Source organism: Protomyctophum parallelum (genome assembly GCF_964188405.1).
Source record: "Protomyctophum parallelum genome assembly, chromosome: 9".
Taxonomy (NCBI): Eukaryota; Metazoa; Chordata; class Actinopteri; order Myctophiformes; family Myctophidae; genus Protomyctophum; species Protomyctophum parallelum.
Window position 1 is genome coordinate 2,031,598 of NC_139706.1, and position 144,179 is coordinate 2,175,776.

A 144,179-nucleotide genomic window follows, 5' to 3' on the forward strand; every position below is an offset into this window, starting at 1 on the left:
TTTTGTAACCCATTTTTCACCCCTGTGTCAATCATCTAATGTGATCCTGGGCTCTACACACCCTCCACCAACCTAGTCCCCATATATGGGGGACAAGGGGAGAGCAACGGACTTGAACTCATGCTTCCTTCATGCCTGAGTGTCCAAGTTGCTCCTTTACACCTGACAGGGGGGAGTTTCCCTGGTTGGACGTAGCGAGTGGAAGGAACATGTTATTCCAACCAGTTCCTTTCCCATCCATCAGGTGCCCCGGCTGGCCAGGGGGAGGCAGTTTTATTAGGTATTTATTTTGGTACAACAACAACAACAACAGCAACACCATAGAGACAAACAGCCATCTTGGCGGAGGTCAGTGGTCTACTGAGCACATTTTCTAGTTGTAAACTTGCAAACTCCTAAATTCGATTGTAGATCATAGTCAGCACAGCACAGTCTGTATTGTTTGCTACGTGACAAGTGGCAGGCATCATAACCGAGAGACATGATGACAAATGGGAATGTTTCTTCGGTCCCATGTTTGATATGTTGGCCAGCTCTCTCTTTCTCTCTAAATGAATCCCACCAGTGACAATTAACATGGACCGTAGTTCACGAAACAAGGTCAGCCTGTGCGTAGGCTGTCTGAATACGCCGCGGCGAAATGATTTGTTATTCACTTAGGAATCCACAGGAGATGCTATGCCAAGGCATATTGAAGCTTCAGCACTTATTTTGCACACACACACACACACGCACACGTGTGTGCTATCCATCTTAGCTATCTATTAATTTCACACTAGCACAGTACATCATAGATGGGGTTCATCAGAATAGCGTCCAAATATTTAATAAATAAGCAAATGTAACGATGAAGAATGTCACAGAGATCAACTTGGGAGTTACGGGAATTGATCAGTCTGCAGAATGAGTACATTTCACACAAAGCACTACACTTGTTTACAACAGGGTCCACCTTTTTCAATTAATCAGGACATTTAGAGACATACAAATATACACTTCTGTATAAAAAACAGAAAATCATGTAAGGAGGTAAAAAATCACACCTGTGTGAACCGAGTGGTGCAACTCCCCTCTCTCCCCCCTCCTCTCTCTCTCTCTCTCTCTCTCTCTCTCTCTCTGATTAGCTTTATTATGGATATCAATCCGCGTCGCTGAGAACCATTTTTTCATTATTTTGGGTCAGCCTTTCCTTCTTTAGCATACCTAGACCGGATCGCGCATGCGAGCTGCCGTCCACGGGGGTCGGCCTTTCCTTCTTTAGCGTATCTAGACCGGATCTCGCATGCGAGCTGCCGTCCACGGGGGTCGGCCTTTCCTTCTTTAGCGTACCTAGACCGGATCACGCATGCGAGCTGCCGTCCACCTCCCATTATACTATTTAGAGAGAGAGATCTTATTTTCAGACCTCACCATGATAATAAAAGTAATACAAGAAGTTTGCCAGTACACACACAGCAGTGAAATACTACACCCCCACATCAAACCAACTATAAGTGACGCAGAATGCAATTATTATGTACTTAAGAACGTGTGCTATTCTGAGAACGTCAAGCCAAGCGAGCATCCTCCTCAGCATAGGGTTGATCAAACTCAGATTAAGATCCCTGTGTTTTTATACTTTGACGTTCCCATTGGCTGTCTCCCAATGAAAGCCTTGGCGGAGTTAATACTGTATGGAGGTTTTTGATTTTGCATACTTTGTCTATCCTGCGTCCTAAAGACTGTAATGTTGACTGGGACCAGTCCAGATGATTATGATCATGATCATTTGTTTTTAACCGTTTCCGTACATACGACGTTGCCACACGTCACGTCATAGCGCCACCTACTGACGTGTGAGGATGTCCTAGCGCATCCTCAATTTTACCGGGCGAGATAAGAATATTCATTTTTTTTTGTCATGCAGTTCGCCTTTCGGCTTACCGTTGATTTAGCTGTTAGCGCGGCAGAAAGAATGACTCGTCTCTCCTAATCCAGGGCGCTCTCCGTGGTTATGAACGGATCGATATACTGGCGCTTGTGTTAATAGAAAACACTCTCTCTCTCTCACACACAGTCACGCATGCACGCACAGCAGCTGCAGGAAAACCTTAGATTACTTTTCATCTCTTTGCCAGATAAAGTAAATAAAATGCACTTATTTAATTAAATGACATTAGGGAGTAGGCTGATAATCTCTCTAATCGATCACGAATCTCAAATTGTTCTTATTCTTGTTTTTCTTGTGGTGAGCACACTTCCTCTGTACGGAGGACTGTGAGCCAGAGAATGCAGACCAATAATTGGAACCAGACTGCAGAGCCTATTCTGTGGTTTGGCATTTCATGGCCAACTGACCCATAGCTGTTGTTTACTGCCATGGTCCAGCTCCAACCACTACTACTCCTCAGGCAGTGTCTGTGTTTCATGTGAAATTCACTGCCATTAACCACGTGAACCAGAGCGTCCCTATCCCTGGGATGTCATGCTATAGGCGAAAATAGGACAACATTCTGCAAAAATAGAAGATCTACATGGTCTTGTAGATCAGCTGTTTTGGGCTAAGAGATATGAGCTTGTCACAGACATGCGCAGAGCAAGTTCAGTCAGGAAACTCAGTGCAGTTGCTGCATGCCGGACGTCATTGGGCCGCCTCAACATCACGCTCTCACTCACATGATTCACATCATCCAATCACATCCACTCATTCCATCTCCATACCGGCTATTTAAACTGGAAGTTTGCACTGCTCATCCTGCTTGCTGCTGCTGCACACACTGATACTGCTGAGAGAGTGTGAGCCATACGTAAAGGAGCCACTCTGAGCTCTGATTGGAGTGTGACGTTAATGACCAGCAGAGCTGTGAATGGAGAATAGGAAGCTAGCTAGGCTGATTGTACACAATCAGCTGACTGAGAGCCGATTATTACAGCTGAGGCGTTGTGAGGCTCCCGAGTCCTATAACGCTATATGCTTCATTACTATTCTTTGTGTCCAACCAAATCACTCACTTTAGGTGTCTTCTGTCTTAATTAAGGCGCACATTGAAGAAAGGTAAACATAGTCTCCATGCCAACAACATGGGCCGTCCCAATATGGAAATGTAAACATACCCAAAACATGGAAACGCGTGCGCACGCACACATTGAACTTTGCTGTTCTGCCCACTTATTCCATGTCTTGTGTGATGAGCTGCCGCGCAGCTGTCCGTTGACGTCGATCCAGCAGCAGACGGGCCCAGAACACAGATTTACAACGGACAGACCCGTGCCTCTGCTTTTGATATCCCCCCCCCTGGCCATTACCTTTATTTATAGCACCGGTGGGGACGTGATTTATCCCCGTCTCAGGTCTAGTCAGACTAAAATAAATAAGATAAATACATGCATATTAACTTTCACTTCATAGCATTGTCTATCGTCACATATTTAGGGGACGAATGCCTGTACAATTGTTTACGTTCACATCAAAGACGGGGAAATGGAGGCTTTTCCATTTTTCAGCGAGCATGTCCAGTAACCATTATGCAAATAAACCATGGCTATTTACAGTACATAATGTGGGCCTACACATAGTGCATGTGTTTGTCAGCAAACACAGGATGAGGTCTCAGTAGAGTTCTCAGTTTGACTCTGAAATATGTCAATGTACAATACAGTGACATAGTGTGTCTCTCATTACAATCTGATATAGTCTGATGTAGCCTGTTCACGATCTCTCTGGATCTGATACAGATGCGGCCTTTGAGAGAGAGATCAAGACCACATGGATATAACAATGCAACATCAGCCATACTTTGGCCATATCCACTTGACACATGACCTCATCACATTTTGTGATGACGGCTATAGCCGTTTTTAGGAGTGTTTTTCATGCATAACTAATGCTTGGAATGGATTCAGAATCATGAAAACCCCCTAGTTTGACGTGTCACATGCTACCCATTTAGGCCTGACGTAGAAATAAAAAAACATTCACTCTGAAAGAATATATATTCAAAGATTTGTGCCGCATTTTTACGATTTTTCAAAAATAGCAGACCTACATGCTCGTTGAGCTTGTAGATCATAATTATAGTATAGCATAATGCTTAGTTAAAACACCAAAATAGGTTCCCACCCAGAATGGGTTAAAGTATGATGAAATTTAGCCTTATATTGGTTGTCTATGGTGGGGTATACAAAAATGGCCGTAACGTTTTTTAGCGATATTTCCGGCAGAGAAGACCTCTCATTCTGTGGACCTTAATGACCAAGTGAATAGAAAAAAAACACAAATAAAAAGTATGTCATGACATCACAGGTCCTCTCAAATATTTGGTGCTGGCTCCCCGCCTACTATACAAGTCTTCGTCAGGGTCCCTTAACGATCTTAATGATCTACTATACAAGCCTTCGTCAGGGTCCCTTAACGATCTTTATAATTTATATATATATTTTTGTCCCACGATTTTGTAACCCATTTTTCACCCCTGTGTCAATCATCCTGTGATGTGATCCTGGGCTCTACACACCCTCCGCCAACCTAGGGAGAGCAACGGACTTAACTCATGCTTCCTTCATGCTTGAGTGTCCAAGTTGCTCCTTTACACCTGACAGGGGGGAGTTTCCCTGGTTGGACGTAGCGCATGGAAGGAACACGTTATTCCAACCAGTTCCTTTCCCCTCCCAGGGGGAGGCAGTTTAGAGACCAGGATTACTGCATGTTTTTGTGAGGGTACCTACCCTAGGGGACACGGGGAGAACATGCCCTTAACGATCTTAATGATCTACTATACAAGCCTTCGTCAGGGTCCCTTAACGATCTTAATGATCTACTATACAAGCCTTCGTCAGGGTCCCTTAACGATCTTTTTTTTTTTTCACTGTTTTGTTTATTCAAGATTCAGGGTATACAGTAAATCAAATGACAGTATATATGACACACCCATATGAAACATATCAAAGATAACAAAATGTTGTGAGTCCATACACAAAATATTGTGGTAGCATAAAATAAAAATAAGAAAATAAAATAAAAAGTTGCATAGTCCTATGCTAACATGGAAGTGACACTGATACAAACCACATAACCTGAATCAAGTTTTGAAACAAAAACAAGACAAACGTACGACAAGACAAGACAAGACAAGACAACATGGCATTGTCATTGGTCACCCTTCCAAAACATAATGGACGTGGCCCCTTAACGATCTTAATGATCTACTATACAAGCCTTCGTCAGGGTCCCTTAATGATCTTAATGATCTACTATACAAGTCTTCGTCAGGGTCCCTTAACGATCTTTGACATGCAGTTACAATAAAGACTTTTTTTCACTTGACTGACAGAGTGCCTGGCTTGGACCTCTTTTAATTTTTTCTCTTATCTGTTTAAATATGTTGTTCCAAACCATATGCAACAGATCCTGTGAAACACTAAATGGCTGCCTGTCACCCAGCCAACGCAAACATAATTGTGACAATGGTTGTTGAATAATTGCATTATAGGCGTAAAGCCGCGTAATGCTATAATGCAGTGCTGGCATGTTGACTGACTATGTTTCACATGTAATGGAAACTGAAGTACTAACACTTCCATAAACATCACAAAAACACCACTAGCAGCAACAAATCAACAACTGTGTGTTAACTTTTGTGCTAATAATAATCAAAAGGGGATCTCTGAATGACAAAGAATAGGACCCGCATCACACTGTCAGGATTGGAACTTTTGATTATATGCACTTTGTCCTATACTGTACTCATCTAGGTGTCCATCTGCCTTTTTCTAAAAACAAACAAAAAAAAAGGTTAAAAACAAATGTTTTGCTTATGGAACCCATGCAGTGCACACACATCTGAAACAGGTCTGACTGTTTGAATGACAGACTGTCTCCCTGCCTGAGTCATATTAGTCATGGAACAGATTACTGTAACTGTCGGCCTTTCATGTCCTGACTTGTTGAAGGCCTGTAATGTAATCTTGGTTGTAATTGTAAATGCAGACATGCCTGTCAGGCATGGATGCTTTTAACACACTTCGAGCCATACACGTCCAAAAGCGGTTAATAAAACTCCACACTCTTATAACATCCTCGTGTTTGAACGTTTAACTGTCATATACTGTAGGCTACTTACGCCTCCCGTATACGGGCCCCGGCGACAAAGGCACCGGCCACCATGTTGGAACGGTCGAGAACCAAAAGTGACGGAAATAATGATAATCCGTGCTCCATAGACTCCCATACTGGCCACGATCTTTAGCAGGGTTTATCTCGGAATTGACTCTCAGATTTGGTGACATGATAAAAAGTATGAACTTAGGATGCCACTAAAAGGCTATCGCATCGATGGACCCGCGAAATTACGTCATTTTGTAGTTTTTGCCTGGCTACTGAGGTGCCCGAAAACATGCCGGCACGAAAAATGTTTAACTCTATGCAATCCAAATGACTCCTGCAGCTTTAGCGTCTGTAGCCAAGAAAAAACTAGTTAAATTAAGTTAAAGGAGGACATGAATATGTTGTAGTTATGTAGACATTTGTACTGTATGTTGCGCATGTCACGGTCCGTGACATGACATGTGTTATGTTTTCTAGTGTTCCTTGTTCTTAGTTTTAGTTGGTGTTTTACCTTTCTGTTGTTACCCTTGTGTGCTTTTATTTTGTTAATTATTATTAGTTGATCAAATGTTGATCAAAATAACAATTGATTTAATTGTGTAGACTTCTTGTAAATTAAGTAATGCCAGATGTTTAACAATAATTTAACTCTTGAGAGCGTAAAATGCATTTATTTTGTTTTTGTTTCATTGTTTATTTTAATATGGGTCCAGTTGGTCACCAACTCCATCATATTAGCTGGGGACCAACTTGAACCACCTCAAGGACCACTTGTGGTCCCAAGACGCCCAAGGAATGACATCATTCCTTGGGCGTGCGTATCATGTCGAATTGTCCCTGCCAAGAGACATGACTCTGATTCCCTTCCCATATTATGGTCCTTGGAGACAATTGCACTTTTCTTCATTTTCCCCTCTGTGAATCATCCACGCCCACCTCCTCTTCCTCCATCCTCTTCCTCCCATCGTCTTCCTTCTCTTTGCTTTTCTGGAAACAGTCATTGGTTTTAGGCTCAAACCACACCAGCTGCAACTCCTTGCAAATACTCGCAAGTTCCTTGCAACAAAACAAACCACACCATGAAACTGAAACTCCTTGCAACTGCCATTGGCAATAATGGTTGCAAGTACTGCAGTTGCAAGGAGTGGTTAGGGCTTTAGTTTTATTGCGACTAGAGTAGAGATCAAGCAGGGAGGGGCACAGAAAGACGGGTAATGGAAAGAGGACATTTGGGCTATCCTAGTTTTCTGTTTTTGTACCCACATCGCTGTGCATTGATCGATCGTTGGCCAAGTCAATAACCGCAGGAGACAACATAACGTCATCACAACGACATAATATCTGTTCTGACGAACTGTGACTGTTTATTTTACACCTACAAATAAAGTCTCGTTTGGCATTTGTTGAGCTACAGTGATCAATTTCGTTAGCGCACTATATATAAAATCTCCAACGCCATGCAGCCCATCTCTCAGATATGAACTAATGATTTAACAGCCAACAGTTAGAAATTCCATATTAAAATACAGGAAATTAAAGTACATCACACCATCTGCCAGGAAAGATAGAAGGTGTAAACCTGAAATGTGTGATGCAAGGGCCATATAATAAACCAGGGGATTAAGATAACAAACCCTCCACCACCATGCACCAAGTATGGATATAAGCAGACAGCAACAGTTTACCAATACTTAGTAAAGTAATATCATGGTTGGCTTTGTATTTTCTCTGCTCTTTTCTTCCCTCTACACCCAATCAATGAACAGAAACGGCAGATGTCCAAAGCAAAGCATCTCATATCTCACTACAACCGTAACCCTCTCTGCATCGTACGGTAGCGCTCCACTACAACCGTAACCCTCTCTGCATCGTACGGTAGCGCTCCACTACAACCGTAACCCTCTCTGCATTGTACGGTAGCGCTCCACTACAACCGTAACCCTCTCTGCATCGTACGGTAGCGCACTACGACGCCCTTTCAAAACACAACCAGTGGTTTTTACAGTGCAGCATGGTGACGAGAGAAACCTGATTAAAATAAAGAAAACTTTCCAAAACGCTGCACCACAACATAATTACATAATGAAGATATGCTGCAACCTCAACAATCTACAGTACACGTGTGCGCGTGCGTGCGTGCGTGTGTACACTACAGTATGTTATTCTTCCATCAGTGGATGTAGACTGTAGCGTTAAGCAGAACAGAATCTTGTGTTTACAGGACATGTCACGCTGTGTGACAGAACTCAGCCATAAAGTCTGAGGTTGCCCACGTCGTGTAAGCAGCTGTAACTCTTCTATTGACTGGCTCTGGGTTAACCAACAGGCCTTGAGCGTGACACTGTTATTATTGCCCTACCACCAGTAGATCACAAAGCCTGTGCAGGTAGACCACATGTCCCTATTATATATATATAATTGTAATATATACTTTTTTTTATCTGCCATTTGAATTAAGGTGACTTGTTTGATTGACATCAAAAGGGCATGTCAGCTCAAACCCACAAAGCAATACTTGTGAGTGTTGCGCACAAGCGTCAGAATTACAAAGTTATATACAAAAAACCCTAACAATTCCATTTCCCCATTCCATGTGTGTTTGTCTTATATGTAACGCCCCCTCAGGTACAGTTTAAACTATTTTCAGCAATGGAATAATATTATTTTTTTGCTGGGTAGATCTTGTTGAGCTGGTCATTTTGAAAGTAGCTCTCAAGTCAAAAATGTGTGGGCACCCCTGCTGTAGTGTATACAAACGAGAGTCACGAGTGTGAACGTAATCATCAACACCTAGATGCAGCTAGTAAGATGTTAAATGACCGTTGAGCCGATTCTACTCTATGGCTCCGAGACATGGACAATTTCAAAGAAACTAGAGAAACGGTTGGATGGCTCTTACACCCGCCTTCTAATGAGAGCGCAAGATCTGTCTTGGAAGAGCCGCCCATCGACTAATCTAATTCCCTGTGTTTCTTCACTGGTCCGATCCAGAAGAACACAGTTTGCCGGCCACTGCCACAGAGCTGACAATGAGGTTATATCTTCCCTTCTTCTCTGGAGTCCTGCCTCAAAGCAGACCAGAGGTATAGAAAACTGTCGTTCCCTGATGTCATCGCTATAGGGACACATGCATCAGTAAGCAGGAACTGGGGATGGCAATGAAGGACCTGAAAGTCTGGTGTGGCATTGTGAAATCCATGATCTCGACCGCGGTCGTAAAAATTATGATGATGAGATGCAGCTACTGTACAATACAAATGTTGCTAAAATAGGACATTTTAGGACAAGGTTATTCTTCATGAATCATTACACATCATGGCCTTGGTGTGATGAGCATGTGATGTGATGTGAGCATGTGATGAGCATTTTGTGTACTGTTCACAAGAATGAAAAGTAGTCTCTGTTACTTTCACTTACGTGGGCGTTGTTATACAGAGAGCAGTGCAGACACCTGATACCACTGAACCCAGGGACCTCCTCCAGACTCTTGCCAGGAATTGTCAATTCCGTACAACGTTGGTAATGTTGTTAATGGGTCTAATGGTGGCAGTTAACCCACCGTAGCCTCTGGCACTGTTTAAAAAGGAAACCCACTAATGGATATTCAGACAGGTTGGTTCCCCTGACGGCATGCGTGTCTGAAGGCAGAGACATGTTTATAGATCCAATTCTATCCTCAAACTAGAAAAAGTGCCCTTCCGGGCACAGGTCTCCACCAGGTTATCCACAGATCCGTGCAGTTAGAGGTAAAAACACTTTTCGGCCAGTTATAGCGCCACCTTGAGGCTGAGTTGAAATTGTTCATGTGGCATTTCGTCCTCGGCCTAGTGGGAATGTGGGTGCACAATTTCACGGAAATCACGCGATGTGTTCATGATTTGCAGCATTTTGTTTGAAACTGAGCACTCCTGTGAACTTTGGAAGCCAATCTTAACCAATCAGGATGGAGTGTGATAAATCTGAAAGACCCGTTTCGTTGAATGGCTCTAGAGAGACTGTGTACCAATTTGCGTGATGTTTGGACAAAATCTGTAGGTGTACTGTGCAAAAACTTGTTTTGCACAAAGCGGCCTCTTGGTGGCGCTATAACAGGCCGTTGTGGAAAGTTTGGGGCAGAGGTTCATCGTTGGCATCCAGGGAGTGTGTGTGCAAAATTTGGCATCGACCGGGTTAACGGTGAAGTTTTTGCACAAAGCGGCCTCTTGGTGGCGCTATAACAGGCCGTTGTGGAAAGTTTGGGGCAGAGGTTCATCGTTGGCATCCAGGGAGTGTGTGTGCAAAATTTGGCATCGACCGGGTTAACGGTGGGCGAGATTAGCCTGTCACGGACACACACACGGACGGACGGACGGACGGACGGACGGACACACAAACGGACGGACGGAGTGCAAAACATACTCTCCCCACATGCCTTCGGCCTGGTGGAGACAATAACTTAAGACCTTCAAAACAGGTTTGCCTTATTGAGAGGAAAGATGTTTACAATATATCTCTGCTAGTCGGGAAGAAATCACCTACTGTATAACTCCAAAATGTTAATTTGTCAGGAAATTTAAAAAGTTTACATTTTAAGGAAATGAAGAAAACTTTAGATATTTTGAAAACAAGGCAATACTGCCTCATCGAAGTTGGTGTGGTGACTTTATATGTTGTCAATGACTTCACTCTGTGTGATTCCAGAGTGATTCCAGTGCTGCGTTACAACATAACACTATATTAAATGAGTGGTTCCCTTCTCTAACAGGCCTCTCTACATTTGTGTGACTCATAACCTGGTACTTTCCATCGAGAGAATGGAGAATGTAGGGTTGTGGAATTGAAGGCACAAGGGCAAACACAAGCCTGGGATCAAAACAAACATCTTATTGGGCCATTATTTATGCTGGACAGTTATTCAACGCAGAGGGGAACATTTTAGAGGTAATTGCTTCTCACTTGTGGGCATGTCCTACATGTGAAGGACAATGCACATTAATATTATGTATTATCAGTAAATCCACATGCCTCACCACCATACGTAGTAGGTATGGCACCGCCATAGTCCCGGCACACAGGTGCACATCCAACTATCATTTAATTACAGTTTGTCAGGGGAAACATTGTATAATTGCAAACTACGTACTACGTACGTATACTGTAGAATACACCCCTGTGCCACCAGGATCTTTACCCCTGTGCCACCAGGATCTTTACCCCTGTGCCACCAGGGTCTTTACCCCTGTGCCACCAGGACCCGTCTCATTCTCTCCGTATTGGACTGCCTCCACTCATCCACATATAATCATTCCATTACAAGGCCTGTGTCCTGATAGTTGGGGAATATTAGATACCATTTGGGACTGATGATGATAGCCCTGTCAGATGCACGTATACAGCAGACATGCTGGGTCCATTGTATACTGTATAGCTATAATTACTACATAATTGGATGTCTATGTGTGTTTGTGTGGCTGTGCGTGCATTGCAAAGACAGATGAAGGCTAGTGCATGTATGCATGCATATCGTGTGTGCACAACTTTGCATGCATCGCTTTACCATAGATTTGCATTTGCTGATTTTATTTTTTCCCACTGGAAAGAAGTCCTGGACTTTATTATTTTATACTCAAATGTTTTACACATTTTAACCAACATATATAATATGTCAGGCAGACCAGCTAAATCCAAAATGTTAAAACAAAGCAATACTGCCTCATCAAAGTTGGTCTTGTGACTTCATTGTCAGATACTTGCATTTGATATTCTTCTCACCACTCTCACTACCCCAATCTTCATTGATAAGAATAGCTGACAATGGATCTCCAAGCTGCTCTACCGCAGGGGAGAGGGCAAAACCAGCTAACTCCACTCGCTCTGGTGGAGTCACGCACACTAAAGGAACTTATTACTTACAGTAATTTAATAACGGTTTTCCAGTAACTAGTAATATAACTGTCACATTTTTTAGTAATACTATTACATTTACTATTTTCCAAAAGTAACTAGATCACAAGCTTTTTACGAGCCTTGGTGGTACTGGCTTGGGATGGAGTTGCTTCGCAGGCTGCTGATCCGGTCTATAGACGTCCGGAACAAACTGGGTATAGTGTGAGATTTTTGGGGGACAAAAGATGCAATTACTGGAGGGCGCGAGAAAACAAAATGCACTTTTGTCAGGGAGTAATAATATATAAACTAATAATATTACTTAAAAAAAAGTAACTAGTATCTTACCGTATTAGTATATTACAGTTTTTAAGTAACTGGCCAGGCCAAGGGGGTAGATGGGTGCGTGTCTTCTTGGAAATGTTTCTGGCAGTGCTGGATGATGAGTAAGGTGTGGGGTTACAGCACACACACGCTGCAGAGAGAGACAAACACAGTGTTTGTTAGTGCGGTTTGTCCCAGTGTGATTATACCCAGCAAGATGAATGGTTACCACTGACACAAAATGAAACATGGCCTTACAGTCTCATACTCTCTCATAGTAATACAATTTACTGTGGTTCATGTGTCGAGAAGTGGACAACTTGGAACAACGGAAGTACCACAAACACTTGGTATTATGATTTATGTGAGATTATTTAGAGTGCATTTCTGATGAAATTGTCAGTCTCTCTCTAATGTGCTGTGTATAGTAAGAGGTAATGTGATGTGACACTGCAGCTCATGACCATTTAGTGGCCGAGCCATCCATCCTTCCATCCCCTCTTCAACCGCTTATCCGTAGTCGGGTCGCGGAGGCAACATCTCCACCAGAGTGTTCCAGACTTGTGATTTTTACTGTTATTGCCACCTCCCAAATCATGGCATAGGCCTGTAACAGTATCCTGGCGTTATGGCTGGTAGGGTTATTGTGTTTAATTGCATACTCTGTTCACAATTAAGACACTTTGCCTACGTTTAGCCATGGCATCCCTATTTTGAGAAAATTGAGATCATTACATTTTACAGCTGCTCTACAAGCTCACAAATTGCGTGTTGCATGTTCATTGGCTATTTTCACTATTAGTCGTAACTTCATAAGTATAGGGGTTAAGTGGTTAAGTGGTTAACCCATTGTGGACTTAAACGTTTTCTGAAAAACCTGTTTCTATGTCAGTGGTGCTCAACCTTTTTCATGTCAAGGACCCCCAGAATTATCTGTAATCCCCCTCCCCCTCCCGAAGCAAAGATTTGAGTTAAAAACGTTCGCTCTGAAAGAATATATATTCAAAGATTTGCGCAACATTTTCAAGATTGAATCTGCTATTTCTCAATAGCTTAAAGCATAGCATAATGCTTAAGACACCAACAGGGGGTTCCCGTCCAGAACGGGTTGAGAAATGACTAAATTATACTGTATATCTGAAACATTACAACAGTAAGGGGTCTGTTTATTCACACTTACAGTACAGGTCACACGTTATGCATGTGTGACACATGTTTAAGAACACCCTAAGGGTGAATAACGGAGCTCTTATACTATTTCTTTTTGTGACAAAGTGCCGTAGCATCATCAGCGTTCCACAGCAGTGTGATGCATGGTGGGTCTATCCCAGCTGTCACAACACTCTAAAAAGAGGAACTTGTGTTATTGAGCAAAGAGCTGCGCACGGAACAGACTTTTTCAGACCACATTAATTTGGCTTGCGACATGTTTTATGGTGATGGTGTAACCCCATGCATGCGCTGGAGTGTGTGTGTGTGTGTGTGTGTGTGTGTGTGTGTGTGCTATTTTATTTTGTTTTACTTTTACTTGTTTTTTATTGAATAAAACACAACATGTTAAAGTTCTATATTCTCATAGTGATCACTGGCGTATAGTTGTTTGCTCAAGTACTGGGTCTCTCCTAAATAATTTTTTTTCAGGCCAGGATACCAATGTTATCCAATCAGGAGAGAGAACCCCACAAAGATCGATCATCAGCTTAAAACCCATTTTGGGGCGGGAACCCCTTTTGGTGTTGGCATTATGTTATGCTTTAGCTATTGAAAAATAGCAGATCTACAAGCTCATAGCGCGCCACCGAGTGGCGCGCTATGAGCTTGTAGTTCTGCCATTTTTGAAAAATCGAAGAACGAATGACATAGAAAAATCGAAGAACGACATAGAAACATAGCTTTTTCAGAAAACTGTCAGGATATAGAAGACATTCTTAGAATCTGATCTCACTTCGTTCGTCCTGTTCGCCCAGTATGAGCTCTCTCTCTCTCTCTCTCTCTGCTGAATGGATGAAATTGGTATCCCAACCTGAAGATATATGTTCTGTTTACTAAAGAGGTGGAGAGACGGGGAGAGCCCTGAACAAACACTCATGATTGCTATTGGATTATAGAGATGATGAATACTTGTCTAACCCATTCTATTGGATTATAGAGCTAATGAATACTTATCTAAAAGAATCTATATATAGAATAACACGTACACTCCCTTAAGTGTTTTTCCAACAGTCCTATATCAACATATGTTGTGCAATTCCAAGGAATGTCCTTCAATCTCGCATAAAACATCATCGCCTCGTTAGCGTCATTGTACCACATCTGCCCGTTGTCTTCTCGGCCATGCCGTGCCTCGTGTTATTGAAGACATTATACTATTGATTTCAACATCTGCTTAATGTTACTGTGAGCTGATGATATCACACGCAGGACAGCAGGATAATTGCAAGATGTTGTTTTTCATGGGTTTATAATATATGGGTGGGTGGGTGGGCGTGCGTGCGTGCGTGCGTATGCGTGTGAGTGTAGGCCATTTAAACCTGTTCCTTCTCAGCACCGGTTCTGACATCGATCCGGACTGTAATGTTTCCATTAGGGCTGCAGGGAAAATGTGGACAAAATATAATTATCACGATTTCTTTGACCAAAATACCTCGATATTGTGATAATATTGTTATTGTAGCGATAATCTCATTTTCTCACAGATAGTGGAGCGTTCTTCCGGGGTGCTTCAAAACGCCACTCCGACTCTCCAACTTCCATTGAAACGAAGACTCGTCCGCCCCTTATAGCAGTGTTGATTTTGACAGCAAATTTAGGTTTTAGTTTTAGTCATAGTCTTTGGAATAAAACTTAATTTTAATAGTTTTAGTCACATTTTAGTCACCTGAAATGTTCTAGTGTTAGTCTAGTTTTAGTAGACTTTAGGGCTCCATTTCGTCACCGCTAAACCCCTTATCCCTAAACTTCTTTTAGGGAGTTTTTTATTTTATTTTTTGTTAAAAGAAAGAAAAAGGGGGTTTCCCCCACCCCACAGGTTGAACAGCAAGACAGATACAAGATTACAATACATCAAAAATAATCATAATAGTAATAATAGTAATAATAATAATAATAATAATAATAATAATAATAATAATAGTAAATAAGGCGAGACAGATATTTTACCATTGGAAAAATCTAATTAAAAAAAGAGAAAATAACAGAGATGTTGGCATGATTTAAGTTTTTCTAGTGCTGTGGATAAGACGTCAAGTGTGTTTTCTTGTGCCCCATTGGATAGAGCTATAGAGTTATTTCTTTTACTATTTTGCAAAACCTTTTTGAATAGTTAAAATGGCCAGTCTCACAACGTGTCAATGTAGATTGGCTAGTTGAACTATTAAAAAATGCTTTTCAAAATAGTAGGCAAAGAAGTTTAGGGATAAGGGGTTTAGCTGTGACGAAAATGGAGCCCTAAATATCATAAGATTTTAGTCGACTTGATTTCAGTCGGCCTGAGCCAGGCCTGCCCTCTCTCCTTCATAACTCCATGGCCTGAGTGACAGCCTCGTGGCTGCTCTAACTCTGTATATAGCTTATTAGTTTTCATTCCCAGAGCCTTAGCAACAGGGAAACATTTACACCCACGTACAATAGTAACACTCCATCACAGCCCGCCATTAATTAGGGCACTGTTTGTTTGAATGTTTCGTGAAGGAAATAAGGCATTGTTGATAGAGGAGAGGAGCGAGGTGGTGAAGACGCTTCCTGGGCCAGCTGCTAATTCTCTCTCTCTCTCTCTCTGTGTGTAAGAGTGTAAAATTAAACCAAATGGACTCTTAATGGTCATTTTTACACTTATAGGAGGCACTGAACCTGTTCCTCTTTCTTCAGATCGCAGGCTTCGTCAACGCCATGGAGCCGTCCGCCGACGACAAGCACAACCTGACGGCGTTCCGTTTCTATGCCTTCAACCCCATCGTGGACCCGTGGGTCTTCATCATCTGCCGCAAGTCCGTGTTCCGTCACCTCTGGTCCCTGCTCTCCTGTCGCTTCACCAGGGACGCCATGAAGGCCAAGGCTCACCACGCCCTGTCTCTGCCGTCGGACATCTGCACGCTGCAGAACACCTCGCTCATGTCCACAGCTCCGCGGTCCAGCACGGACACCGGCCTTCCTCTGTGACGAGGGTTTCAACGGTCGAAGGGTGCGGAAGACTGTGATATTTAAACAAGACTATGTCTCACTGTATACCTGCTCAGTGGCCTTGTGGGTAGAGTGTCCGCCCTGAGACTGGGAGGTCGGGGGTTCGATCCCCGGCCGGGTCATACCAAAGACTCTAAAAATGGGACCCAGTGCCTCCCTGCTTGACACTCGGCATCAAGGGTTTGGATTGGGGGTAAGTCCCTGCGACATACTAGCGTCATGTCCAGGGGGTGTACATCAAGCTGCCTCACGCTACAGAAACAGGAGATAGGCTCCTGCCCTATGGGCCTCATGGCTACAGAAACAGGAGATAGGCTCCTGCCCTATGGGCCTCATGGCTACAGAAACAGGAGATAGGCTCCTGCCCTATGGGCCTCATGGCTCGGCAAGGCTACTTACTTACTTACTTACTTATGTCTCAATGCTCCGCTAGCCACCCCTAGATGTTTGTGTTGGTCCTCACACTCGAGGTAGTATTGTACACTCCAGGTAGTATTGGGATGCATTATTGTTTGGGACCAAAGTGTAGGTTGGCAGGACATGGCCAAAATCTCCTGGACATAATCTTCCGTGCAAGGTTTGCATTGTAACCGGAGGGTGGCGCTGGCTATAGAGGAACAGTCATGCCAGGGATCGCCCACTCCTCCGGAGAGCGTGAATGTGCTCACCAAGTTTCATGGTAATCCGTCCATTCGGTGTCTTATGTGTGCAATATTTGCCTGTAGCGTATAGCGCTAGAGGGGCCACAGGGAGGCAGAAATCAGTATAGCGCTCATCCTGAAGGAGAATGACACGGGACATTCCACGGCTTATCTAGTCTAGCCTTTATTTACAAGATACTTTGTTGTTTGGGACCAAATAGCTGCGAAGGACCAACGAACGAACGGACTCACCGACGTCAGCATCCTTATCTTAGATCCTCCGCTGAAAACGCTGGACCAAACATGGCGTTCTTGGTCGCTCGGCGGGGTCAACACTGAGAGGCAATGACTTCAGAATGTATACCAGACTGAGGAACCGGCACCATAGATAGGCAGTCAAACTGTCATGTCACCAAACACTCATTAACAACATCATGCATCCCTGAAAGAAAGCATATCAGCCCCTGCACTGAAAACAAGAAAGAAACAAGACAATTTTGCAAAGGAATGCGTTTGTGCTTATAAGCATGCCCTACAAATGAACTTGCACTAGATCTTAAATGCGTATGCTTTGTTCCATTAAAGATGCAATCCATATCATCCCCCCCCCAAAACATGCTAATGCAATATAACTAACACAGCGTTTGTAGTTGGTATCCATGCTCTCCTACAGAGAAACGTATATCCTGTGGTCAGGTAGTAGTACCTACTGTCAAGAGATGTTTGCATGAAGCTCAAAATGCAATCTAACCACTGCCCAATGTCGGCGCTTGCAGCTTTAAAGGAGAATTCCATGCTAGAAGGCTTTCTTACCTTTATTTGTAGTTGTTATACGTCCCCACCAAAGAGGTCTAGGTGTTATTTTGTGCAAAAGTGCATTATTGGCTATTTCCCCTACCATAAGCCCTCAATGGGGGTTGGGTTTTTGTGCTAATTCGCTAATTTCCAAGTAGTAAAGTGTGCTGCTAGGGATACTATTTACATTATGAAGAGAGGATATATACAAAAATATATTTTTTTGAGCGATGGAAATTATGGAATTAGCACAACACCCCATAGCCCCATTCAATGCAATTCAATGCAATTCATTGAGGGCTTATGGTAGGGGAAATAGCCAAAAATCTACATTACTTTTGCACAAAATAACACCTGGACCTCTTTGGTGGGGACGTAACAACTACAAATAAACCAAATCTCAGTATGATGTAATTAATTCATAGCTAGTAAACATCAAAGACATATATTCTGTAAAATGTGACTGTACTGTATTTATACCAGGTTATTAAGGCTTAATATATCTAGGCTATACTATGTTGCATTAATTGACAATTTTGTTGTTGTTGAAAAGACATCTTTTGTGATGAGTCAGTGACACGATCGCGCCACAAAGTTCCTCCACCTCAGAAGCCCTTCCTGTATTTTGTTCAAAACCGCCACGTTTAATTTTAAACATTGGGCCCCCTTTTTGCATGTGCATTCGTTTCGTTTTGCATCGTGCGCTTGTGGTGGCGAGTGAGGTTTAAGGAGGAAGCATACACAGTCTAACTGTCTTGTCACTATTTCTTGTCAGCAACATTGATGTAGACATTGATAATCATACATTTCCTTCAAAGTAGAGACATATTATTGCATTGCACAGAGATTTGGTACTATATTCCTACAGCATAATGATGTCTTACTTTACTTAACAGATACCGACGCCTCTGTGAATGTTCCTGCATGAATCTATATGTTGAATTCCTGTTGAAGGGAGCCTGCAAATTGAAAAACTGCTGCAGAGCTCCTTGTAAGAACTATACTTACAAGGTAATTTTTGCATTTGATGTGGTGTATATTTGTGTATCGTGCATTGTGGCTTCATTTTGTGTAGTTTGTTTTTTGTCTGGAAGAAAATGTGAATATGTATCACTCTTGTACACATAATCATAAGCTCTGTTAAAAAAAATGAAAGAGGCCCGGGCGGCAGGCGTAGCCGTCTGGGCACCTTGGCTGGTAATCCCGTCTGGCAGTGTGCCGCGGGTTCGACTCCCGATCCCGATCCCGATCCCGACGGCCTTTACTCTCTCCCCATTCCCTGTCAGCCTACTGTCACCCTATGCCTCTATAAAGAAAGAAAAGAAAAATAAGAAGTGCTGTAAGACTAGAAAGATGGAAGTTGCATGCTTGTGTTTGACAATGTGTGTCAAACACAAGCATATGTTCTCAGAGACATGTTGCAAAATGTATGTTGATTGTATGAATGAACATTTTAAACAGTACTGTGCTCCGTCAGAGTTCAGTTATCGTAACCTTCACTATGCTTGAGGACATCGGGTGGGTGTTTACACGAAATGGAAGCAAGTACAAGACAAAGATAAACAGGAAAATGTTCTGTTTGAATTTAGACAATTCTGGCCTCACCGCATTGTCCATCTGGTCAGTAAGTTTGTACTGTATGTATCTATCTAGGCTAGGGCCTCGGCAATAAAGGAGAGGGACATATGTTATCCCCTTAACCCCTAGCCAACAATCTAAGTTTTGTGTCAGTTCTTGCTACGTCTGTAGCATAACCCCCATTTGAGAAAATAAAATTGTGTCAGGTACCTCCATAAGAAAAGATTTGTCAACATTTGTGAAAAGAAATCACACCCGTGTGAACTGAGTGGTGCAACTCCGTGTGGAGTCCGAGACGGACGAGAAATGACAGGGTTAGAACTTAAGACAACACTCTCTATCACAAGTAATAGTTCTCTCTCTCTCTCTCTCTCGCATGCATGCACGGCATGCTCCACATTGTAATTAGCAGGCAACAGTGCAACACTATCTCTCTCTGTTTCTAGCACAACGGCGCCACTTTTGGTACCCTAAACATAGGGACATACAGACATAGGGAGGGACGGACATTGTGGAGTGGCTGCACCACTCAAAAGACATGAAATAAGTGTTTAAACTGCTCCTTATTTTTCTGGGGACCCCCTATAAGTTGATCTTATAATAGAAACGACAGCCTTTCTGTTCCTGGAAAGTTGGCATGCTGAAATAGAAGTCATCATATTATTGCATTAAAAAAAGAGTCGAGTAGACAGAAATGGTACCACCTTATAATGAGAATTACTGAGGACCTAATACTGTATATGATTTTATAAGCCTAGACTAGTTATGTTGGTGATTATTTATGTGGTTCTGCAGTGACTTCATATGTCAAATGCTCAGTAGGGTGTGAATGTTTGTGCGAAATGTGAAAGGTCAGTATATTTCTACTTTTGATTAAATGCGACCAAAATATATTGTGCAATATCTTACATTGTGAAATGGCAGCGGGGAATCAACAGTTTGTCATGAGAACGACCTCAAAGAATTGCCTAGTCAGTAGTTCTGTTTTTAAGTAAGTAAATAACAAGTAAGTAGCCTCATGTTGTCCATGGGTTCTAATTTAAATAAATGGTCTGAGGATAGAATAAAGGGTGGATATAATACAAATACATCAGACTCAAGCGTTCATCTAAGTATATAGTGCCAATACCACAGCAATTCAACAACTTATCAATGATTTTAGATGGGCTGTTTGCAACACACTTACATTTACTGTAGTATTGACCACAAGAGCACAAAGCCGATTGGTGTTGCAGTAAGAGCGCCCCAATGTGGTTAAAACACGTCACAACCAAGCAGTACACATGCTGGTGAAACTATTAGTCAATTGGCAGAAAATAAGTAGGCCTACATCTTTTGTAATCTAATTGTTTTAGCGATGTAAGTCTATCCTATAAAAAGTTAAAATATTAACAACTTCACCAAAATGTGAATCCTTGTCTTTGTTCCATACTGTACTGCAAATATTGCAGTTTTTGGCTGCTGTGTCAAACAAAAAGAACATCGAGGAAGAGGAAGAACATCCGCATACCAGTTTGTAGAGACTTACTTTATTTTAAGGCAACAAATGATTTGCCTGATGAAGACCTATTCGGTCGAAACGTTGAATTTAGTTGTTGCCTTAAAATAAAGTACGTCTTGGAGCTCTACGGTGTAGGGATGTCCTTGATGTTTGCCTTGATGCCTGACATCCAGCACCTGGCCTGAATAGAGGCTTTGAGATGCGTTGTGCACACAATCTTCTCTGGAAACAAAAAGAACACACATTGAAAATGTTGGGAAGGGACTACTGTATTCTTTTTAATATATTTTTTATTTCATTTTTGGATGAAAGGCACAAGTACAGGCATACAAAGAAAATGCACATAAAACATAATTCAAATTAGGCTATTTGCCAACTACAATCAGTGGCTTGCCCCTTGCCTCATTTTTAAAAACATACCCCCAAACCGCAGCACCAACCACCGTTGACAAAAAAAGAGAAAATATAGTAATGATTATAACAATTAAATAGAAATTAAAATTAAAAATCAATAATAATAAAATAATTATAACCATAATTCGGTCCATGTGCTGGTAGACTTAATTCCTACTTGTATACAACATAACACGATTATATAAGACCACTCAAGAAAAAGGATACAGAAAGGTCGACCATCTGAAAAGTACTGTAGGCCTATGTTAATTTATGCAACTCAATTTTTGTTCTGGGGCCTGGGCTGCTTTTTAAATTATTACTTCATCAATGTGGCGTGGCTGGCGTGGCATGGAGGCGATCGGCCTGTAGGTGGCACTGTTGAGGTGTTATGGACAGGGCCGGATTAACACCTCTACAAAAGTGCTATCTAAGGGCGTAGGGTAAGTGCTATATGGGCCATGAAACACACTTTTTCATGAATGAAAACAAAACAATGCATGATGAACAATAATGTTTCAAATATAGTTTTCTCTACCATGAGTAATTCATTAGTAATCACAAACTGCTATAGGGTTTAGAAACAATAGCATAGAAATAGCTACCCCAAAAAACAACATCGGCAACAACATTGTTTTAATCCTTCTTGGGGTTAAAAGTAGATTGAAAAGTAATTAATGCATAGAGTAAATTACAGTAGAGATAAGGGAAACGAGACTGAGGAGAAAAATAGACTAAGCAAAAGCTTTGTTAAAAAGGTATGTTTTAGTCCTTTTTTTTTAAAGCATTGATAGACTGCTGCTCTCAAATGGTCGGGGAGGGCATTCCACAGGCGTGGGGCAGTGGAGCAGAATGCCCGGTCGCCCACGGTGCGGAGCTTGGTCATGGGTGTAATATTACACACAGCCCTTTAATTGAAGCATGGCAGTTTCCCAGCTTTGTAGATGTAGAGCAAAGAATGAACAAACCCTGACACCCTGGATAATGCATATGTGATTAACATAGCAATTGGGATAGCAACAGTAGTCCAGCTCAGTTCATACAGAATATAGGGAATGCAGGTCATTATAGTAGTCCCTACCATTACTACCAAGCTGACGAGAATAATCCTAAAAGCCCTTCTCTTCATGTCTTTGCCACTGTCCCTCTGTCCTTCTCCGGGTCCAGGCTGTTTCAGAGCTCTGAGGACAGAGAGGCAGCAGAAAGACAGCACAGCAATGCACACAATGCTGAAGCCCAGAAAGATGTATAAACCCACCACTCTCGGTAACCACAAATAAACCAAGCTGAGTGCAATCACCATCAGCCAGACAACGCAGCAACAGGCCACCCTGTACCGGAGAGCTTTGTACCTGAGAAACACCACAGGGTGAACCACCGCTATGTAACGCTCCACACAGATACAGCACTGGAACGACGGGACAGAGAACCAGAAAAACAAAAGAAGGATGAAGAATGAAACCGTTTGGAAAATAAAGTTGTCTGTTAAGACACATGCAAAGTCAAAGACAGAGGTCAGGGTAGAGATGATCAGAGATGCAGTCAGGTTGAGATAGAAGAACTCGGAGGCTATCGTCCCACCAGCTCCACTCAGTATCAGCCACAGGACGTAGATGCTGCTGGGGAGAACCAGGATGAGGTCTATAGCCAGATCGGTGATGAAGGGCACGAGGATGTCGAGGACGTAGGAGTCGGTGCCATTTCCCAGGGTGTCGTTCATCTTAAGGCCCTGCAGCTGGTTCAGAAGAGAAAGACATACAGTAATGGATGGATTTGAGTGCAGTTGACTGAATATAACAATGACACATCTAAACATTTTAAACAACTTTTCTCAATGTTCTTCTGAAAACTATTCTAATGAACAACGAACACAAGGATAAAGTGATCTCACGTTTGTTTTGGACGCCAGCAGAGTGTCTCAGATCTCTGAGTTGGGTGTTGTGGTGAAGTGAAGTCTCGTCTTCAGACAGTCACTGTCTTCCCGATAGCACGACGTCCTTCACATGATGTACTCTCCACTTTACCTCCTCTAACCATTCCCTTCCCTGCTTCTCCTTCCACTGTATTGCTTGTTGTACAGCTGCACAGATAAGTATTTCTGTTGATGGTCATTCCATGGAAATTCATATTTAATCACCCATCATACACAGTCATTAGGCAAACATTGCCCTTGGTTGGATGACCTTGTCGAACAACGATGTGGCGATGATTTGTGAATGACACACCCACACTTTATTTACTTTATTTGCCCTGACTTAACTTGAACCCCAGCATCCCTATTTTGGGGGGAACGTTTGCCAGCAGATCTACAAGTTCACAACGTGACGTGGTTTGGACAGAGACTTGCTGTAGAGTGAAAGAAAAAAGTACCACGTACAGTTGCAACTCTGTGGATTGGGTGGAACGTTCACTGGATAACACATTTAACTCCTACAGCGGCATGCCTGCCAAAGCATGAGGACCAGGGTGTCAGGGTTCATGAGATGGTTTTATTTCAGTCTCTGTGTACATATGATTGTGATAAAAACATGATGATGATGATGATGATGATGATGATGATGATGATGATGATGATGATGATGATGATGATGATTTAATTATTAAAGGACATATAACATAAAATTCAACTTTTTCAATTTATTTTGTGGGGCTCCCATATGTGTTTTCTATCCCCACAAATAACCAGTCAGGCTTTCATATCATATCAGGTGCTTTAATGGAAATTGCTCTCAGGAACAGCTCAACTGAGAAGTTGCCTGAGAAGTTGCCTCTTCTTCAGCCTTCAGTTCCAAATTTGCAATTCCACTTTGTTTACAATGTCCACCATTGTTTATTTTCCAAGCTGGCATGGAATGGAAACAAGCCTGGTTTTTTATCTAGCATCAGTATTATAATGACTCAAATATGAAATAATCTAAAGGACATTGTGGTACTGCAGCTAAAACTGCTTTCAAAGTCCAGAAAGAAATGACAAGGACACACACACACACACACACACACACACACACACACACACACACACACACACACACACACACACACACACACACACACACACACACACACACACCTTGTTGAAATGTGCTATACAAATAAATTTGCCTCGCCTTGTTTTTCTGCCATCGTCCAGTAAAATGAGAGGGAGGATGAGGCCTCTGTGTGACATTCAAATTTGACTTGCGTGGTGCTCCATGGACCAGAATTAAACACCATCATTCAACCAACATGGCTTTTCAATGCAAAACACTTTTTTCAGTTTTCTTCCTGGAAATTTTCCGAGGCTATAGGAGGAAGAGTGAGAGGCACTGAGTCAGAGTAGCTTGAAGTCTATATAGTCCGGCTGTCGAGGTGGACGGGTGGGACATTTGGTATATAGTCTTTTTTATTGACCTAAAATATTGTCTATATACATATATTCATGAATCCACTTGCTGACTGGCTGTTGATATTGGGCGATTTCTTTTAGCCCAAGGAGTGTTTTTTTGTGCAAAACTAATCCTTGGAATGGATTCAGAATCATGAAAACCCCCTAGTTTGACATGTCACATGCTACTTAAAGCATGAGGAAAGTTTGATTTTTTTTTTACATTTTGCCTGCCATAGAAAAAGCCCAATACTAACAGCCGGTCAGCAAGTGGATTCATGTGTATGTGTGTGTGTCAAGTGTATGCATATAGACAATATTTTAGGCCAATAAAAAAAGACTAAATTTCCCACTTTAAACAAAAGAAGCCTGTCGGCTGCCAGGCTAATAGTGACGTTTCCGCAGTCAGTGATGTGATTTCGGGTGCCATGTCGTGTGCTGCTAGTGGTCCACTGTGTTTTATGAAGTCCAGAGTCAACACAGCCATCTGCCAGGAGATGTTAGAGAACTTGGCTTTATGAAGATGCCGATTTCCTTTCCCAACTGGTGTACTGACCATGACGGTACCAGCCAACTGCCCTGTATTGACAAGAGGAAGACTGGTGTACTGACCATGATGGTACCAGCCAACTGCCCTGTATTGTCAAGAGGAAGACTAGTGTACTGACCATGATGGTACCAGCCAACTGCCCTGTATTGTCAAGAGGAAGCTACTAACTAGGTGTACTGACCATGATGGTACCAGCCAACTGGTACTGGTGCCATGACGGTACCAGCCAACTGCCCTGTATTGTCAAGAGGAAGATGAGAGGCACTCAACAATAGAGGGTATGCGTGTGATATCATCATCATACCCGGAAGTTATGCGGGAGTGCCTATACTGAGTGGCAAAAAACTACTTTCTGGCCTTGACAGCCCATACATCCAAACAGAAAAGTCCTGTCTGATTGCATTAAATGACTTTAAACAACATTAAATTCACTTTGTCACTTACTTTGCCACTCGATCTGGCCTTGACAGCCCATACATCCAAACAGAAAAGTCCTGTCTGATTGCATTAAATGACTTTAAACAACATTAAATTCACTTTGTCACTTACTTTGCCACTCGATCTGCCATTCACTTTATGCATACCCTCTATGCAAACGAGCTCAAGACTTCACTTTATCGCTTCAATGTACCTTATTGAACGGTAGTGAATAACAAAGACTGTACCTGTAATGTACAATCATGTCAAGACTGTGGTGTAGCCTACTCGTTTTGTATTTTTATGTTGTCTGTGCATTGTAATGTCCGTATTGTGGTTGTTTTCCTATGTTGTGTTTAAAAAAGAAAAATGTGTGGTTCTATATACATTGAATTGCGATTGTTCAGCTGTGAAATTTCAGAGCCTCAATAAAAATAAAGACTCCACTTTACGCACAAGAATAATGCTCTGCTCTAGGGAAGAAACCACCTAACTACAAAATGTTCATTTGAAATGAAAAGTATATTGTTTTCAGGCAATTATGAAAAACTATATTATGAAAACAAAGCAATACTGCCTCATCAAAGTTGGTGTTATGACTTAATTAAATATTTACTTGCATGAGAGGTGGTGGAGTTAGTTGCTTTAGCGGACAGTTTGAGGGTATAATGGAGTTAAGTGGTTTTGTCCAAAGCGTTTACTACTTTCCACTGGTTAAATATTTTCTAAACAACACACAGACGTAAAGGGCGTTCAATAGCACTGATTTATGCACAAAAAAATAAATAAAACCTAAAAAATGGAGTCAGGTGGTTTCCTCCCGACAGCAAAGTTTCACTTTTCAAATTATTACAGAAATACAGAAAACTTTCCGTGATATTTGACTTTTAGATGCACCTGTATACATAACTATACACCTGTATACATAATATACACCTGTATACATAATATACACCTGTATACATAATATACACCTGTATACATAACACACAAACATACAAATAGGAAAAACAATAAATCATGTAAGGCAGTAGTTACTTAATTTACAAGAAGTCTACACATTTAGAGGATGTAAAATAATTGTTATTTTGAACATTTGCCTGTTGTACTGTATCTCCTAATGGTACGAACATCAATACACCATGCAATTGTGGACAAAATCTTATCCAATAACAAAATATGGCTCAAAAGCCCAATAAATAATGGACCTTGAAATGGAAAGGGTTGTTGTGAGCCAAGGCAACAAATGCACGATTCTGAACAACAGCACCACCTGCTGCTTGAGAGTCAGCAGAATCTAGACATGAACAGATGTGTAAAAAGAATAGTTGTTTACTTGCTTCTCATTCACACACCCCCAACTTCAGTATTCAGTATTTAGACAAATTCACACTAATCTCCGTCTGATCACTACTTTTAATGGTGCATCATAGTGCATTTATTAATGGATTGAGATGTCTTGACTGGACTATGACGGACTAACAGTTGCCCCATCAGTGTTTCTTTCTTTTCTTGTCCTTTTTTCCCCTCTGTTGATTGCTGTGTGTTATGGTTGCATTAAAACAAAATGTCATTGTACATTTCATACAGTGACAAATAAAGATCTTATCTTACACAAGATATACTGTAAGATCCAACATAAAGTTCCCCCGTCATGTAGAGCAGTGGTTCCCAAACCTTTTCATGTCAAGGACCCCCAAAATGATACTCATTAGCCCGCGGACCCCCATTTGAAAAGATATGCCAAGGACCCCAATAAGAGAAGATTTTTACAGCTCTAGCGGTGATTTCCAACCATTTTCATTTCAAGGGCCCCCAGGTTTCACCTGAATTAGCCTACGGTCCCCCATCATTTTACAAATTGGTTCCATTTGTACACTCTCAGAGTTACAGACCCATAAGGGTCCATTTGGTTCCCAACTATCATTTAGCTGCATGGGGAACCCCTGGAACTCCCTCAAGGACCCTTAGGGGTCCCCGGACACCACTTTGGGAACCACTGATGTAGACGGCGTCTGAGCCAACAGCTTCAACCACTTACATACAGTATATAATTTGTATGTATCGACCCCAGGGGTCTATACTAGGCCCCCTCCTTTTTCCCACCTCTACACTAAAGGTCATCGTTGAATGTTCCCCCAGAATCGTGTTCATGTGGTTCAACGAAAATACACAAATGACCAACTCAACACAATAGTGATTTTTATTATTTTTTCCTAGTCCATTGAACATTTAGAATGTGATCCATTATTAAATTAAAATGCGTAAATGTTTCATCCTGTAGGAGAACCCGTTATCTCAGCACAGGGCAGCTCTAGGAGTAACTGAACCCGTTATCTCAGCACAGGGCCGCTCTAGGAGTAACTGAACCCGTTATCTCAGCACAGGGCAGCTCTAGGAGTAACTGAACCTGTTATCTCAGCACAGGGCAGCTCTAGGAGTAACTGCCTGCCTCAAATAGTTTAATGACTATTGCCTCGCGGGGTCGCACCGTCAGCGTTTCCAACGAGGTGGCTCCCAGACGGTCCATCCCCGTACAGGCCACAAACACCCCGCCTTCGGGAAGACTGGGCGCCCAGGCCGGGTCCAGGGCGTGGGGCACGGAGCCCAGGTTGAGCAGAACTAGGAAATGGACGCAACCCCAGGAGCGCAGGAAGGCCAGAATGGGGGGAGACGAGCCGGGTGGAGAAAGGGTGGAGTTGAGGCCGGTGGTGTTGAACGGGAGGAACGTGAAGCTTCCCGAGAGAAGGGCTTCCTCTCTGGCTCTGGAGCGACTGAGGGAGTGGAAGAGAGCCAGCGCAGAATACCTGGCCCTCTCCTGGTCCTGGAGGGCAGATTGGCAGAATGTAAATATAGCCGCACTTAAATCAGTTTGGTTTTCGTCGACTAAACCTATGACGAAAAATGTCCGTCAACTACCTTTTTTCACTGAGGAAAACTAGATGAAAACTACGCCATGGTGACTAAAACTATGACTAAATACAGTATATGTCAACAAATAAAAACTAGACTAAAATGTTAGGGACTAGTGGACAAGAGTTTTTACACTTGGTTGCATGCTGAAAATAGCCAATCTAGCTAGACTATAAATGCTACTGGCTGGGAGCCAGACTAGAGTACATTCAACTAGACCGACAGCTCATAACTTCATTACTTACCTTTATTACCTTGGAGGTTTCATTATCCTGCCGCTGTGACCAGTCCATTTTCACAGTTACATTCTGTGGCAGAAAAAGATTCATTTAGTCATTTCAAACGTTTATAGAAAAAACGAATTAACTATAGTCATTAACCACTTTAGATTTTTTTCAACCAAGGTTCATGTTTTAGGTTGTTATTAGAGAAAATAAAAGATTCTTTTCATTTGCTGCTTTCTTTAGTTTTAGGGATTTTAGCTGTTTTTGACAAGGGGGCGGGGGCATTCGAGCATGGGGCTAAATATGTATTTTGTTACTTACAACATTGTATAGCGATTTATTTTATTATTTACTATAGTCCTACTAGTTCCCAAGAAATTACATCTGGCCACAAAAGATCACAGGATCTACTGAATGTGAAGGAGGCCTACTGGGGAAAAGCCACACTGTGTGTCATAGGCTCAATATGTCAGTTTGACACATTCAGTAGATCCTGTGATCTTTTGTGGCTAGATGTAATTTCTTGGGTTCTAGTAGGACTAGTAAATAATAAAAAAAGAAATCGCTATAAAATGTAACAAAATACATATTTAGCTGAACCAACCATGTAACACAGTACAGTACCTGTGTGGTAGTGAGCTCTTCTCCATACTGGACTGCAGGTGATCCTGGTAGAGTCATTAACAACACTAGCAGGAGTTTCTGAAGATCATGGGAAGCTTTACCACCAACCTGCCACACAAAACATACTGTACAATAAGGCTAAACAACAAATATACCAAAACCCATAGAACCGATGATACGCGTACACAACACATACAATAAGACTTGGCAATAAACCACAAATATACCAAAAACCCTTAAAGGGACACTTCACCCTTTTTGCAAAGAAATATATGTTAATGACGTTTAGAAGCTTTAGATCACTTTCCCGGGGGTATTTATGTGTGTAATATGTGGCACTTACCCTAACCCCTTAGATAGCATTTCTGTTGGCTTAGATAGCATTTGACACAGACTTATAGCATGTTATGTAGACAGCACTATAATTGTATTGTATATAGTCATAGCACGCCATAGTACATATGTATAGCATAGTAGTGAATATGTATAGTTTATTATGTATAGTGTATGTATAGTTTCATCATATAGATATTCCACTGTTACCTTCTTAGCTTACGCATGTCTCATGATAAATGCTTTTATGTGATGTATTCCCATGCTTTTGTTCTTGCTTAAATGTAAGTCGCTCTGGATTAAGAGCGTCTGCTAAATGCCTAAATTGTAAATTGTAAATTGTAAATTTTAGTTATTTTAGATTGTAGCAGTGAGCCTGTTGTCTCTGATGTCATGGACACTGGTCTCACTACCTTCCTGGACTACAATTCCCATAATTCTTTGGTGCACTGCTCCTCCTTGTGGATAGGGGGAGAGCTGTCTTACTGAGACAACATGTAGTCCAGGAAGGAAGTGAGCCCAGTGTCCATGACATCAGAGACAACAGGCTCACTGCTACAATCTAAAATATCTAAAACCACATATTACACACATAAAGATCTCCAGGGAAGTGTTCTAAAGCTTCTAAACGTCATTAACATATATTTTTTTGCAAAAAGGGTGAAGTGTCCCTTTAACCAATGATAGCCGCTTATGTAGGTTAATCGAATAATCAAGAAATTTGAACAGATTTTTTTTAACCACATAGCCCTGTATGGTACTTCACTGTACAATGGCGGTGTGCAAAAAGAGTGAAAATAGCTGCATCTACAATCTGATCAGCTTGTAGATCTGCGTTTATTGCTTTTTGATTTAAAAATCATCATTCATTAAACCTATACCTTCAGGGTACGTCTGAGTTTACATTACATTTTCAAGGCAGTAGTGTTTCAAGTTTGTAGATCTGATCAGCTAATTTTGCAGAGCTGTTTTGCGACGTGGTATAAAATATGGGCTTAAGTGGTTACTTGAGCTTACTGTCCAACTGGGCCATATGTCTCCTTTAGAGGTCTGCAGGTGAGTCTCAATAGCAGCAGCAACCTCCTGTGCAGACAGGATGTGGGGCCTGGGTGGCAGGATGGCTCTCATCACCACCTCCACCAGGGTGGTGTTGGTGGAGCTGGAGGTGTTGAGAGGAGGCAGAACATCCCCCGTCTGCTTAACCACCACTATTCTGAGGAGACATCGGAAGAGGAATACATGGTGCATTTATATAGCGCTTTTATCCAAGGCGCTTTACATTCATACACCGGAGCTGCCCATAGAAAGAATAGGTGGACCCCAGGCTACTTCGACACTGGCAACCTTGCGGTTACCATCCAGCCATCCGCAATAAGAGTTCAAATCAATCGTTTACGATTATTTCAAACTTTTAGCTTGATTATGATTAATGAAATGGTGAAACCCCACAACATTTCACATCGCTATTTTCACAATTCTAAAGGTATAATACAGGGTATTAAATAAAAACATCTATTCAATTGTTTTCTTGTTGATTCGTTGATATAAGGAAGAGAAAACCGATCGGTTTCAATATATTTTTTTGTTAATTCCCCTACCCTAGGTCCATGCATTACCTTTCCTCCTCCTGGGTGCTGAACTCATTGATCACAAGTCTCCAGTCCATTAGAACCTGAAAGACAGAGAAATAATTATTTAGGAGAATTCTCTTTCATTCCTTCCATGTACAGTATCACCATCATCCCGTTCGGTGTCAATGTAAGTTACACAACTCAAGATGCAAACCACTTGCAGCCACCAAGGACTTCTCACCTGTTCTGAATACGCTGAGTCCGTGTCACAGACTGAGAACCCGGCGATGCCCTGCTCCAGCCAGAACCGAAGTGCATACTGTAAAATGTATCACACACACCATTAGTCATTTGGCAGATGTGCTTATCCAGCGTGACTTAGTGCAAGATCAGGGTAAATGGCATGAACCAGCGTTGATTTTGACAGCAAATTTAGATTTTTTTGTTTTGGTCATAGACAGTCTTTGGAGTGAAACTTAAATTTAGTTTTAGTGAAATTTTAGTCGACTAAATCTACAGTTGATTTAGTCGACTAAAATGTATTTTGGCGGGCCTTATCGTAATGACGTGTTGCTGAAAATATTTTCAGCATGTGAAAGTGTAAAATGAATTTTTTTTTGTATAAAATGTATAAAAATGGCAGTAATGGTATATTTCAGTTGTTTGTCATATCTGCTCTGTGCACGTTTTCAATTACGAAGCCTAAAAGGTAAACAGAAATGTAATTTCTATTCATATTAAATGTTCCCATTTCCAATGACAAAAACACAATTAATCACAATTATTTGTGTGACAATTACTCGTCAATTTAAATGTGTAACGGTGACAGCCCTACTAGTAAGTAAATCATCCGACTTTTACCTGTACTGTGTCCGTGTGGTCAAAAGGTACATCGGTGTCATTTCCTGCAGCATCCTGAGCTCCAAATAGATCTAGCTGACAGAAGTCTAACACTATTTTGAGTCCTGTGGATCAGTAAAATGGCCGGTTAAAACATTGGGTTTCAACTGCAGTAAAAAGGTCAGCCAGACAACAGCATGCATGTCAGAACAAGGTGAGAGCGGCTTCTATACGCACCTAGTTTGTTGCTCTCCGAGAGCAGATGCTGGATCTCAGGCAATGTCCCCACGCTTTCATCGATCACCGTGAGTTCTGGAGGGGACACTCCCTTGTGAAACAGACCCTCCAGGATCAGGGCCCCTATTCCCAGGGACTTCAGATAGCCTAGATGGTCACACACCACTGGAATCACACCAAACAAAACAAAATTGTTAACATAAGTGTTGAATAGCTCTATATTCCAATAGCAATCATAGCTATAGAACACTGGAACATAGGTTGATAAAATGATCTGTTCTCTCCTGATTGGATGACATTTGTAACCCACACGATTTTGTTTACTATAGAGCTACAGTAGAGAGACCAGAAGGCCCCTGTTGCTGTCCAATGTAGATTTGGTGCGTTACTCTACACAGAAATGTACTTTACGGTGTGAGTGTAATAACTCAACTGAGCCTGGCACACATCAAAGCTATTTACCACTGATCCCGCCTGGTGGTCCGTCTCTTTGGGTGTCCAGAAACAGGGCAGGTTGCAGTTGATAGAAGAGGGACTTCTGCCACCACTGCAGAGGCATAGCAACCGGCCTGGGGCTCTTCATAATGATGGCTATGGAGGTGCCCAGCATGGCCAGCCACAGGAACCAGAAGAGCAACACCAGGCGTGAGCGAATCTTCCTCCATCCTGGCCCCCCGGCGGCGAGCTCCAGCTCCTCCTTGGACAGGGGCCTCCATCGGACCTGTTCCGACTCCGCATCGGGCTGCTCGGGGATCAGCAACGGGGCCGTCTCTACGCCGCCCACGCCGGCCGACAGGCCCGGTCCTGCGCTCGCAGCCCCACTGCCGTAACCTGGGTCTCCGGCGTTCAGGGTCATTTTGCGTGGCTATAGTACAGACAGACAAGAATGAGCATTTGCGCCTGTCGTAGACATGCGCAGAGCAAGTTCAGTCAGGGAACCTCAGTCAGCGCGCCGGCCGTTAATTGGGCCACCGCAGCATCAAGCTCTCATCCACATGATTCACTCAGCCAATCACACGCTCACCCAATCTCTCATACCGGCTACTTGAACCAGAGGGGTTGCAGTCCTCTGCCTTCTTGCTTGCTTACACTGCTGTTGTATCAACGTGCTGTTGTCATACAACCTGCGCTCAACTCTGCTTGCTTTAGCCTACTGCCGTTGTATCAGCGTGCTGCTGTCATACAACTTGCGCTCATTCTGCTTGCTTACTGCTGTTGTATCAGCGTGCTGCTGTCATACATCCTGCGCTCAATTCTGCTGCTGCTGCTTTTTTGTATACTGCGTGCTGCTGTATACAAAGTGCTCACCCACCTCCACCCCAGCTACCACCTGTCGTTTTGGATCTACTGTTTAGGTACGGGGGATTCAGAGTCCCTATGGTTGGGACTGATGCGCTTGACCTGAGTACCTAAAAGCAGATCCAATACATCGCCAAACCATAATAAATATATTGCATTGATTATCTTATATTCAATAAATATATATTACATCCTCCTTGAGTTGTCTGACTGAACCTTTATTGATTGATTCCAGTCACCAGAGGCTCAGGCAACACAGTAGAGTATGAAAAGTACTAGTGTAAGTAAGGTACAGAAAGGATATCAGGAAAAACTAAACTAAAAACAACACCATTCAGAGGTCAGCAACTTTGTTTTGACATGCAGTGGTACATTCTTTTCCCTTTCAATCCTGCATAAAGCCCTGACCACACCAAAGGGTCACCATGCAACTCCTTAGGTCCAAACGGTTGCAAGGAGTTAACGCTAAAACCGTCCTGACCCTTTGGTGTGGTTTGGGCCGTTGAATTCCATGTGTTGAATCACTAGGGTCAATGTGGGTCAACGTGGGTCAACAAGACATATCACACTGCAGGGACAACACTAAAACCGTCTTGACCCTTTGGTGTGGTTTAGGGCTTTAGACTCACTAAATTGAGAAAGGACGCAATCATGTCACCCTCCGGGTGTCCTGGGACGCAATACTGTACTCTCAGTACTGTACTCTACGACGTACAGTAGGACTCATAAAATGACCACCCCCCTGGGTCCCGGGACCCATTACATTGAAAACCTATTTACATCAATGCATATTCAAATGAATTACCACACCAAAATAAAATATTTCCAACCGATTTAGATTTTCCATATTCATAACAAGTCTGACTTTTTTTCCTTCTTTTGAAATGTCAAGTTCACCTCAGGACATTGTAATGACCATAATGGCAATACCCCCACCTGTTTCCCACACTTCCTCCCCAACTAGAGTTCAGATGAATGTCCAAATACGCAGGAGTAATTTTCATACCTGTGAGGGGACTAATTAAAGGTATATTCAGTGATTTCACTCAAAAAACCTTAGGTTTCGTTTTTGGCTGTGGGACCCAGCCTTTCGTCCAATCAGGATAGAGAGTCAAAAACGAAACCTACGGTTTTTTGACCCCCAGGGGTTAACTGGGGACAGGGAGGAACTCCTTATATGGTCAGCACACTCTATAGTAGGGAGGATTATCACAACAAAACAAAAAAATAAGTGATATTTGAATTAAGTGAAATCAATGAATATACCTTTAACTGACTACGTCTTAAGGCTCATACATAGTCTGGATTTTCGGTGGTGGGGTGACCACTGACCACCGAACTACAACATGACGTCACGAGCCGCGGTGAAGAAGAGCAAACCACCGCCACCGCTCCACTCTCTCTGTTTTTACTCACCACCGCTCAACGTTATTTCAGCTCCGGTGGTCAGCTCACCACCGGAGCGGTGGTCACCTTACCACCGAAACTCCAGACTATGAATGGGCCTTAAGTCCTCTCTCAAACACTTGTGTGCCAGTGATCACCCTCCCCTCCCCTTTGCCAATGTAGGCAGTGAGTGCAACCCATAAGATTGCCTATGCCTAGTTTACTAAACGGTGAGGTTGCGGCAGACTGCTGGGCGAGCGCTGGCGCTTTGGCATGGGGGGGTCAGATCAACATGGAATGAATTCTGTCCTGGCCATATAAGGAGCATGTCTTGAGTGTATACAGGGTTTGATGAGGTCAGATCAACATATGGAATGTCAGAACAGGTCATACAGGTCATATTTACAAAAGCAAACAGTAGTAGGCTACCCAATAATAAAGCCTGTCTCTCTGCACTATACTGCAAGACAAACCAAATACCGTAGTGTTCCAGCCCAAGCATATAGGTATAGGCTATGAGGTAAAGACGTGCTTGCTAAAGTTGCACACTCATGCATGGAAAATAGCCGATCTACATCTCCTAAGTATTTTGGTGACAACAAACAGCATGCAACCCCACACAGTTCCAACAGGCAATCACCCACAGCCAACTTGATTTCTAGCATTCTAGGACCTAGAATCTAGGTAGCCTATATCAGTGGTTCCCAAAGTGGGGTCCGGGGACCCCCAGGGGTCCTTGAGGGAGTTCCAGGGGGTCCCTGATAGTTTGGAACCAAATGGACTCTTATCTGTAAGTCTGTAAGGGCCGATTCATACTCCTATTTTACCGCTGTTTCGGCTCTGTAGTGCCGAAATGGTTTCGGCTCGTCAGAGATATTCAGTAGCACCGAAGAGCCAACTTTCGGACGGTACCCCCCCCCCCCCCCCCCCCCCCCCCCCCGAACCTCAAATGATGTCAAATTGTAGGCTCTACAGCGCCGAACCGACTTTTATTCTGCTCTAAAATAGGAGTATGAATCGGCCCTAAGGGCCGATTCATACTCCTATTTTACCGCTGTTTTGGCGCTGTTGTGCCGAAATGATTTCGGCTCGTCAGAAATTTTCAGTAGCACCAAAGAGCCGACTTTAGGACGGTACCCCGCCCCCCCGAACCTCAAATGACGTCCAATTGTAGGCTCTACAGAGCCGAGCCGACTTTTATTCGGCTCTAAAATAGGAGTATGAATCGGCCTAGCCCCTCTCGGGACCCTACGTAAAACTTTTCTGATATTTTGTTGAGTTTTACGTTGGGTCCCTGCTCACTACTGTATTTTCGAGATTCTCTCTAAAATAGGACCCGCGGCATGTGACGCCATTATTTTCCTTGAGTTATTCTGAATTCGGTAACTATAAGTAGCTATACATCCAGCTGCGAATATCTCCTGTGGCGCGGAAGCCGTTAAGTATTTTTAATCTTTGTTTGACCGATTTGGTCGCTTTATTTCTTCTTGTTTGTTTACCGTTTATTGTACCGCCTCCCGGTGTGCGGTTGGCTTGTGCGGCTACGTCCCTGCCTCTGATCTGCTGTGTCATAGCTATAGCGCCACTAGCTAGCCAGATAGGCGGTACAATGAGGTGTCAATAAATAAGGAAGGAAAAGAAGAATCCAAGCTTCCAAATCGGGCAAACATATATTAAAAATACTTAACGGCTTCCGCGCCACAGGAGATATTCGCAGCGGCATGTATGTGTACTTATACTTTACATATTCAGAAAGCCTCACACTGAATTATATCGTCATAGAGCGCGGGGAGCAGCGAAACATGTTGTTTATGTTTTAAAATGGGTGCGTATCAGGTGGCATGGTACTGCTGGAACAGGACCCCATGGTCTGTGTCGTCAAAATGTCAGAAACTTCAGTACCATTGGGTTCTGCTTGGAGGGCTAGAATCGGCCCTAACTCTGAGAGCGTGCAAATGGAACCAAATGGACCCTAACGCATGCATTTGGTTCCATTTGTACACTCTCAGAGTTAAATTAACAACATTGATTTTTACAATAAAAATTGGGGGTCCATGGACATTTTAAATGGAGGTCCATAGACTAATGCATGTCAAACTGGGGGTCCTTGAAATTAAACGGGTTGAGAATCACTGCTAAATCTTCTCTTATGGGGGTCCCGGCATATCTTTTGAATGATTGAAATATAATATTTATTAACAGTTTGCAGAATTACAGTAGGCCTACTTACATTTCAACTTAAGCACAACTCAATTAAAGATTGTTAACTGTGAGTGGACGACCCGATAAAGCATTACACTTGTTTACAAGAGGGTCCACCTTGTTCAATTCATCAAATGGGGGTCCGCGGGGTAGGCTAGTGTCAATTTGGGGGTCCTTGACATGAAAAGGTTTGGGAACCACTGGCCTGCGTATCAGCTAGCCCTCCAAGCAGAACCCAAATGCTACTGAAGTTTCTGACATTTGTTCGACCCAGTGCATTGGGTCCTGTTCCACGTCGTCCATGCCACCTGATTAAAACATTTACTGGCTCATGTTTACATGTTAAAATGCCTCCCCGCGGCATGTGACGCCATTATTTTCCTTGAGTTATTCTGAATTCGGTAACTTTAAGTAGCTATACATCCCGGTGCGAATATCTCCTGTGGCGCGGAAGCCGTTAAGTATTTTTAATATATGTTTGCCCGATTTGGAAGCTTGGATTCTTCTTGTTTATTGACACCTCATTGTACCGCCTATCTGGCTAGCTAGTGGCGCTATAGCTATGACACAGCAGATCAGAGGCAGGGACGTAGCCTCACAAGCCAACCGCACACCGGGAGGCGGTACAATAAACGGTAAACAAACAAGAAGAAATAAAGCGACCAAATCGGTCAAACAAAGATTAAAAATACTTAACGGCTTCCGCGCCACAGGAGATATTCGCACCGGGATGTATAGCTACTTAAAGTTACCGAATTCAGAATAACTCAAGGAAAATAATGGCGTCACATGCCGCGGGTCCTATTTTAGAGAGAATCTCCACATCCGCATTTAGGAATTTCCATACGAAAATACACTAGCGAGCAGGGACCCAACGTAAAACTAAACAAAATATCAAAAAAGTTTTACGTAGGGTCCCGAAAGGGGCTACGTATCAGCCAGCCTTCATCTGCATGCCTGCAATGCATTGCGCAGTGTCACTTTGCTGCTGAATAACAGCTATACTTTTACCGTATCATTGACGCTGTTTTTGGCGACCACGACCTCAGGTTGCTCCATTGAATGCTGCTTAGCCTCTTTCCAGAATACTGTCCTGATCGATATTCACAGCGTTATTATGTCTAGAAAGTTGAGTGAGGTGAGGAGCATCTTTTCCCTACCAAACCTCGATCAACAACATCACAAGCAGAGCTGTAGCAGGTGTTTGGAATTATTCAATCAACGGACTGACTCAGCTCGGAGAGACGGAGAATAATGGGGTAAGATGAGTGAACACGAGACATTTTTGCATTATTTATAATGATAATATCATGGCCAGAAACACAACATTCGATAAAATAAAAAAAAATACCGAAACTTTACAAGGTAGGCTACATAGGCTAATTGACTTGACTTGTAGCCTACTTAATCTTGTTTTTAACCTTTTTGGTTTGATTTTATGCTTTAAATTTGTCTGTTATATGCAACACGTAGGCCTACTGAGATTATCTGTGCTGTGGGTTTATTAGGGGTTTGGGTTTGTGGGTTTGTGTTTGTCTTGTGAGGTTTTTATTTGTTCGTCTTTTGTTTTGTTTTCCAGAAAACTTCAAGGGTTTTTACTACTGATATTTATCTTCCTGTGACATTATACTTCAATAAAAAATATGTTAAAACAAATACAATTAATTAAATACTATTAATTTATTTTATTTTATTTTATTTTATTTTATTTTATTTTATTTTATTTTATTTTATTTTATTTTATTTTATTTTATTATTATTATTATTATTATTATTATTATTATTATTATTATTATTATTATTATTATTAGTATTAGTAGTAGTAGTAGTAGTAGTAGTAGTAGTAGTAGTAGTAGTAGTAGTAGTAGAAGTAGTAGTTGACACCACCCGCCCGCCACCAGAGGGCGCAGCTGTAGCACGCACACACACACACACACACACACACACACACACACACACACACACACACAAACAACCCACACGAGCTGCGTTCGCTTCCCGCGTTTGCGCGTCTTACTTGTAGTAGAAGTAGTAGTAGTAGACTAGTAGTAGGCTATTGTTATTATTATTATGCCTATTATTTAATTGAGCATCCAAGATTCTGCAATCTCCCTGTTCTAATCTTCAACAAAGTGTTGTGGTATTGACTTCAAGCCCTAATTAATGAGAAAGTTTGAATTCTATAAATGGTACAACATTATTGTACACCATGAGGCTGAAGAGAGACAAACTGTTAATCTGATTGCCACCATCTGAATATCTGTAGTCTGGCAGCCGGGGTTGTGGACATTCATTTTGGTCATCTTTTTTTATTGCCCGCCTAAAATAATATTATAAATGATTGTCTATAGACTATAGTTTTATAGGGGGTTTATAATTATGTGACCATATACTATTAACATAAGGCAGGATTTTCACACTTTCATATGCTTTAAGTAGCATGTGACATGTCAAACTACTAAACTAGGGGGTTCACATGATTCTGAATCCATTCCAAGCATTGTTTTGCACAAAAACACTCCTTGGGCTAAAAACGGCCATATAGCCACTTGCCCAAAATGTGCCCAAAATGTGCTGACCTCATCACATTTCTGCTGACCTCATCACATCTGTGATGACGGCTATGGCCGTAATGGTCACATATAAACCACTATTAAAAGAAAGCTCAAGGCTGGATTCACGAATGTATAATGTAGAAGCCTGTTGACTGCCGGACTATTATAACTTCAAGTTGTAACTTGCATACACACTATCTGATTGTGTGACCTTACAATTACTAGCCTACTAACCCCAAAACACATACAGTAGAATTCATGATCAGAAGCAGTTTAAAATCACTTCACACAGGAAGAATATATTATAAATATTTTGGCTCTAGTTCATTCACTATGTACACTTGCAAATGTACTTGGCAAATACCCCAACAACTTTATGATCTAACCATCACATCTGAAGATAAGGGCTGTCACGATCACAAATTGAAGTTGACGAATAATTGTCGCACGTAATTACAATTAACACTTTAATTGTGTTTTTGCATTGAACATTGGAACATGTTTAGGAGTTATTATCAAAAATTGCATGTGCCAGATATGACAATTAATTTAAATATATACCTACAAAGAAGTTACTGATGCACGATTAATCGGTAGCATAATCTGAATTAGCCATATCGGCCATAAAAATGGTATCGGAATGGTCTGAAAATAATACAGATTATTTAATCGGTTTTCAACAGCAAAAAAATCATGAAATTTAAAATAAAATCTAATTTGTGTACTCCTCTCATTCAGTAGTCATTCAGTTGTGAAAACAGACACTTGGAAAAGTATTATGCTATTTTTTGATTAATTGAATACCTTATTAACAGGCTTTGGGCCAAGCCCCTATAGGGCCTAGGCTTGTTTCCATTGTGGTCCTCTGTATAATATCGGAATCGGTCAGAATCGGTATCGGATCAGATATGAATTATGAACCTGCACATAATCGGAGATCGAATATCCGTCATAATTTCATAATCATGCACCGCTAATATTTAATAATGTTATACTTTCAAAAACATACAGTACAGTTAGCTGAAATAGTTGATCTACAAGCTTACAATGCGCCCCGAAGTGACACGTTGTATAAGCTTGTAGATCAGCTAGCTCAGCAGCTATTTTTTGGAAAATGTGTAAAAATGTTTCAACATTTTTCAACGATTATGACGATTGTGCAAACATAATTATCTCAAATAGTTGCGATGAGACGATTATGTAATAATTGTAGCAGCCAGCCAGGCCTAGTCAACCAATACTTGGAACTTGGATTTCTTGAGACATGTGTTGGCTCATCATAAAGCCTAACTCTAAATACTAAATCAACCCCTTCTCTGAGCCAAATTCTTGGCTCCTGGATGTCAGTCTCATTTGGAACATCTTCACAGTACTGTGAGCCTCTTGGCTTGCTCAATCCTCCTGGAAGTTCTGGTGGCTCACGCTGTGTCATTAATGAATGACTCACAGCTTTGAGAGTGAGCCAATCTATCGAGGATTAATGCCCAGAGCTATTTCATAGGCATGAGCCCAAGCTTGTCTTGTACACTATATAAACTAGCCTTTTAATAGCACGCAATGGCTCGACTTCAAATACACATACGCCTATTGAGTAAGATCTCTCTATGGTGGTCATGCATTTGGGTCATTTGATGGATAATTTGTAATTATTGTAGATTTGTTTCATTGTGTTATTATTATCAGGATACATGGAGGAAAAACACATTGTTAGTTGTTACCTCTCAGTTTATGTTCAAAATTAGACAGACAGGGAACGCCTACTGTACATTTGTATACAATACATTCTACAAATCGGTGCCGTGCTACGAGCTTGTAGATCTGCTATTTTTCAATAGCTAAAGCATGACATAATGCTTAAAACACCAAAAGGGGTTCCCGTTCTGAATAGGGTTTTTAAACGCATGCACAGAAATGACTCACCTGAAACTTTGCAGCAGTTTTCCTCTTTACAGTTTATTTTTCCTTTCCTCTCAAGTTCTATATTACTTTCCCGTGTCCACTTTCCACATTCACTACATGTATGTATGTCATCTCTAGAGATGGTTATTTGAAGTATCTATTTTCTTCTTAGTGGTCGGGGGGATTGAGAGGGTGAGAAGGACATGCTGTCCAATGACAGCTTTGCTGCATCAATTAATACAGAGGTGTCGAGTCTCACCACAGCCTGGCAATTCACATTCTACAAGACCCATGACCGCCGGTGGAGCGAGCCTGCTTTCGAGGCCTTGGCAAGGCTACAGCACAAGCAAATCTCATTCATTTAATGCCGTTGACAGTACAGGAGCATCGAGGAATTATGCATGTTTGTAGATTTTCTTCTATCAAATTTGAATGTCCCGATCCCAAAAAAGGTCTCACAGTTTTTTGACATGTCACTGTAGTCAAGTGTACTAATACTAATAATAATAATAATAATAATAAGCTTTATTTATATAACACCTTTCATACAGGGTTGCAGTTCAAAGTGCATCACAGGCAGGACATACATTTGATTTATTTACTATATTTGAGTTTTGCATAATGCAACATGTCACCCGATGATACATGTTTCCAAGTAGTGTTTAGAAACTATAGCAGAAACTACCATAAATACAAAGTCAACACATATACCATAGTCATTATTAGTACCTTTCCATGTCACAAAAGGGTAAACGTATTGTATTTTATACAGAGATCATCTTCTGTCACAAAAACAAAAACATCAAATAGTCCACAAGGTTGCACAACAAGCCTGGCATCAGAGACCGAGCAGTTCAACATCACACCTCCTCTCTAAACGCGAGGTTTAATGAGGTATGTGTGTACACGTGCTAATTCTGACTTCTCTACCTCCCTCCCGCTCTGGTCTATATCTTCATGGCATACGTTCTGCTTGCATAACATGCCACTCTAAATCCATTTAGTTCCATCACAGGACTGTGCAAACTATAATTATTTACTGGCAGATACTGTGTTCTATTGTGATGCACGTGTTGTGATGTACATGTGGCGCTCATAACTTAACTTAACTTATTTTGTCTTTCTTTTCTTCTTTTTCTGTAGGACTGTGATGCCATTTTGTCTCTTCATCTATTGATATCGATCTACCCAGGCACTGTAAGGTTAGTGAAAACACTTCTAATTTTCTGCCATTATGGAAATGACCATTTTTAACCCCCCTTGTTCTCACTGCATGGCTGTTATTTACCTTTTTTTAAGAAACCAAAGTGCTCATTACAGTTGATGTCTTTACTGTATGTCGTGCGAGAAAATATTACACAAAGAATAATTACCGGGCGAAATGCCACCCCAACTCTACTGTTTTATTTTCATTCTCCATCAATAGCTATAGTTTCTCAGTTGAGTTGAGTCCCTTTTGCTCAAGATGGTGGTTTAATTTGGTTTCCATGGCAATGACTTTACGTAGAATTGGAGTCGTAGATAGTAGAGAGTTATGACAACTCTGTTCACGTCATGGGGCCAGTCCAATGGCGGCTCTTCTGCATAGACTTCTATTGGCTGAAGAGTAGTGACAAAGGTCTGAACCGGAAGTTTAGCTTTAGAGTGAAAACGAGTTACATGGACCACGTGAACCGGGCTGTTTTCTGCCCCCTCATTGGCTCTGGGTAGAAGAATCCTCTTCAGATGCTCCAGTGTCCTGAAATGCCACAGTCATATATTTAATTCCAATTCATAATTTGTTGCACGTTGAATAGTAGCGACCTACAAGCTCACAACCCATTGCGGATGTGGCGCCTTGTGAGCTTGTAGGTCTGCTATTTTAGGCATGCGACACTGTAGTGTGACAGAGCCTAGATTAGACTTACCGGTACTAAGATTACTAGACTAATAACCAGTAAGGTCGCGAGAAGCGACCTTGCCCTAAAGGGCGAAGTCCCGTACACTTATCCACCTGGGTGACAGCAGACTGCTGGGCGAGCGCTGGCGCTTTGGAATGGGAGGTCAAATCAACATATCCGCCTGGGTGGCAGCAGACTGCTGGGCGCTTTGGCATGGGGGGTCAGATCATAATATGGAATGAATTCTTTACTGGCCATATATGGAGCGTGTCTTGAGTGTACAGGGTTTGATGAGGTCAGATCAACATATGGAATGTCAGAACAGGTCAGTTCCATATGATCTAAGGGTGGCAGCGGGGGCAGTATCTTGAGTGTACAGGGTTTGATGAGGGCCCAGGTAGGGCCCAGGTAGGGCCCAGGTAGGGCCGGGCCTTAATTTTCGGGCCTGTTGAGAACACTAGTTTTCGCCGGCTGCCTGGCCGTGGCTGCACTAATAACTTTGGGGCAGGCCCGTCTAGAGTTTAAATGGACAGGTAAAAGGGAGACATCGAAGAGGAAGCATGGATGGGGAAGGATCAATGTATGGAATGTCAGAACAGGTCAGCTCCATATATGGAGATCAAAAGGTTTGAGGTTTGAGGTCATATGTACAATAGAGTTGCTGGCCAATATTGATGACCAGGGATGATCAGGGATCCCCATATATGGGCTTAATATTGATGACATCAGGGATCTCCATCCCTGATGATGTCACGTGATGATGCCTGGGGGTGACTAACTAACTGATGGGAAATGCACGTTTTCATTGTAAATGGTAATTTCCTTTTCTGGAGAGACGATTTGGTGATAATAGCAGATCTACAAGCTCACAAAGCGTTGCAAGATAGGCTATTTGAGTGAAAACAGGAAGGATAGAGCTGTGGGGGACCACAGTCAATTATAATCAGTGCTGTGACTAACTAGTTACTAACGAGTTACTTTACGTAACCCTTTCCCATTCAGTAACGCCATTATAGTTACTGTGTTTTCAATAGTTAGTTAGTTAGTAGTTACCCACGTTACGTAATGTGATCCAAAAGAACCATCTCCTCCTCCTGCCAGTCGGTCATGTAAACTGACAGGGTGCGCTGAGTGCGCTCACAGAGTGAAACACATTCCACATGAGAAAGAGAACGTGGCTTTCACAGGGCATAACGTCAACATAACGATGATGAATGGCGTGAATCTCGTTTGCGTCCGAGCATAGGCATGGCTGAGGGGCATGGTAACGACGCCCCGCCTGCCTGTGATTGGCCTACCGACACACTGCCCGTCTTGACTGTCCTCCGAGACGCGAGGTATTACTCTGTGGTGAGCAGGCGGGGCGTTACCATGCCTATACTCGGACGCAAACGAGAGTCACGCTGATGATTGGTCAACATAGGGTAACGTTCCAGGGTAAGCCAATCAGACACAGAGTTGGGCGGGTCTTGCACCTTAGGGTGGAACGCCTCTATAATTCCATGGATCCATTTAAGGTGTAAATTCTGGTGGCGCACGGTTAGGAACACACACACACACACACACACACACACACACACACACACACACACACACACACACACTCAGTGGTCAAATGTAAACTGTGTATATATTTTGTGTTGTATTGTTATGTGATTTTGGATATTTGGATTTTGGCTCTTGTTCTTTTCATGTTTTTTCCTCTGTATTGGCAAGTAGAGCTTTTAAAACAAACCACAACTGGAGCAGTGACATTAGGGAATATTTGTTCCTTGAAAACAATGTATCTGAATTTTTTTGAAAGTTTTTTTCCTCCTTTTTTATAAAGTAAAGTAACTAGTTCACTAGACTAGTTCACTGGTTCACAATGGGGCTCTATGGGCTGGCAAGCAGACTAATAGGACTAATAGGGACGCTATAGGATTCTTGTTCTGGGGAACAAAATCATTACATGCAGTGAATTCTATGCGGTTTACCATCAGCTCTTGAGCTCTGGGAGACACGGCATATTTCTGATATGCAGCAATGACACAGTCTCGCCTGCAAAGAGAGAAACAGAGGCAGGTACTGGTCAGTGGAATTTGTTTAGATTTTTTGAGCAACATATCTGACATTAATTAACTATAGTTGTACAAAGTCTACAGACTACAAATCCCTTTCGCAGGTGCATACTTAGTTTAGACTAGTCATTGGTTAGACATGGGTTAAGGTTAGGTTTAGGTGTGCTGCCCCGTGGGAGGTTAGGGTGAGGGTTTGAGATAGGTTGTAGTTGTAGTAGGACTAATGACTGGTCTAACCCAATGACTAGTCTAAACTAAGTACTGTCTAAACTAAGTACTCACTTGCTAGTAATGCCGCCCCCTGGTGGCAATCCTGGTATTTCCTCTGAGGTCAGGTATTTAATCACATACAGCAGGTCAGGTTCGTCGTCTCTAGACTTCATCACCTGGGCAATCTCTGTGGAGACAAATGGTGAACACAACAATGCAATGAATCAGAGAGATGGCATTGACCTCAAGGTTTAGTAGTCTTACAGGGCTGTTGTGTAGTTAATTTAACTGTCATGTTACTGCAATGGTTTAATTTACTCTTCAGTAGCAATTTTCACCTTCCACTTTGAGCTCAATCCGTTGTTCTAAATCGGCCTCTTGCTGCAGTGCCTCCTGTGACACCTTGGGGGCGCCAGGGAAACGTACAATGATCATACTCATGTTGTCCACACTTCCCTATGGAGGGGAGGAAACAGAGACAAGATTTCAGACTTATTATTAGAGTTCTTATGCTGATGATATGCATACAGTAGACAAATCAACACCTTATATTCATGTAAATGGCTTGCTGGTGATGGTCTCATGCAGATATACAGTGATGCACCTAAATTAGTTGAAGTTCATATGATGTCACAGTATTACGGTGATAATCGATTTAATTGTGGTTTTGCCAATTCACAATAGAATGATGGCTTGATGATACTTTGCAGAGCTATTGATGAACAACTATTGATATAACAATATTGGATAGTAAATGTCTTTCATTCATAAGGCTATCGTACAGATTTTGCGGCATGCAGGCAAACTAAAATATTTGAGAGCCTGACCATTCAGAGAGGATCAAGATGGGCCCTTTACAGGGACACTTTTACACACTCAATTACGACTCATTAGACAGTGGGTAATGCCTGTCCATCTAACAGACACACACACACACACACACACACACACACACACACACACACACACACACACACACACACACACACACACACACGGGATAATCCAAGTCAGTAGCCAGCTACGGTACAGTACATAGCCCTACACCTATAAATAGTGCAGACTATGCTGGTGCAGTCTTAAGACATGCTATGTTGGTACAGACTGAGTGGACCCAACGTAAGAAGACCTGCAGGAAAAGCAAATCCACTTACATAACATTGAAGTAACTAACGTTGTAAGTTAACCCAGGAGTCTCCACAGTTAAATACTATATGCATGCAGGTCTACTGCCCCTTTCTTCTCTAGACATGAATCTATAGCCATTCATAATTCCATTAATTTGTTGCTGCTGAATCCATTCCACTTATTTCTGAATATTGGAACGATCTGGAGTCGGCTATAAGGCCACAGAGTCGTACAATTTACAATTTACAATTTAGGCATTTAGCAGACGCTCTTAATCCAGAGCGACTTACAATAATCAAGAACAAAAGCATGGGAATACATCACAAAAAGCATTTATCATAAAACATGTGTAAGCTAAGAAAGTAACAGTGGAATATCTATATTATGAGACTATACATATAAACTATATATGTATACTACTATGCTATACATATGTACTATGGCGTGCTATGACTATATACAATGCAATTATAGTGCCGTCTACATAACATGCTATAAGTCTGTATCAGATGCTATCTAAGTCTTATGTATTGGACTAAAGCAGCCTCGTTTAATAATATTTTATTTTATTTTATTTTATTTTATTTTATTTTATTTTATTTTATTTTATTTTATTTTATTTTATTTTATTTTATTTTATTTTATTTTATTTTATTTTATTTTATTTTATTTTATTTTATTTTTCTTGATAATGTCACTGGTAGGCAGGTTTCTGAACTGTCCACAGCCCTGTACTAAGACAGAGTGAGTAGACAGAAATTATGAATCTGGATTGCCATGGAATTTAAATTGATATCATAATGTAATTGACCTATAGTTAAGCCCTTCCTCAAACTGCTATGGTCCAATCACAGCTAAGCATAACATGGGTTAGACAAACCCCTCCACCAATAGTTTTCCGGCTATTATGATAAAACAAATATAAATTAAAAAAGTAAATGTCACACACATATTTTTCCAGTGCATATGGAAGGCCTTGTTGACGGATTTGGAAGAGATTTTGAAGGTCTGGTTCCAAAAATGAACCAGTATTTAAGATATTTACATTGGAATGAATGAGCCCTGCTGGAAAGTGTCCAACAGGGAGTGTCTAAGTGGTAGAGGGCGGGGCTTTGCTAAAGGTGAATTGGTACATTTGGCAGCTTGCCATGACGTCTGCATTAGCTTGTACATGCCACAGAGTTATTTGGTACATGCCCACAAGCGGTAGTTTCACGTTGCCAGACTGTTGCCTCTCGCAATTTTCAAATGCTTCCATCATACAGTCTGGAGCGACGGAAGAGCTGTCATGTGTAAAATATAAATGCTTCCATCATACAGTCTGGAGCAACGGAAGAGCTGTCATGTGTAAAATATAAATGCTTCCATCATACAGTCTGGAGCAACGGAAGAGCTTTCATGTGTAAAATATAAATCTTCCATCATACAGTCTGGAGCAACGGAAGAGCTGTCACGAGTAAATTATAAAGCGGAAGTGGAGCCTCCTCGTCACTTCTGTTTCGTCTTTACAATCGCACAAATGTATCCTAATATAAATAGAAAACATCTAAGCATATATATAGCTTGTTGCTTTAATAGCAGAAATGAAAGAAATTATAAAGCTATTTTAAATATATTTTCGTGAACGGAAATGGCAGCTCATATTTCGGGAGGTGTAGGTCCAGATTCTATATAGCATAGGGAGATTGTGGAATAGTTGTCTGGCTACGCGAGACTACACAAGCGGTGACCCCCATGACTTGGTTTATTGCGCCACCCTCAGGTCAAACTTTGCAGCGTATGATCGATTGTTCATTCAGTTGGACATTTGATCCGCTGTAGCCCCCCCCCCCCCCCCCCTGCAGGATTTGTTCGGTTCTTGCTTAGCCCTGCCCCCCTATGTGTGGCTGCCAGTGTTGTTTTCGTCGACTAAACCTAAGACGAAAAATGTTCGTCGACTACCTTTTTCCACTGGAAACTACATGAAAACTAAGCTATGATGACTAAAACTAAGACTAAATATACTGACGATTTCGTCACCTGTATAGATTTAGTCGACTAAAATCTTATGATATTTGGTCGACTAAAACTAGACTAACACTAAAACATTCCAGGTGACTAAAATGCGACTAAAACTAAATTAAAACTATTCAAGAGACCGAAATTTTAAAACTAAAATAAAAAACAGCGCTGCATGGTGGCAGCTATTGCTGTAGCTTTCCCCCCATGTTCCTCCTTAGCCAATGTTAGACAGTTATAATCACGTTTTATTCAACAGGCTCAAGCGTGATTATAACTCTAAATCATAGTTCATTGCTAGATTAAACCTCTAGCAATGACGCGAAATGGAAATACCCTGCTAATGGAGCTTTAAAATGGGGCTAATGGGGCTTTAAAACTAAGCCCCGTTAGCAGCCCCACAACTAGTAACACAACTAGTTGTGGTGTTTATCTGTCTTCAAATGTTCCATTGACGCGGAACGTAAGTCATAGTAAAAAAAGATCACACCCGTGTGAAGTGAGGGGGCGATCTTATCATCGTACATCATTCTGAACAATCAAAATGTGCGTCCTCACCTTCGTCTTCAATTGTTTGTGTTACGCAATGTTTGTGTTTACACAAACACTCAAAATTGTCTGTTCATTGTCAATGGCATTTAATGTTTGTGTTGGACAAAGTTTGTGTTGGCACATACACTAAAAGCTGGACAAAGATATTTGTGTAAAAGGTGTGTAAACTAATATGAATTGTAAACATAGACCCCCCGTAGGGAATCTCAAACCAACAACAAACCACTAAATACTACATCAATGGAATAGAATGGCCTCTTATCGCTGTCATAATATTGTCTGAACAGTATCATGGCCCCAATTTCTATACCTATACGTCACTCGATGCACACAATCGGACGCTGCGTTTGTGATTCGAGGAATTTTGTTCCAAACGGAGTAGGCCTACTCCTGCAAACTGTGGAAGCCAATCTTAGTCATGCAGACAAAGCCCTCCTTGAGACCCCCACAGCCCAGGTCATCACAGCCCTCCTTGAGACCCCCACAGCCCAGCTCATCACAAAGGGTGGCAGGGCGTTTGCTATTCGGGCTCCTAAACTATGGAACGCCCTACCTATTAAAACAGGATGGATGCCGTAGGCGTTAAGACGAGCTTGTCCTCACTTTGTCCCCGGTGCCAGAGCCGTTAAGACGTAAGATGTTTAATCTGCGTTAATCGCCGCTTGATTAGCATCACGTTAGCATTTTTTATTTATTTGTATCTATCGCCGAACGATTCTCACGTAAAAACGGCCAAAAATCCTGTGTGCACGCCCGTGCACGCGCACAAGCCGTGTCTATATGCATTATGGCTCATAATATGCAAAAGATATATTCGGCGCTTAATTACACCTTAGATTGACTTAGTTATGATAATAACACGGATCGCCATCTTACTGTGGCCCATATAGACCTCAGTAAGATGGCCGACTTTCACCTGCGGTTCATGCCATGTTTGTCAACTAGCTATCTGGTGAACTTTTTCCAAATGCGGCTGGCACTGGTCAACGACCCCATCTCCTGGCCAAATAGTAGTATGGTAATGGCACCTAAACTGTTTTAATGTAAGACTTGCACAATCTGTGTCATGTTTTAAATCCCTTCTGAAAACCCACCTTTACGTTAAGGCCTTCTCTTAATTTCCTTTTGCATACCGTATTAAATTTTTTGATTATATGTGTATGCTTTCATGTTGTGCTTGCTGTTATTCAGTGATATCTTGTTGTAGCTGTGACTACGTTGTTGTTGTGTTTTACCCTGTTATGTAAAGCACTTTGTGACTAAGTCTTGAAATGTGCTATATAAATAAAATTCGTTATCATTATCATTAGTCATTAGTCATTCAGGATGGAATATGACAAACCGGAAAAACCTGTTTCGTTTATTGACTATTGAGATACTGTGTACCCATTTGTGCGATGTTTACTTTGGACAAAATCTGTACGAGTAGGAGTAATATCAAGAAATATGTTTAGCAAAAATTGACCTCCTGGTGACGCTGTAACAAATCGATCTGAAAAATTCATCCAGCGATCTGCCAAACAGATTAGCTGCTCGCAGACAGACGGATGGACAAATGGACAGGGACAGACAGACAGACAACAGACTATATGGTGTGCTGTGCATTGAACAAATCCTAATATTTTGGATTGTACTCCGACATCCTTGGAACAGTCCTGACCAGTGCTGACCTCTCACCTTATAGAGGCAGAGGTCAATGACCTGTGAGCAGATCTCCTTCAGGTCGTCGATGATCAGCATGCGGTTGCGCACAAACGCACACAGCTCCTCGTTGGTCATGGCGTCCCACACGCCGTCGCACGCCACGACCAGGAACTCGTCCTCCGCGTTCCTCTCCCGCTCGTACACCTCCGGCTCCGGGGACACCAGCTGCTCCGTCTGGCACCTCCAGTCCACCTCCTTGAAGTCAAAGTCCCCCAGGGACCGGGACACCGCCAGGGAGCCGTTGACCCTGGCCGCCGTCACCTGGCCGCCGGCGTTCTGGATGCGCTCCTTCTCCCGGGGGTTGTAGGGCTTGTGGTCCTCCGTGTAGAACACCACCTGGCCGTTGCGGCAGAGGAAGGTGCGGGAGTCTCCGCAGTTGATGAAGTAGATGTAGCGGGGCGAGATCAGGACCGCCGTGGCCGTAGAGCCGGCGCGTTCCCAGGCCTCGGTGCGACTGAGCTCGTGCATGTGGTTGTCGATCTTCAGAAACGCCTCGTTGATGCCGTCCTTCAGTTCCTCTGGGTCCTCCACCACTTTCACAGTACCTGCACACAGTAACATACTCATGACCCCTCTAGTAGTGACCCTGTTCTGGGGCAAGTAATCACCTGCACACAGTCAAATACTCATGAACCTATTCAGTATTTAAGTCTGTCATTTTGTAGTGCTACGTTACGTCCGGGTCCAAGTGGCACCAGCTCCCGTCCACATCTCATTGTAAATAGAATCTAAACACGTGAATCTTTTTACAATGACGTTATTTTTTCAGAAAGGAAGCCATTGAGGGTTAAAATGAGTCTTAAATCTTCCAACTCGAGTAGTAGAAGTGTCCATGACAAGAAAAATATATGATGTGGAGAAAATAAAGACTATTATTATCATTATTATTGATATTATTGCTCGGTAAAATATTTCGGGGGCATATTTAGAATGTGTGCAGTATGTTGAATCTAGTTTGCATTAATGAGGATTTAGTTGACACAATAAAATAAAATGGCGATAGTATTCCATGTGGGGCAGATTTGGGAGAGCAGCGCAGCTTTGTTGTTGCGAGGAAAGCGGTAAAATTAGACTTTCGTGGTTGTTTTCGTCTCAGATTTAGTCAGACGGAGCATCACAGTATAACTCTATGGGGACACAAAAGCAGGACCCGGAAGTATCTCAGGAGGGGGCGCTCACGTCACAGCTAAAATACTGAATAGTAGTGACCCTATTCTGGGGCAAGTATTCAGGGGAAATAGCAGATCCACAACTTCGCAAGTAACACAAAGCCTGTTGTACATTGGCTATATTCTGCGAAGAGATTTGATGTAGAGGGGGAAAAAGTCACTGCGGAGGATGTGTAGACAATAGGCCTAGTAGACAACCATGTTTGTGTTTGTTGAGTGCCACTGCTGCGACCACCCCCACAGATTAATAATAATAATAATAATAATAATAATAATAAAGCTTATTTATTATGTAGCACCTTTCGAAACGAAGTTACAAAGTGCTTCACAGAGAGTAAAAACAATCCACATCATAAAAAACAATATGTAATGGTAAACAACAATAAGTAATGATAAAGGATAAAACAAGCAAGTACAATAGGTTAAAACAATTAAGGGATGAAAGCAGCTTTATAAAAATGAGTTTTCAGGAGGGATTTGAAGCAGGGGGATGGACTGACTGGAGCCTGATCTCCAGAGGGAGGGCATTCCAGGGGGTCGGGGCTCTGAAAGCAAAGGTGAGATTACATCTTTATGTGTGTATATAAAAAATAACACACGTGTGAACTGAGTGGTGCAATTCCCCCCCCCCCCTCTCTCTCTCTCTCACTCTCTCTCATTAGAGACACAGCACTACCCCTCTCACTGTTTCTGGCGCCCCCTACTGCTATTATTAAGTCACATACTCATGCTCACTTATACATACAAACAGGTACACACACACACACACACACACACACACACACACACACACACACACACACACACACACACACACAGGTACACGGACATTGCTGCTACTACCCCTCTCGCTGTTTCTGGCGCCCCCTACTGCTATTATTAAGTCACATACTGGTGCTCACTTATACATACATACAAACAGGTACACACACAGGTACATACACACACAGGTACACGGACATTGCTGCTTGTAGGAGTGGTTGCACCACTCAAAAATAAATTATGGTGTTTAGCCACAGGGCAACCTGACAATTGTTATTGTCAGTTTATTTTATGTTTCTAGACTAACTTCTGATGTCGTGTGCCTGTGTCTATGTGGGTGTCATGTCATGTGGGTCTTCTTTTCCCGGGTCCCCCCTTTTGAAAACAACGAGAGCCTCTTCTCCGTCTCTCTGGTCGCTGTCGGAGGAAGGAGAGAGAACCTCCACATTGCTGGCAACAGAACAGAGCCCTTCAGGTGTCCGTGATCCGTTCTCATTGTAGATAATGAGAACAATAAACTTCCCTTAAACTTGTAGAAAAAGCTGTTTCTCTCTGTCCTGCAGGGCCTTAATCCACTGCTGTGAAGTACTTTGTGTTCACCAGACTGATTAGACTGAAGTAACTCTGGAAATAGTCTTACCCCGATGACCGCCCATTAAACTCACACACTCATCTCCTTAGGGAAGCAACAAGTGCTAATTCAATCACTCTCAATGAACAGACTTTAACTTGAACGTGGTGCTGTAGGAAAGGGGTGCGTTGGAAACGTACCTAGATAGAACGCTATATGAACTTGACAAGTTGATTATCATTCAAGTAACGAAGTAAATGCGAAGAGAACATTTATGAAGGCTTAACTTACAACTTACATTGTTGGACCAGGGTGAATGACAGAGTGTTAGTCACCGTGGCCAGAGCCTATATTCGGGATGTTATAGTAATTGTGTTCAGGATGTTATAGTAATTGTATTCAGGATGTTATAGTAATTGTATTCAGGATGTTATAGTAATTGTGACCACTATGTATTCACAGTGTTTACTGTAACCCAGTGTTTTTGGCAGGTACATTTCTATTCTATTCACTTTTTTTTGGCTTTCGAATGAAACTTTTATCATGTTTTAGTCATCTGAAATGTTTCAGTGTTGGGTCTACTTTTAGTCGACTATAAATATTATACGATTTTAGGCGACCAAAATGTATTTTGGCCAGTCTTGATGCTGTCATGATGACTACAAGCTCACAACAATTGTGAGCTTGTAGATCTGCTATTTTCAGCATGCAACCAAGTGTAAAATGACGATGATGATCTCTTGTCCACTTGTCCCTTCCTTACATTTCAAGTCTAATTGTCAATATCTTTAGTCTTAGTTTTAGTCACCATGGCTTAGTTTTCATTTGGTTTCCATTTAGTTTTTGTCAGTGACAAAAGGTAGTTGACGGAATGTTTTTGTCATAGTATTAGTCGACAAAATCAACACTACTGACTGACCAGTACCTGTGTTCAGGATGTCATAGTATGTATATCAACCCATTTTGGGCGGGAACCCCTTTTGGCGTTTTAAGCATTATGTTATGTTATATACTTTAGCTATTCTTTAGCAGATCTACAAGCTCATTTTGAAAAATCATGAAAATGTGGTGCAAATTTGGAATATATATTCTTTCAGAGCGAACATGTTTAACTCAAATCTTTGCTTCTGGGGCCGGGGGTCCCTGGAACAACATATTTTCAGATGGGGGTCGGTGGCCAATTACATATAATTTTTGGGCTCCTTGGCATGAAATAGTTTGAGCACCACTGACATACGTAGAAACATAGGTTTTTCAGAAAATTGTCATGATTTAGAAGACATTTTGTAGAATCGAACTCAGGTCGAAATGGGTTCAGGGTGTTTACTGTGACAATACTGTGAGTATTAAAAGGATAGAGACTTCCGCACTGGACCACCACGTTTTGGTGGTCCAATGCGGAAGTGCAACCGAGCACTCAATGTTAAAGCCCAGCTGCACGGGCTATGACTATGACCCGTACCTGTGTTCAGGACGTTATAGTAATTGTCCCCTATGTGTTCAGGGTGTTTACTGTGACCAGTACGTACCTGTGTTCAGGACGTTATAGTAATTGTTCAGGATGTTTTTTAATATATTTTTTATCCCACGATTTTGTAACCCATTTTTCACCCCTGTGTCAATCATCTAATGTGATCCTGGGCTCTACACACCCTCCACCAACCTAGTCCCCATATATGGGGGACATGGGGAGAGCAACGGACTTGAACTCATGCTTCCTTCATGCCTGAGTGTCCAAGTTGCTCCTTTACACCTGACAGGGGGGAGTTTCCCTGGTTGGACGTAGCGCGTGGAAGGAACACGTTATTCCAACCAGTTCCTTTCCCCTCCATCAGGCGCCCCGGCTGGCCAGGGGGAGGCAGTTTTAAGGTTCAGGATGTTTACTGTGTTCAGGGTGTTTACTGTGACCAGTAGTACGTACCTGTGTTCAGGATGTATTCCAGCAGGTATCTGGAGCAGTACGTACCTGTGTTCAGGATGTAATCCAGCAGGTATCTGGAGCAGTACGTACCTATGTTCAGGATGTAATCCAGCAGGTATCTGGAGCAGTACGTACCTGTGTTCAGGATGTAATCCAGCAGGTATCTGGAGCAGTACGTACCTGTGTTCAGGATGTAATCCAGCAGGTATCTGGAGCAGTACGTACCTGTGTTCAGGATGTAATCCAGCAGGTATCTGGAGCAGTACGTACCTATGTTCAGGATGTAATCCAGCAGGTATCTGGAGCAGTACGTACCTGTGTTCAGGATGTAATCCAGCAGGTATCTGGAGCAGTACGTACCTGTGTTCAGGATGTAATCCAGCAGGTATCTGGAGCAGTACGTACCTATGTTCAGGATGTAATCCAGCAGGTATCTGGAGCAGTACGTACCTGTGTTCAGGATGTAATCCAGCAGGTATCTGGAGCAGTACGTACCTATGTTCAGGATGTAATCCAGCAGGTATCTGGAGCAGTACGTACCTGTGTTCAGGATGTAATCCAGCAGGTATCTGGAGCAGTAACGTACCTGTGTTCAGGATGTAATCCAGCAGGTATCTGGAGCAGTAATGTACCTATGTTCAGGATGTAATCCAGCAGGTATCTGGAGCAGTACGTACCTATGTTCAGGATGTAATCCAGCAGGTATCTGGAGCAGTACGTACCTGTGTTCAGGATGTAATCCAGCAGGTATCTGGAGCAGTAACGTACCTGTGTTCAGGATGTAATCCAGCAGGTATCTGGAGCAGTACTGTGCCACCGTGTTGCCGGCGTGTCCGTCGAAGACGGCGAAGTAGCTCCAGTTGGCCAGCTCCCCTCTCAGCCGCGGCATGCAGCTGTGAGCGTCCTCCATGTGGGCCCTCCAGCCCTGCATGCCCGTCACGGCGTAGCTCACGCCCGTCCGGCAGCCGCCCTCCGCCGTGTGCTTCTCCAACACGGGCCGGTCCAGGTACGGGCTGGGCATGGAGTCGTCGTCCCAGTCCCCCTCGTCGTCGCTCTCCCCCTTCTCCCGCGTCCCGCCGCCCTTGAAGAAGAACGTGATCCTCTTCTCCGTCTCCCGCGCCATCGTGCGCAGGAAGGAGGGCACCTCCACATTGCTGGCCCGCCGTGCCCGCCTCATGGCCCCGCGGAGTCTGCGCCCGAGCTTCTTGCCCGACCTGGCCGCGGCGTGCCTCCGCCTGCTGGTGACTCGCCTCCGGCCTTTATTCGTCCTCCGGAGGAGGTCCAGTGCAACCGGTCGGCTCCGTTACGGCAAAGGTGGGGGGGGGGGGGTGAGAACCGAGGTGAGAAATCAGACTAGAAAGTAGTTCATCTTCAAATTCCTCTTCCTCAAGTGAATCTATACGTCCATGTACAGTATTGGCATGTGTTAGATGTCCTCTCTCCTCTGTCTTCTTCAGGGTGTGTTTACGATCTGTCCCTCGTCTCCCTCCCTCTGTCTGTCCTCGTGCTTCTATTGGTCCATCTATTTCTGTTGATCTGTCCCGCCTCTAACCCCTCCCAAGCTCATTGTCTCTCTCTCTCTCTCTCTCTCTCTCTCTCTCCCCCCCTCTCTCTCAGACTCTCGCCCTCTCACTCTCTCTCTATTTATTACACTTCCAGATAATCACTAAGCTTCCTAGGCTGTTTGGATAAGCTGTGGATGTTCTACCACATGGATTATGATTCAACATGTCAGTGCGTTGAATTCCTTTGCTGAAGTACAGCACCTCACTCTACTGTGCTTGGTACTGTATCTGTACTACATTATGATAACAATGTTATGTCTAAGAAATTATTCATTATATGGATCAATCTTCCACTCAGGCCATCAGGCCTCTATCTGTGTAGTGTGTGTACACACATACTGTAAACCCACAACTTGGCTCTCTAGTCTCCAGTCATATATATAGTTCAGTGGTTCCCAAACCTTTTCATGTCAAGGACCCCCGTAAATGGTCCTCATTAGCCCAGCGGACCCCCATTTGAAAATGCATGCCAAGGACCCCCATAAGAGAAGGTTGTTACGGCTCTAGGGCCCCCAGTTTGACCTGAATTATAGGCTACGGTCCCCTATTTAATGGCATTTCTATCTCTGGGACCCTAATACATAATTGTAAAATCAAAGTTAATCCATTTGGTTCCATTTGTACACTCTCAGAGTTACAGACCCATAAGGGTCCATTTTGTCTGTGTCCAAGATGGAGTGCTGTGATTTTTTTTTCCACCCTAAAATATGATCATCAGGTCTTATTGTTATATAAGAAGGTATAATTTTTTTCAAAAAAGTGTGCAGTATTTGTTAAAATGCTGTTTTTATGTGGGCACGCCCCACCAGTTCATTAAGTATGCCTGGTTTGCCTGGTGGGCGGTGATGGGTGGAGATCCACCTGAACTGAAGCCGCACCCACAGCTGTTGTTGTATGATAAAGGGGGAGGGGTTAGGGGAGGGGCTGATAGTGTGGTGTCACTATATTACTGTTTATTCCATTGGCCCGTTTGTCTGTCAAGGGTTCAACCTCCAGGAAGTTTATACACCATTGCACATAAAAACGACTCCAGGGTGTCTAATGAAGTAATGTCACCTCATAGACACATGAAAAACTGGAAGAATACAAAAATTGTGGCACTCCATCTTTAACTGTCATTTACTTTACTTCCACTTTGGGAACCACTGCTGTAGTTTACTTAGTAACAGTTGATTTGCTGTTCCGTTAAGACTACTCTGTTAATTAAGCTCATTAACTTACCACTTCGTATTTCTAGGCTTTGGTCTGCGTTAGTTACAGTAATTGCGTAATTGGAATTACTGAAAGTATGAGTTGTTCTTATGACAAACTACTTAATGGTTGTTTGTATGAGATCAATTTAACCACATGAACCCTATTATGGTCCCTATTCGGCGGCATGTGGAAATGGTCGATCTACAAGATCAAAATGTGTCGCAATTAATATAATTTTTGCTATTTTGAAAAAAATACGTTTCTCATTCATAATTAGGGATATAATGCCAGGCTTAAGAATGGATGTTCCTGTATATATTTTCTGTCACCACTAGTTGTGTGTAGAAGGGAGCCTATGAATGAGACAGACAGGGTTTTTTTGCATTATTTATAGATGGTGTCTGCAAAGATGGTCAGGAGATAGAGAGTGGATAACATGCAGCAAAGATGGTCAGGAGATAGAGATGGGATAACATGCAGCAAAGATGGTCAGGTGATAGAGAGTGGATAACATGTAGCAAAGATGGAGATAGAGATGGGATAACATGTAGCAAAGATGGTCAGGAGATAGAGAGTGGATAACATGTAGCAAAGATGGTCAGGAGATAGAGAGTGGATAACATGTAGCAAAGATGGTCAGGAGATAGAGATGGGATAACATGCAGCAAAGATGGTCAGGAGATAGAGAGTGGATAACATACAGCAAAGATGGTCAGGAGATAGAGATGGGATAACATGCAGCAAAGATGGTCAGGAGATAGAGAGTGGATAACATGTAGCAAAGATGTAGATAGAGATGGGATAACATGTAGCAAAGATGGTCAGGAGATAGAGAGTGGATAACATGCAGCAAAGATGGTCAGGAGATAGAGATGGGATAACATGTAACAAAGATGATCAGGAGATAGAGATGTGAGTGATATTATGTCAATGGGATTTGCCAGCAGATGTCACTGTTTTGCCTGTTTTCATTGCAACTCTAAAGGCTTCCAAACCCCAGAGAAAATGTGTAATTGAGGCCATTAAAGGTAGGTAGGTAATGGGGAGCGCGTTAGGCCGGTTGCGGTTATGGTTTTGGGGTGGGACTAAGTGTCCTTGGGCAAGACACTGAACCCTGCATTGCCTCCAATGAGTCGGTTCGGTGTGAGCTTTGCCACCGTCGGTGTGTGAATGTGGGAAGTGAGGACGCTGGTGTTGACTGTAAGCCGCTTCACCTCCCAATGTATGAATGAATGGACCAAAAATGCAATCCATTATTATTATTATTATTATAACATGGCAGAACACTTCATTTGGGGGTAGTTCAAGAGTTATGGGCCAAAACATGAATCTGCTCATTATCGCTCCACTATACGAGGCCAATTTGGCATTGCTTCCAACATGGCCTGGAGGGAATGTGTGTGCAAAGTTTCACAGCAATCGGACCCTGCATTCATGATTTGAGACATTTTGTAAAATAAATTGGACAGATCCGCCTTGATCACATAGAGATAAGGAGGAGGACTTTGATCACATAGAGATAAGGAGGAGGACTTTGCTTCAGTCTTGTTTCAACAGCATTTCCCAGTAATAACGAGGTCAACATACTGTATAATGTATATGATGCTGATGTGACACCATATATGAGGAAGAGAGAGGTGGACACTTGAAGGATCCACAACATGATGACTAATGAATGGAGGACAACACGCATGTGAACACGCATGCACGCCACGCATGCACACACAGACACACACACACACACACACACACACACACACACACACACACACACACACACACACTCACTCACTCACTCACTCACTCACTCACTCCTTTGCCCCTGTTGCCATTTCCCTGCAGTTGTGGTGATGTTATCCTAGAGAGAGAGAGAGAGAGAGAGAGAGAGAGAGGAGGAGGAAGAGGAGAGCAGGGGAGGGGATGGGAGGGGCTGCCGAGCAACAGAGAGGAGGGGTGGGGTGGGCACGTAGTAAATGAGAGAGGAAGGATACTCCAGAGAGAGAGAGAGACAGGGGAGGTAGAGAGAGAAATCCACCATCCGTCCGGAGGAGAGAGAGAGAGAGAGAGAGAGTGGGGGAGAGAGAGACGGGGGAGGTAGAGAGAGAAATCCACCGTCCGTCGGGAGGAGAGGGAGAGAGAGAGAGAGAGAGCCGGCAAGGGAAAGTGGGGGCTTCCAGATGCCTTGATGGAGCATGGGCCAGGTTTTAGGATTCTCTCATTGCCGTGAGTCTGTCCTTCTGTCTGTCTGTCTGTCTGTCTGTCTGTCTGTCTCTGCTTATACCTGAGCCAGTTGTGTATTTTTAGATCTGTCCGCAGCATCCTCCTGTACTCTGTGTTTCTGCTGAGCATCATGTTCTTGCTAGCTGTTATGCTTCATAATGTGAGCTACAGTCGGCTCTCTCCTTCCCTCTGCTGTTCTCTGAAACACATGGTGGAAAGGGCTTTATGCGCTGCACTGTAGTGGCACTGCCGTTGTTGTTGTTGTTTCCATTGAGCTGTAGATGTGTGTGTGTTTGTGTGTGTGTGTGTGTGTCCTGTGTACAGTATGTATATCTGTGTATTGTTGCCTCTAGGTTGAAGTTTAAAAGGCTACGTTGCTGCAGTCCTATAGCTCCTCGATGACGTGATCAAATATCAAATCACAGACACTAGTTTTAGTTTGTCTGTGTCCGTATGGTCACTGTGATGATGCTGGCTGCTAGCTAATGTAGTGAAGGCCCTTTAGTCCTATATGGCAGTGCACAGTGAGCCGTTTTCATGATGCAGTTAAATAAGATTTTAATAATTTATGTAGGTCCATTTATTGATCAACCTTTACCCGTTAATGTACTGTATGAAACCAAAGAACAGCAGCTGTCCTCCATAGAGCATAATATTCTACCAATCTGTTCCCAGCTGAGGGTTAGGGGTTTTTCCTGTTCCCCTTCTTCCTTTGCATGCCTGTTCTTTCAGAGTCACTATTATAACATTATTAATTAGACGAGGAGTACCAGCAGCAACGTCATTTTATTATTATTTTTGTCTTATAGGTGTCCTTTTGTTGTTCAATCCCTGCTAATAGTCTTTGACTGCATTTTACTGAGCTCGTGTTGAAGTGGAGCTTTTTGTTTGTCTTCCAGAGGAGTACGGCTCAGTAGCTTCCACGCCAGACTCCACACCTCCGTGCACTGATGGTAAGACTTTACTCACTATAGGCCTACTCACTAGACTCACTCTTCTCACTGATGGTAAGACTTTACTCACTATAGGCCTACTCACTAGACTCACTCTTCTCACTGACGGTAAGACTATATACTCAAAGCCAGTGTTGATTATGTCCACTAATACTGTGACGAAAAATGTTCGTCGACTAGCTTTTTTCACGGACGAAAACTACATGGAAACGAAAATGAGAACTAAGCCATGATGACTAAAACTATAACTATAACTAAATATGTTGACAATTTCTTCAAATATAAACTAGACTAAAATGTTAGGAAGGGACTAGTGGACCACTAGAGATCCAGTACAAGTAGAAGACACAAGTCCTTTTACACTTGGTTGCATGCTGAAAATAGCCACAAGCTCACAAAATACATTTTAGTTTACTAAAACTAGACTAAGAACACTAAAACATTCCAGAGGCGACGAAAACTAGATGAAAACTATTCAAAAGACTATGACTAAAACTAAAATCAAAATGTGCTGTCAAAATCAACACTGCACTTAAGGTAACCAATTTAGACCTACGTAGAACACATGCGTTGTAATACCTTTCTACGTCGGGAACACTGTGTGTAGTTGATAATATATAGTATTCCATATACAGTATATCATCACCGTCGGGCAGAAACCTTGCCATATTTTTGTGTTTTTTTTGCGTAAATCAACGCCCTATTTGATCATACTACAGCGTCACACAAGCAAAGCGTTCTGAGCTTGTAAAAATGTTTTATATTATTTTAATTGAATCCTGAAAAGTAACAGTTTTATATGAGGTTTCCACTCGACAGAGACAATATAGCAGAATATATACTGTAGACGCTTTTCAGAAAACAATTAAACTTTGGTAGAGATTTAGGTTGTGTAAATCCCGGATTATAGTTTCCATGAAACAAAACAATGAAAAAGTGTGTGAAAGAAGTCTGCACGATTAGAGAATGTCGAAGAATCGTTATTTTGATCGTTTGCCTGTTATCTCTCCTTATTGTACCTTTAGTATCCTTTAGTTTTGGGTCTGAGAGGCTAATTCTCATCAAGTGGTGGTTCTGTGACTCAAAGCCGAATACAAAATGGGCCTACACACAATAAGTTGATGATGATGTCTGTACTATTATATGCTGAGGAGATGGACTTCCATCATTCGTGGCCCTTTTTATAATTTTTTTTACAATTGCTTGATGTTAGGAAAGACAGTGCTTATCAAAGACAGTTTCATCTTTTGATGTTTCACCTGTTTGTACTGTACTGTCACTCAGCGTGTTCGCACGGCTGTGCTTTCATCTCCTATACACACCTGTTCATCAGAGATCAAGCCAAACTATTCCTTTTGGGAACTCGTGCCGATGCTACTGTACAAAGCTAACGCTATTAACCACATGCTGTGCTGGCGCGCGCCGGTCTTCCGATTTGTGCGCGTGTTAGACTCCTTGGTCCGTGTTTCAACACGGGTCTGGTGGGTTAGCCGACATCGGCGCTGACCCCCTAGAGCCCGCTGTACGAGGTCCGGTCCCAAGCCCGGGCGGCGCCACGCGGTAAGGACGCACTGGGCGCCGTCCGTCCGGAACCACATGTACTACATGAAGTGTCCCTATCTTTAGTATCCATATGCTGGGGTGAACATTTTGGCAAAAACAGCTGATCTACAAGCCTCACGAACTGTCGCGACGTGCTGTGACTTCTGAGCTGGTTATTTTCTGCAAAGATAGCATAAAGCCCTGCAGACTCTGGTCAACAAAGTATTTAATGTACAGTAAAATAGTTTTGATTTTCCATTGGTCCAGGTGGAAACGACGAGTCTGAGCTGTACGAGCTGCAGACGGCCAGAGAGTGGTCCGACGACGGAGACGAAGACCAGGACGACGACGATGAAGGCCTGGCGTCGTCCCCGTCCTCCTGGTTCACGCCCCGCCAGAACTCCCTGGAGCTGACCTTCTCCTACATCGCCATCGCCGAGGCCGAGGCGGTGGGCACCTCGCGGCAGCTCCGCGACCGACGCAGGGCGGGCAGCGGCCGAGCGAGCCGCGCCGCCACCCCTGGCTTGATCCGCGCCGACACCCTGGAGACGCTGCTGGACCTGCCCGACGTGGAGTGGAACCCCCACGCCTTCCTCAGCCGCGACGAGGAGGAGGAGGCGGCGAGGAGGATGGAGCAGGAGCGCTCGGAGGAGAGGACGGCGGCGGGACGGCCCGGGACTCCTCCTCCTCCTCCCGTCCAAGCTCCTCCCCTTCCCCTGCGCCCGGAACTAGACGAAGACGTCCAAAGAGAGGAGAGAGAGACGGACGGCTCTCGGCCTCCGCCGCCTCCCCAAACCCCCCGTCCGTCCGCCACGGCGTTGGCCCCCCAGCAACACGGACCCCCCTCACAGAGCCTCCAGGGTGAGAGAAACGTGAACGAACGTCACGGGGATGAATTGGGTGATCATTATCCATGGGACTGGATTGCTGTTCATGTAGCCTCTGTACCCAGCCTTTTATTTTTGTTCGCTTTCGGCTCAAAAATGAAAGCCTGGTTGGAACGACACACATTTCCTGGCCTAGGAGTGGGAGGGAGTGAACTACGTTGCAGAGTTGTGTCGCTCGAAATATGGTGACGTCAGTTTTCTTCGCTGTTTTCTACCAGGGAGGGAGTAGTAGGGGGCGGGCACTCAGATCGGTGAACCAACATTATCCAGCGCTTGCTAGATGCACTACACGCCCCTCTAGACCAGAAAGTATGCTGGCCGGGCCAGGCTACTGTTCATGCAGGATCGGGAGGGGGTTAATTCTGGTTGTCTGTCTGTATGTGTGTCACCATGCTCTCCGGTCCTTGATATGACTGGGTGCAGAGTGTCACCGTGGGCCGGGGCGGGGCGGGCGGGCTGGCTAATGTGCTTTGACAGATTAACCGTGACCTTGACTGGGCACATGTCTCAATTATGGCTCCAACTGGGGTCCGGGGATCCCCAGGGGTCCTTGAGGGGGTTCCAGGGGGATTTTCAGCTACTACAAAAATGTTGTGCGTGCGTGTGCGTGTGAGCGTGTGACGGACTCTCTCACACTGACTATCAGGGTTAGATCATCTGTAAGGATGAGGTCATCCTCCGTCGCTACACTGCTGATCATGCAGATCTGTTAGGTTTACACTGACCTATAAACCACGGTCATGAAGCACCAAGTAAGTACATTTACTGAAGTGTTGTACTTGGGCACAATTTGAAAGTACTGAAGTACTGAAGTACTGCCGTAGTGAACGGCACTTCAGCAATACTCTCACATACAGTACGTGTCACCAGTGTTGATTTCGTAAAGACGAAAAATGTTCGTCGACTACCTTTTTTCATTGACGAAAACTAAATGGAAACTAAATAAAAACTAAGCTATGATGTCAACAAATAAAAACTAGACTAAAATATTAGGAGGGGACTAGTGGACAAGAGATCCAGTATAAGTCATTGTACAAAATTTGCATGCTGAAAATAGCCGATCTACAAGCTCACAACGCGTTGCGCGGCATCGAGGCCCGCAAAAATACATTTTGTTCGACTATATCAACTGTAGATTTAGTCTAAAATCTTATGATGTTTAGTCGACTAAAACTAGACTAACACTAAAACATTCCAGGTGACTAAAATGTGACTAAAACTAAATGAAAACTATTCAAGAGACTATATATGACTAAAACTAACAAAATTTGCTGCCAAAAACAACACTGTGTGTCACAGTGTATGACTTGGCCACCTGAACTGGCACACAATGTTGTGCGCTCCATGGGCACAGATATGTGGCCGTGGAATTCTCCCAAATGTAATAACGGTAAACACAAAAGTAATTAAAGAGTAATAAAAAATCTGCCCCACCTCAACCGGCTGTAACATTGATGAACCCATTAATGCATTACTGATTACCAATCCCACAAATTACGATTGTAAAATAGGCCGTCATGCATGAGTGCTTTTATGTTTGGTGCTGTCAGTATATTTTGAGGCCCATACTTTTGTACTTTTACTCAAGTAAAATTTGGAATACGGCCATACAGGACTTTTAAAACCCATTTGGACCTGAGGACGATTCTACAAATGTCTTCTAAATCCGAAAAACAGTTTTCTGTGTCAGTGCTGCTCAAACATTTTCATGTCAAGGACCCCCAGAATTATCTGTATTTGCCCACGGACCTCCATATGAAAATATGTTGTTCCAGGGACCCCCCCCCCCCCCCCCCCCAGGATCAAAGATTTGAGTTGAAAACGTTCGTGCTGAAAGAAATATATATTCCAAATTTGTGCCACATTTTCATGATTTTTTAAAAATAGCACATCTACAAGCTCTTAGCACGGCATTCGGCAAAAAAAAAAGCTGGAGTTTGCGCGATAGCAGGCTCTCAGTCAAATCTGGTTACATTTGTCCCCAGGTCTAAATAAGTAATTCCACCCCTGCTCTCTGTGTCCTTTAGTATTCAGCCAGCCAGATGGAGTCAGTAGCAGCAGTTTCCCGGCAGCAGCAGTCGCAGTCGCCGCCACGCCGCCCAACGAGCCGGAGTCTCCACTTGCCATGGAAACCAGCTCGGTCACGCTGCTCGCATCCGCGCGACCTAGAAGCGGAGTCAACGGAGACACGGCGTCCGCTGGTCAAAGCACTCAGGAAGAGCAGCCGGTCGGCGGCCATTGGTTCTCAGGCCTGGATCTACCGGAGGATCTGCCCGCATGCGTCCGCATAGCAGGTACAGTTGCACTTAATGTAATTATTGCACAACTACTCATGTCATGGAAGCCTTTATTTGGGGCCCGGGGTTCCCAAATATAGTTCCGCAAGATGCCAATTCACCATATTCACACCGGCGGCAATCTTTTTGCACTTAACACATTGTATGCTAGAGTTTTCTATTTGCTCAGGCTTGCTGGTGCTAAGCGATTAACATTGGACTTTTGAACTTTTTAGGGGCCCACAGCGAGGGGCCTCTTATAGCTAGAATCACATCGCATAAATAAAAAGTAGGCCAAACATGTCCACTTCAATTTAAAAAAAAAATTATGATTCTACCATCTTCCATTCTGGAGATATTGACCTTTTTCTAAAACCTGCTTTTGAAGGCACGCTGCTCGCTTGAAAAAACAGCAGAGATATGGAAGGTTGAAGTTGACAGACATTGACAGACAGATATAAAAATGAACACAAATAATATCATATACATACTACACACTGAATGAAAGCCCTGAATGTCTACTTTTAGGAGGAAAACAAATACACATGGTCCCATGTATAGTTTGTCAGTAATTGGCTATTGAATGCAGCTTGCGCCCACCAGAGAGGATTTCAGAAAATGCATGGACCAGAAGAACTATTATTCACAAAATAAGGCCTATAGCGAAATGTACATACTATATACCGTATGAAACAGAAGACTCTCTGCTTTCATAAGAAAAATACTTCTACTGTAATAATAATGAAAATCACACCCCTGTGAAGTGAGCAGTGCAATGTTGCGCAACATTGCACTGCTCACTTCACAGGGGTGTGATTTTCATTATTATTACAGTAGAAGTATTTTTCTTATGAAAGCAGAGAGTCTTCTGTTTCATACGGTATATAGTATGTACATTTCGCTATAGGCCTTATTTTGTGAATAATAGTTCTTCTGGTCCATGCATTTTCTGAAATCCTCTCTGGTGGGCGCAAGCTGCATTCAATAGCCAATTACTGACAAACTATATTTGTATATATTTGTATATTTGTTTTCCTCCTAAAAGTAGACATTCAGGGCTTTCATTCAGTGTGTAGTATGTATATGATAATAATTTATTTATGTTTATATCTGCCTGTCAATCTCTGTGACTTTAAACCTTTATAACTCGCTATGATAACTTCATGAGGAAATGCTCACTTCACAGGGGTGTGATTTTTATTATTATTACAGTATTAGTTTTTTTCTTATGAAAGCAGAGGGTCTTCTGTTTCATACGGTATATAATATGTACATGTCGCTATAGGCCTTATTTTGTGAATAATAGTTGGACCTGAACAACTGCATTCAATAGCCTGACAAACTGTACATGGGATCAATATTATGTATTTGTTTTCCTCCTAAAAGTAGACAATTAGGGCTTTCATTCAGTGTGTAGTATGTATATGACAATAATTTATTTATGTTTATTTTTATATCTGCCTTCAGAACGATAGTATAACGGTGAGATGCGTTACTGGATCGGTGAGTTTAGTGGTTGAGGTTGACATGTCTGGACATGTTTGAGGAAAGAAGCACAGGAGAGAGAGATGATCAAATAACTGGCTGCTTTGTTGGACAACGCTATCTTCACTTTGTTTGGGCAAAGAAGCAGAGATCAGCGATGGAAAAGAGTTTTATCCACGGCAGATAAGTAATGACGTATTATCGAGGGACCGCCATGATCAACTAACTGCCTGGGACCGAGGCTACGTTGTCACCAGCCAATGCAGCCATCGCTATCCGTTGTGTGATTGTAGCCTTTTTATTCATTATAATTGCAGTGATAAGACCTATATCACAGCCGGGCGTCTCTCTCGATACCGTGGATATAGCCTACACCCTACATCCACAATCACACAACGGATAGCGATGATGGCTGCATTGGCTGACGAAGACGTAGGCAGTAAGTTGATCATGGCGGTCCTTCGATAATACGTCATTACTTATCTGCCGTGGATATAAAGCTCTTTTCCATCGCTGATCGTGCTTCTTGCCCAAACAAACAAAGTGAAGACGCGATGGCGATACACACAACGGATAGCGATGGCTGGTGAAGACTGAAGACGTAGCCAGGCAGTTAGTTGATCATGGCGTGTGCCGTGTGCGTGTTGAAAACGTTATGAAATGGCGATCGTTGAAGATTATTCTTGGTTTATATACTGGCAGAGGGCAAATCGACACGACTGCGTTATATCTTTTTCCGAGAATGAGTGAGCGGTGCAAGGCGATCGCAAGGCGCAGTGGGGCCTGGGGGGGGGAACTCAAACTGCCAAAGCGATCAAGAGACTCCCCCCACAAAGCTTCCTCGGGAGAAACCATGTAGAAACAGGAGGGGAGGGGGAATCGAGTGTATTCACAGACACTAGAGTATGGGTAACTCCATTTTAGATGCCCTGACATCTGCGTTGGTCTATGCCGTTGCCGTGCAGACCCATACGTGTAATGGAGGCATTGGAGGAGGGAGCGTCTTCGCCACAGACAGACCTCTTTTCAGGAGGGAGGGGCTTTTTACTCCCGGATCACATATTGGAGCTTCCTGGAGACGAAAGCTGTTATTTTCTTCGGTGTCCTGGAGCATAGGACGTTGATGTACAGTAAGCAATAAAAAAACGTATAAAACGTATACATACGCTTCGCGCGTACGGCGTTCGATATTAATAAAGCGTATGGATACGTTTCCAGCATTTTTTGTGTTAAGTCATCATAACGTCATACAGTAGTTAAAGTGCCACCCGGGGTGGCATTTCCTCCCAACCCGCAAATATGACGTGAGAGCAAGATGGCGGATATGTGAATAATTATAGTCAATTTTGGGGCATTTTGGGAGCCGTCTTTATATCCCATCCCGTTTTTATTTAATTCTTACCTACCTGCTACGACACCCCTTCTCAAGCTGAAAATGTTTGGGAAGTACTACATTTGTTGTATTTGTTTTCTTCTCTCTTCATACAGTACATGTCTTGCTTATATTAGACTGACTCTATGCTAATTTAAACAGACCTTGTTGTTGTCACTGTAGTTGTTGCACTATTTTTGTTCCCTCTACACCAAATCTCGTCACCGAAAATAGCCAATCTACAAAAATAGCAAGCTTGTTGCAGATCTGCTATTTTCTGCAAATCCGTCCTGTGTCCCGGTCGTGGTCCACGAAGCCGAGTGTAAATCAATCAACCTTAATCAATACTCGGGCTAAAAGAAATATCTGGTTTCGCCTTCACATACCGTAAACGACCCCTGGCCACACACGGCGCTGCATGGACCCCAGAATAGGTCCAGAGTATTCCATTATATCTCCATGGTAACATGCCCATGGGATTATGAGTGATGATGGGCTAATCGTAGGAAGAATATATCCCTGGCCTGGCTGAGTGGTAAGTTGGTAACTATAGGATTTATAGCATGACTGCAGACTAGACTTCAAAGTATGTCTTCGTAGGCCCAGGCCGTAGCGTAACGGTCTGGGCACCGGACTGGTAATCCAGTCGCAGTGTGCCGCGGGTTCGACTCCCGGACCCGACACGGCCTTTACTGCATGTCATCCCCCCATCTCTCTCCCGTTTCCTGTCAGCCTACTGTCTGTCCCTTCAAAAATCAATAAAAGGCGTAAGCCGCAAAAAAAATATCTTTAAAAAAAAAGTATGTCTTCGTTTGCCATAGACTGGCATAGAGAGAGGATGCAAGGCCAGGTGTCTGTCTGTGTGTTTGCACAATGTGCATTGTGCACAGCACTCTGAGAGAGAGAGAGAGAGAGAGAGAGAGAGAGGAGAGGGGGAGAGAAACATGACCCGGAGAGTTGAAATCAATCCTGTCTTCCAATATGGTGCCAACACTTGAAGTGGAATGTCACTCACTGTTCTTATTTTAGTGGCCCAGGGTTGGATGCACATTCCAGCCTCAGTTTGTGGTGATTTATGGGTGGTGTGTGCTTGGTGACAGCTAGGGAGTCAGGGTGGATTGAGTAACTAGTACACTCGAGTGAATACAGTTAATCCATGTTGGGCAACGTTACACCCGTTACACAGCCAATACCATCTTTTACCATCAGGGCGACGGTACATGGTACCTTCTCTGCAGGCTAGGGCTTCAAGATTGTTTGTTCCTATAAGTATAGGACTTATGAACAAGCAGGCCCCGTCTCAGTTCCGTGCATAAAGTGTGATGTGATGCCTCTTGGAACTATGACTGGTGGCCTTCTGTTGGCATAGTTTCTTTATTGTCAATGTACTGTGTGATCTGTTTGTTTGTATATCCTGATGACTGCTTGGCACAAAACAAATTTCCGAAAGGACAAATAAAGTATCTATCTAAAATATAGGATAGTAACTTGGTTATATAGCGGAATATTCGCTTCAGCAATTCACTATGGGAGCACTCCCTCTGAGCGCGACAAGTCACTTTACTTGTTACTGTTCTCAAAAAGTAACGGCAATCCTAAAAGTAACTATTTACGTTACTAGTTAACTTTTTTTTTTTTTTTTAAGATATTTTTTTGCGGCTTACGCCTTTTATTGATTTTTGAAGGGACAGACAGTAGGCTGACAGGAAACGGGAGAGAGATGGGGGGATGACATGCAGTAAAGGCCGTGTCGGGTCCGGGAGTCGAACCCGTGGCACACTGCGACTGGATTACCAGTCCGGTGCCCAGACCGTTACGCTACGGCCTGGGCCACTAGTTAACTTTTGCGTACTTTTTTTTCTCCCTTCAATATTCATGTATTTTCCAAAATACAAAAAAACGACAACTGAACTTTCACCTATTGTAGATCAGTATGATGAAAAGCAGTAGATATAGGAAGCAACAACGACATACCTTGAAATCATCTTTCTGCAGCAGACAGGCTCAACATGATCGGGAACAACCCGCCTCCATGTTAAATTTGGTGCAGGCATCCTGTCTGGGAAAAAAACAAACAAAAAGCAGTTTAAAAGGTTGTTTCAACCCATGGATTCATTTTGGCAGACTGTCAGAACTACAGACAGACATCTCTAGCATTAACAGGACTATTTGTTTTTATATATGATACAGAAAAAGGTAATAATTGAGGAGCCGACATGGGGAGAGCAACGGACTTGAACTCATGCTTCCTTCATGCCTGAGTGTCCAAGTTGCTCCTGAGTTTCCCTGGTTGGACGTATAGCGCGTGGAAGGAACACGTTATTCCAACCAGTTCCTTTCCCCTCCATCAGGCGCCCCGGCTGGCCAGGGGGAGGCAGTTTAGAGACCAGGATTAACCTTTTAATCCTCTAAAATTGTCATCTATTATCACTCCAACAACGACTGTTATGCTGGAGGAGGCAAGCAGTCTGCTACAGTTACTGTACATACTGTAGTACAGTGGTTCCCAAAGTGGGGGTGATGGTCCATGAAATTAAAACAGGTTGAAAATCACTGCTAGAGCCATAACAATCTTCTCTTATGGCATATCTATTCAAATGGGGGTCCGTGGGCTACTTAGTGTCAATTTGGGGGTCCTCGACGTGAAAAGGTTTAGGAACCAACCACTGGTACAGTATAGTACTGTATAGGCCTATATAGTAATACAATTAAGCATATCGTGGCTGTAGGGAGGAAACCTTATAACTCAATTTTTGAGGTTTTAGATTTTTGTATTAATCAGTGCTATTGAACACCCTTTACGTCTGTGTGTTTCGAAAATATTGAACCAATGGAAAGTAGTAAAAAGCGCTTTGGACAAAACCTCTTAACTCCATTGGACCCTCAAAATGTCTGCTAAAACAGCTAACTCCACCACCTCTCCCCCTCTCATGGAAGTAATTGACAATATATAAAGTTACACCACCAACTTTGATGAGGCAGTATTGCTTTGTTTTAAATATATAAGGTTTTCTTTATTTCCTGAAAAAATTATATTTTTAATTTCCTGAAAAATGAACATTTTGGAGTTATGAGGTTTCCTCCCGACAGCAGAGATAATAGTTTAACTCCGTGAACACCTTGGTACTGTAGTAGCATCGTCTGCACCCCTCGCCCCCACCCCTCCTCTCTCTGTAAATAGTCCCTTTGATGCTACTTGTAGATTTTCAAAGCGCAAGAGTAAAATATGGCCAGTACAGAATTCATTCAGTACTGTACAGTTTGTTGATCTGACCCCCCCTCCCCATGACAAAGCGCCAGCGCTCACCCAGCAGTCTGCCATCACCCAGGCGGATGCGTGCAGCGACCTCGAACCTCAGGGTGTCTTACTAGTATGTATTACTAATGAATTGAGTACAATGGACCACAATGAAGTCCGCCATGTTTTAGGTTTCTGTTCGGAAGCAGAGTATTGCTTGACGTCATCACAGACGTCCTTGAATGCTCGCTTCTGGCTTTAGGAAAAAAACCTTCTAATTGATAGCGCAACCTAATCCAAGATAAAAGGAATACCACGAGTGCATATTATTTCAGAGTTTAGCTTTAAAGCATTCCGATGTCAATTTCGAATCTATTTTTGTAGTGAATGCTATTGTTGTCATTGAGGTATTAATTTCTTAAGCTTGAATAGTTGTATTTTATTTATATGTTTAGCTTTTGTTAGTGTTGAAAGGGAGTCGGGGGGTGGGGGGGGGTCTGTTAGGGGGGGGGGGGGGGTGCGGACTGTATTATTTTCAGCTGTCAGTTCTTGTGGACTGCTGACAAAGCAAGGGAGAGCCAAAAAAAGCTCAGACCAACAGGGGGGCAGCTCGGTGGGCCAGAAGCACAGGCAGAGACAGAGAGAGAGCGTGACGGCGTGTGCGGATAAACACTGGAGCACTAAGACCACCAAGATGGCCAGCAAAGGTGAGACCCTATAGGCTTAAAGAGAAATTAAGGGGATCATTTAATTGAGACAGTGGTGTCTGTCAACCATGGTGATGGCGCTTGTATTCGGCATACGCTCGCTGTCGGGCAGCGCTGGCTATAGAGTATAGTTGCTATAGACTGAGGCTATAGCAACCTGGGGTGTAACGGCACTTCTGTGGTCCTGGATTATACTGTTTTTTGCTTTGTGCCTTGTTGTGGTTTTATAGTCTGGCAGTTGACCATTGCATCCCTATTCCTGGGGCGAACATTCGGACTAAAATGGAAGATCTACAAGCGTTTTGAGCCTGTTACTTTGGACAGAGAGACTTGGTGTGCAGAGGGAAGGGAAGTACTAGTTTGGACCCCTGGGGGACACCCGTCAACAGAATACAGTATAGGTGTAAGGGACTGTTTGCAGAAGTGTTAGGGATCTCATTTGTAAAGTCCTGGGGAAATACGGTAGCATGCTAGCAGCCAGTGTGTGACTGCGTGTGTTTTCTGGTTTTGTTTTCAATTCAGTAGACTACGTGTGTCTTATAACTTGTACTAACTAACTGTGGTGTATTTTATTTGGCCGTGGGCGTCTGGTCTTGGTGTGTGTGTTTTTTTTATATGCTGTTGTGAGACCGCCGTAGTAGCCTGTAGTGTAATGAGTTGAGCAGCTGGTTTCTCTCATTTTAACACCTCCTCTATGGGTTGCAGAAATTACACGTAGAGAAGTTCTGAAGGGTGTCGATCCTCCTACTATTTATGTTAGCACCTAGCATGTTAGCACCTAGCATGATCTAAATTGGCTGAGCGGTGTTTTGATGGAGGACATTATGCAGTAGGGTGTCTGTTCTGAACTGACTGAGGCAATGTGTCAATGAACTCTCAGGATCTTTCAGTGTATAGAGGATAACAATATTACAGGTCAGCTAAGGGTGATTTGTAACCCGCAGCACAGGTCAGACTAACGGGAGGTCAGACTTTAAGGGCAGTCCCCGTTCTGCCTTCAAGATGATTTGCTTGAGCCTTTTAGAAAGTTAGCATAAATGGAGGGGGAGGATATCTTTACAGTACACAACAAATGTTAATGTAAAATCACACCCGTGTGAAGTGAGGGGCGCTCTTATTATCGTACATATGCCCCGAGCTGAATTACAACTGTTGAACTGTGTGAAAGAAAGAAAGAAAGTTACCCATTGTATTTTATTGTGTACAATGTCTACCTCCGTACATCCAAATGCAACTGCAACTGCCCAGTGTTTTGAATTGACAGCAACACAATCCCATTTCAATCAGCATGCAGGATACTGTGTGTGTGCACTGCATCCTATCGTGACAATGGACAGGTGTGTGTGCACTGCATACAGAGATTGTGCATTACATTCACACATTCACACACACATTCATACACCGATGACAGCGGAAACCAATGCAAGGCACCAACCAGCACATCGGGAGCAATTAGGGGTTCAGTGTCTTGCTCAAGGACACTTCGACACTAACTCTGGGGGAGCCCGCAGGGTTCGAACTGGCAACCTTACGGTTACCATCCAGCCACTCTACCCCTGAGCCAACGCCGCCCCATGACAATGGACAGGTGTGTGTGTGCACTGCTTCCTATCGTGACAATGGACAGGTGTGTGTGCCAGGGATGTGACGTGACAATGGACAGGTGTGTGTGCCAGGGATGTGACGTGACAATGGACAGGTGTGTGTTCACTGTGCACTAGGGCTTTAAGCAACTAGTCGACTAGTAAATACACTAGTCGACCTTGTTGGTACTAGTTGAAAAAAAAACGCATTTTTTTTAAATGTATGACTATTATTATAAATTATTAATAATTAATACATTATTATTATTATTATTATTATTATTAATATTCATATTTTTTTACATAATAGGTAGGCCTATAGTTAAACAACTATAGTCGACTATAGTCGAAACTAGTCAACTAGTGGAAGTGAAAGCCCTAGTGAGCACTGACTGCATGTTATCGTGACAATGGACAGGTGTGTGTGTGCCAGGGAATCAGGGACGTGACGTGACGTGACACAGGGTAACTATGAATAGAATGTTTATACTGTAAATAGGCCGCCTGCTGGTTGGAATCTCTGTCAGTGACCCCCCCCCCCCCCCCCTTACAGACACATGCTGAATAACAATGACCACAGACAGACAGACAGACGCACTTAATGCCTGCCCAGCCCACCATTATTGGAGGCACTTACAGCTGAGCTATCATGACATATCATTAGGCATAAGGCTGGCTGGCTGGGTGGGTGTTTGTACGTACGAGGCGAGGCTATTGTTAGGAGAGTCGCGCATTATCTCAACGAAAGCCGTCTGGTCATTTACGTTAAAGTATATAATGACAGTTAGGGCTGGGCAACATGTCAATTTTATATTGTGGGTAAGGGCTAGTTGTGATAATATGAGAATATATCCATCTTTTCCTGGTTTCAAACTATTTTCAATGCGAAGCCAGTTTCAAAGTTATTATTATTATTATTATTACATTATTACACATCTCTCTGTTTTTACTAAGCATCGTTTAGGTGCCGTGGTCACCTCTTCACCCAAAACTGTGAATTGGGTGGGTGGGTGGGTGACCACCGCGGTGTGACGTCATGTTGTGGTTTTCGGCGGTCACCTTATCACCTAAAACTGGAGCATGAAAAGACTTTTATTGGGTGACAGAAATTTAAGGCAGCCGGGGGGCGTGGAGGAGGAGGAGGAGGAGGAGGAAGAGGTTGCTATGACGTCTGGCAGCAGGTGCTACAGAAGACAACATTTAAATGAGTCCCTCCTCCTCCTCCTCTAACCTCTTCTTTCAGGGGGTTATATTTAGTTGAACGCCCTCCGCGGCCAGCGGCCTGCGTCAGTCTGTATCCTAGAAATCCCTCTCCGTCATAACGTGCGTGTCATTGACCTACGATAACCTTGGCTTGATCGCTATTAATGGCCTTGTTGTTTACTTTCACTTTGACATCTTCAGTAACGTTCCAGCGCACGCACGCACACGCACACACACACACAAGTTTATTACTATAGAGGGTATGCGCGTGAGTCGTGACATCATCATACCAGGAAGTTATGCGGGAACACTTACCAAGTTACAAAAAACTACTTACTGGCCTTTACAACTCATACATCTAAACTTAAAAGTCCTATCTGATTGCATTAAACGATATTAAATGACGTTACACTGACTTTGTCACTCACTTTGTCACTCGATCTGCCATTCACTTTATGGATGCGCATACCCTCTATACTTAATGGGAGGACATGTTTACGTTATGTTTTCAAATGTTTGGCATTTCACACTTTAAACTGATGCCGAAAACACGACACCTATAAATCGGGTATAATTCCAACCCCAACTTTAAAATGTCTAACCCTAAACCTAACCCTAACCTGAATCGTTTCCTAATTGTAACACAACTCTTTTTGCTCTTAAACATAAAACAACAATTTATCTTGTGAAGAACAGGAAAACGGTCCTCACACTGACTATATCTCAAGTTCTACTATTTACTCTTCAGGACATTTGTCACTTACAAATATAGTAATACAAGTACACTGCACGCACGCATACACACACACACACACACACACACACACACACACACACACACAGGATGACATTAGGACCCGATTGGAAACGAGACCGCAAGGACTTTTGGTGCTATCCTTTTAGACTAAAGTGCCTCGCAGAGTCGAACGTAATCGACTCAGGAACACATACGCAACGGAGGGTGAGAGAAATGTCTCCGTTGCGTTGCGTCAGGGACGTGATCCGTCTCGTTCCGTGGGGTTGAGATCTGATCCCGAGCCTACGCAACCATATTGCTTGCGTTGCGTACCTCGCGTCGAGGACACCCTGCCCACAGAAGTGTTGGACTGTTTACATGACTCCATTTCCAATTCCAATGTAAGAACAGCTAGTGTGAGCCTCCACTGTCCTACATCGGAATGTTGTGAATCGGAGTTTTGTGGATCTGTGAAGCGTTTGGCCTTTGGTGGTGAGGTTAAACGTATTCTCATTACACGTGAGAGTACAGCAAGTGGAGGCGTAGAACCACCGCGTTGTAAGCTTGTAGATCTGTCCATGTTGAGTGTTTTTACACACCAATATAATATTCTTATTTTGATCATAAGACCCAATTACTGAATGCCAATCTCCAGGTTTTCTTCAGGAGATTATTTTAGTTATTTACCGTCTATGACTCTATGTACAGTATGGCACATTATGAGTTCACTAGTGTTCTGATTTAGGTTTAGGTTTATTTATTTAGCACATATTATAAAAAATACATATCAAAGAACAAAAATACAATGCCAAGGTATGGAAGAAGCCAGCTTGATTAAGCAGATTAAAAGATCATTAAGAACAATACAAAAGTCTACAAGTTGGCAAAGGGAGCAGCTGTGCAATAAATAAATAAAAACACAGACTGGACAAAAAGGGGAAATAAACAATACAACAACAAACGCCATCTGGCCATATGGCCTATAGAGTCTCCATGGGTGAGGATAGGCTAGAGTTGCAGGCGAGGAGAACATATGTCAACAAACACAGTTTATTACAGAGAATGTTTTATCTGCAAGGACCCCCACAACTGTGTACAAATGGAACCCGTAAGGGCTCTTTTCCATTTCCATTTGTATACTCCATAGACTGTAAAAAATATGGACAAAGCGTTCCCCGGGTCTAACATGGACGTAAAATGAAGCCTGTTATTCCTGCACTGTAAGTCGCCATCTTTCTAGATCCGTTTGGGCCCATCTGGCCATTGGCTGGCTCCGTTTGGGCCCAGCTGAGCCATTGGCTGCCCAGACAACGAGGCGGGACTTCCCCCCTTCCTCTCCGTTGGTTTTTATTTTGACTCGAGTGGGTGGGGACTCCCGATCATAGACTGTAACGGTAGCCACGCCCCTCAGAACATACGCGACTTTATGGTCATTTATTTTATAAATGGGACCATAATTTTCCAAAAAGAATATTATGACATTAGAAATGAGACTTTAAACTAGTGACTGGAAGCAGAAAGTATTCATGACCATGTTTATTAAGGTAATACAGTCTAGGTGAAGTTGGGCCCAAATACATGGACTTCTATGGGGCTATGGGTTTTTCTGGGTCCAGTGACAGACAGCGCCACAACAGGCCATTATATGAACTTTCAGGAGTTTCAGGCTTCACAAAATATCTGTCTGACTGCCCCCCTGGTATACGCTCAGAGTTAGACCTGTTATGGTAATTCAGGGCTAGCTCTTCATGTCTTTCTGGTATATAATTGTCTACTCATTTTGTATACAGTGTGTACAGTAGATAGATAGATAGATAGATAGATAGATAGATAGATAGATAGATAGTTTATTTGTCTCTGTCATGGTTTATCCAACATTAAAGAAAAGGGGTTGACATGATACAATTGACCGAAAAGGAAAGGGCTGAAGCCGAAGCTTATTATGCCCACCTTTTTGAGATTTCAGTAATGTCCGACAGTCTGTGGCAAAAATGGCAATTTTGGCAGAGATGTCTACCTAACCCTAACCTGCTCCGTCCGTCCCCCCCCCTGTGTCTCTTCCAGTGATGGATCTGATCTACTGGAAGGACACACAGCGCTCCGGCATGGTGCTGACGGGCCTGGTGGTGGGTCTGCTGTCTCTGTTCCAGCTCAGCATCATCACCGTGTTCTCCACGCTGGCCCTGGCTGTTGTGGCCGTCACCATCTCAGTGCGCATCTACTACCAGATCCTCCACGCACTCAACTGGGGCGACGGAGAGCATCCCTTCAAGTAAGACCTGTCTGTGTCTGTGTCTGTGTCTGTGTCTGTGTCTGTGTCTGTGTCTGTGTCTGTGTCTGTGTCTGTGTCTTGGCTGTCTGTTGCATGGATCTATTCTAAATTCTCAACGATTTTTCAAATTAGTCAAGAACTATGTCAATGTCAGCTCAATCGCTGCTCTCTCTAGGTTCTATGGATCCAATTACAAACGCTTCACTGCATGGGATGTAGTCGATTGCAGATGCTGACGTCTGCCGGTGCAAGCCCACATTAGATTAACACCAATATGCATGTATAAATGTGAAATGGAATAGGGCATGCCTCTAGTTTATTATTTCTGAGAAGAGGCAGCAGTCCAGTCTCATCCAGGTTTTCCCGCTGGCTGACAATACAGTAAGGATTAGGATTATACTTTTGCAGTAATAACTTTAAATGTATATATCGCAAGCTATTTCAAGGCATGGTACAAATAAACAGATCAGCCAAATAGTCCTGTACACAACATTGTATGAACAAAAACTAGCAATACAAACATATAATTAAAAACACATATTAGCCTTATTAAATTTACAAATACGGTAATATAATACTTGTAAAAAGAAGCAAGTACCAATAATGGTGGGCAAGTTGACGTTCATCCAGAGTTCAAACCCATGCAGTGAAGCATCCTCGCACTGACAAGGTGCTACGTGTTTTTAATCATTCTTTGTTTGCTCTGTCGCTGTAAGCTGTAATTCACCTTGAGCAGATCATCACTTAATAAATAACGATCATATAAATGTGATATAGAACGCATTGTGACTGAAGCTGGACACGAGCCTACTGGCAGCGCGACGCGACGCGAGGCTGAGAGATTTATATCAAGTTTAAGTCATAACAGAGTCTCGTTAATGAGAACAGGCTGCGTCATGTTGCCACATATACAAACCTCTGGGTCCACTTTGGGACATTTGGGACTTATTTATTCAAGACTCGTCTTGTGTCTTTTCTTCTGTAAAATATGACTGTGTTGACGGGTTTACAGTCAAAAGTGTTTCTTGTTTTACGCGATTCTTTGCCTGCCATTTAACAGTAATATAAGCGCCATGTGGTTGTGTCATGTGATCCATCTGTAATCCAGGATAATTGTTCAGAAGTAACAAAGACAAAAAAATTACCAAACGAGAGTGTGTGTGTGTGTGTGTGTGCGTGTGCGTGTGCGTGTGCGTGTGCGTGTGCGCGTGCGCGTGCGCGTGCGCGTGTGTGTGTGACATAGCGTCAACACTCATAATTAACACAGTAAGTGTTTTGTGTGCTGGCTTACGTTGCCGTGGGAACAAGTTGAATGAATTGAAGACACTTTAACCCTAGCGTGTCATTATAGGCTAAACATAATAATAATAAAAGCTTGTATAGATCAGCTATTCAACCGACGTCTATGACCCCTCCATGACTAAACCCATTTGTCAACAGTGAACAATGATTTATGCGAGAACTATGGAGAAAAGATACACAGAAGTGGATAGGCATGAGAGAGACAAAGAAGGAACTGTTGCTAATTGAAAACACTGTGTCTCTCCTCCACCCAGAACATACCTGGACCTAAACACTGTGTCTCTTCTCCACCCAGAACATACCTGGACCTAAACACTGTGTCTCTTCTCCACCCAGAGCATACCTGGACCTAAACACTGTGTCTCTCCTCCACCCAGAGCATACCTGGACCTAAACACTGTGTCTCTCCTCCACCCAGAGCATACATGGACCAGTGGACACTAGTACTAAATACTGTGTCTCTCCTCCACCCAGAGCATACCTGGACCTGGACGCTAGCCTGAGCGGAGAACAGGCTCAGCACTATACGCGGAAAGCCATCGTTACGTTCCTGTCTGGCCTCGACACTCTGAGGAACCTCATCTTTGTTGGAAATGTCTTCGACTCCCTTAAGGTAACTTAAACTAGTAACTACAGTATGTGTTTTATGCTCGAGTCAGGTTTCAGTTTACCTGGAGCTCAGATGTCATATTTTCACCAAAAGTGGTTTTAACACACAGCCCGTCAGAACCGTAGTTAAGGATATTTATTATTTGGCTCTTCAAAATAAGGGTTGTGTGCGATAAAAGCATGGCAATGCACGATAGATAGATTAATTAATGCTGGCGGCAAAACCTAAGACTCACCTCGTGGCCCTTGCATGGTTCCACTATATATAAATGCACCATTTACCATTTATTGTCTCCACCAGGCCGAAGGCATGTGGGGAGAGTATGTTTTGCACTCCGTCCGTCCGTCCGTCCGTGTGTCCGTCCGTCCGTGTGTCCGTGAGCAGCTAATCTCGGCCACCGTTAACCCGGTCGATGCCACATTTTGCACACACACTCCCTGGATGCCAACCATGAACCTCTGCCCCAAACTTTCCAGAACGGCCTGTTATAGCGCCACCAGGAGGTTGCTTTGTGCACAGTACACCTACAGATTTTGTCCAAACATCACGCAAATTGGTACACAGTCTCTCTAGAGCCATTCAACGAAACGGGTCTTTCAGATTTCTCACACTCCATCCTGATTGGTTAACATTGGCTTCCAAAGTTCACAGGAGTGCTCAGTTTCAAACAAAATGCTGCAAATCATGAACACATCGCGTGATTTCCGTGAAATTGTGCACCCACATTCCCACTAGGCCGAGGACGAAATGCCACATGAACAATTTCAACTCAGCCTCAAGGTGGCGCTATAACTGGCCGAAAAGTGTTTTTACCTCTAACTGCACGGATCTGTGGATAACTTTGTATGCCAACTCCCTAGAGGCCAAGGAAAAACCTTTGCCTGGAATTTTTCACATCTGCTCTTTATAGCGCCACCAGGAGGCCGACATATGTAAAACACATTTTCTATTATTACTCCTTCACATTTTATCCAAATTTCACGCAAATCGGTACACATGATCTCCATAGTCATGTGATCAAGACAGGTTTTTTTTATTTCTCATATTCCATCCTGATTGGCCACGATTGGCTCCTACACTTTTCAGGAGTAGCCCGCTTTGTACAAATCGCCACAACTCCTCAACGCAGCGTCCGATTGCGATGAAACTGTGCACGCATATTCCCACTAGGCTGAGGAAGAAATGCCACTTGACAGTTTTCAACAGCCTGATGGTGGCGCTACAACAAGCCAAGTCGCGTCATGCACTCGCACACACACACACACACACACACACACACACAACCGGTCGATGCCACATTTTGCACACACACTCCCTGGATGCCAACGATGAACCTCTGCCCCAAACTTTCCAGAACGGCCTGTTATAGCGCCACCAGGAGGCCACAACCTGACCTGCCCTGGTGGAGACCTGTGCCGATTGGCACTTTATCTTTGAAGATCTGTGGTTAAGTTGAGACTTTTCTAAATGGCAACAATATAATGTATAATGAAAACATTTGTATTCCAAACCTAGCTGCACTAACTGCCGTAGTTTGGGCCTTTCTCTGCAGTGCATGTGAGTCGCCTCTGTAACCAGAGGCGACTCCCAGGGGACGAGACATGTGATATCACATCACACGCACCGCACAAGCCTCAGCTGGCCGAAATGAGTGGCTTGCATGTTCTCTGGTATAACACTACACAGCTGGTAGTACATGTTCTCTGGTATAACACTACACAGCTGGTAGTACATGTTCTCTGGTATAACACTACACAGCTGGTAGTACATGTTCTCTGGTATAACACTACACAGCTGGTAGTACATGTTCTCTGGTATAACACTACACAGCTGGTAGTACATGTTCTCTGGTATAACACTACACAGCTGGTAGTACATGTTCTCTGGTATAACACTACACAGCTGGTAGTACATACAAACAAATTGTAGTAATGCTATATTTTCAATAACATTTTTGCGTTGGGAATTGCTGGAGTAGATAGATATGTCTACTGTATTATACCAGCCCCATTTAGGCCTGAATTCAAAAATTAAAAAATAGCAGACCTACAGGCTCGTAGCGCGCCACTCGGTGGCGCGCTATGAGCTTGTAGATCTGCTATTTTTCAATAGTTAAAACACCAAAAAAGGGTTCCTGTACAGAATGGGCTAATATACTGTTCAAAGAAGTGCGTGTGTATATATTTATTTGTAATTAATAGCAGGCAGCAGTGTGTGACATAACAAATTGAACGCTGGAGTCATGACCCGACGTGCGATGCGACTGCCTCATCTCCAGTCTTAATCCCCTTAAGTCTTCAGGAACCTTCTGGTCTCCCTCCTGATCTGGATGGTATTTGACATGATACACAAGTGGCTCTGTGCGGAGAGGCAGGGGGAGAAGGTCAGCTCCCTCTGCGTCGTCCGAGAGACGGGTGTCCTGTTTCAGAGCACTGTTTCTATGGCTGAAGGCGATACTGCAGTGTCACATACATACACAGTTACACACACATGCCCCTTTGCGGTAAACACATTTCTGTGCGTATAACTACGTTAAACGTCTGTTCCTAATCACGGTGAATCTCTGGATATTATTATGCCTAATTTTGATGCGGGGCCTTTATATGGTCTCTGGGACCTAGTAGCTGTTGTGCAGACGCCACAGAGGGCCGTTCCCACAACCCGGTGCCAAGTATCTGGCTCTTTGTTGCTCTGCTGCTGCAAATGGACTGCTGTCTATAAACCAGCGACATGAAAGCCGCACGTAGAACAGCGATGTGGGGTAGGTAGGTAGAGGGGGGGGGGCAGGAGTGCATATTCACTCTTTTTGAGTGGTGCAACCACTCCAAGGAAGGAACGGCAATGTCCGTCCCTATGTGACTATGTTTAGAGTACTAGTAGGTGTGAAAGTGGCGCTGTTGTGCCAGAAACAGAGACAGAGAGATAGTGTTGCACTGTTGCCTGCTAATTACAGAGAGAGAGAGAGAGGGGTGCAGGGGTAGAGGGGAGTTGCACCATTTAGTTCACACAGGTGTGATTTTTCAAAGTCTAGAGAGCCAAGCTCAGAGTCCAAAAGGGAAGCATGCACATCTCAAAAAGATTCTACAGGTGCTGAACAAAATTACAGGTGCTGAATCAGAATCAGAATCTGAAGGTAGTCCGTGCACACCGATCTCAAGCTCCCGTGCACTTTATTAACAGAGCCTTTAGTTTGGACCATTGTGGGTCGACGTCAGGTACGGTAACTGAAAGGAAAGGAAAGGTACCATGTTTACCCAGGGTAACTGGACTAAGCTCAAGAACCTTGTTTACAGCCAGGCCCTGCTCATAGAACATTTCATGGTAGGGGTTCAATGCCTTGTCCAAGGGCACTTCAGCGGTGGTAATTTTAACGTGCCGGTCCGTGGATACGAACTAGCGACCTTCCGATATCAAGACCGCTACGCAAACCGTTCGGGCCACCGCTGCCCCATACCTGACGTCAGGTATGGTACCAGACGTCAGGTATGGGGGTCCGCTGGGGTACCACTGTTCTAGACTAGAGAGCCAGGCTAACCGCTGCTTTGAAGTCTCTAGGCTGCTAATCAGAATAATGCTTTCTTCTTCCTCTTCCTAGTTCCTGGCTCTGATGTACCTGATGACATTCTTGGGGAAACTGTGCAATGGCCTTACTCTGCTCATCATCGGTGAGAAACTCACAGTCACACCCGCAGACATGAAAATAACATATAATGGAACCCGTTGATTTATTGAATGCTTGTCATGTAGCTTTAGATGGGTGGTTCTCAACCTGTGGGTCGGGACCCACGTGATTTGGGGGGGGGGGGGGGGGTGGGTGGTGTCCCCAGATGACAGCAAAGTGCCTTTTAAGACCTTTGTAATACCTCAAAAGGAAAGAAAAGCAAAAGACCCCAACAAACTATACTATAAAAACTGGTCGAACATTGGCCAAATTGTAACATAAGAAGAAGAAATAGGCAAAGAAAATAGCCAATGTCCAAGCTTGTAGATCGTCTGTTTTGCACAATATTTATCCGTGGAACCGAAAATGGAATGCCCCAACTCCTACATTCCAAGTGCTTGTCAGGGTGGGGGGGGGGGTCCTTCACGGCCTGAAAAGGTTGAGAATCACTGCTTTAGAGATGCCCCGCACAGCTCATGCAATACATTGCGATCCAATGCTAATAAAACACACTTCCCTCTTCATTTACTCCCCAGGTATGATCGCTCTCTTCTCTCTGCCACTTTACTACAGACAACGCCAGGTAAACTGCAGTAAACTGACGTCACCTCCACTAATGCCTTCGTGTTCACATGTTTTCCTGTTATCTTTACATATTTGTCTTGTATTACAGGAACAGGTGGACAGTGTCTTGGCAAAGATCCATGCCCAAGTTGACAACGTCTTGGACATGTAAGTGTGGCGCCATCTCCTGGCACAAGAGTTCCATCAATTGAGTTCCACAGGACATTTTTTTCCCACTGAAGAAACTTTGCTAAACTGTAGTCCTGCCTGGGTTTCCAGAAAGTGGCATATATATACCCGTTCTCCGTTCCGGTTCATTTTCCTCGCATAGCTTTTGTTTAATTGGCTCTAGTCTGTAGCACTTTATAATTGGAAACACACGTAAGGTCATTCGTTTCTAGTTCAAATTGTTGCTGAAACAATCAAACAATGTTAGGGGAAACTGAACAGGAAACTCAAACTGGGGCTACAGTTGCGTACGTACACTACAGGACCTGTTTCTGTTCGTCAATGTTGATATAATGACCAGTCTCTCTCTCTCTCTCTCTCCCTCTCTCTCTCTCTCTCTCTCTCCCTCTCCCTCTCCCTCTCTCTCTCTCTCTCTCCAGTCTCCAGAGACTGTCCCACGGTGGCAGCGCCCCTCCTGACCCGACCGCTGGTGGAGACGACAAACCCAAATCCCAGTAGAAAGCAAAAGACAAAGCACGTGGAACGGAGGAGAGCGAGGAGAGCCGGAGGAGGAGGATACCGGGGAGTTGCAGGCTGTCCCACTCAGATGTCTTATACCCACAGCAGTCTGCAGCGCTCACCTCACAGAGCTCCACAGAACAGAGGGAGGAGGGGGGGGGGGGGGGGGGGGGGCGGAGGGAAGGGAGGATTACTTTTACAGGGTTTTACGACGGGACTTAAACACGGTACTGAACGCCGTTAAGTGTATGCATATGGAACAGGAGGTGAACCGGGGATAAGCAGGGTCTTAATGCAACGAAGCCACGGCATGCGTGTGGGTGGGTGTTTGTCAACAGTCCTGCGCAGTGCTGCCACCATACGAGAAAGAGAGACATTCAAAAGTGGAAGATTTTAAAAGATTTTAAAACCACAGCTGTGATATATTATAAATATATATACTGTATATCCTTGTAAATTATGAACACAATGGTTTTACTGTTTACCGACGCTGGCGAAGAAGTGGCTTATAGATCCGTGGTTTTCAACCGGTGGTCCTTGAGGGGGGTTCCAGGTGGTCCCCAGCTAAATGATGCAGAGTTGGTATAACCAAATGGACCCCTTATAGATATTTAACTCTTGAGAGCGTAAAGTGAAACCAAGTGGAAACCATTTGGTTTCATTTTACGCTCTCAAGAGTTACATTATTGTTAAACATCTTGATTACTTATACAAGAAGTCTATACAATTCAACGTTTGCCTGTTATCTCTCCTAACGGTACCAACATCAATACAACCTGTTATCTCTCCTAACGGTACCAACATCAATACAGCCTGTTATCTCTCCTAACGGTACCAACATCAATACAGCCTGTTATCTCTCCTAATGGTACCAACATCAATACAACCTGTTATCTCTCCTAACGGTACCAACATCAATACAGCCTGTTATCTCTCCTAATGGTACCAACATCAATACAACCTGTTATCTCTCCTAACGGTACCAACATCAATACAGCCTGTTATCTCTCCTAATGGTACCAACATCAATACAACCTGTTATCTCTCCTAACGGTACCAACATCAATACAGCATGGAATTGTGTGGACAAAGATCTTGTCCAACGACAACAAAACATTCTTTAGTTTTGGGTCAGAGAGGCTAAATGTCATCAAATGGTGGTTCCGTGGCTCAAATGGGTCAGAGAGGCTAAATCTCATCAAATGGTTTATCCGTGGCTCAAATGGGTCAGAGAGGCTAAATCTCATCAAATGGCTCAAATACCCAATAAAACAAAATATGAAAAGGGTTGAAAACCACTAGCTTACTGTAGAAGATGGGCAGCTGCGATCAAATGAGGTAGTGAGTTATCAGGACCTTCACGGCCCACAGGGGGGGCAGGGAAGTATTGTTGGTCTGTAATCAGCGGCAGTGATTTAGGGCTGGAGGGGAGTTCCCTAACAGGTCATCATCATCAACACCATCATCATTATCCTCCTCCCTGTGGCAAAAAGGAACGGTCATCGACGACAGGCTGGGAGGGGTCACCATTATCCACTACACGGCAGCATCACATTTTGCAATCAGAATGCATGTGTCCAAAGCATAGTATGTGAATGCACACTTACTGTATCTTCACGACTGCTCGTGTGCGTGCGTGTGTGTGTGTGTGCGTGTGCGTGCGTGTGTGTGTGTGTGTGTTTGCGTGTGCGTGTGCGTGTGTGTGTGTGTGTGTGTGTGTGTGTGTGTGTGTGTGTGTGTGTGTGTGTGAGTGATGGAGACATTTGTCATTGAGCTTTCTGAACTGAAAGCGTTCCCGACAAGCTATCAAAACCACGTCTTGTTCTTTAGTTTACATTTTCTCCGCAGCTGCATCGTGTCACACATCGACGGTAGCCGCTCTACGAGCTAACAACGTGCCTCACCGCATGTGACACCAGATTGTAGATTGGCTATATGTTTGCTGCGTGACACCGGTACACAACTATTGACTATTAAATCACGCTTAATTTATATTCATAAATATGACTACACATCCAGGGAGATGAATGTCCAATCTTTGCAGAATAAAAAGTGACAGAGTCGGAAGGCTTGGTGGGAAGTTGACCTCAACTATTCTATGGATGCTTTAAAAAGTCCTCACCGAAATGTGTCTCTCCCCCTAATATGCCTTATTATTATTGTATGATTTGTGTTCAGCGACTGAAGCCTTGTTATGTTAACAGATACAGTCTTAGTAGGATATATGACAACACAACAATATTATGTGTTCACTGCTGCCTGGTAATGTATATAGGCTACCCTACAGTAGCATTGTTCTGTATAGGCCCACTAACGAATACCAGACGACTCGCCCCTTTACCAACTCGCCCCCGCCAAATGTGTTCATATAGTCAACAGTTATAATTTAGTATTGTGTATATAGTAAATCAAGGATGAATAACATGAGACAAAGACGGTGTCTGCTTAATTAAGTTAGCAGTTCATTTTGTTTTATTAAACACATTTCTTCCATGTATAGCCCATGTTTTGTAATGGCATCAACATGCTATATTATGCCCGTGGATATACAGAGTGAACTTAACAATGATGCATTAATATGATAATACCTTTTATATAACCACCAACATGAATCTTTCAGCTATAGTTCGAGTAGAGGGGCGAGATGGAAAAGGGGCGACCGTACGTACCTGTTACCGTACTAACAATAACATGCACACAGTTCTGTGCATGCACACAGTTCTGATGGAAAAACATAAACAATATTTTGTAATTCCCAATCTTGGGACTTGAGTTATAAGAGCCAGGTATACATTTATTTATCTAGGCCTATTTATTTATTTATTCTTACCTCCTCAGTGACTTCCTCCCACCCCAAAACAATTAATAAATTGATCTCACTTATAATATAAAAAAGTATCACAAACTTACTGAGACCGCGGTTGCTCTTGTTCATTTAATATTTCACAGTTTACAGGATTGTTAATTATGCACCGAGTACAGTAGAGGTAGTAGCGGCTACCTCTAAGTCTAAAAGGTCCTTTGGGGGTTCTTTATGTTAGGAGTGGTATACTGTAGATCAGTGGTTCCCAAAGTGCAGGGTCCGGGGACCCCCAGGGGTCCTTGAGGGAGTTCCAGGGGGTCCCCAGCTAAAAGATAGTTACTGCAGGTACTACATGGACCCTTATGGGTCTGTAACTCAACAAATGGAACCAAATTTAACGGGTCCATTTGGTTCCATTTGTACACTCTCAGAGTTAAATTAACATTGATTTTACAATATAAATTGGGGGTCCCAGAGATAGAAATGCCATTAAATGGGGGTCCGTATAGACTAATGCATGTCAACAGTCAAACTTGGGGTCCTTGAAATTAAACATGGTTGAGAATCACTGCTGAGCCAAAAGTGTCAATTTGGGTGTCCTTGACACCACTGTAAGAAACAATCACATGAAGGTGGCAGTCCTGAGTCCTGACTCACAGCATTACATGAAGTATTTTGTATTCTGGAAAAGAAAATGTGTCTACCCAAACTTTTAATTTTGCAATAATAAAGACTTCTTGGAAAGATCGACTTGCGTGTATTTCAAATAGCCAGATAAATCGATTGAGGTAGCTCAGGGCACTACTTAAAGTTTCCACAAGGAGGAGACAAAGACCTTTCCATAATGTTCATTCGTCTTTCCTGATCCCAGTCAAAATGATTGACAGTGTCAATTTGACACGCTTCAAATAGGCATGCAGTTATTATACTGTGAGCTCATTTCAAAACATTTAGTAGTGGTAAAACACAAACGGCATTTAATACTGTTGAGGTACTTTTAATTTAATGAGTATTGGCACTTCTTAATGCTTTACAAAGGCTACCTATACTTCACTAAAGGCCTACATCTCAGAGGCAAATGTATACGTTTTACTCCACTATTTGACAGCTTTACTAGTTTCATTGCACATTTAGGTTAATTTAACAACCAAAACAAATTTCAGTAGGCCGCTACAATCCAACAATAGGCTGTAGCTATATAGGCTATGGCTATTATAGTAGGTCTGTCTGTCTGTCTGTCTGTCTGTCTGTCTGTCTGTCTGTCTGTCTGTCTGTCTGTCTGTCTGTCTGTCTGTCTGTCTGTCTGTCTGTCTGTCTGTCTGTCTGTCTGTCTGTCTGTCTGTCTGTCTGTCTGTCTGTCCGTCCGTCCGTCCGTCCGTCCGTCCGTCCGTCCGTCCGTCCGTCCGTCCGTCCGTCCGTCCGTCCGTCCGTCCGTTTGATTGATTGATTGAAATCTTTATTAACAGTTTGTAGAATTTACAGTACATTTTAAGCACAAACTCAATACAAAGACTGTCAACTGTGAGTGGACGACCCAATTAAGCATTACACTTGTTTACAACAGGGTCCACATTGTTCAATTCATCAAAACATTTAAAGACATACAAACATTTAGAGACATACAAATAGACATTTCTCTGTAGGTAAAGAACAGAACAGGAATTCATCATAATTATGGGAAGCAAAAAAGGGAAAAGATACTATATACAGTGAGGGAAAATGGGGTGGGGGGGATTCAGATTTTACAGAGGCCAGTTTCGAATTGCAGCCATCCGTAGGTGCCCTTTGAGAGCGGTTTTGAAGGAGTCAAGGGATTCACATGTCTTAATGACTGTTGGTAGGGCGTTCCACATTTTGGTGGCATAGGAGCGAAAAGAATTTAGTCCCTTGTTTGTGCCGAATCTGGGTTGTACATGGTTTGTTGCACTCCCTCTGGTGTTGTGGGTGTGGACTTCGTTTACATTAAGGAAGTATTTAGACAGGTACATGGGTATCTTGGTGGTGTATCGAATCTTGTGGACCAGACCCATTGCAAGATGCTGTACTCTGTCGTCGACCCTAAGCCATCCCAGCCTGTCAAAGTGGGCAGGGGTGAGGTGGGTTCGGGGGGTGAGGCCAAGTAGGAGCCTGACCAGTTTGTTTTGAGAGGTCTGGAGCCTTGTTTTAAGGGCCTTTGAGGTGCTGTGGTACCAAGAGGTGGATGCATAGTCAAAGAAACCTTGTACGAGGGCTCCTGTTAAGGTCTTCAAGGTGTTTTTGCTGACCGTCCGTCCGTCCGTCCGTCCGTCCGTCCGTCCGTCAACAAATCGCTGGGCTCGGCTGTACTGTACTGTCCGTACAGTGAGTGGGAACCGAGCTGTGGCGTTGTAAAGGTTATCACGTTGTTGTGAGTCATATTCATGCCAGCTGAGCTGAGAACGAGTCTAGACCTGTCCTCCTCCCTGCACAATATTAGGATTTATGAATACAGTAGCCTAACATGCAGCGATATAGCATATAGTCTATATAACTCGCCTTGTTCAAAATAGCTGACCAATAGGGTGAATTTGGTTCAGTTTACTCACTGCATCATGTGTATGGGGTTACAGGGCCAAATTAGACATTGGGCCAGTGGGGCCGTGGCCCAGGGGCCCTTGGCTCTCAGGGGCCCTTCAAGGAAACTGGATTGCGCAGAACTGGGTTTGAGGCCCTGCATGAAATTGGCCATTGATTTAGTAAAAGTTTAGGTCAAAAAGATGATAAAAACACAAAATGTCCTTGCGCGCTATGGGGACCCCATAAACATTACCGGCCCAGGGGCCCTCGTGGGAGTTAATCTGTCCCTGTAGGGTTGTTTATAGGGTTATATTCTCAATAGAAGTCGCCATTGGACTGAAGCCCCATGAAGTCAACGGAGGTTTCGTAACTCTGTCTTACGTATGTGGTCCCCAAAGTGGGGTCCGGGGACCCCCAGGGGTCCTTGAGGGAGTTCCAGGGGGTCCCAAGCTAAATGATAGTTTGGAACCAAGTGGACCCCTTTGGGTCTGTAACTCTGAGAGTGTACAAATGGAACCCGTTATAGTCCATATGGTTAAATTTGTACACTCTCAGAGTTACATTAACATTGATTTTACAATATTAATTGGGGGTCCCAGAGACAGAAATGACATAAATGGTTGTTTATTTGTTTATTTCGATCCCCATTAGCTACTACCTTTAGCAGCTACTCTTCCTGGGGTCCACACATAAAATACATTAACATTACATCATATGAAATACATAGACTAATGAAGTAAGACTATGAAGTCCGTAGCCTAATGCATGTCAACCTGGGGGGTCCTTGAAATTAAACGGGTTGAGAATCACTGCTAGAGCCGTAAAAACCTTCTCTTATGGCGGTCCCTGGCATATGTTTTCCAAATGGGGGGTCCGCGGGATCATTAGTGTCAATTTGGGGGTCCTTGACTATGTAGGAGGAGGAGGAGACGGAGGAGGAGGAGGAGAGGGGGAAAGGGGGAGGGGGTATATAAAGCATGAGGTCCCGCCCTCTCCCTATTCATTTCCATAGAGCTCTGAACGGTGGTCGGAATGGTTGTGTGCTACAGAGGGACCAGTAACGCTGCTGCGGACGGGAGGACCCTATCTCCGGGTTTAAACGGCTAGCTGAGTCCTGCTGCAAGCTGCTGGTCTACACTGTTTTACCATCTGACGCCCCGCCGGGTCATTATTATTTAGAACTGTATTTCCCCCCCCCCTCATAGTGGGTCCGATCCTTGCGCGTAAACCGTCGGCTGTGCCCTACTGGTGGGTGGGTTGCATATCGACCGTATCCATTCAGCCAAGTCTCTCCATATGGATTACAACGGCAGCAAGACCATCATGGCTCCTCCGGTCCCGCCGCACTGTAGGCCTATCCCCCAGACCAAGCCGGGACAGCTGCCTCATGAGCGGGTTCTGAAGTGCGTTCTGCTCGGCGACGGCGCGGTGGGGAAGACCAGCCTGGTGGTCAGCTACACCACGAACGGCTATCCGACCAAATACGTCCCAACTGCATTTGACGACTTCTCAGGTATATATATTAGGCTCTATAAAGTCTGCATATAGTGCAATTATGCTATTAATTCATAATTAATACATAATGCTGAATGGGCAACACCATTCAGTGTTTTCTAATAGGCTACTATTCTTTATTGTTTTATTTGTTGTTATTCATAAATGCTGCTTCAATGTTTAGGATATCTCCCAAAAATCCATACTCTTGTCAGTCTTAACAATACAATCTTGAATCTTGTTACCTGTTGCATTCTCAGCAATAGGCTACTTATTACATGCCTATATCTTGCATATCATGCATTAGAACAGATTTATCAGATTTATGCATTAGAACAGATTTATCAGATTTATGCATTGGAACAGATTTATCAGATTTATGCATTAGAACAGATTTATCAGATTTATGCATTAGAACAGATTTAGGATGTGTGCGCCCACCCGATCTGCAGTAGGCTATCTTTATACTAACATCATTCCACATTTTCGTCACAGCTAAACCCCTTATCCCTAAACTTCTTTGCCTTTTTTTAATATACTTTTTAAACATTTTTGAATAGTTAAAATGGCCAGTCTACAAGCTCACAACGTGTCAATGTAGATAGTTGAACTATTCAAAAATGTTTTTCAAAATAGTAAAAAAAAGTAGTCAAAGTAGTTTAGGGATAAGGGGTTTAGCGGTCTCGAAAATGAAGCCCCAAAGGTCTCTATGACAGTGTAATCAGATTTCTTTGAGATTCTTCGAGATTCATTGTGACACACGTTGTCATCCGTGTTGGAGCCCAGTTTCCATTTGGCATCATTCCATTTTCCAAGTACTACTTTGCAGAGAGAGAGGGGGGGCGGGGTGGGGGGGGGTGTTTAGAATGATCTGTCTTGGCAAATGGCAACTGATGGAAAAATCCTTCCTCGGCCTATGGCTTTTATCACTGATGGACTTCAGCCTTTACCTGAGTAGGATTCAGGGAACTCCCTGCAAACACAAGTAGGCTAATCTGAGCCAAACGGCTCTCTACTGTCATGATGATTGAGCTATCTGATAACACAATGATGTCATCAAAAGGACATTGTACGTCCAAGACACATCAATGGAAAATGTCTTTCTGTGTTAAACAAGTGTGTTATTATGCACTGTTTACTTTATCAGATCAGTTAGACCATGGGGGAGTATAGACCTGTCAACAAGTAGCCTACCTGTGTGTGTATTGAGTCTCCCCCCCCCCACCCCAGGACAGCACAACACCAGTACAGTAGGTAGTCTATGCATCGTCATGCCGGTGTAGTGCCCTTTGAAATGGGACACGTTTTGAGCTTGCACAAATCTGCTATTGACGTCGTCTTCGCGCAGCACTGCACTAGTGCCAAGTATCCGTCAGGCATTAATCTCTCCCAATGGAACATGACTTGTAGAGAATGTCTCTTGTATAGGGTGGTGTGGTGGTGGACTGGTGGTGGTGGTGGGGGGGTGGTGGTGCGACGGGTTTTTTGGATTGCACAACTTTGTCTATTGTTGCCGGGCCTTGACCTGCGAGCCCTCTCCTCGACACTGGAATGGGGCACAACATCTGTTGCCGCGACTCTGAGGCATAGCTTGTCTTCCTCCGGAGAGCCCGTCACAGTCACAGAGAGGGATATTGTTTAGCATTTGGGGCCCTCGCTGCTAGTGGTGATGTCATTTCTCGGTGGTGCCGAGGAATCGGAGCCTTGCACTGGATGGATGGAAGCTGATTTTCTGGTCGTCGGTTAGCCCATTTTGGGGCGGGATCGAACCCCTTTTTGGTGTTAGCATTATGTTGTGCTTTAGCTATTGAAAAATAGCAGATCTACAAGCTCATAGCGCGCCACTCGGTGGCGCGCTATGAGCTCGTAGGTCTGCTATTTTCTATAATCGAAGAACGGCTGACATAGAAACATAGCTTTTTCAGAAAACTGTCAGGATGTATAGAAGACATGTTTAGAATCTGATCTCAGGTCAGAATGGGTTATGCAATGCCACACAGGGTGGCACTTTGAGACGGGTATCTGAGAGGAGGGAGACGATAGGTGGACCAGGGAGGGAGACGATAGGTGGACCAGGACAGAGACGATAGGTGGACCAGGGAGGGAGACGATAGGTGGACCAGGACAGAGACGATAGGTGGACCAGGACAGAGACGATAGGTGGACCAGGACAGAGACGATAGGTGGACCAGGAGGGAGACGATAGGTGGACCAGGGAGGGAGACGATAGGTGGACCAGGGAGGGAGACGATAGGTGGACCAGGACAGAGACGATAGGTGGACCAGGACAGAGACGATAGGTGGACCAGGAGGGAGACGATAGGTGGACCAGGGAGGGAGACGATAGGTGGACCAGGGAGGGAGACGATAGGTGGACCAGGGAGGGAGACGATAGGTGGACCAGGGAGGGAGACGATAGGTGGACCAGGGAGGGAGACGATAGGTGGACCAGGGAGGGAGACGATGGGTGGACCAGGGAGGGAGACGATAGGTGGACCAGGACAGAGACGATAGGTGGACCAGGGAGGGAGACGATAGGTGGACCAGGGAGGGAGACGATAGGTGGACCAGGGAGGGAGACGATAGGTGGACCAGGACAGAGACGATAGGTGGACCAGGACAGAGACGATAGGTGGACCAGGGAGGGAGACGATAGGTGGACCAGGGAGGGAGACGATAGGTGGACCAGGGAGGGAGACGATAGGTGGACCAGGACAGAGACGATAGGTGGACCAGGGAGGGAGACGATAGGTGGACCAGGAGGGAGACGATAGGTGGACCAGGGAGGGAGACGATAGGTGGACCAGGACAGAGACGATAGGTGGACCAGGACAGAGACGATAGGTGGACCAGGGAGGGAGACGATAGGTGGACCAGGACAGAGACGATAGGTGGACCAGGACAGAGACGATAGGTGGACCAGGGAGGGAGACGATAGGTGGACCAGGGAGGGAGACGATAGGTGGACCAGGGAGGGAGACGATAGGTGGACCAGGGAGGGAGACGATAGGTGGACCAGGACAGAGACGATAGGTGGACCAGGGAGGGAGACGATAGGTGGACCAGGACAGAGACGATAGGTGGACCAGGGAGGGAGACGATAGGTGGACCAGGACAGAGACGATAGGTGGACCAGGACAGAGACGATAGGTGGACCAGGAGGGAGACGATAGGTGGACCAGGGAGGGAGACGATAGGTGGACCAGGGAGGGAGACGATGGGTGGACCAGGGAGGGAGACGATAGGTGGACCAGGGAGGGAGACGATAGGTGGACCAGGAGGGAGACGATAGGTGGACCAGGACAGAGACGATAGGTGGACCAGGAGGGAGACGATAGGTGGACCAGGACAGAGACGATAGGTGGACCAGGGAGGGAGACGATAGGTGGACCAGGGAGGGAGACGATAGGTGGACCAGGGAGGGAGACGATAGGTGGACCAGGACAGAGACGATAGGTGGACCAGGAGGGAGACGATAGGTGGACCAGGGAGGGAGACGATAGGTGGACCAGGACAGAGACGATAGGTGGACCAGGAGGGAGACGATAGGTGGACCAGGAGGGAGACGATAGGTGGACCAGGGAGGGAGACGATAGGTGGACCAGGAGGGAGACGATAGGTGGACCAGGACAGAGACGATAGGTGGACCAGGAGGGAGACGATAGGTGGACCAGGGAGGGAGACGATAGGTGGACCAGGAGGGAGACGATAGGTGGACCAGGAGGGAGACGATAGGTGGACCAGGAGGGAGACGATAGGTGGACCAGGACAGAGACGATAGGTGGACCAGGAGGGAGACGATAGGTGGACCAGGGAGGGAGACGATAGGTGGACCAGGAGGGAGACGATAGGTGGACCAGGAGGGAGACGATAGGTGGACCAGGAGGGAGACGATAGGTGGACCAGGACAGAGACGATAGGTGGACCAGGGAGGGAGACGATAGGTGGACCAGGGAGGGAGACGATAGGTGGACCAGGGAGGGAGACGATAGGTGGACCAGGAGGGAGACGATAGGTGGACCAGGAGGGAGACGATAGGTGGACCAGGGAGGGAGACGATAGGTGGACCAGGACAGAGACGATAGGTGGACCAGGGAGGGAGACGATAGGTGGACCAGGGAGGGAGACGATAGGTGGACCAGGACAGAGACGATAGGTGGACCAGGAGGGAGACGATAGGTGGACCAGGGAGGGAGACAATAGGTGGACCAGGACAGAGACGATAGGTGGACCAGGGAGGGAGACGATAGGTGGACCAGGGAGGGAGACGATGGGTGGACCAGGAGTTTTGGTGCAGTCCAGAGCTGAGAATCAAAGGAGTATCAGGTGTCTGGGATTTGGAAATCATTGTACAATGCCCCCCCGCCCCCCTCCCTTTCTCTCTCTCTCTCTCTCTCTCTCTCTCTCTCTCTCTATGATTCCTGTGTCCTGCTGGATGAGTAGTTCCAGCAGAGTCTTTGATCAGCCGCTGTGACCGACCGTGCACTCCAGGCACATAAACGCTTCCATGCGCGTCCGTCCGTCCGTCCGTCCGTCCGCTGTATCGCATTGTGTTTCTCTTCTCTTTGAACGCAAAGCGGCCCCCGTAAACCAAAACTCCCTGAGAGATGATGACTCATCCACTTTTCCAATCTGGAGGAGCTTATTGAAGGAGAGTTATTAAATAAACAAAATCCACCACCCCCCCAACACACACACGCACACACGCACACACACACACACACACACACACACACACACATAGCCCAAAACTTGAACTCTCCAAGACAGAGTGGATTAAAACACCCTTTGTATCGAAAACTACGGACCTACGGACCCGGTAAATAATGGGACAGGTGGGGCAACCAGGAAAGCACCTTTTTAGATGTTGTACATTTGTACATGTTCAGTGTTACTTTGAGGCAGGTGGTTTCGCTCCACGCACCCCAAGGCCATAAGTCTTTGAACTCTCACACACACACACACACACGCGCACACACACACACGCACACACACACGGCTACCATGGCTCTGTCTCTGAGGGCAAGCAAGAGTGGAGCAAGGCAGCAAGCGGTGACAGTGAAGTGTTATGGTCTGAACTGTAACTAGCAGGGTGGGTGGGCGGGGGGGTGGGTGGGCGCGGCAGCAGGCAGTCTCTGAGTTGAAAGGGAATGGGGGTGGGGGGGGTTGGTAGGGGGGTCTAACCAGGAGGTCCTTGTGTGTTCAAGTGCCTTGCAATTTTTTTTGTTCCATCCAGAGAATGTACTAGGAAGGTAGGTATGTAGGTCGGTGACGCGCACGTGTGTGTGTGTGTGGGTGTGTGTGTGTGTGTGTGTGAGGTAGAAGCTAGGCGGCTATAGGCACAATGTAACCGTAGCGGTATACTGTGACTCATACACCCTCTCTGTCTGTCTGTCTGTCTGTCTGTCCCTGTAGCGGTGGTTCAGGTGGACGGAAATCCAGTGAGACTGCAGCTGTGTGACACTGCAGGCCAGGTGAGTAAAGCATTACACACACACACACACACACACACACACACACACACACACACACACACACACACACACACACACACACACACACACACACACACACACGGTACTGTATGCGCACACACAAACGAGCATGCATGCACAGTGTCCCACATTCCCAGCATTGCACCATATCCCCCGTCTGCAGCAAAGCAATGCCTCGCTGCCTTAGTCTATACTGTACCTCTATACTGTACCACACTGCTGTCACATGAACAGCACCATGCCTGCTGCCTCTGTACTGTACCACACTGCTGTCACATGAACAGCACCATGCCTGCTGCCTCTGTACTGTACCACACTGCTGTCACATGAACAGCACCATGTGCCTGCAGGCTCAATGAGGCCGAGCACCAATGGATTTACACAATGGACCTCCTCATTCCTCCACGGAGCGAGCGTGCGTGCGTTTGTGCGTGCCTGCGTGCGTTGCGTGCGTGTGTGGTGCATGCGCGTGTATATATACTGTATACGTACTTTATGACCTTCTGGTGAGAGAGGCGGCGTCTTCTGTTGTGGTCGCCTTGCTCTTGCATGTCGCCTCTTTGCTCTCCAGTTTCACTCAAGACAATACATGCCCCCCCCCCCCTCCCCCCCCCGGTGTCAAAGGGGAACTCTGTCGGTATTTAACGTGAATTCTATTGTTCCCTTTTTAGTGGAGGGACATGTGAGAATCACATCCCACTGTCCCCAGTGCACTCACTCTCTGTCACGAGCTTGCACTGGAAGAATCTACACGTGAAAACGGATGCATGCGTCAAAGCATGTCCCCTGGTCCATGTGCACTGGTCCGTGTTAGCAGTGGGACCCTCTTTGAGAAAATAGACCTCGCTGCTAGTAATGTTTTCTTCTGTCGTGCAGTGTACCGTCGACTATTTATCAGGGTGGGGGTGGTGGTCTGCTTAGAGAAGATGGGAGTACTGTTGGATGTCATTAAGACAATGGAAAATGATTTGTTCCCCATTGATTCACACTCTTTCACTCACCGAGTGAATGGCGTATCGCAAAAATGGCAGTATCGCAAAGCATTGCATACTGTATTTGCCAAGTGTGAACTCGCACATTGTTTGGGACCTCTCGCAGAGAACAGGTTGTGAAACTCTGGGTTTTCATTTATCTGCAGGCTATGTATGTGTGGTGGTGGTTTCATAATCTCCCTTGAATATAAAGCCCTGCCCTTTGGGAAGAATAATATGCTTTTATTATTAGCCAGAGGCACGTACGACACGTACGTACTCTGCAGTGTACTCTGCCAGCTCCACAAAAGAAAATAAACAAAAGTTGAACTCTTATTACGACAGCGTGTTTTAAACCGTGGTACCTGAGGTCGCTATAGTTCACGGCCCCGCTGCAAGGATATACTTACACTTTACAGAACCTAGGAACCTCTATTTAACCCCTCTCTCTCTCTCTCTCACACACACACACTCTCTCTCTTTCACTCCCCCACCCCACACACACACACACACACACACACACACACACACTTAGCCTGACTTAGGGAAGGGGCTGCCACACGTACAACTACCTGCACACACACACATCTATCTCGCAGCCTCTGCCACAGATAGGCAAGCTGAGGCAAACATGGGCAGATCAAAGTGAGCAAACACTCTGTGCACTGATGCACTTTCCAAAGAGAGGTGAACTAGTTCCAGAACATTTGGGGTGTGCCAGGAACACAGAGAGAGAGAGAGAGAGAGAGAGAGAGAGAGAGACAAAGACAGAGAGAAAACGATAACAGCTGCCGCCATAGCAGATAAACAAAGTTGCTCCACACTGCTCAGAGGTTGATCTGTGTGTGTGTATAGTTACTCTGCATGGAGACCCACGTCATCACACTGACTGCAAGGAGGCAGAGTTTACACAACTCTGTATAGACGAGGCTACATTCATTACGTTTAAAAGCTAGTGTCCCATTTATTTAACCCATTTTGACCTGAGATCAGATTAAAAAAAAATGGTCTTCTACATCCTGACAGTTTTCTGAAAAAGCTATGTTTCTATAGTCAGTCGTTCTTCGATTTTTCAAAAATAGCAGACCTACAAGCTCGTAGCGCGCCACTCGGTGGCGCGCTATGAGCTTGTAGATCTGCTGTTTTTCAATAGCTAAAGCATGACATAATGCTAACACCAAAAGTGGTTACCAAAATGGGTTAAAAGCTAGTGTCCCATTTATGAGCTGCACATTTAGGGATACATTTCATAGAACTCATATAGAACTGTCCCAAAGGGAGATTTTGGAAACTATATCCGGCCTGAGAGGAGAGGGTTAAAAGAAAGAACACAAAGCCAGCAAGACTTCTGTCAAGTTTCTTCTGGCCTTAATCTGTGTACTCAAGGCCACTGCTAGCCAAAACAGAGTCATAATACAGGAGATTAGTGTGGTATAAAAGAAACCGGCTCATGTACTGTATACAACGGCTCCATACAAACAGTTTGGTATAGAAAGTTTATTGGCTCACTTCCCTTTTCCCCACGACGCCCCGCGGCTGCTGTTTGCCTTGACCCAGCGAGTGATTATACCTGAAAGGGTTTACTCTGTGAGGCTCAGGCCACTCTGCTTTAGATAGAGAGGTGGAATTAAATAATATATCACAAAGTTAAGAGTTTTGGAGATAGACCACATTGAGCTAGACCAAATTTTTATAGTTTTTCTTCTTGTAAGTCAACATGCGGACACTTGGTTGGCTCACTTGGCTTAGCAAACACATATGTGACTACATTTGACTGAGGGACTGCCATTGGATTTTTTTTATTTGAATTTCATGTCATATGAAAGCAGGGAATCATAGCTTCAAATTGACATTTATTGGTTGTTCAGTTTGACCCAAATAGGGCTGTCAGTTCACCTCTATAATCCAATTCGAATTTCATTGCTTCATTATTTGTAATTTTCGAAAATATTCGAATATTTACATTGTTTATTTTAGCTCATATTTAGCCTATAATAATACACAGAATATAATACGATGCACGTTCTGTCCACTAGAGGGCCCCCCCTTCCAAACGAGAAAGCAGTACTTTCAGCACATGTAATAATGGTTTTCACGGCACAAAATAGCGTTTAAACTGTTTTATTGAGCACAGTGCACTCAGCACAGTGCACTCAGCACGGTAAGATTGTTGTCTGTCTATAGTGCAAATGCATTTTACAGTGAACGTGAAACGTAAACGACAGGCCAAGCGCGAGACCCACCGAATGCTTGTGTTTCCACGGACATTATGTCATGTCATTGCGGTCATACTGTCGTGATATCGCCGTGCTTAATGTGGTCCGTGACCGTGGCCCTGACAGGCGCTATGTCTGTCTGCCCTGCACGTGTCCCCGTCCCCCTGTACGTTGGGACCAGTGGACTAGTCCGCTCTGACAAGGCGTAGTTATGCATATCATGTCAATACTCTCGTCTCGGACGGGCGTCCCGCGTCCCTGGTTGTGGCTTGCGAGCAGCCCACCAGGGGGGCTTTAGCTCACTCTAAGCGCCGCCGCTCCTCCGGACATTTCGGAACTTTTCGGGGGTACCGCCTGGGTTCTGCGCGACGGGCTTGACCATGCGGAGTAGCCCTCGTCGCCCCGCTCAGGACCCACGGAACCGCGGGCTTGTCAGCGGCGGTACCGCGAGGCCACGGGGCATAGAACGCACGAAAATCTAGCCTCCGAAAATATTTTCGAGACATTTCGACGTTTTTGACCGCGTGCTCAGCCTTTGCAATCGGGGCCCTTGTCACCTTCGTGTAGCTGGCTAGTCTCCGCTCATTTATCACCGGGCCACTAAGCCGTCTCTATTACGGTCGCGAGGCCACGGGGTCCGGAACCCGGCCCACATTCGCTCGAGACGTGAACGTGCACGTTTTCACATGCAGTGGAAGCGGCCGGGGAGATTTCACAGCGGTAGATTCGTTACTCAATACATTTAGTGAGCGGATAAAATAACATAAAACAAAATAAAAATATTAAATAGAATTAATAAATGATAAAAGCTCCATTCGAATGGCAATTTTAGCTTTCGAATATATATATATTTTTTAATATTCGAATTTCTTTCATATTATGAAATTCGTTCTGACAGCCCTATGACCCACCAGTTTTGGAGATATAGAGTAATGGGCTTATAGAGTAATGTCTTGCAGAATTGCCAGAAAACAGCGAGTTCATTTAGGCTTGAAAGGTTCACTTCTGTGAACATTACATATAGCTACATGTTTAAGCATTTATTTCATATTTACATGTCGATTTCAGCTCTGACACTTATTTCAGACATGCTCTAGTATGTGAAGAGTCTGCCTGCGGTATTAAATCATTTTGAAAAAAAGGAAAAAAAAAAGTTTTTCTCCTCTGGTGAAAAGCTGGAGTTTGCGCGATGGCAGGCTCTCACTCAAATCTGGTCACATATTATTCACAAGCGAGTTCATGTCCCGTGTTTAGACGTCATCTCTCATCCAGTCACTCAGTCTGTTACACATCTGTGAATGCGCTATACTGTATGTAATGTCTCCTGCAAGCCATTTCCTCGCTCCACTTATCAATCCTCACTCACACGACTCACACATCATTCTTTATGCATCCATTGTTGCAACAGAGCCAACATGTCCACCCTCGCCACATCATTCTCATACATCCATTGTTGCAACAGAGCCAACATGTCCAATTGTCCACCCTCGCCACATCGCTCACCCTCTCTTCCCTTTTGCTCTCTCTCTCCGCCTACAGGACGAGTTCGACAAGCTCCGCCACTTCTGCTACAGTCGCACCGACGCCCTGCTGCTCTGCTTCAGCGTGGTCAGCCCCGCCTCCTTCCAGAACGTCTGGGAGAAGTGGGTGCCCGAGATCCGCCGCCGCTGCCCGCTGACGCCCGTCCTCCTGGTGGGCACGCAGTGCGACCTGCGGCAGGACGTCAAGGTCCTGATCGAGCTGGCGCGGCGGCGGGAGCGGCCCGTGGCCGAGGAGGACGCGCGGACGCTGGCGGAGAAGGTCGGCGCCGTGACGTACGTGGAGTGCTCGGCGCTGACGCAGAAGAACCTGAAGGAGGTGTTCGACGCCGCCATCGCCGTGGGCCTGCGGCACTCGGACAAGCGGGCGCGGCGGGAGCGCAAGGTCCGCAGCACGGCGGACAAGATGAGGATGCTCTCCAAGTCCTGGTGGAAGAAGTATGTCTGCGTGCAGTAGGGAACACGGGAAGGGAACCTTTAAGAAGTATGTCTGCGTGCAGTAGGGAACACCTTTCAGAACATTGGTTAAGGACAGCCCATAACTATAACTATGAGAGTTATGGAGGTAACTCTCAGGTCGACAGAGTTACAGAATGGCCTCTATATTCACACAGAATAACACTTCCTGCTTCCGGGGCCTACGGAGGACGATACTAATTAAGCCTTTTTTTCCGTGTACAGTGGGGTTCTCAAACTTTTTTTAATTTCAATGGACCCCCAGAGCTCTGAGAGCGTACAAATTGAACCAAATGGACCCGTCGTGTATCGGAGTGTTTCCAGTGAGCCAACATGCACAACAGCAGCAGCACCCTGTGCTCTGTTTGACCAGAATGGAACAGAGCCTTCATTAGTGTCATCGGTTACACCAGTGGAGGTGCCCAAGTTCTTTCCAAAATGGCGTGTGTGTGCACAGAGCCCATTGTAAGGGTCCTGGGTGTGCCTGGCCCTGGACCCTCGCCTTGAGAACTGCTTTAAAACGAGAAAGAATAAAAAGACTGGAGCTGCTATGCCGTTCAGTGGACTCTAGTTCTGTGTAAGCCAGACAATCAGAGATCTGTGTCTACTGATCCTCTGGTGTGTGTGTATGGGCTACAAACCTCCCCATCTCTGGGCGATCTCTGGTCGTCTGGTCTAGGCCAGACTTAACGAGGCTCTCTGTCTGTCAGCAAGACGGATGTCAGTCTGCATTTTCATGTTCGAACACATCAACCCCAGCTTTTATTTCGGGGGGGGGTTTACGTGAAATGACTTTGAACTAGCGGAGCAATAATTGCGCAGAGGTACATCCATACAACATGCCTGTCTAGACTGTCTAGACTGTCACTGTAATGACGAAGAGAACAATGCTCGAACCCTTCGCCTGCTTCCCAAGAGTCGAGTTGATTCGTACAGTATACGTGATCGGTGTTCAGAGAAAAGCGCTGGAATGAATCAGAGTTTATATCGGCAAAGTAAGCTGGACTTCTTCTCCCAAATGAACATGTTGTGAAGTGACTCGGTGGCGAGGTGTTTAAACTGTGACGTTGTCGTGTACTGAACGTATACGCCCCTCACATGGATCTGCCAAAAAATGAGACTCTTCTTTTTTTTAACAAACTGTATAAGTATGATGTGCTCTATACTGTAAATTCCAATCGTGAACGGAATCAAAACATGAAATTACCACATTTAGCTTGGAGGTTTGAAACCAACTGCCCAATTGATTTAAATCGAAACCCAGTAATGCACCTTTTGTTGCCTGAAATCACACGCATTTACTAAAATAATTTCTTTCCCATTTTTTTATTTTTTTTACCGTTTTAATGGGAAATGTATGAGATTTGAACTTCTTCATCTCTGTGAAGCGTAGACATGGATTACGTCATACTCTGCAGGATCCATCTGGCTCTGGTTTTATGTTTCATTTCATAACGTTGAACTGGTTGTCTGCTCTGGCCACGGTCCCATGGCCATCAAGACGAGCTTTATTTCCACTGAGTGTCTTTAACCCATTTGGACCCGAGACCACATATCACTGGTGCTCAAACCTTTTCATGTCAAGGACCTCTACAGAGTTATATCTGCATTTGGCCCGTGGTCCCCCATCTGAAGATGTGTTGCTCCAGCGACCTCAACCACCAGAAGCAAAGATATGAGTTGAAATCATTCGCTGTGAAAGAATATAATTATATATAAAAAGAAAAGATTTGCACTCCCGATCTTTCAAAAATAGCGGACCTACAAGCTCGTAGCGCGGCACCGAGTGCCGCGCTACGAGCTCGTAGGTCCGCTATTTTTCAACAGCTAAAGTAAAAAATAAAATAAAAAAAAAGTTAAAGTTAGTTCAACGCTGAAGTGACACAGACGCGTCCTCGGGTCTAAATGGGTTAACGCGGCACACGGAGCAGAGCCACATGTGTCACAGGGTTGTGGAATCCAGCTGTCCCTCTGTCTGTACGACGTCATCTCAATTCAGGGACCCCAAAGCACCGCTTCCCAAACAGTGGGTCGGGACCCAGTCTGGGTCACGAGCGAAGATAAGAAATTTAATAAAATAAAGTTGGGGAACCTGCACTCATCTAAAGGATGCATCCTCCTGTAAGAAACCAAAAATATCCCCCCTTTTATTAATGTTTATTATCAACTTAAGCCCTTTTATTTTTATTTTTCAAAAAACTGCCAAACAACATTTCAAACGAATTTCACATTTTAATTTCTAAAATAACCGATCTACAAGCTTGCGGGCTTATTTGTTTGTGGTTGCCCAGCCCTCTCATGTGAACAGTAACCTTTAGCTGGCTGTTGAGCTACAGAGAAACTCCAGCAGGTGTTTTGGAACCCACGTGTCGTCGGTGTGTAGCTGAGGTCAAATTGCCAAAGAGATTTTAATGTTTGCTTCTTATTTTTCAGAAGCCGTCTCTTAGTCCTCTTGTCTATTTATCTGTTCCTTTCGAACCTTTAACTGCACACACACACACACACACACAGCCTTTGATCAACAACAAATATAAGAAATATTGTATGCCATTATGTATGTTACATAGTAATCATTTGATGTTTGTAATGTCATCAGGGTAAATGTGTATATACATATAAATATAAATATATATATATATATAAAGAGAGAGAGAGAGAGAAGTGAATGTTCACTGGCTGTTATTGTCCCACTCTGAATGGTACTGAATGAAAACGTATGAATCTTTCAGTTGGTAAATAATGCCCAATTTATGCGCCTATGTCGTTGTCGCATGCCGGTCTACAAGCTCACGTGCTGTGAGCTTGTAGATCTGCCATGTTCGAGGTGCTCACGTGCTGTGAGCTTGTAGATCTGCTATGTTCGAGGTGCGACACCGACGACGGAGAACAAATTGTGCTTTATATTGTTGTGTGAAAGTTTGAAAGTACAAAATAAAAATAAGTGACATTTTGAAAACTCGTGCAGTGCGTTGTGTCAGCCTTGTCCCTTCCCTAGATCTCTGCTATCTGGGCTACGTTGCAGCGAGTGGTACGGATAGGGATATTGATAACGAGCACCTTATCGATCTGGGTTCTTATTGAGCTGGGTTCTTATCAAGCCCACTATCGAGCATGTTCTATTGTTTTGTGAAAAGACGGGAGACGACAATACATTCTGAACGGAACCAGTATCTTTTACTTGGGGCCTTCAAATGCAGTACTTTTCTAACAGACGGAAGGCAATTCATCTTCTTACCAAGAAAACAATATTAAAGAAACTGTTAACTGGTTAATATGTATTATACCGTCACTTTAAAAGCGTAATATTGTTTCCCCCGGGCAGCACTGGTTAATTGGCAGACCAGCGATTCACTTTTAGACCGCCATGTTTGTGCCAGCACGTTTGATTACATTTATTTCTTGATCGCCTCTTGTCTTGATTGTTTAAACATGACGTCGTGGGCCGCTATATGCTCGATAACAGGCTTGATAAGCCCAAAGCTTATTGATAACGGGTAGCCTACTCAATAAAATGAGCATTTGCGCCTGTCGTAGACATGCGCAGAGCAAGTTCAGTCAGGGAACCTCAGTCAGCGCGCCGGCGCTCTCATCCACATGATTCACTCAGCCAATCACACGCTCACCCAATCTCTTATACCGGCTACTTTAACTGAAGGTTTTGCATTCATCCTCCTGCTTGCTTGCTTGCTGCTGCTTTTTGTATACTGTGCGCTGCTGTATACAAAGTGCTCAATTCTACGACTGCTGCTAATGTCACCAGTCTCGCCATTGCTGTGGCGTCTGGGCGATTAGGCTATGCACTAAACGTTGCTTTCATACAATTCTGGTAAATCAGTGAGTTTAATTGGTTGGAAGAACGTGCACTGCTTTTGTTCACCGACGGAAATAACCTAGATTAAGTTGAAGCTGCTGCTTAAATGTCCTCCTCTGTTGCCATTTGTATCGTTGTGCCTCGATCACACCGAGATCGCTTTTTTTTGTTAGCCAATGAATTTCACGTCGGGTCCTGTCCTGCTCACAGCACTAGTCAAGGAAGCAGCTTACTTGCCGTCTGCTCTGCTTTCCGCCGTTCTTCACATGTAAATCCAGGCCAAAGTTTATAATCCGTTTTATGACTGGTCACGCTTGGTGCGCATTCTTGTCTTGGCTGCTACTAGTCAATATGTGGACGTAATATAGATTCAAGGCAACGGGATTAAAAGCATGCATTTGTCCACAGTGTAGAGTAGGAGAGTGGCAACACGCTTTGTATAGTTCCAACATTGTTCCTTGGCTGGAACTATCCCTTGAGATAGAACGAGCACTTCCGCATTCCATTGTTGCCAAGTGAGTCAACACTAATGTCGCCACTATTACTAGTTTACTCGGAGTATGTCCGCATCGCGTCTGTCAGGTATGTTGCCACGTCTGCACATTAAAAGCGTCTTGGGCTTGTTTTATTTAAGTCACTTGCCGGGTCTGTTGTTGTTTAAACCCGCGGTTCATTCAAGGCACCCTCAATTTTATATGATGATAAACTTATTTGACGTCGTTGGATTGTTTTCATAATGATTCAAGATAGTTTTGTGGCTTGTTTTCGTTGACCCAGCTGCTTGTCTCTTCCAATATGGCAACACAAGTTCTCTGATCAGAATGAAACGTCCAATGCAGCATCAGTTAGAAGTAAATGGAGTTGACCAGAGCAACTGAGAGAGCATTGAGGTTGCTCTTGGTTGCATAGGCCCACATGGCACTTGGGTCCCAAGGAATATTTCAGTGTGAATTGTACCGTATCATGCACCTAGTGTTGGGCAGAGCCATGCTGGATATTATTATTATTATTTTTTTTTTGGCTGGAGGAATCAATATCATGCCATTGATTCATGCTAACTACCTATAAACTAATTGATCCTGCTGTTCAAATAAATGATTTACCTGGCTATAAGGTGGATGCTTGCACATTCAGGAATCTCAATTTTTTTTAGTAGGCCTATTATGAGGTATTTAGGATGCGAATTGATAGTGATAGTGGGTGCCCCCCCGCCCCACTGGCCCCAGTGCGGGAGCGCACTCGTCCATTTGTTTGCATTGCACAGTGCGCTATTTCCGAACGCGCCCATTGTGTCAGTGGGTGCTTCAGGCCTCAAGCACCCCGACTCGATGCCTATGCCTACTCTTGGAGAAATAGGCGGCAAGGGTTACAGCAGAGCCATCTAATAGAAGAGTTACGATGAGCGGGCAGAAACCGAGCACTGTTCATGCAGCCTGAAAGGCGGACAAGTGGAGTTTCAAATACATTGTTTTCAACGACGGCAGTGCAAATAAGAAGCTATTTAGGCATGTGTGCAACATGACATGTTTTAAAAGTATTATTCAGGACGACTAAAGTCTCTGTAATGTGTTTGTCATACGATTACTACAAACAATCTAAAATAATGGATTTAAGAATACTAAAGCTGGGCTGTTGCCTGGGTCAGGCATTTCTGCCTACTTCTGTCCTTCTACCCTTTTGTAGAAGAAGAGCCGCGCCATTGAACTGGCCCCATGAAGTGAACTGAGTTTCGTAACTCCGTCTTACTCTATGGGTCTGTTTTACAGGTAAGTACTTATGGTGCTCCAGGGAAGTGTTTAACATTAAATAAAATGCACAGTCTGTCTTTAAAGACAGGAATTGGCTCATTGCTAACATTTCTGCTATGCTTAGCCCAGGAACAGAGGCGTCGTGTTTCCTATGCTCAGCCAGGAAAAGAGGTATGGCGTTACCACGCTGCTAACACTGCTGCTAAATGATTGATTTGAATTCTATCAGTGTTACGGCTTAGATGATACTACACTGTGACTGAAGCTAATTTGCCTTAACGTCAACTTTAGCTATATCCATGTCTTTTTAAAGCGATTCATAGCTGTTCTCATGCTGCTTCTGTCTCCATTTCCTGAGCGACAGCCTTTATACTGATGAGATGAACCTTGGATGCTGGGAAGGTCCTCCCTGTGGGTTGCCGCATACAGTCTTCATCGCAGCTGCAGCCATTATCGGATAGGCTCACATTGGTGGTATACGTGGTTCTGCTGCTACTGAAACCATGAGGCAGGTCATCAGTTAATCAATCCGCATCTTCACCTAGGCTGCTTTTGTTCTATTAATTCTATATTCACATGCAGTCGCTCAGCCACCTAAGTAGTGTTTCGGTTGAAACATCTGTATCCTTGATATGTTGACATGGACGCAGCTCCTTCTACGGTCTTGGGGGAAGAGTATGAAGGGAGATGGGTTGCAGATAAATGGCTGAATTTAATACTTGCCGGCAGATGCAAGTCTTCCGTGTTATTTGAGCTACCTTATAAGCAGCGGTAGCATGCTTTGGTCGGATAAAAACCTGGGATGGGAAACGGATCAGTCATAATGAAGGGATCTGCATCACCCATCAATAAGGACGCTCCTCTGTTCCATCTATCGACACGTTACTCAGTGGTATAACTTGGATCTGTGTTATGGATTATTTCATTCTAAGAGCTGTCTAATTCCAGGTTCGTCAACGTAGAGATGCTTGTCCTGTTTAATTTCATGTTCTAGCTCAGAGGCCATGCTGATGGTTTCGAAGCTGCCTGGTAACCTTAAATCAAACCATGGTAAATTATTCCTGCCTTCTCTTAATTGCAGCTGCAAGCTCATGAGGTTACAGTATGTTGCAGGGTCCTATTCATCTTTCCAAGTTGCTTTCTGTGTATCCTATCATAGTAGTGCTTTTAGTTAATTGTTTTAAATCTCAAAGGCATTATAACTGGCGTTCAGCTTTACTCCAGATTTTCAGTGATTATTTGTTTAATACCTTCTATGTGGTGAATCCTATGCATGATATTTCCACTTCTGACTTTGCTTGGATGCCCACCATAAAATCACTCAAACAACTCATTTCATTTGTGACAGCAACTAACACTAGTCTTGTCCTCTCTCTTCCATGCCTCATTTTCTGCCATGCTGTCCATCCGCAATGTCATGAGCCCCTATTCATGATGGATTCCGGGAAGCCATGGCCGGTCCTGCAAAAGCTGCTTCTTCTGCGTCAAGGCTGTGGGCTGCCTCCTAATCGCTACACGTCACACTCTTTAGGATCGGCACAGCAGCACCAAAAGTTCCAAATGCTACACTCTACAAGCTTGGGCTGGTGGTCTTCTGCAGCTGATGAAAGCTATGCTCTGCTAAACTTGAATGCTTTTTTCAGGCTCAGAACTAATGAGCTCTGAATTATGTTGGTTACGTTGCTGCTGCTACATGTATTCATTATTTTGCTCCTTATGCTGCAGGATCTTATTAATACTCTTAAAACAGTTTTTCTGCATGATCTTTCTGTTTCTTAGGCCGGTGGTCTCTGCTGCTTACGAAAGCTATGTTAGACTAGTCTTGAAAGATATTTTACAGGCTAAAATACTAACTAGTCGCGAATAGTGTGTTATTTGCTACAGATTTTTTCTTACTTACTACAGAAGTACAATTAATTCTTAAAACTGTATTTTGCATATTACTGTGGCAGAACTTGCAGCGTTGCCGCATCATGATCATGCATGCGATCATGTTGCACGCTAAAATTTGCAGCTCCAGGTGGTAGACTACTGGGTACTGATTTCAGATATTAATGATAACGATAGAATGTCCCTTTCGGTGATCCTGGTCGGGTTGGGTTATTTGCGCAGTGAACCAGGACACCGTTTAGGACTCCTGGATTTCAGGGATCAACAGGCGCTGTACTGTTGAACACATCGACCTAGTCATCACATAATGCTAGAACAGGCGCTGTACTGTTGAACAGGCGCTGTACTGTTGAACACATTGACTAGTCATCACATAATGCTAGCATGACCTATGCCTGATCTATGACCCATGTCTCTGCGTGGAATGGATATCGGTATGGTCTTCCTGTTTCAGGAAACAACAGGTGCTCTGTTGTACACATGTATAGCTTAGGGTTGGTGATGATCTGCTTTTTGGGGGTTTCGGATGTTTCGCGCTGTTGGGGGATTCAGAGTCCCTATGGTCGGGACTGATGCGCTTGACCTGAGTACCTAAAAAGCAGATCCAATACATCGCCAAACCATAATAAATATATTGCATTGACTATCCTATATCAATAAATATATATATTACATCCTCCTTGAGTTGTCTGACTGAAATGAGCATTTGCGCCTGTCGTAGACATGCGCAGAGCAAGTTCAGTCAGGGAACCTCAGTCAGCGCGCCGGCGCTCTCATCCACATGATTCACTCAGCCAATCACACGCTCACCCAATCTCTTATACCGGCTACTTTAACTGAAGGTTTTGCATTCATCCTCCTGCTTGCTTGCTTGCTGCTGCTTTTTGTATACTGTGCGCTGCTGTATACAAAGTGCTCACCCACCTCCACCCCAGCTACCACCTGTCGTTTTGGATCTACTGTTTAGGTACGGGGGATTCAGAGTCCCTATGGTCGGGACTGATGCGCTTGACCTGAGTACCTAAAAAGCAGATCCAATACATCGCCAAACCATAATAAATATATTGCATTGACTATCCTATATCAATAAATATATATATTACATCCTCCTTGAGTTGTCTGACTGAACTGGTTATCTGGGGGGTTTTTTCGGGGATATCGGTTATCCAGCTCCATCCCTAGTGACCAATTGAAATGACTGACAGAACTTGCGGTTCCATTAACATGGGAGTTGTGCTGCTCACGTGTTTACCGTAGTTTAGTTTCTATGTACTGTACTGTACTGTAGGCCGCAGGTCATTTCCATCTGAATGCAAACACGTTGAGCAAACTCAAACTGCATAAATATGGCTCCTTTTTGGAGATGGTTTGGGTGATATATCGCGCACACGGAAACAGCCATTGCCCTCTGAGCACGTTGCGTCTAAGCCAGGCAATCATTCATCAAATGTGTGTACAGACTCCAGGAAAGCTTCTTTGCTTGCTCAAACAACAAAAGACTCAGTGAAGCAGCGCTACCAGCAGACGCTCAGAGACGGGGGCCGCCATACCTTCTGTAAACATACCTTGATACACGTTTATGTAGCACCGTCTATAAAAACTATCTCATTCAAAATTCAATCCACGTTGTTTTGTAATATGTTTACGAAGCTTGAAAGGACCAAAATAATTCTCCGTGAACTGTTTTGGCCCGATGCGACCTCAAAGTGTAACAGGATAGTGATTACAGTCGCTTGAAATAATCTTTTCTTCCCGTTTATAGACGCTTGTCTACACCACATGATAAAACAATGTGCACAGAGTATGACAGTTGGCTAGGTATCCAGCGTTTGTTTGGGACCTGTAATGATAGGATAGGCAGCTAAAAGAGAGTTTGTGTCGTCTGGCAGGCTGCAGATGAGTATGTTTGTCTGGCCTCAAAGTGGCTGAAACTAAGGCAGACGTACAGTCATGGCGCACAGCGACTGGTCTAATTATAATGGTCAGAGAGACCCAGCCGCTCTCCACTGATAGTTTAGCAGGAAGCCTCATTGTTGCGTGTGCTCAAAGCAACCCTCTTTGTCTGTGATGGATGGTGAGTGTTGTGACCGGCGTGGCAAGGATCATTGGCTACATGAGTAAAGGGTATACATTACAGTAAACATGAATGAAATAGATAGAATTGTTATTCTAAGATAGTGCATTACTTATGAGATATGATGCAGTGGACACTCACCCGCAGGACAATGAAAAGGTTTAAACAGTTATAATTCCTGCAGTGACCTCATCCCGCATGTTTTATTGTTTACATTATAGGCCTCGTTTGTTCTCCGTTCTGTAGGTATAGTTTTACCTTTAAGCCAGGGTAGTTTTGTCCCTTCATATACACACTTAATACTCCACAAAGTGTTGATGTATCTGTACGTTTTTACACGGCATTTACAATTTAGGTCATTCAGAGATGCTTTTATCCATGCCGACTCAATGTGAAGCATTTGAGGGCGGCCTGGGAGGCTACAGCAGGTCGTATGTCAATCCACAGCTTGGCAGACAGGAGGGAGACAAGTCTAGGACGCTATAACTAGGAGCATTGGTCAGGGGGTGTCGTATAGAGAAATAGACAGACATCCTGTGAAGGCTGATCAAAGTGATCAAAGGGTGTGGGAACTAAGGGGTGTATAGGAGAGGAGTTGATGAAATCCTGGAGGTAGAGGGGTGCCATGTGTTGATTGCCTTGTAGGCAGCAACCGGAAGCCGGTGAAGGGACGGCAGATGTGGGGAGAAGAGAACATGTGTAGGGTACGGTTGAAGAGTCAGACCAGGCATGCTGCAGCATGCAACGAGAGTTTTGGACAGAAGGAAACGAGTGATTTCAGATCGGTATCTGTAGTTCTTGACATCGGAGGGGTCAAGAATGTTAAATGTAAAAGAAAGTCCGGGGACCCCCCCAAAGGGTCCTTGAGTGAGTTCCAGGGGGTCCCCAGCTAAATGATAGATAGGAACCAAATGGACCCTTTATGGGTCTGTAACTCTAAGACACTCTCAGTTAAAATAACATTGATTTTACGATATAAATTGGGGTCTCAGAGATGGAAATGCCATTAAATGGGTGTCAAACTGGGGGTCCTTGAAATGAAAATGGTTGAGAATCACTGCTAGAACCATAATAAAAATCTTCTCTTATGGGGGTCCCTAGCTGGCATATAATTCAAATGGGGGTCCGCGGGCTAATTAATTAGTGTCAATTTAGGTTTTTTTTACATGAAAAAGTAGGGTTTGGGAGGTGGTTGCAGAGTCAATTGAGAATGAGGAGAAGGAAACCGAGCAAGGAGAGGAGAGGAGAGGAGAGGAGAGGATGGATGACGACAGAGGAGTTATAATGGACACCAGGTTCTGTTGAGTGGTGTATTCTTTCTAATGGACACCAGGTTCTGTTGAGTGTATTCATTCTTCCTGGAAATATAGCTGGGTTTTATCTGGGTTTCCGCGAGGCTAGTTGAGTGGTGACAGATTGAGGTTGGATGGATGTCGTGTGGAGTGCAGCAGAGAGATATGGAGACGTCAGAAAGTGGCGGTCAGATACTTTAGGGGGATTTACAGAGAGGTTAGAGAGCGTGGACAGGCTCTAAAACAAGTCGTTAGAACAGGCAAGCCAAACCCAGACACTGTCAAATCCTGAGCGCCTCATTGCGGCCACAGAGTTTCTATAATGATCTAATAATTGAATTAGTATCAAACAGAGCGCTGACAATGTCGTCAGATGGGGGTGGGGTGGTTGGTCTCGGTAAACGGTGTCATTTGGGGCCAATCATCAATCAATCAAACAATATCGCCTTATCAGATAACATCACAACAGTGATAGCAGCAGTATGCGTGCAGTATGTATGTATGCGCGCAGCCGCAGTATGTATGCGCGCAGTATGCGCGCGCCGGCCCAGCACTTAGAGTATATATGAATAGAGAAGGCACCTAGAGGAAACCCTGAGGCGAAATGGACATAGTGGCCGAATGAAGGTATTGCAGCCTGGCCCCAAACACATGAGCGCGCTGTCCGTTGACTATCATTGTACACGTTCACGACGGACGACGCTCGTGGCGTGTTCAACGGCAGCGCGTTCATGTGTTTGGGGCCACTCACCATTGCATCTTCTCTATATATACTCTATGGCCCAGCACCACAAGAACCAGACCCAAAATATACAAATGTTTGTTGCAGCCTGCGAGGACTAATCAAGGCACCTTCATTTCAACCCTTAACCTGCATTCGCTTCATTTCACTGCCTATTGCTGAAGTGAGGCATATACATTTAAATTATGTGCACATATTGAGCCTACAGAACATGTATAAAGGACACCGCTGTGAAACAGGCCTTATAGCTGAAAACCAAGCAAACTCACGCACAATTTAATTTTAGTTTTAGTCATAGTCTTTTGAATAGTTTTCATTTAGTTTTAGTCACATTTTAGTCACCGGGAATGTTAGTGTTATATAGTCTAGTTTTAGTCGACTAAATGTCATACGATTTTCGTCAACTACATCTACAGTTGATTTAGTCGAACAAAATATATTTTGGCGGGCTTTGATGCCGTCGTAATGCAGTTTACCTTCACTTGCTGAAAATAGCTGATCTACAAGCTCACAACGCGTTGCGCTGTGACACGTTGTGAGCTTGTAGAACAGCTATTTTCAGCATGCAACTAATTGTAAATTGACATATAGTGGATCTCTTGTCCACTAGTCCCTTCCTAACATTTTAGTCTATAGTTTTTATTTATTGACGAAATTTTGTCTTATAGTTTTAGTCATCATAGCTGAGTTTTCATTTAGTTTCCATTTAGTTTTCGTCGGTGGAAAAAGGTAGTCGACGGACATTTTTCGTCTTATAGTTTTAGTCGACGAAAACAACACTGACAGCTGAATACCAAGCGAACTCAGCCCACACAATTGCAACCGACACTGTTCCTGCAGGAGAGACAATTTCACAACTAGTGGCCCCACTTTGCTGTAGCAATAACGACGGAATGGAAACACTAAGATGGCACTTGAGCCGTTCTGTCAAGCATGCATGACGCACCCGACGTTCTTAGGCAACTTCTCGGAACGGTTTAAGCAACGACTGAACTCGGACTCCGCATGAAAGCATTAATCCATAATAAGTTGTGATGGCTTAAAGTTGACATATCTTTAGGTAATTGCTGCTACATTGACCTCGAGCAGTGACTAACAAGCTGACAAAGGTAATGCTAACGACCTCGAGCATGGGCAGGGTGGCCTGCATTAACCCATTTAGACCTGAGGAGGCCTGTTGGCACGGAAACGGACGGTGGCCTGAGGTCAGGCCACGACGTCATGTCACCCTATAAGGTGTGGCACAGTCAGACCCACCAGACATTGAGACTAAGGGCCGATTCATACTCCTGTTTTACTGCTGTTTCGGCCCTGTAGTGCCGAAATGATTTCGGCTCGTAGAGATTTTCAGTAGCACCGAAGAGACGACTTTAGGACGGTCACCCCCCCCCCCCCCCCCCCCCCCCCCCCCCCCCCCCCCCCCCCCCCCCGAACCTCAATGACGTCACATTGTAGGCAGAGCGAACCCACTTTTATTCGGCTCTAAATCGTATGAATGGCCCTAAGAGTGTGCAGTCAGAATCAGAAGAAGATTTAGGTTCCCTAAATAAGATACTTGTCTCAGGCTATTCAACTCTCTCCCCCCAACGCCTAAGGCGCCTAAACCACAAGACCTCCTCAAGGAGATTCTTACACAGCCCACTGACAGCTCCCTGCTCCATTCTACAAATGCCTTCTAAATCCTAACAGTTATCAGAAAAAAACTATTTCTGATAACAGAATAATAATATAGCTTCAAGACGGTTAAATCAGGTGCTATGACACCGGTTCTAATGCTCCATTTAGACCTGAGGCCGGTTCTACAAAAATGCCTTCTAAATAAAATAGTTGCAATTGCATAACAGGGGTGGGGCATGCATTCCCTATATTCATTGTTCCCGAATAGAAGTCGGTTCGGCTCTGTAGAGCCTACAATGTGACGTCATTTGGCTCTGTAGAGCCTACAATGTGACGTCATTTGGCTCTGTAGAGCCTACAATGTGACGTCATTTGGCTCTGTAGAGCCTACAATGTGACGTCATTTGGCTCTGTAGAGCCTACAATGTGACGTCATTTGTCTCTGTAGAGCCTACAATGTGACGTCATTTGGCTCTGTAGAGCCTACAATGTGACGTCATTTGGCTCTGTAGAGCCTACAATGTGACGTCATTTGACTCTGTAGAGCCTACAATATGACGTCATTTGGCTCTGTAGAGCCTACAATATGACGTCATTTGGCTTTGTAGAGCCTACAATGTGACGTCATTTGAGGTTCGTGGGGGGGGGGGGGGGGGGGGGTACCGTCCTAAAGTCGGCTCTTCGGTGCTACTGAAAATTTCTGACGAGCCGAAATCATTTCGGCACTATACAGCGGTAAAATAGGAGTATATGAATCGGACCTAAGTCTGCTATAAAACACCAATGGTCTCACCGTCTCACGATATTTCATTAAAGCAAAGGTTAAAAGCCTCAATTTCTTCAACTGGTTCGTTGGCTGTATGCAAACCAGCAAGATGTGCAGCGGGTTTACAATCATTCTACATGTTGTGCCAATTGTTTAAGAAACAGAGCCCTATACTTTCACGCGCAATCGTGACATTTGTTTCTGCTTTAATCCCTGAGGGTGGGATTACAGAGGGATTTTTGGGGATTTTTCTGCCAATTATTTGATAGTGTATACAGTACACTGCAGTAAGCTGACAGGAAATGGGGGGAGAGAGATGGGGAGTGACACGCAGAAAAGGTCGTCGGGGTCGGGAGTCGAACCCGCGACACGCTGTAAGCCTATAGGTGTGTGTGTGTGTGTGTGTGTGCGTGACTGTGTGTGTGTGTGTGTGTGTGTGTGTGTGTGTGTGTGTGTGTGTGTGTGTGTGTGTGTGTGTGTGTGTGTGTGTGTGTGTGTGCCCCCATGGCTGAGGGAAGTAGGGGTGCTGGAGGGGATGAAGCACCCCCTCCCCCCAGCCACAGCCCCCACTCGAACATGGGAGGAGAAAACAAATGGAAATTAAAAAAGTATATGAATAATAGAAATGTCACGTTATTATTTATATAAATAAAAAGTGGACTGTTTGGAGGATAAAATATAGTATTCTTAAACTACACTTGTGTGACTTTTTTGGTTTGTTTTTATATTTTATCATCGTCTATATGTCCATGTTATGTGAAATGTTGTTTTGTTGCCGTTTTCGTTTTGTTGTTCTTTGTTTTGTTGTTGTTGTTTAATTGTTTCTTGTTTATCTAGGACTAGGAATTGTATTGTTTTGTCTTTGTCTGGTTGAATTGTTTGTAAAAAAAAAGTGTCTTTATGTATGAAGTGTATTTAGTGAATTGCGGAGCCCCTTGGAAACGAGATGGTTCATCTCAAGGGATTGTTCCCTTTTTATACTCTAAGATTGTTCCTAATAAAGGGGATTTCAGACGTTTCTGCGACTGCTCTGCTGCTGACGCTATTTACGGTTGCCTATACGCACGGGGCGCACATATTTGAATGTCTCCGGTCAGCCTGACTACTGACTGTGTGTGTTGTTGTCAACATGGCTCAGAAGAGAATGAGTGATTTCTTTAGTGGGTCCAAGCCCAAATCAAGTCTAGTTCATGAACCCTTCATGAACACCAGCAGCAGTGTTCAGCAGGGGAGTGCTAACGTTGAGGAGGACATTGTCGTGAAGTTGTCGTCGTCGTCGGAAAAACAACAACAACAGCAGTAGCCCTGAAACATGACTGGCTACACACCAGCACCAGTGTTCAGCCGGGGCCGAGCTCACCTGCACGCCCGGGCGGCCATCACGGCCCCTGCACCTGGCTGCAGCCATGAGCCAGGCGACTACCGTTATTACCCTGACGACGTACATAATGACATTCTGGACAAGTAAACACACGTTGGATATACAGTAAATGCCATATGATGAGGGAATTAACCACCCCGGAGCGCAAGAGTGCACATTTTGGGGTTTAAGGTATAAAGCATTTACTATTTAACTATATTATTTCTCTAATAGTCACTATATTGCAGTGAGAAATAATATAGTATTCACTAATTACTATGGCCGCCGTGCCAACTGAACTGCTGAATGCTGCTGCAATTTAAATAATTTAATGTTAGATATTAGATTCTGACGGGGAGGGATCTATGATGAATGATGACGATACAACACCCCGGGTCGCCGAGCCCAAGTGCGCTGCGCTGTCAGCTCGTATTGATTGATTGAAATATGTATTAATAGTTTGTAGAATTACAGTAGGCTACTACATTTCAAGCACAAACTCAATACAAAGACTGTTAACTGTGAGTGGACGACCCAATTAAGCATTACACTTGTTTACAAGAGGGTAGCCTCCACCATGTTCAATTCATCAAAACATTTTGAGACGTACAAATAGACACTTTTTTATATAGTCAAAGAACAGAACAGGATTTCATTCTGTTTACATAATAGGGCTATAATTTATATGTTTTGTTTTGATATCAGCGTCTTGCCAATGTCATGTGTAGCCTAAATAGGCCTAGGCCTATGCCTTTTTTTTAATGCATTTTGTCAGTTTGTTCATATAACTTGCGTGTGGAAAGGGAAGGTACTTCCCGCGGGCCTGTGCGTGCGTGTGTGTGTGTGTGTGTGTGTGTGTGTGTGTGTGTGTGTGTGTGTGTGTTTGGGGGACTCATAAATGGACCAGATAATCTTGGTCTGGACGTTTTTTCCTCTCTTCTCTCACTTTTATAACCCCATATCTCCAACAGCTGTTATAAAAGAGCCGTGAACTTTGTTATGGCTAAAAAGCCCCCAATTCATTTCATACTTCATCTCGCACGACGTTCGGTGTGTGACGCCCGTGCGCGACGAAAGTAGGCTATAGCCGACCTACAAGCTCACGGCGCCTCGCAAGCGTGGCGCGGCGTGAGCTTGTAGGTCTGCTGTTTGCGGCACGCGACACCGCCGTGCGACGGAGCATAATGTAGGTTGGACTTTAACACTGTAGCAGTTGTGTGTGGCGTGCCGCGTGTCCGACACGCTGGAGTATGGGGTCAATGGCAGGATTATGGTTTAATAACCTTATATAATATAAGCCCCCCCCCCCAGCCCAGCCCAGTCTCATTACAGAGAGCTAATTGAAGCCTTTCTCACTCTGCGCGTTCCAGGGACGTTGCCTTTGAACAGCTCCATGTTTTGGTCATAAAGCGGTCCATCTTTTACTCAGAAACATCTGTCCCGATGGTCTGTGCAACATGTGTCTGCCTTCAGGCAAAGCGTGTGGAAGTGCATGTGTGTATATTATATATATATATGCATCACACTCACGCACATATGCCCGCCCGCCCACACGCCCGCCCGCACGCACACGTGCACAACCGCGAGGTTCTTCGATCCAGAGCTCCCCCTTAAAGGACCACTTCACCACTTTTCAACCTATCTTCATATAATAGGTCCTCACTAATAATCATGATAAAATGGCACGATTCTTTTCTACTCAGTCTGTGTCTCATAGGAGGGCTGTGGGCAGTTTAGAAACCGTCTTCCAGTGACATCATCATTAGGCAGATTTTGTTTTTACAAAAATGTTTAGATTTTCATTATCGTGAGAACGATGGCTTCCATTTTCGCATTGCAACTTTTCAGGACTAGAAAGCCTGCAGTTTCTATTAGCTTGTACTCCCCATCGATGATGTCACTGGAAGACGGTTTCTGAACTGCCCACAGCCCTCCTATGAGACACAGACCGAGTAGAAAAGAATTGCGCCATTTCTTCATGATTATTAGTGAGGACCTATTATATGAAGATAGGTTGAAAAGTGGTGAATTGGTCCTTTAATGTCGAAGTGCCCTTGAGCAAGACACTGAACCCCTAAATTGCTCTCGATGTGCAGGTTGGTGCCTTGCATGGTTTCTTCTGCCATCGCTGTATGAATGCATGTGTGTGTGAATGGTTGAATGCAATGCACAATCTATGTAAAGTGCTTTGGATAAAAGCACTATATAAATTTACCACACACACACACACACACACACACACACACACACACACACACACACACACACACACACACACACACACACACACACACACACACACACACACCTTGTCATGTGGAACCTTTACAGCATATTGGTAATACAGCTGTGTCCATTTCTTCTGAAAGAGAGGGTGTGTAAAAAAAAAAAGCGATATTTACGGTATACAGCACTTATTGCCTGCTGAAAGGGGCGATTCATTCATAGCATGTTTACAGTAAAACAGAATATGAGATGACGGAAGTGCTTCAGTATCTGGGCCTTATCTCCGGCTTCGCTCCATAACAGCAACCATTCAACACAGCGTGGTTAATGATTGACTGCTTGTCACTAAGGCGGTGATAATAACTGCCCTCCTCGCCGTTTCACAAGCAGCCTGTGAGGTGCGACAGTATCTATAGGCCAATCACAAGCAGCCTGTGAGGTGCGACAGTATATCTCTAGGCCAATCACAAGCAGCCTGTGAGGTGCGACAGTATCTCTAGGCCAATCACAAGCAGCCTGTGAGGTGCAACAGTATATCTAGGCCAATGACGTCTGGTTTTACAACATGTAGCCAAAATGCATGAATGTGCATTATCACACCGCGGTGCGCAATGTTTCCTGGATCAGGGCCCACTTGAAAGATCTATATAGGAGAAAGTGGAGACCATTCAAAGTAAATGGGGTGAAAGTAAAGAACAAGGAGGTTCATTTTTTTTAGTTCAGTTCAGATGTGGCGCCATGTTATATTTATATTAGGTTCCTCAAGCTATATGCAGTATAAAGCGTTTGTGACCCAACCATCTGACCACTTAATTAATGAACCTATACCTAATGATAAATCAATTGATTGTGTTCCGGCTCAATTGGCTCAACATAGTATATACTATTACTTTAAAATACCCAAAGTCTTCAACGAGGTTGGACGGAGGCCTGTCTGTTATAAAGCCCCATTTGATTGGAATAATCTTCCTCTATCTCTTAGATCGATTTCATCCTTCAGTTGACGTCATTTACATCTTGACTCACCTTGTGTATGCTTTTATAAAGTACCAGTTATATAGCACATTCACCTTGTTTATGCTTTTAAAGTACCTGTTATAGCACATTCACCGATGTAATTTAGGTGCTGAATGGGGCTACAGAGTGAGCGTAGTGCTGAGGGAACATATGGGGCTACATTCAGGTGTGCTGCTGCAGTATATGAATGAGGCAATGAGCGTCTGAACACTGACATATAGTTTGAACCACATAGACATATAGTTTGAACCACATAGACATATAGTTTGAACCACATAGACATATAGTTTGAACCACATAGACATATAGTTTGAACCACATGCCTCCTGACCAGCGCCTGCTAACATGGAGTGCATCTGCTGGCTGCAGACCTTCTGCTGCAGACCTTCTGCTGCAGACCTTCTGCTGCAGACCTTCTGCTGCAGACCTTCTCGTGTTGCCTATACCGTAGGCCTGCTCAGTTTCAGTGTTTGAAGCCAAATTGCATGAAAGGAAGGTGCTCTCTCTCTCTCTCTCTCTCTCTCTCTCTCTCTCTCTCTCTCTCTCTCTCTCTGTGTCTCTCTCTCTCTGTGTCTCTCTTTTTCTTCTTTTTTTCTTTTTCGGGTAAGCGATATTTCTAGTGAAACCAGAGGACAGGAGTATAGAGAGGCTGTAGGGCTAAATTCAATAAGGTTTTCATTTCCATCTTCTGAGAGTTTTCTTTTCTTTTCTTTTTTTTCCATGATGATGACAGATCATATTCCCCCCCCCCCCCGTTCTGGTTCCCCAACTGTATCTCTGATGTCATGGATGGATGGAGCCGGCCGATTGGCTGTCAACTGCAACCAGCAGTGTCGTCTGATTGGTCTCCTGGGATGTGCATTGTTCTGTCTGGTTGAACTACTAGGGTGCGTTCGGAAATGCGCCCTGGCCTGCCCTGAACGCACTGGTGTGCTCTCTTGTCGTTCGTTTATTCATTGCACTCGGAGCTGGGGTTGTCCGGTGTGAATCAGGTGTGATTGCGTCACAGCTGTGGTCGTTCGTAAATAAGGCACACTGTGACGTCACCGCCCACCACACTCAACAAACTGACCACATTCCCGGTGCGCATTTCCCAACGCGCCCCTAGTTACACCTTCAAAGATGAGTTTTCATTGTGATGCAGATGAACAGAATATTGCAATTCCCCTCCAAAAATAAATAATAATAATAATACAAGTAATAACATTATAAATATAAATATAAATATAAATATAAATATAAATATAAATATAAATATAATGTAAAAAAATATATTTAAAAATAAGTCATGGCATTTCTTCTTTAAAGGACAACTTTAGTTTTTTTCAACCAAGGTTCATGTTTTAGGTTGTTATTAGAGAAACTAAAAGGTGAGTGTTCATTTTCTTTCATTTGCTGCTTTCTTTCGTTTTAGGGATTTTAGCAGTTCTTGACAGGGGGGCGGGGGCATTCGAGCATGGGGCTAAATATGTATTTTTTAACACAATTTTATGGTGATTTATTTTTTTATGGTTTACTATAGTCCTAATAAACGCCAGGAAATTACATCTGGCCACAAAAGATCACGGGATCTATTGAATGTGACAAACTGACATATTGAGCCTATACACACAGTATAAGCCTTCCCCCCTAGTATGCTACCTTCACATTCAGTAGATCCTGTGATCTTCTGTGGCCAGATGTAATTTCCTGGCGTTTATTAGGACTATAGTAAACCATAAAAAAATAAATCACCATAAAATTGTGTTAAAAAATGCATATTTAGCCCCATGCTCGAATGCCCCCGCCCCCCTGTCAAAAACAGCTAAAATCCCTAAAACGAAAGAAAGCAGCAAATTAAAAAAGATTAACACTCATCTTTTAGTTTCTCTAATAACAACCTAAAACATGAACCTTGGTTGAAAAAAACAAAAGTTGTTTTTTAAAACCTTCAACCTTAAAGTATACTATATGTTCGTTCCATTGATCCAAGCCCGGAACACAATCCATTGATTGATTGATTGATTGATTGATTGATTGATTGATTGAGAATTAAAACAAACGTGCTTTGAAAATGCTCGCAGTGGAACCTGATCCTGACAAGGAATTGGCGGGGGAAGCACTGCATGCTCTATAAGCTATACACATTATGTTGCTCTCTCTCTCTCTCTCTCTCTCTCTCTCTCTCTCTCTCTCTCTATATATATATATATATATATATATATATATATATATATATGTAGATAGATAGATAGATAGATACAGTAGATAGAATACTTTATTGGCAGTTTAAGAAAATTACAGAAAATAGCATCATTTAAAAAACGCCAAATGGACTTAGACATAAAAAAAACCTTCGCTTGTTTCCACTGTGGTCCACTTTGTAACATGAAACTATACACAAACATACTGTACAAACAAAACAACCATGAAACGAATAACAAATAATCCTTATATATATATAAGGCTGGGAGCTATACATATAGGACAAGAGGTCCTCTTGGAACTATGACTGGTGGCCTTCTGTTGGCTGTTTGTTTGCATATGTTGTTTTATGTATATCCTGATGACTGCTGTGCACAAAACAAATGTCCGAAAGGACAAATAAAGTATCTATCTAAGAGGTACCCTGAGAGGAGAGTCCAGAGCATGGGAGATGGGCTATCCAGGGTCTGAGAGGAGAGTCTAGAGCATGGGAGATGGGCTATCCAGGGTCTGAGAGGAGAGTCCAGAGCATCGGAGATGGGCTATCCAGGGTCTGAGAGGAGAGTCTAGAGCATGGGAGATGGGCTATCCAGGGTCGGAAGCTATAACTATGACCAGTTAGTGTGCAGATGGAGCCATGATTTCAAGTCTTTTCCTAAATCTTGCAAGAGAATTTAGGGATTTCAGGGCTGGAGGGAGTGCATTCCACAGAGTAGTGGCTTTCTCTCTCTCTCTGTCTCTCTCTCTCTCTCTCTCTCCTTCTCTATGGTGCTCTTGTATTCCCAGCACAGTGAGGAGTCTCTATGCCTTTAGCTCTCTCCTTATCCTTGTATTTGTTGGTGTTCTCCCATTCTCCATTTGATGGCTGTCAACCTGTAGCACTCTGATCTCTCATGTGAGACAGATAAGGGCTTGGTGTGACTGTGACTGTGGCGTGCGTGCGTGCGTGCTTGCGTGCATGTGTGTATATGCGTGTGCTGTACACATGGGCCCTCATTTATCAATCGAGTGTAAAATCTGCCACAAATTCGAGTGCAGGTTTCGTAGTACACCCACGTCTCCACGGCATTTATAAAGTGATCGCAAACAGCTGATCCTTCCTTAATTTCGTTCTCACGTTAATAAATGTCACGGCTGAATTTGATCTGGCACGCCCTAAGAAATCAAGCCTCGCCCTCGTTTTTGCGACCTGAACCACTGCTATACGATCTGGAAACCATGGTTACCGTGCCTTTCTACCCGCCTCACCCCCCTCTCTCATACACACACACACACACACACACACAGACACACACAAGCTGCACGCACACGCAACTTGCAAGCCCAACTAACTGGTGAATACCTGCATGAATTAAATAAAGTTGTAGGCCTACCCTGTCTGTTTCTCCTCTCGCTTCGTTTCCCTTGCTGCCCGCCTCACCCCCCGCACACATATCGCAATTTTTCACTGTGTGTTGTTAGTTGTATATTAAATCATTAAAGTATTTTTAATTTAATATACAACAAGATATATTAGTGAACGAAAACCTGAACCTGTGAACCATAATTAAATAACAAATAGGCACACACACGCTGCTGTTTTGCAGGTGCTCCTCCTGTCCAGTGTGTCTGTCTGTCTGTCTGTCTCTCTCTATCACAGTGGTCCGTCCGTGACCAACTGACCATGCACGTTCCGACGTTCGACAGTCTATTTAGATTGCCTCGCAGATGTTAGTCACTGCAGTGGCTGCCGGCCGGGCTGTCAACTGTCATTATATGAATGTGCAGCAAAAACCGTATATAGCCTCATGTGGTGCTCATGCTGGTGGTTGCTTGGCTGGGTAATATACCTATATATCTCCGATGTAGTTCCCACTTGCGCTGGGAGCCTGGCACGGTACATTTGGCATTGAGCGACGCGTCGGGTTTATTATATTGCACATACCGTAAGAAAGACATCGGCCTTCATGCTGTAGATTAGGCTACAGTAGGCTATACCACGTTGGGACTGCTGCACTATACTCTCCAACGTCCCGTCATGGAAATATTTCAGCACAGACAGCCCAAATCCTCGCATGTATGCGCTCATGCAAAACACTGTTTAAATGGCTTAAGCATCTCTTGCAACATTGTTTTTAATTGCGAGATTTTATCTCCTACTAATTTCATATGACACATGTATTCCTTAACATTTTTATTTATTTATTTTTTTACATGTAGCCCATATACATTATACATACCTTTTATATAAACATTTTAGGAGTGAATACATATATGTTTAGATGCCTGTGACAGCCTCTCAGCAGTTCAGACAAGGCTGCTCCGCTTGTGTAAAACAGAAAAACAGCGTACGCCAGCTGAAGAGTAGACGTGACTATTTGTCCTACTCAAGTTAAATTTCAAGCTTTGCCGGAAATGTTAAATGCCGAAAATGTCGGTAATTTCGGCGTGCGCCCATATTTTGGCGTACGCACGGTTGATAAATGAGGGCCATGGTCAAATAAAAAACATTAACAACATTTAGGCCTACATGTGCACCCACATGTCATCAAGGCATGGTTCGGATCAAATAATGCATCCATGCATGCATACATGCGATAGATGCATGCATTATGTGAGTATATGTAGCTGTGTGTGCATGCGTTTGCAGGAGCGTGGTTTTAAAGCTAATTATACTAGGGTTGTCAAAATGTTGTGAATTAATTTGCAGGTAAAAATAATTGAATACCAAAAATCTAAGAAATTCCACAAATCCTAAAACAGAAGTTGTGAAAATAGCAGATCTACAAGCTTACAACGCGTTGCGAATGCCACGGCATACAAAGAAGAAGGGGTAAAGTTGAAGTGAATGGTATGAAGGTGCATTTATAGAGCGCCTTTATCCAAGGCGCTTTACATAGGTTGTGCATCACATTCACACACACACACTCACACACACACCGATGGCGGGGGAAACCATGCAAGACACTATAACCTGCACATCGGGAGTAATTAGGGGTTCAGCGTCTTGCTCAAGGACACTTTGACACTTGGAGTCCGGGTTCGGACTGGGAATACCTTCATGTGGTTACCTTCCGGCCACTCTACCGCTGATCCACCGCCGCCCCCTGAAGGGAAGTAGAGTTTAGGAGAAGGAATGATTCATATTATTATAGTCATTATTATAGTAGTAGTAGAGGTGACAAATCATCGGGGGGGAATGAAAGAGGAGAATGGATAAAAGAGATGAGAGACAGAATGTGTGTGTGTGTGTGTGTGTGTGTGTGTGTGTGTGTGTGTGTGTGTGTGTGAGAGAGAGAGAGAGAGAGAGAGAGAGAGAGGCGAGGGTCTCTGTGCTGAAAGAATAAGTCATTGTTAATCTTTTTTCCCTTTTTATCTGATAGTGAAGCTGAATGCAAATATTCAGAAGCTGGATAAAGGCCAATGATAGAAAGTGAATAGGACAATGGGGTGTGTGCCTGTGTGGGAGGGGTTGTGTACGATAAACAGTCGAGTTGTTTGGAAGAGGGAGAAAAAAACCCACACAGGACAAAGAGGGAGAGAGACGGGACACAGGGGGACAGACACATAGAAGACATGTTTAGGAGAGAGACACAGGGGGACAGACACATAGAAGACATGTTTAGGAGAGAGAGAGACACAGGGGGACAGACACATAGAAGACATGTTTAGGAGAGAGACAGACACAGGGGGGACATGGTTAGGAGAGAGACAGACACATAGGGGGACATGGTTAGGAGAGAGACAGACACATAGGGGGACATGGTTAGGAGAGAGACAGACACATAGATGACATGGTTAGGAGAGAGACAGACACATAGGGGACATGGTTAGGAGAGAGACAGACACAGGGGGGACATGGTTAGGAGAGAGACAGACACATAGGAGACATGGTTAGGAGAGAGACAGACACATAGGGGACATGGTTAGGAGAGAGACAGACACATAGGGGACATGGTTAGGAGAGAGACAGACACATAGGGGGACATGGTTAGGAGAGAGACAGACACATAGGGGGACATGGTTAGGAGAGAGACAGACACATAGGAGACATGGTTAGGAGAGAGACAGACACATAGGGGGACATGGTTAGGAGAGAGACAGACACATAGGGGGACATGGTTAGGAGAGAGACAGACACATAGGGGGACATGGTTAGGAGAGAGACAGACACATAGGAGACATGGTTAGGAGAGAGACAGACACATAGGGGGACATGGTTAGGAGAGAGACAGACACATAGGGGACATGGTTAGGAGAGAGACAGACACATAGGGGGACATGGTTAGGAGAGAGACAGACACATAGGGGGACATGGTTAGGAGAGAGAGACACATAGGATACATGGTTAGGAGAGAGACAGACACATAGGAGACATGGTTAGGAGAGAGACAGACACATAGGGGGACATGGTTAGGAGAGAGACAGACACATAGGGGACATGGTTAGGAGAGAGACAGACACATAGGGGACATGGTTAGGAGAGAGACAGACACATAGGGGGACATGGTTAGGAGAGAGACAGACACATAGGGGACATGGTTAGGAGAGAGACAGACACATAGGAGACATGGTTAGGAGAGAGACAGACACATAGGGGGACATGGTTAGGAGAGAGACAGACACATAGGGGACATGGTTAGGAGAGAGACAGACACATAGGGGGACATGGTTAGGAGAGAGACAGACACATAGGGGGACATGGTTAGGAGAGAGACAGACACATAGGAGACATGGTTAGGAGAGAGACAGACACATAGGGGGACATGGTTAGGAGAGAGACAGACACATAGGAGACATGGTTAGGAGAGAGACAGACACATAGGAGACATGGTTAGGAGAGAGACAGACACATAGGGGACATGGTTAGGAGAGAGACAGACACATAGGGGACATGGTTAGGAGAGAGACAGACACATAGGAGACATGGTTAGGAGAGAGACAGACACATAGGAGACATGGTTAGGAGAGAGACAGACACATAGGGGGACATGGTTAGGAGAGAGACAGACACATAGGGGGACATGGTTAGGAGAGAGACAGACACATAGGAGACATGGTTTAGGAGAGAGACAGACACATAGGGGGACATGGTTAGGAGAGAGACAGACACATAGGAGACATGGTTAGGAGAGAGACAGACACATAGGAGACATGGTTAGGAGAGAGACAGACACATAGGGGACATGGTTAGGAGAGAGACAGACACATAGGGGGACATGGTTAGGAGAGAGACAGACACATAGGAGACATGGTTAGGAGAGAGACAGACACATAGGAGACATGGTTAGGAGAGAGACAGACACATAGGAGACATGGTTAGGAGAGAGACAGACACATAGGGGACATGGTTAGGAGAGAGACAGACACATAGGGGGACATGGTTAGGAGAGAGACAGACACATAGGGGACATGGTTAGGAGAGAGACAGACACATAGGAGACATGGTTAGGAGAGAGACAGACACATAGGGGACATGGTTAGGAGGGAGACAGACACATAGGGGGACATGGTTAGGAGAGAGACAGACACATAGGGGACATGGTTAGGAGAGAGACAGACACATAGGAGACATGGTTAGGAGAGAGACAGACACATAGGGGACATGGTTAGGAGAGAGACAGACACAGGGGGACATGGTTAGGAGGGAGACAGACACATAGGGGACATGGTTAGGAGAGAGACAGACACATAGGAGACATGGTTAGGAGAGAGACAGACACATAGGAGACATGGTTAGGAGAGAGACAGACACATAGGGGACATGGTTAGGAGAGAGACAGACACATAGGGGACATGGTTAGGAGAGAGACAGACACATAGGATACATGGTTAGGAGAGAGACAGACACATAGGGGACATGGTTAGGAGAGAGAGAGACACATAGGAGACATGGTTATATAGGACTGGAAAATACAATGGACGGGCAACGTGTGTATATACTGCAAAATGCTGAGTGTTCATTTAACGCAACACTCCAAGTGGTTCTTTCCTTTGCACTTATAAGAGAGAAGCCACACATTTAATATAAACAAAACTAAACCGCAGTGGAATTGCGTAAATGCTAACATGTTGAATCCTGCCGTGTTCTTCTTCTTCTGCACAGGCTCACGGCCGGGGCCGAATATACTGTAATGTTACTCCATCGTAGAGCAAGAGAGTGGAACGCTTCAGCAGGTGTTATCTCTGTTACTGATAAAGGCCTTTCTTACACTGCATATGGCGTGAGAGAGAGAGAGAGAGAGAGAGAGAGAGAGAGAGAGAGAGAGAGAGATAGATAGAGAGAGAGGGGAAAAAAACACACACACACTTCTTACATAACGTACGTCCCATAACTGCCAGCAGCTGGCTGGGTTTGGGCTTGCTTGCCGTGCTAAAAAGCTTCTACGGGTCCACAGGTTTTATGTGTCTATCGCTAAAGAACATTAGCGCGGAGCCGTGCGGTATGATATGAGGACAAGGACAAGAGAGTCTCTGCTGGCCGTGAGAGCTGGGTTCAAGTTCCCATAGCTGAGAATGATGCGTATACACATCTCTCGCCCCGGGGGTGGGCAGGCTAAGGCTTAGTGTGTTGCCAAGGAGGCCGTGTGCGTACGTCATGGCCCGTCAGACACTAACCACTTGTTCAGCTGACCTGAAACAGTTTGGAGAAAGAAAAAAAAATGAAAAAGAAAAAAAAAACGAGGGCCCAGGGAATCATGTAACACTCGCAAACCTGAAACGCTGAATGTTTATGAGCATAAATCAACACTAAGTTAAATTGTGTATCTGGAAGTGCGTCATTTGCCAAGTTGGTAAACAAAAGTGCAAATGTGCGCAAAAAGGGAGGAGAGAGAGACTGCTGCATTTAAACTTGCGATATCGTCATAGAGATATGACCCTGCTTTGATACGTTATTAATCACTGGAAACCTATAGCGCGCCTATTCTGGGGGGGGGGGGGGGGGGGAGATTTGGCGAAAACAGGCGATTTACAAGCTACAAGTGTATATGCATCGCCTGCTTTTCAGCAAAAACGGGAGGGGGCCTGATCATAGAGCCCTCAACTAATTATAGACTTTACGTGTTTGAACTATAAACATCTTCAGCAGCGATAGCTGCAGAGATAGCTATACATCGTTCACAGATTCAGTCAATCTGGCGTGCGTGCCCTCGAACGCAATTATCTGTGTTTACTGTTGCGACAAGGAGCCTTTTGGTCGGCCCTGTCCTGCTCAACAGGTCAGACCACTAATGAGTCACAGGGGGTAAGTAAATAATCTGCCTGTGACAGCAGACATTGTCTCTGACCACTCACTCTGTCCGCTGATAATATCATCAACCGGTGCAGGAATATACCCCGGCACTTCTGACAAAATCACATAATCTCTATTTGTCGGAGTTGCAAAGAAGATTAACTGGCGAGTTCTTTGTTGGACAAATGTTTAGCTACTTCTGTGATCAATACGGTGTGTGTGTGAGTCACCGGGCATGTGAACTGAGCGTGTTTTGTCCTCCCATGTGTGAACCATTCAACCTGAAGGTCGCTGGACCTGCAGTCCAAACAGTGGTAATGCTCGGATGACATCGAGGATAAGAACATGGACATGCATAAACAAAACATGTGACCACGCACGCAAGCACGAGCGCACACACACACACACACACACACACACACACACACACACACACACACACACACACACACACACACACACACACACACACACACACACACACACACACACACACACACACACACACACGCTATTCTCAACTGTGAGCTCACACCGGTGCTCTGTTTATCCTCGGAGGTCAAAACCAGAGCTGCCCTCTGTGATTGATTACTGGTCGACTTGAGTTGCGAGCACAGAGAGTTAAACTTCTCTCTTAGTGTGCGTTGTGTTCGCCCCGCGATTGAGTTTTGCGGCGGAGACATGCCGACGTGATTGGCGCGCAGCGGCTTGTTGTCACAGCGACCGCCATTGTCTCTAAACCAGGGGATGTAATCGCTTCCACTTTCAGTGTTTAATTGCTGAAGCCATTACTACGTTCTAACTTTAAAAACTGAGCCGCTTGCTGCGACCTCTCGACCTCAGCCCCCCGGGCCAGCTTTGAAACCCGAGAGTGCGGCCCTGACCTCTGACCCCCAGCCTCCCGCCTCCCACGGTAAGTGGGGGGTGGGGGTGGGGGGAGGGGGAGGGGGGGGGGGGTTCCCATCATCCCCTTTTCGGACAGGATGTGACCCAATGAGGAGAGCTCCGTAGGAGGGCCTTGACCCCAGACATTGTCCAGACTCGCTGTCTGGAGCTACCTGATCTGAGACCAGCAGGTCTGACCCAAACGACTCTGATCTGAGACCAGCAGGTCTGAGTCCCAAACGACTCTGATCTGAGACCAGCAGGTCTGAGTCCCAAACGACTCTGATCTGAGACCAGCAGGTCTGACCCAAACGACTCTGATCTGAGACCAGCAGGGACGGACTGACCCAAACGACTCTGATCTGAGACCAGCAGGGACGGACTGACCCAAACGACTCTGATCTGAGACCAGCAGGTCTGACCCAAACGACTCTGATCTGAGACCAGCAGGGGCGGACTGACCCAAACGACTCTGATCTGAGACCAGCAGGGACGGACTGACCCAAACGACTCTGATCTGAGACCAGCAGGTCTGACCCAAACGACTCTGATCTGAGACCAGCAGGGACGGACTGACCCAAACGACTCTGATCTGAGACCAGCAGGGACGGACTGACCCAAACGACTCTGATCTGAGACCAGCAGGTCTGAGTCCCAAACGACTCTGATCTGAGACCAGCAGGTCTGACCCAAACGACTCTGATCTGAGACCAGCAGGGACGGACTGACCCAAACGACTCTGATCTGAGACCAGCAGGTCTGACCCAAACGACTCTGATCTGAGACCAGCAGGGACGGACTGACCCAAACGACTCTGATCTGAGACCAGCAGGTCTGACAGAGACGGGACTGACCCAAACGACCCGGGAGTTTAGATTGGTGTGTGGAACTAATGAAATAAAGATGTACCACTGAAGTCAATCAATCAGTATGTCAGCGTGTGGTCCATTCATTCGTGTACAGTAGGCCCTACTGCTATTCAGGCATTCACAGTTTTCTGCCTCTGTCTGCCTCCCTGCCTAATGCAGGTCTGATTCGCTCATCATTCAACTCCGCCTCTCACTACTGGTTGGGCCTCCAATCATCGTTCCACCAATCACCTGCAGCAATCACCCTATATATGAGTCACCTGTGTGCAGCCATGTTATCATTACTCCATGCCATGCCTTCACAGAGGACAGACAGACAGACAGACAGACAGACAGACAGACAGACAGACAGACAGACAGACAGACAGACAGACAGACAGACAGACAGACAGACAGACCTGCTGAACCTTGTTTAAGTTACTTACAGTTTTGTCATTTTGTCTCTAAATTTCCATTTTCCAGCCATTCAGCTTCTTTTTTTTTAATATAATTTGGGGATCCCCCAAAATAATTTGGGGTCGAGGGGTCGCGAACCCCAGGTTGATAACCCCTGCCCCCGGCCTAGACCACCATATAGGGACATAACAATGAGAAGAAGGCTGCAGAGTATAGGTGGTTGTTACTCCCATTTAATTGACATAAAATCGTTTTCTGCAGTGTCTGCTGCTTGGATGGACACAACTCTTTTGGAGGCCAACTTTATGCTCCATGTCTACATAGCTTGTCGCTTGCCGAAAATAATTGATCTTCAAGTTAATGTGTCACATCACAACACGTTAGCTTGAAGAGTCTGGTCATCATTCTATATGTGGCGGACTGTCAACTTGGATTAAAGCAATTGTTGTTGTTGCTGCTGACATTAAAAAGCACTTGTTTGTGTAGAAGAATGCATATGCTCTCCTCTCTGACCGGTTCCAACAGTCGAATGCCTCAGCTGGGCTCAGCGTGCTGCAAACAGCTCCCCATTGTGTCATCATTCTTAACTATTCGCTGCCCTCTTCTTTTCATGTATTAATGCATTCACCCGCTTGCAGCACCCTCATTCTTTTCCTCTATTCTTCTTCACAGAACAATCCTCAGCACGCTCACCCCACCCACCCGCCCACCCAGCCCCAACAACAGCCTCCACTTGACATTTTGAATGTGTCCAGTCACTGCCAGCAAAGTTCAGAGGAACAAACTCGCTTTGTCACACCACTGGTCACTGTGAATCTATATCATCTATTTGCTTTTTCTTTCGTCCCTCTCTTTGTTTGGCTAAGGCGTTTCCCAGAATGGACCATTGAAAGGTAGCCCAAGGCCCCCACCCCCGTTGCCAACCCCCACCCACCCGCATTATATACCTTTCTGCATTCATTCGTTTAACGAAGGGTTTGAAGCTTTTGACCAAGTTCTTTTTTTCCCTTCTTTTCTCCCACATGCCTTTTCACTTCAGAGTCCGTAGGTCGCCTTTCTTTATTATGGCCTCGCATTGTGCCGACTGACAAAACATCAGGGACGCGCCTGAGTCATGGTTAGCGAGTGGATTGTTGAACGAGGTCATGTGACGTCTGCTGTGTGTCGGCGAGCGGTAAAAGCTGCTTTACTTTACACTGCCTGGAGAAAGAAAGAGCAAAGTCCTGCCTCAGAACGTCACACGTATAAATCTACCAGGCTGCGGTTCAGGGCATTCATGGCGTGCCGTGGCATTGTAGGCCAAATGTTGTTCGTCCTAATTACTGAACACAAACATTGTTTGGCGTCAGTAGGTCAATAAGAACGACATCATAATAAGTCATTCATTCAAGTATTTATTTAAAGACGTTTGCGTCACGGACAAAGCCAACGGGAGTTGTGACAAATCATGACAACGGAGTTGGAGTTGGACCGAACAAACAATTACAAAGAAGAAAAACAACAACAAAAAAGTGTTGTAACTTGCAGTTTTCTTCTTCTTTCTAATTATTTGTTTGTTGTCATGATTTGTCACAACTCGAGTTGGCTTTGTACGAGGCTCAAAAGGTCTTTAAATTAATACTTTTTGAAATGTCTATGAGGAAAATGAACGGGGAATCATTTCCTAGGCCCTGGTAGGCCTCATGAACACGGCAGCAGAGCCTGTTTGTGCACGGCTGCACGCGCACCTGCAGCCCATTAAGTATCGTTCATGCTTCGTCCCGCGATGGTGTCGCTACGCTCACAACAAGTCGCACAAGTCGCACACAAGAGGAGGTTGAATGAACTGAAACCAGCGCTTCCCAAAACAACAGGTTTGGAGATCTGTTGGGAATTGATTACATGAAACAGTCACCCATGCGCTCAGTCCCAATGTTTGTAAACAAATGTGACCAAATTTGACTGGGAGACTGCCATTGGATTTTTTTGAATTTTTGTTTTTTCATTTCATATCAAAGCAGGGAATCGTAGCTTCAAATTGACATAGTGGTTGTTCAGTTTGACCCACCAGTGTTGGAGATATGGCTTATAGAGTAATGTCTTGCAGAAAACAGCGAGTTGAGAAAACAGGCTTGAAAGGTTCACTTCTGTGGTCTCTAACATTACAATAGCTACATGTTTAAGCAATTATTTCATATTTACATGTCAATTTCAGCTCTGACACTTATTTCAGACATGCTCTAGTATGTGAAGAGTCTGCCTGTGCTATTAACTCATTTTGAAAAAGAAAAAAAAAAGGTTTTTCTCCTCTGGTGAAAAGCTGGAATGTGCGCGATGGCAGTCTCTCAGTCAAATCTGGTCACACATAATTGGTCTATAGCCAGACATTGTTACAAATCACCCGTGCTGCGGGTTACAAATCACCCGTGCTGCGGGTTACAAATCACCCGTGCTGCGGGTTACAAATCACCCGTGCTGCGGGTTACAAATCACCCGTGCTGCGGGTATACGGGTGTCGCGTGCCGGACTATGGCGTGCCGGACAAAGACATGCATCCCGCTCAAGCCGCGCTACGACACGAGACACAGTCGATGACCAACAGACAAAACTGTTCCTTTTTGATTACAGGATAGCCTCTCTAACCTCTACTTAACTCTGGAGAGTTTGTTTGTTGGTCACAGCCAGGAGAGGCCATGCAGGAACCAGGGAGGAGGAGAGGAGAGAACCACAAGGAGACAGCAGGGAGTGAGAGGAAGGCAGACCGAGATAAAGGATGTCTGGGAAACACTGTCAGGGTGAGACATGCAGCGCTAATGGGATATTTCACTTAAAAAAAAAGACTTTTGGTCATTTCATCGTCCCAGGTTTACAGTATAGCCTATATGTGAACACGCCAGACACTTAGGTTTACAGTAGCCTATATGTGGAACACCCCAGACAGTCTTTTAAGTTGCCTCGATTCAATATTTAGATTATTTGTTCATTCATTTTAGCTGCCCCGCCCCCTTGCGTGATTGGGAACGCAATCGCCTCACGACACATCCGTTAGAATAGAGGGGAGGGGGCGGAGCTTATATACCGTTTCAAACGTGATCGTATGACAGGAGAGAGCTGGGAGGGAGCAGAGAGGACAAAGTGGGGCTTTATTGGTGGCGGTCTTTGAGTGAGACGGAGGCGGGGCTATATGGGGGGTAAAGACAGAGATTTGGCGGTATTTGAGTGAGACGGAGGGCGGAGCTATGGGGGGGGGGGGTAAAGAGTGAGAAGGAGGCGGGGCTATGGGGGTAAAGAAAGAGATTGAATACGTCCTTGCGGCAGCCTCCTAATTGCTCTCATTACTGTTAACTTCCTGGTGAATGAAAGCCACTGTGACCTTGGCCTTTGAAATATAGACCCCTGGCGTCTATATTGCAGCGATAGATGGGGGGGGGGGGGGGGGGGGGGGAACTAGTCATTGGAACAACCAGCCTCTGTGAGCCAGTGTGTCTCTGTGTGTTTATGTTTATGATTATTGAAGGATCCCCATTAGAGACACATGACTATAGTCTTCCTGGGGTCCTGAATTAAACAGATACAATACAAATGTACAACAAAAAATACAATTTAAAGTAAAAAAAACAGAACAAAATAAAAACAAATACAAAGAACAAATTCACATTATAAAATCAAAAGAACAAATTCACAAATCACAGTTCACAGTTATGTACTTGGCAATTTGGCATGGTCTTGATATTCTTTTTGAAAGTAATGTATTGTACATATTGGGCCTGATTCTTCAACGCGCTTCCGCTTATATATTGACGTGACGCTAGCGGAAAGGCATTTACGTGGATTTCCCACATTAATTTGGAATTCATGAAAATGGCCGTGAACTTGACGCTGCCTTTGGTTTGTCGGAAATTCCGCTAAATCCTCCGCCACCTCTTTAGGTGGCGGAGAAATTTTCGGAACCATACACTTGCGTATAGATTTATTCAGAAGGCTTTAGTCTTCATGCTGAATCAATAAATTGTTCCCAAATCTCAGATAAAATATGTAGGCATGTGTCCCCAACATATTGGTCGATCAGCACATAAAAAAAAGATAGCCTATATATATATATAATATATAAAAGCCGAGTGCACTTGTATGCCTAAATGCATGCATTATAGGCAAGTTACAGTCCAATACAGAAAATGCCCCTGCAAGCCCCGACACCTTTTTATTTATTTATTAGGATATTTCTATAGCATGCCATGCGCGATTGCGCTGCTCACTTGACAGCCTTCTCTAGGCTACTCGCAGTGCAACGCGTTGTGAGCTTGTAGATCGGCTCTCGCGGACTGCATGTTAAAAAACAAACTCACAATTATAATAAGAACATAGGCCTACACTTATCTGCATTTTGCACTGTACGAATCTAACGTTGTTTCGTTGTGTGTGTGTGTGTGTGTGTGGGGGGGGGGGGGGGGGGCAGACAGCAGCGTGCTGCCGATCCGATTCACATTGGAAAATGAATAGGGCTAATTAGCCCTATATAAAAAATAGAAGACCACATTTATAGCCTAATGAATGCAGCGTGTTTGAAAGTCGGCCAGTCATATCAGTTTTAAACCAGCTCACCTCCACTCGTGAACATGACGGACAGACAGACAGAATTTATAATAATGTATATTGATATTGATCACATGGATGCCATACACAGAATAGTTTAACTCACTGGATAAACTCACTGGATTATAATTTCTTCAGACAAGAGGATCCCAGGCCTATAATATATTTACTTATGAATGTATGGGCTACTGTTCTTTATCGCGCAACAGTGTCGAGGGCCCATGCAGCCCCCCTCCCTCTCTCGTCTCTCTCTCTCTCTCGCTCTCTCTGAAAAGACGACTTTTGCATTGACATATCCGATATTTTAAATATCGGATATGTTTTACCTCTGCAAAGGTGTGAGTGAGCACCCGCCTTGGTCCCGAACTTAATTAAATAAATTATAATTATATTGCTTCAGCGGAGCACGCAACGTTGCAAGCTTGGATAGCAGTGACCGCGGCTGTGATCTCAGACAAACTGCTGTCTGCTGAGTCATGCTTGAAGCCTTTTATGGTATGAAATTGGGCGTGGATCAATGCAGATGAGGTTGTCGGGTGCTTTTCCGATCACTTTGCACCCGCTGCATTCAGTATGACATACACCTGCGATACACCTGCGCACCTGTGGTACACACCACTCTCTGAATAACACGTCATCTCAACGTAGATTGATCGGACGGATAAATACGATATCTGTTTCCGCCACCGTTACACTCTGGCGCATTTCATTTTTGAAGAATCAGGACCAAGATGTTTTTGGGCAGAGCATATTCCAGAGAGTTATTGACATTTATACCAGTGTGTTTAAGACAGTTTGATTTTGGTGTTGTTTTTATTCTTATGCGTGTATCTAAATGTGTGTGTGTGTGTGTGTGTGTGTGTGTGTGTGTGTGTGTGTGTGTGTGTGTGTGTGTACTATACGCATGCGCGTGTGAGACATGTTTATGTATATATGCGGGCATGGGGCCGAAAGTTAAGTGGGTTCATGCTGACCCGTCTGTAACTAAATGTGATCCTCTGACATCAGAGTCTATTTCTAATGACTCAGTGAGTCCTGCAGCTGAATATGAATACTAGAGACCGGGGTCTGATCCCAGGATTAGACCCAGTCTGGGTCCCTCGTTACGTTTTTACTACTGCTGGCCTGTAACTCAGACTCTAATAATACTGGCCCTGAGGTGGCTTCCCTGTGCAGCCCAAGAGGCTTTCAGACAGCACAATTAATTAAACACTCATCTGGCTGACTGGCTTGAATCCCCCTATGAGAGCATAATATCTTTTACTGTAGTGGGAGAATTGCTTTCCTTATTCCTCCTTTTCTTTACATTGGGATATAAAGGGATACACATATATCTTGAACAACTACACACATCTCCACCAATGATGTGTTCCAGTAATGTGCTAACGCAGGGACATTTCCGGGGGTCCTCCCCAGCCTATAAAACGTTGAGAACCCCCCTGTGCTAACGCAGGGACACGGCCAAAGCATTTCCCGGGGTCCCCATGCCTATATAAAACGTTGAGAACCCCCCTGTGCTAACGTGAGGTTTGTGTGCCAACGTTCATGTTGCCATCAGAGCGTGGCCCTTGGCTGTGTGCGCTTAGCTGAGCGGCGATACGGACCTGGGGACAGAGATACAGTGATGCTTGGAGATAGAGACATACTAGTCTACAGAGAAACCTTGTTCTAAGGTGGCTGGCCTCTTTGGTGCCATATTATGCCATAAAAAAATGTGCTTTGATAATTTCTTCCATAAAGATTTATTTTGCTTTAAACCGGGACTTGAAACTTGAAAGATGTTTTTGGGCAGAGCATTCCAGAGAGTTATTGACCTATATATACCAGTGTGTTTGATGTTGGTGTTGTTTTTATTCTTATGCGTGTATCTATATGCGTGTGCAATGTGCGTGTGTGTGTACTATATGCATGCGCGTGTGAGACATGTTTATGTATATATGCGGGCATGGGGCCGAAAGTTAAGTGGGTTCATGCTGACCCGTCTGTAACTAAATGTGATCCTAAGATGGCTGGCCTCTTTGGTGCCATATTATGCCATAAAAATAAGCTTTGATAATTTCTTTTATAAATTTTTTTTTAGCTTTAATTAATTTAGAAAGGACAGTAAACAGGGACTTGACACTGCAGTGTGGGAGAGAGAGGTGCGATGCCGGTCTCCAGGCAGCTTGGGAATCAAACAAGGAATTCAGAGATGATGTCGTCGTCGTCGTCGCACCGTCCACTTTTAGAACGGCACGCCTGCAGTCTCAATCTCTTGGTTATACTATAGTGACACATTATATAGCATCAAATGTGGGCCATGTTTCTGTTGACAGAGATAGTAGGGGACTCGTCCCTGACCCTGTGAAGAGCTGCCTGTTCTCTCTGGGCTGTGTTCCATTTCATTCTGTTCTGTTCTGTTCTGTTGCATTCAGTGGTCTGTTGTGGTCTGTTCAGTGGTGGTGGCTCAGGGGTAGAGTGGCTGGACGGAAACCACAAGGTTGCCAGTTCGAACTGTTGTCAAAGTGTCCTTGAGCAAGACTCTGAAGAACCCCTAATTGCTCCTGATGTGCTGGTTGGTGCCTTGCATGGTTTCCGCCGCCATCGGTGTATGAATGTGTGTGTGTGAAATGTGAATGGGTGAATGTAATGCACAATCCCTGTATAAAGCGCCTTGGATAAAGGCGCTATATAAATGCACCATTTACCATTCCGTTCTGTTCCGTTCCGTTTTGAGATTCCAACAGCTGTTCGATGTCATCCATTATTCTGGAGCCCGTTTCAACCTGAGCATAAACACTCACTCTACAATAACTCATCATACATTCTTCACATAAGGCAAAGAAAGTCAATCCATCTTGTTATCTCTAGATCTGCCCTCCTCCCCCACTCCCCTCACTCACCCCATCCTCTCTCCAATAACCTACCGGCTATATATACGCTTCATCTCTTGACTTCACTCACTTTCTGAATTCTTCACCAGAACATCAGTGAAGTCACATAAGTTATTTCATCTGTCAGAATCGGCATCAAAAAGTGGGTGAAATTAGTTTTTTAATGTAGTTCCCGTCATGTCATTTCTACCAAGGAAATCAAAGAGAGAGAAGGTGTGTGTGTGGGGGGGGGGGGGGTAAGGAGATCAGGGCAGGAAAATAAATAAAGTTTGACCGCTTTTACCACAAAAAGTACAGCTACAGGGTTTTCTTCCGTTAGCTGCACTACTTGTTGTGCTAAAAGAGCTCAGACTTTCTTTCTGTACGGACGGTATTAAGGTGTTTCTTAATTCATTACGGTACTTTATACATTTTCGTACACCAACGTTTTTAGTAACCAATACACATAGAACGTTCTGTACTAATACATTGTACATTTCCCCCCAAAGCCATGGTGGAGTGCATCTACTGTATTGTGTACTGTACCTCTTAAAACCTCTTACATTTGCACGACACGTACACTAGCTCTGCTGTGTGCTCTTGTGAAGCAACTGCCCATGTCCTCCCTCTCTCTCTCTCTCTCTCTCTCTCTATCTCTCTCTCTCTCATATTGTGTGCCTATATGCTCACTCCAAGACTTTTTTTATTTGCTCTAATCAAACTCCCCTTCACTATAATTTGCATACGTTCCAAGGTTCAGTTCAATTCAATTCAATTCAATTAAAGTGTCATATATATAGTGTAGTGGTGTAATAATATAGCAGTCCATGGTCGTGCACTGTGAGGAGGCCGGGTCCACGCTCACACTTTGGTTTAGGACGTGCATCTTCTCTATATGAAGGATTCAAGCTCTCTCTCTCTCTCTCTCTTTCTCTCTCTCTCTATCTCTCTCTCTCTCTCTCTGCCACTCGCTGTATCCCTTTTATTTATTCTCTTACATTTGTAGCATTCACTTTGAGAGTATAGATTCTGCTACTCCCACAGATTTCTCCTGACATCTCTCTCTCTCTCTCTCCCTTTCATTTACTCTCATTCCATATTTCTCCTCCTCTCTCATTTGGAAATCCTCCCATTCTGTCTAATCATCTGGTGCCTGACGAGGGTTATGTTTGCCCAGTGACTGCGTTGGCCAGCTGCTGCAGACATCCCAGCAGGCCTATACATAGATCCTCTGCTCTCCAGCACCAAAGAGCAGACTCCAAGCCGTCTCCCAGCTCACACGCACGCACGCATGCACACACATACACACACACACACACACACGCACTCGCACGCACGCACGCACACACGCACGCACGGCTTCCAAAAGGCATGTATGGTGACAGCACTGACACCAACGAAACACGCGAGCTCACACAGTAGGCGTTTAAAAATGAACACTGTAAAAGCAAGTCACTGGTGAAGCATGCGTGAGTTTGCACTCTAGTGTCAACACGAGCATGCAGGACGCATGTTAGCACACACAAAGTATGTATAGTTCAAACACGCACACGCACACACGCACACACACACACACACACACACACACACACACACACACACACACAAAGAAAGATTAAGACACAATCGCATTTGCGCACACACGCTCATGCACACACAGCCTGCTGTTGCAGTGGCTAAAGGTCACTTGCGTGTCACCGTTGGTTCGACAGCGCACATTATAACTCAGCTAGCCCTAAACCTTAACCTAACCATAACCTCACACACATCTAACCTTTATAACATTATAACTAAGCTAGCCCTAAACCTTAACCTAACCATAACCTCACACGGACTATTGAGACGTCAGACTAAAGGTCAGCCCCCGTGTCTTGACCACTACCACGCTCTGAGCTTTGAGAATTCATACTGTCTGCCAGTTGCTAGTCTCGCGTTGACAGACTGCAGAATGCTTCCGTCATACAGTCTGGAGCAACGGAAGAGTGGAGCCTCCTCCCCACTTCCGTTTCGTCTGTACAGTCGCGGAAATGTATCCTAATATAAATAGAAAACATCTAAGCATTATATAGCTTGTTGCTTAGCAGAAAAGGAAAAAAGAATGTATAAAGATAAGACGGAAATATAGCAGCTTCCTTACTCGGATTTCGGGAGGTGTAGTTCCAGACTCAGTGGTTTTCAACCATTTTGATACCAGGGCCCACTATTTATTCAGTATTTGAGCCACGGACCACCATTCGATGACATTTAGCCTCTGAGACCCAAAACTAAAGTTTTTTTTGTTTGTTTTTGTCCACAATTCCATGCTGTATTTAGGAGATAACAGGCAAACGTTGATCAACACAACAATTTTCTTCTACATTTTCTAATTGTGTAGATTTCTTGAAAATGAAGTAGGCCTAACAATAATTTAACTCTTGGGAGCGTAAAATGAAACCAAATGTTTCCATTTGCACACTCTGAGAGTTGTAGACCAATAAGGGTCCATTTGGTTCCTAACTATCATTTAGCTGGGGACCCCCTGGAACTGCCTCAGGGACCCCCATGGGGGTCCCCGGAACCCCCACTGAGTTAACTGACGGAACCACTGACTTAAAGGACGACGTCACCCATTTTTAACAACCTATCTGCATATAATTGGTTCTTATTAGTTATTAAACCTCATAAGATAATAGATATTAGTTATTAATGCTCATATTATGAGATAATAGATAATATGGTACAACGTTTGTACTCGGTATGTGGACAGTTCAGAAACCCTGAAGCCTACCAGTGACATCATCGATGCTAATGCTAACGGCGGGCGTTTCTGTTCCTGGAAAGTCAGCATGCCAGCCATGGCATATAATGGAAGCCATTGTTCTCACGTTTAACACAAAATAGGACATTTGAAATCTTGTTTAAAACCTGCCTATAATGAATGGAGAATGTATTTGAAACCATTTTATCACATTATGAGATTATATAGTGAGGACACATTATATGAACATAGATTGATAATAATGTGTCATTCTTTAGGCCCTACATATATAGGCTATACTTTGTACGACAAATAGCTGAAATTACTGATCTACAGTATTCTACTACACGTTCTCACACATTTTCATTCATTTTGGATTTTTGGGGAGAAAAAGAAAAAAAGATAGCCTGTACGTTGAAAATCTGCCCAACATGTCAAGGTTAATGTGGGTTAACCCCTTTTGGTGTTAGCATCATGTCGTGCTTTAGCTATTTAAAAATAGCAGATCTACAAGCTCATAGCGCGCCACTCTACGAGCTTGTAGGTCTGCTATTTATTTTTTTAATCGAAGAGCGACTGACATAGAAGACATTTTTTAGAATCTGATCTCAGGTCAGAATGGGTTAAAAGCTGCCG

The 144,179-nt window shown here is 44.2% G+C and overlaps 5 protein-coding genes across 5 annotated transcripts in view; 3 read left to right on the top strand and 2 right to left on the bottom strand.

Moving 5' to 3' along the window:
* Positions 1 to 16,608, top strand: part of ptgir (prostaglandin I2 receptor) — a 32,105-nt gene extending 15,497 nt beyond the window's left edge. The window contains exon 2 of the mRNA XM_083772614.1: positions 16,139 to 16,608. Within this exon, the coding sequence (XP_083628740.1) occupies positions 16,139 to 16,429 (291 nt within the window). The 3' untranslated portion in view covers positions 16,430 to 16,608. The remainder of the gene's footprint in view (positions 1 to 16,138) is intronic.
* An 11,515-nt stretch (positions 16,609 to 28,123) lies between these two features.
* Positions 28,124 to 33,287, bottom strand: LOC310863946 (amino acid transporter heavy chain SLC3A2; the record flags this gene model as incomplete). Its single annotated transcript, XM_083772481.1, has 8 exons — positions 28,124 to 28,513; positions 29,451 to 29,558; positions 30,801 to 30,996; positions 31,400 to 31,455; positions 31,596 to 31,673; positions 32,216 to 32,319; positions 32,432 to 32,596; positions 32,894 to 33,287. The coding sequence occupies 8 exons, from the start codon at positions 33,285 to 33,287 to the stop codon at positions 28,124 to 28,126; spliced, it is 1,491 nt and encodes a 496-aa protein (XP_083628607.1).
* Positions 33,288 to 43,456: 10,169 nt separating this feature from the next.
* On the bottom strand, positions 43,457 to 56,904 carry ppm1na (protein phosphatase, Mg2+/Mn2+ dependent, 1Na (putative); the record flags this gene model as incomplete). The annotated part of the gene is made up of 6 exons (XM_083772732.1): positions 43,457 to 43,510; positions 45,629 to 45,692; positions 45,995 to 46,109; positions 46,261 to 46,378; positions 51,278 to 51,849; positions 56,496 to 56,904. 6 exons carry the CDS (start codon positions 56,902 to 56,904, stop codon positions 43,466 to 43,468), a joined length of 1,323 nt encoding a protein of 440 aa, XP_083628858.1. The 3' UTR covers positions 43,457 to 43,465.
* Positions 56,905 to 60,663: 3,759 nt separating this feature from the next.
* Positions 60,664 to 89,334, top strand: rtn2a (reticulon 2a). Its single transcript, XM_083772482.1, has 11 exons — positions 60,664 to 60,709; positions 61,606 to 61,659; positions 63,469 to 64,062; positions 66,116 to 66,382; positions 73,032 to 73,166; positions 78,753 to 78,960; positions 80,737 to 80,875; positions 84,468 to 84,537; positions 85,070 to 85,116; positions 85,207 to 85,265; positions 85,706 to 89,334. Exons 1-11 carry the CDS (start codon positions 60,679 to 60,681, stop codon positions 85,782 to 85,784), a joined length of 1,683 nt encoding a protein of 560 aa, XP_083628608.1. The 5' UTR covers positions 60,664 to 60,678; the 3' UTR covers positions 85,785 to 89,334.
* A 2,806-nt stretch (positions 89,335 to 92,140) lies between these two features.
* Positions 92,141 to 103,818, top strand: rhoub (ras homolog family member Ub). Its single transcript, XM_083773557.1, has 3 exons — positions 92,141 to 92,635; positions 98,032 to 98,090; positions 102,838 to 103,818. Exons 1-3 carry the CDS (start codon positions 92,419 to 92,421, stop codon positions 103,291 to 103,293), a joined length of 732 nt encoding a protein of 243 aa, XP_083629683.1. The 5' UTR covers positions 92,141 to 92,418; the 3' UTR covers positions 103,294 to 103,818.
* The last annotated feature ends 40,361 nt before the right edge of the window (positions 103,819 to 144,179 follow it).

What these genes read in the sequence shown, in the direction of transcription:
- rtn2a (XM_083772482.1), top strand. Translation starts at nt 60,679, where the DNA reads ATGGGCCAGGTTTTAGGATTCTCTCATTGCC. An exon ending in CGCATGCGTCCGCATAGCAG is followed by an intron (nt 66,383 to 73,031) that starts GTACAGTTGCAC and finishes TGACAAAGCAAG; the next exon opens with GGAGAGCCAAAAAAAGCTCA. An exon ending in GTTGACAACGTCTTGGACAT is followed by an intron (nt 85,266 to 85,705) that starts GTAAGTGTGGCG and finishes CTCTCTCTCCAG; the next exon opens with TCTCCAGAGACTGTCCCACG.
- rhoub (XM_083773557.1), top strand. Translation starts at nt 92,419, where the DNA reads ATGGATTACAACGGCAGCAAGACCATCATGGCTCCTCCGGTCCCGCCG. An exon ending in TGCATTTGACGACTTCTCAG is followed by an intron (nt 92,636 to 98,031) that starts GTATATATATTA and finishes CTGTCCCTGTAG; the next exon opens with CGGTGGTTCAGGTGGACGGA. An exon ending in TGTGTGACACTGCAGGCCAG is followed by an intron (nt 98,091 to 102,837) that starts GTGAGTAAAGCA and finishes CTCCGCCTACAG; the next exon opens with GACGAGTTCGACAAGCTCCG.